The following is a 144,179-nucleotide window of genomic DNA, read 5'->3' on the forward strand; positions in this document are numbered from 1 at the left end:
ATCCAGAGTTGGGGCATGTTGAAAAGACAGAATGGGCTAGTATTTTTGTTCCAATATAAATTATTTATAGAATATTCTCTCTATACTAGTATCTTTATTTTAATTATATTTGTTTAACTTTTTTTACTTTGAATTTCAAATTCTATCCATCACTCCATTCCTCACCCACCTCGATTCATTAAGAAGGAGAGCAATATTATATCCATTATACATCTATAGCAGTGTTTTTTTAATGTTCTTAGAGGCTATAATAAGCTTTTATTATTTTCCATCTCTTTTTAATTAAAAAATAATACTTCATGTTGATGAGCTCTTATAATGAAGTACCAAGTATTGCATATGAACTTTCTGGAACTTATATTCTAGTGGTTTTATTTATCACTGGAGAAGTAGTTTATGAAGTATTAAAATGGAAAAAAAATGTGAATGTGTTTGAATTCAAACCTATTAAAAAGGAAATGAATGGCATTAATGGAAAAATAATTTAATATCCATCATGGAAAAATAGAGCAATCCAAGGGTTTCAACATGGGCTAAGAGTCATATGAATATATGTTATAGAAATGAATTTTATGGCTAAAAGAAATATTGAATTAAGTTCTGTCAAGTTTTTCTTCTCTTTTTCATATAGTAAAAAGCAAACATTTTATTTTTTTTAATTTTTAGTTGAACAAAACATTAGGGAATTCAATTAAGTTATAAAGATTTAACGTGGAAATACATATAAATATAACTTTTTTATTTTCCACTCTCCTTTACTGTCCAGGTAGGACACCAAATAGGAGCTATATGGTTGATTTTTTTCAAAGAAAGACAGCATCAGGACATTTTCTTTCCTATCTTTAAACATTCAAAATTTAAAATTCCTGAACTTGGGGTTATCCATAAGACTACTCCCTATTCTGGAACTAATTAGGAAACTGACCTTCTCTGGCTTAAAATTAGATTTCTTTCATTGCCAAGAAAATATAACCTCTTGGTACTGGCTAAGAGACAGAAAGGAGGATCAGTGGAATAGACTTGGGGTAAATGACTTCAGCAAGGCAGTCTATGATAAGCCCAAAGATCCCAGTTTTTGGGACCAAAAACCACTATTTGATAAAAACTGCTGGAAAATTGAAAGACAGAATGGGAGAAATTAGGTTTGGATTAATATCTCACACCCTACACCAAGATAAACTCAGAATGGGTGAATGACCTGAATATAAAGAAGGAAACTATAAACAAATTAGGAGAATATAGAATAGTATACTTGTCAGATCTATGGGAAAGGAAAGACTTTAAAACCAAGAAAGAGCTAGAAAAAAAAACCACAAAATGTAAAATCAATCATTTTGATTACATCAAATTAAAACATTTTTGTACAAACAAAACTAATGCTTCCAAAATTAGAAGGGAAGCAACAAATTGGGAAACTATCTTCATTACAAAAACCTCTGACAAAGGTCTGATTACTCAAATTTATAAAGAACTAAACCAATTGTACAAAAAAAATCAAGCCATTCTCCAATTGATAAATTGGCAAGTGACATGAATAGGCAATTTTCAGTTAAAGAAATCAAAACTATTAATAAGCACATGTAAAAATGCTCTAAATATCTAATAATCAGAGAAATGCCAAGCAAAACAACTCTGAGATATCACCTCACACCTAGAAGACTGGCTAACATGACAGCAAAGGAAAGTAATGCATGTTGGATGGGGTGTGACAAAGTTGGGACATTAATTCATTGCTGGTGGAGTTGTGAATTGATCCAACCATTCTGGAAGGAAATTTGGAACTATGCCCAAAGGGTGATAAAAGACTGTCTGCCCTTTGATCCAGCCATAGCACTGCTAGGTTTGTACCCCAAAGAGATAATAAGGAAAAAGACTTGTACAAGAATATTCATAGCTGTGCTCTTTGTGGTGGCCAACAATTGGAAAATGAGGAGATGCCCTTCAATTGGGGAATGGCTGAACAAATTGTGGTATATGTTGGTGATGGAATATGATTGTGCTCAAAAGAATAATAAGGCGGAGGAATTCCATGGAGACTGGAACAACCTCCAGGAACTGATGTAGAGCGAAAGGAGCAGAACGAGGAAAACATTGTACACAGAGACTGATACACTGTGGTACAATCGAATATAATGGACTTCTCCTTTAGTGGCAATGCAGTGATCCTGAACAACCCTGAGGGATCTACAAGAAAAACCACTATCAACATTCAGAGGAAAATCTGTGGGAGTAAAAACACCAAAGTAAAACAACTGCTTGAATACATGGGTCAAAGGGATATGGTTGGGAATGTAGACTCTAAATGAACATCCTAGGGCAAACAATATCATTGAAATAGGTTCTGATCAAGGACACAAGTAATACCCAATGAAATTGTGCTTCGACTGTGAGAAGGGTGGGTGGGTGGGTGGGAGGTAAATAAAGAGAGTATTGTAAGCAAAATAAAAATACAATTAAAATTAAAAAAAATTAAAAAAAAGAAAATATAACCCCATCTTCCATGATGCTCTTATGTGACAGAAAAGAAAAAAAAACTCATTTATTAAACACTTGTTATGTTTCAAGCACTGTGTTAAATGCTATCATATTCAGTACTCATAACAATTCTGTCAAATAGATTTTATTATTATTTCTATATTATAGATGAGGAAATTGAGACAGAAAGAAATCAAGTGATTTGTTTAAGGTCACATTTCTAGAAACTTTCTGAGGCTGGATTTGAACATGAAAAAATTTCTAGGAGTAACATTATTTCCACTGTGCTATGTTGCTAAAAAAAGATTAGGAAATACAGATTAATTAAATAGGGATAGGAAGTGTTATGGGCAGAAACAAGCAATAATCTTTGAGAGCTGCTTATGGGTCAGTTGCTCCCTCAACTGTTCCAAGGTCTGGTCTACTGATACAAGATGCAACCACCATAAGTCAATAACTGATTTGACTTGAGTGATTAAAGAAAGAACTTGTGCATCACATTTCAAATAAGTATAAAAATATTTCTTGTATGCTTTAGATGCAGAAGATAAAACAAAAATTTATAGAACCAGGCCAAACATCTCCTGAAACTTCCAAATGAAAATGTTAAGGAATGCCATAGTCAAATTCTAGAGCTCCCAGGTTGAGGAGAAAATACTGCAAATAGCTAGACATGAACAATTCTATATATTGGAACCACAGTCAGTATTATACAACATTTAATAGTTTCCATATTAATGGAATGGGAGGTTTGAAATATGATATTCTGGAAGAGGAGCTAGGAATCCAACCAAGAATATCCTACCCAACAAAACTGAGTATAATTCTTCACAGGGAGAAAGGAATATTTAATGTAAAGTTAAATTGCTTAAATTCTTTTATAGAAAGATTATATATGTAGCTCCAATGAAATTTATCTTTATTCAGTTAGAAGGAATCTACATAGTCAGAGGAAATGAGTTGAGATCAATTATGGGATTAATTACATTGGGATATTCTCCAAGAAAAAGAAAGAGTAAAAAAGCAGAAAGATGCATGGGGAGAAGTGGGAAGGAAGAGGTAGAATAGAGAAAATTTTCCCAAATAAGACACATGTAAGGTAGAGCTTTTATAGTGTAAAGGATAATCAAAAGGATGGACAATGCTCATATCTCACTCTCATAGAAATTGGTTCAAAGAGGGGAAAATTGTGTGTTTGTGTGTGTGTGTGTGTGTGTGTGTGTGTGTGTGTAATAAGGGCACATATGTACACAAAATCAATTGTTACAGAACTCTAATAGTGAAATAAGAGAGAAAGAATAAGATATATAGGGAAAAGAGTAATGAAAGAGAAGGTGGATTAAGAGAGGCAATAATCAGAAACAATACAAACTTTTGAGGAGGGACAGACTCAAAAGAGAGAAAAGGATTAATAGAAGAAAATGGGATGGAGGGACGTACACAGTAATTTTGTGACTATGGATGGATTGACCTCATTTATAAAATGAAACTGGATAGCAGAATGGATTAGATATTAGAATCTAACAATCTGTCATTTACAAGAAACACACTTGAAACAGAAATACATTCAAAGTTAAAATATAGACCTGGTATAGAATTTATGATGCTTCAGTTGGATTAAAGAAGGCAAGAAATAGGAAATCTGATTTCAGTCAAAGTAGAAACACAAAAAGATTTACTTAAAAATAATAACCAAGAAAATATATTTTGCTAAAAGATTCCAATAGCAAATGAACTAATATTAAAAAATCACAAGTTTCTCCAATAAAAGTCTGTTTTCAAATATATGTTGAACTGAGTCAAATTCATAAGAATAAATGTTTCCCAATTGATAAGTTGTCAAATGAAATAAATAGGCAGTTTTAAAAGAAGAAATCAAAGCTATTAGTAGTCATATAAGTTACAAATTTCTATGAATTAAAGAAATGCTAATTAAAACAACCTGTGATCACCTCATCACCTATCAGAAATGACAAATGCTAGAAAGGATGAGGAAAAAGAGATACACTAAAGGGCTGTTGGTGAAGTTGTGAACTAATCCAACCACTCTGGAAAACAATTTAGAACTATATCCAAAGAGCTATAAAACTGTGTATACTCTTTGACTCAGAAATATCATTACTAGGTCAATACCCTAAGGAGATAAAAGAAAAGTGAAAATGAGCTATATATACAAAATATGTATACCAGCTCTTTTTGTGGTGGCAAAGATTGCATATTGAGAGGATGTTTATCAGTTGTGGAATGGCTGTACAAGCTGTAGCACATGGTTATGATGGAGCACTATAATGCTATAAGAAATGACAAGGAAAAGGTTTTCAGGAAAAAAATATGGCAAGGCTTATATGAAATGATGCAAAGTTAATTGGAAGTAATGGGGTGATCATTGGATACAACGTGTACAACAATAATGTCTAATGATAATTAACTATGAAAGACTTGGCTACTCTCCTCAATACGATGACCTAAAACATTTCCAAAAGACTCATGACAAAAAAAAATGATATATACTTTCTGGAATACAAATGAACTCTGAGTGTAAACTGAAATGCAGTTTTCTCTTTTTGAATGTGTGTGAGATATAGCTAATATGAAAATGTTTTCCATGATTTTACTTGTATATTTAATTGATATAATTTTGCTTGCTTTATCAGTTAGTTGGGGAAAGTATCAGAGTGATCAGAAGATAATCTAGAACTCAAAATTTTAAAAGAAAACAATGACAAAGATAAGTAAAATAATAAATTTTTAAAAGTTTTTCACTCGAGACACTCTCATTCAACCATATGAAACTCTAGGCACTATTTTTTATTTATAATTCTTATCTTTTTGACTATTTGTTGTGGTTATCTGCAATTATTGCCTCTACTTCCTCTCCTCCTAGGTTCTTTCAAACTCTGCAGTCCAGTTTCTGGAATTGAACAGCTTTTTCTAAAGTTTTCAATGATCTCTTGTTGGACATATCTGATGGCCTTTTCTCAGTTCTCAATATTTTCTTCTTTACCTCTATAGAGCCTTTGACACCACGAATCATACTAGAGTCTTTCTTCTCATTAGTTTCCTGTCATTTCTCTTTCCATGTTCTCTTACTCTGACAGTATCCATATCCTTAGCTAGATCAAATTCCAAGTGAGGACCATTCACTATGAGTGCCCTAAGATTCTATCCTGGGTCTACTTCATTTCTCCTTCTATACTATTTGCTTGGTGCTCTATTCAGTCTTCATGGGTTCAATGATTATATCCATGCAAATGTTTCTCAGATCTATTCATCCAGACTTATCTAAGGCTTTTAAAGGGGGAAGGGTATATGCATTTAAATAATGTCTACAACATGCCAAAGATTATGCTAAGTACTTAATAAATGTTGAATTTCATTGTCAAAAAGCACTGTGAGGTAGGTGCTATTAATATCTCCACCTTAAGGTGGAGGAAACTGAGATGATGGGTTAAGTGACTTGCCTACAATCACACATGCAATAAAGTGCATACGGTTGGGTTTAAACTCAGCTCTTCCTGACTTTAGGTCCAGTGGCATCTACCATGTCACCAACTGTAATCTTAATGTTCTTTACAAAATGTCCCCTTTCTACCTTTCTAGTATTTTAAAATATTAATCCCCCCCACAAACTCCATGATCCAGGAACATTTGTTTCTTCCTGGTTCACAAATAGAACTTTCAGTCTTCAAACTCCTTTATATTTTCATCAGTTATTGCCCATATCTGATCTCTATTTTCACAATTTCCTTTTAGTTTCTCTGTTTTCCTTTAAGATTCAGATCAAATCTCACCTTCCAAAAAAAGACTTATAGTGATCCTCTCAGCTCCTCTGCTCCCTCTGTGAATGGTCCTTCTAAAAAAACCTCCCATTTGCACTGTATATATTACATAAGTACATAGTTGTTTGCATAACAATAATTCATTCAATAACAGCAAAGTAAGAGAATAAGAATTTATATGTCTTCCATTATGTTCCAGATTCTATGATAACTGCTTTACAAATATTATCTCTTTTGATCCTCACAACAACCCAATGAGATTGGTATGGTTATTATTCCTATTTCATAGTTAGGATAAATGAAACAAACAGTTTCACTGACTTGTTCATGATAACAGAGCTAGTAAGTGTCTGAGGAATGATCTGAATTTATTTTAAGGCCCCATGATCTATCCACTGAGTCACATAACAATAAATACTTCTTAAACACATAAGTGCTAAAAATTTTGTTAAGTGATGTGAATAAAAAATAAGAAACAAAGAATTCTTGTCCTTAGGGAACTTACATGAAAATAAAATAACACAACAGAATGTTGAAATGCAGATGAGAAGAAGAAAGATAACATGCAAAGAGGAGTGATTGAGAAATCTAGACTAGAAGCAGAGTAAAAGTAAGGGGGAAGGAGGACAATCTATTATGCTCTTAGCTAAAGTAAAAATATCAGGGGTAGCAATTATGAACTCAGACATAGCAACTATATGTAAAGCAAATTATATATATATATATATATATAAATATATATAATTAAAAGTGATTATAAGGAAACTATAGCTTCCTAAAAAATACCATAGACAGTGAAGTAATACCAATACCAAATATGTATATGCCAAATGGAATAGTATCTAATTTCTTAAAAGAAAAAGTAAATGATCTACAAGAGTAAATAGATTGTGAAACTATAGTAGGAGAACTCAATTTACCCTTCTCCAGAGTAGATAAATCTAACAAAAAATTAACAAGAAAGAGGTTAAGGAGACAAGTAAAATTTTAGATAAGTTAAATATAACAAACTTCTGAAGAAAACTGAATGAAAAAAATAAAATAGGTTTTTCTCAGTCATATATGCTGCCTACACAAAATCTGACCATGTAATAGGGCACAAAACCTCACAACCAAATGCAGAAAAGCAGAAATATTAAATGCATCATTTTTGGATCATGATAAAATAAAAAATATTCAATGAAAGGACATAAAGTATAGATTAAAAGTTAATTAGAAAAGAAATAATCTAATCCTAAAGAGTAAATGGATCAAAGAACAAATCAGAAAGACAACCAATAATCTTATAAAAAAGAATAACACAAAGAGACATCATAGCAAACTTTACTCCATGGCAATCTTTAGGGAAAACTTATATCTCTAAGTGCTTAATAATAAATTAATTTAAATAAATGTATTAATAAAATAAAGAGCAGATCACGGAACTAGCCATACATCTAAAAGTAGGAAAATAGCAAATTAAAAATCCTTAATTAAATACCAGATTCAAAATCCTGAATATTAAAGGAGAGAATAATAAAATCGATTGTTAAGAAAATAATTGAACAAATAAACTAGGATTGAAAAAAAAACAAAATAAAACAGATAATAAATCATTGACTTAGTTAATTTGATTTTAGAATGTTGTATCAGATTTCAAGCAATATTATAAAGCAGTAACCATTAAAATAATCTGATGATACTGGCTAAGAGATAGAGTGATAGATGAGTGGAATAAATTGAGGGCATAACAGACAGTAGGTGATGTCCATAGTAATCTAATGTTTAATAAATACAAAGATTCCAGTTTTGAGGACACGAATATATTATTCATCAAATATGCTGGGAACACTAAAAAATAGCATTAAAGAGACTAGGTATAGACCAAATTCCAAACTATATATCAAGATAAGGTCAAATGGATACATGATGGGTGATGTTATAAGCAAATTAGAGAAGCATTGAATAGGTCACCTGTCAAAAATATGGATAAGGAAAGAATATATGACCAAACAAAAGATAAGGAAAATTATAATATGTAAAATGGATCATTTTGATTACATTAAATTAAAAGGGTTTTATATAAATAAAGCTAATGTAGCCAAGATATTGAGGAAATCACAGAATTTATGTAGGAGGTTTCTTTGATAAAGGTCTCATTTCTTAAATATATAGAGCTGAGTTTAATTTATAAGAATATGAGTCATTCTACAATTAATAAATGGTCAAAGGGTATGAATATGACTTTTCAGATGAACAAATAGAATTCTAAGATATACATAGTCATAAAAATGCTTTAAATCACAATTGATTAGAGACAATCTAAAAAAATAAAAGATGGGCTGGCCTAGGTACTTTTTTTACATAAAAATTTTTGGAATAGCAGTATGGATAATTTCACAGGAATGCAGTTCTTTGCAAAAAATATACATTTTATTAGCTTGTGCATTCTTTGATGGCAGGGACTATTTTTTGTCTTTCTTTGTAGCCCCAGAGATTAGCATATTGGGGACATGGTAAGTATTTAAAAAGTCCTTGTTGGCTAACTGAATAACTGAAAAGCAGTAAAACTAGGCTATGCACATCTCCACATTCATGCTTCTATTAAAATCTTCAGTGTTTATCCTTGAGTGAGTGAGCAATTCTCTGTGAAAAATCTAGCTGCGTGTCATGAAAATCTGATAGACTTCCATTTATACTTTATTCTATTTTGATGATAGAGACACTGTTTTCCCATTTAAAAAATTAATGGTTTTGCATCACCTCCTGGGACTAGCATAGTGAACATTTCATTAAAGTCTATTTAATAAAAACTAAAGACAGTAATGACTCAGAGAATAAATGAGTAAATGAATGAATGAGTATTTATCATATGCTTACTCTATGCCAGGCACTGTGTGAAGTGCTATCAAGATACATAGAAAAAGCAAAGGCAACCTCTGTTCTTAAGGATCTCTCACTCTAGTTTGATATTACAACATGTAAAATATAGCTTAACTCTAGCTTAAATAAAAAGTCAAGACAGGGAAGTCCCTTAGAGCACATAGCTGTGAGACAAAGCAGATAACAAGGATTGGTGGCCCAATTTTTGCATTTGCAACTCAAGTGACAATGCCACAGGTTACCAAGCCACAAGGGCTTGGCATATGGGAAAGGTAAGGATGGCTTTAAGACCTACGAGTAGACCAGATGGTAAATCCTGGTGGTTTCAACCCTTCAGCCAAAATGTAGTTAGTGATTTCCATCTCATTTAAGTGGTATGAGGTTTCAGATCCTGTCTGAGCTCAAACATGTTGTGGGTAGCCTGGGGTCTATGAGGGATGTCTAAGAGAAGGAAAATGTGTAGATGAGGTATATTTCCAAAAAAATAACAAACTGCATTCATTATATGGGAATCAAAGTATGCTAGAGTATGAAGTTTTAGAACATCATAAATAAACAACCACTTGTGATTTGTCTGCTCTGTGCTAAATTCTAAGTATGCAAAGATAAAAAAAATAGTCCTTGAAGTCCAGAAGGGTTTTATTATTGGGTAGACATAAGTACATTATAAATGTATTTAAAAATATAACAACAAAAGCAGGATATGTGAGGAGAAATCATTTACAGTTGGTTGTGGGAGAAGGGTAAGGATGAATAAGGAAAGACCTTCAAAAAGGAAATTAAATTGGAGTGAAGCTTTGAAGAAAACAAGGATTCTAAGACAGAGCACTGAGTAGAGAGTACACAATCCTATGTGACAAACCCCTCATTTTGTAGAGGATGAAACTTTTAATAAAGTAAAATTGCCAAGGTCAAAGAGCTAAGAAGTAACTAACTTGCAATTTAAACTTATGTAATTTGACTATAAATCTAACGGTCTCTCCACTTATTTTTTAAAACAATAAATTCTAACTTCATAATTATATGAAGATATTGGCCTATATGTCTAATAATGTTCCATTTCTTAAAGTGTTTGACAAATTTAAAATTAAAATTATTCAAAAGTGGATATGTGCATTTTTCATATTTATTATTAAACTATATAAAATGTTTCCACCCCCTCATATGGTTCTCTCTAAATAGAACTGCATGAAGTGAACCCGGCTGAGGATTCTGATCTATATTCTGAGGAAGTATACACGTGCCTCATTTTTAATCTGTATTCAGATATTCAGATCAGGAGCCAGGTTACTAATTGATTGTTCTGAAGACAGAGTGCATACCACATCAAATTAATTGGAAATCTGGAAAGCAGCCTTGTATACATAATGCATTTTTCCACAGTTGAGATTACTGTTGAATTTGAGATATTGCATTCAAAATGTGAGCATTTTGAAAACTATATTACATGTCATCCCTGTCCCTTTTTTATTATTCACACATTAAGTACACAGAGAGGTATATTTAATATACCAATGATATGAAAACTCCAGGAATATATTACTAAAAGTGATATCTCATTTTTATTTATTTGGTTAACATATTACAAATGAGTACCAGAAAGCTTGATTTGGAGTTTATGTAAAAGGTAGCAAAAGAAGATATTTTTAGTAATGAAATATGTAATTTAGGATCCTTACTAATTAAGCAGAAAGTCTCTACTTAGAAGATAAGGATTGCTTGAACACTATCATTAGTTATTCTTGTGATCTTTAATCTTTACATTCTTCTTTCAGTAGTTTACATGTGCTTTTTTTAAGTTTATATTCTCTTTAGTTTATATAATCATGGCTACATGTTCACCCTTTGCTATGTCCTTTTTCATTAATCCCAGAGGAATTTATTGATTAGAATAATTTTACAAATCTGAAGAATAATTTCCCATATCTGATGCACCTACTTCCTCCTTTATATTTCAAAAGTTGCCCAAATAGCTAAAAGATTTAAGGAGGCTCAGCTCATCTGTCCAGAGGTCCTTAAGGAGTTTACTATCTTGTGTGGATGGGAAAATGTGTGCACATATACATGCAAAATATGTATACAAAGTAAAGGACAAGTGATTTCAAGGGTTCAGGGTATTATGGAAATCAGAAATAGCCTTGTTAAGGACAATGGAAACTAACTTAAGGTCTGAAAGAGACTTCAGATGTCATCTAATTCATCTTTCTTCATTTAATGACAAGAAAGTTGAAATTAGGGAAGTTAAATGAATTGGAAGACTTTGAGGGAAGTTAAGATTCTAAGAGACTGAAGTAAGGAAACCTTTACAAAGGAATGGAAGTAGAAGACAAAGTGCTATGAAAAAGAAAGAGAAAATGGGTCAGTGTGACTGGGAAGGAAAAGAAGAAAGGGGGAAAAATATAAGATCAGTCTGACTGGATTGGCTGAAACCAGATTGTTAAGGATTTTTAATACCAAACAAAGGACTGCTAGAGGCAATAAGGATTCAAAGAAGTTTCTTAAGCTGGGGAATGGCATGGGAAGATGTTTTTTGTGAATATCAATTTGGCAAATGTATAAAGAATGGATTAGAGAGGAGAGAAACTGGAAGTAGGGAAACAAGATTAAGATGTCAGGACAATAGATTTTGCAGCAGGTGATGAGATCCTCAAGCAAGGTGTTGGCAATGTAAATAGAGAGAATGGGAATGGAAAAATTTAAGAATGTCATCTGAGAAAAAGAGCTTTTGCAACTCTGAAGTACCACCTCACACCTAGCAGATTGTCCAATATGACAGCAAAGGAAAGTGATAAATGTTAGAGGGGATGTGACAAAATTGGGACACTAATACACTGCTGGTGGAATTGTGAATTGTTCCAACCATTCTGGAGGGCAATTTGGGCTATGCCCAAAGGGTGCTAAAGGACTGTCTGCCCTTTGATCCAGCCATTGCACTGCTGGGTTTATACCCCAAAGAAATAATAAGGAAAAAGACTTGTACAAGAATATTCATAGCTGTGCTCTTTGTGGTGGCAAAAATTTGGAAAAGGAGAGGATGCCCTTCAATTGGGGAATGGGTGAACAAATTGAGGTATATGTTCATGATGGAATACTACTGTGCTAAAAGGAATAAAGAACTGGAGGAATTCCATGTGAACTGGAATGACCCCCAAGAATTGATGCATAGTAAGAGGAGCAGAATGTTGTACATAGAGGCTCTTACATTATGGCACAATTGAATGTAATAGACTTTTCTACCAGCAGCAATGCAATGACTTAGGACAATCCAGGGGAACTTGTGAGAAAGAACACTATCCACATCTAGAAAAAGAACTGTGGAACCAAAAATGCATTAGAAAAATATATGTTAGAACATATAGTGCAATAGGGATATGATTAGAGTTTTGATGTTAAAGGATGACTCTACTACAAATATGAATATCATAGAAATATGTTTTGAACAATGATACATATATAACTCAGTGAAACTGCTTGTCAACTTTGGGATGGGGGAGGAGAGACCTGGGAAGGGAGGGATTATGAATCATGTAACCGTGGAAAAATATTCTAAATAAAAACATTTTTCAAAGAGCTTTTGAAGTTTCTTTTTTTTTTAATTAATATATTTTATTTGATCATTTCCAAGCATTATTCGTTAAAGACATAGATAATTTTCTTTTCCTCCCCCCCCCACCCCCCATAGCCAACGCGTAAGTCCACTGGGCATTAGATGTTTTCTTGATTTGAACCCATTGCTTTGTTGATAGTATTTGCATTAGAGTGTTCTTTTAGAGTCTATCCTCTGTCATGTCCCCTCAACCTCTGTATTCAGGCAGTTGCTTTTTCTCGGTGTTTCCACTCCCATAGTTTATCCTTTGCTTATGAATGGTGTTTTTTTCTCCTGGATCCCTGCAAGTTGTTCAGGGACATTACACCGCCACTAATGGAGAAGTCCATTACATTCGATTATACCACAGTGTATTAGTCTCTGTGTACAATGTTCTCCTGGTTCTGCTCCTCTCGCTCTGCATCACTTCCTGGAGGTTGTTCCAGTCTCCATGGAACTTCTCCACTTTATTATTCCTTTTAGCACAATAGTATTCCATCACCAACATATACCACAGTTTGTTCAGCCATTCCCCAATTGATGGGCATCCCCTCGTTTTCCAGTTTTGGGCCACCACAAAGAGCGCAGCTATGAATATTTTTGTACAAGTCTTTGTGTCCATTATCTCTTTGGGGTACAAGCCCAGCAGTGCTATGGCTGGGTCAAAGGGTAGATATTCTTTTGTTGCTCTTTGGGCATAGTTCCAAATTGCCCTCCAGAATGGTTGGATCATTTCACAGCTCCACCAGCAATGAATTAATGTCCCTATTTTGCCACATCCCCTCCAGCATTCATTACTTTCCTTTGCTGTTATGTTAGCCAATCTGCTAGGTGTGAGGTGATACCTCAGAGTTGTTTTGATTTGCATCTCTCTGATTATAAGAGATGTAGAACACTTCTTCATGTGCTTGTTAATAGTTTTGATTTCTTTATCTGAGAACTGCCTATCCATTTCCCTTGCCCATTTATCAATTGGAGAATGGCTTGATTTTTTGTACAATTGATTTAGCTCATTATAAATATGAGTAATTAAACCTTTGTCAGAGGTTTCTATGAAGATTTTTTCCCAATTTGTTGTTTCCCTTCTGATTTTAGTTATATTGGTTTTGTTTGTACAAAAGCTTTTTAGTTTGATGTAGTCAAAATTATTTATTTTACATTTTGTGATTCTTTCTATATCTTGCTTGGAAGATGTAACCGTGGAAAAATATTCTAAATAAAAACATTTTTCAAAGAGCTTTTGAAGTTTCTAACCACAAGCAAGAAATGTTTTTTTTTTCTGTCAAATTTCTACAGGACATCATCAATGATACTGATGAACATCTTTAGCAAGCTGTTTAACATTTTATTTAATATTTATATTAAAATTGATCTGTAACTTTATCAATGTCCATATTCTCTCCAATGATTCAGACCACCATCCATCCATGTGCATACTGTGTAACTTCTGTCCATATCTTCTCATCAGTTTACCACAAGGAAGCCATGTAAAGGAAAGTGTCTTCATATTCTCTTGAAATTTTGAAGATGCCAATAGAAAACTTGAACAGTCAGCTTGTCATCCTTCACCCAAGCTGTTTTCTTATTTTATTATGCATTTTCTTTGTGATATTCTTTGCTCCTGTCATTTGAAGTTCTTTGTTATATGTCTTAGGTTGTTCCCATAGAATACCTGCCTCTCCAATGATTCTTGAATGATCTTCATTTATTTTTAAGAGAAACTAACATAAAACACATTTACTGACCTTTGTTGAAAAAAACACATCTTATATGAATCAACACATTAACTGGAGCAAGATAGGAATAGGCAACCTATTTGATATTTCTGAAGTTTTAAACATAAAGCAAAATGACTTAAAAAAAAGAACTTATAAATATAAACTATGATAGGGACACTTAGGAGAGGTTAACAGTCTGAGACTAAACAGACTACTTAAGTACCTTGCCTATCCTTAGAGTATATATGAATTTTCCAAACGTACTTTCACAATGACACTTTTCTGTCTTTTTTAGGATAGATGTTTTTCCTGAAGATATCAGATGAGTGCTAATTCTGTTAAAGATGGCTATATACCAATAACTAAGCCTGATAAGCCCTTCATTGTCAGTTAACAAGTGGTAATCACTTCACACTCTTAAAGCAGAATCTCCTCTACATCATTCCTGGGGCTCCTTCTTATATACACTTCAATCTTTTTCGGATGGCAAAAAGAATCTTTGTTAACAGTATAAAGCAAATAAAAATATACTAAGTTTCACCTATAAATTTGAAATGGAAAATGAACAGAATGTTGAAATAAAATGGTATTACTAAAAAGTCAGATCCTTCCTTTTCCATGAACAATTATTCATAAATAAAAACAGAAAACTTTATGTGCTTATTTGCAAGAGAAGTGTTGAATTTATTCTCAAGAAAGGTGGAACTTGAAGCATCATATTGTACTGGAATAGAAACTATGCTAATGTGGCTCTCATATTCTGACTTTAATCAAAGCTGCTTATACAAGAAATGATTTAATAAGTATACACTAAGAACACAAGCAAAGAGTATTTGAAGAGTTTTTAGATGGTTCAAAATGGAATCAATTTATTTCTTCCTGTTGCTCCCAATTGCTAGCTTGGTGGTTACTTGAATAAAAGATATGTAGTGTATATATGTAGATACCCATCATCATGTTAATGGGGTCATATCTTTCTACACCATATTGTGGCATTATTTCTGCACCATTGATGGTTTTTGGGGTATCATATAGGAGGAACATGTTAAAAATAACTAATTCACCATATGTTGCCACAAAATAAAGACTAGCACCAATTACAGTGGTAGGTGGTAGAAACATAGATCCCAAAGAAGAAACAAAGATTCCCAGTGGTGCTCCCATGTTTAGAAATGTTTTACTTGGAGCACCCATAGCAACAGTAGAGAGGCCTCCCACAATGCTTGCTGTATACCAAGCAGCTCAGAGGATCAAAGGGCCACCCAACAAAGTCAGAGGGGCCACCACTACACCTATGACAACAGAATGGGCCATGCAACAATATGTTTTAGGCCTGAGTTGTGTTCATATAATATTGACTGAACCATCATTCCAGCACCCATGACAGTGGCAAAAGTTGCTCTGATTGCCAACCAAGAGCCTTTCATCATAAAGGCCATTAAGCCAAGTGATCAGCAGATTGCTAAGGCAGACAATGCTGTTAAACCAACACTCACTGGGAATACTGATAGGTGGCATGAATTCTGTTCTTCACATACTGAGGCCAGATTAGAGTTTTTTCAATAGCCCCAATCTCATTTGACATTCCCTAGCAATAGAAGCAGAGTGCTCCAAGGCCAACAGTGGCTTCTCCAGCAACAGACCGCCTTCCCACCTGATCAATTTTAAATATTTTTTCTGCTGATGGTTCAAATGCTACTTGCTTAATTTCTTGGCCAGTTTCTCCATGCTGGACTCCAACTCTTGATTTGGTAATGGAGCCTCTGTTGGATTGCAAGAGCCATTGATTATTTGTATTCAGAATGGAATTCCTCAGAACAGGAGAGGTCTTGGGGACTGCTGAGGGGAGAACCCTGGAAGGTAGGGTCCAGAGACATACAAACTTTCTCTACAAGCATGGTGTTGCAATGAATTCACCAATTATTTCTGAAATACGCTGCTGGTCAGCTCTGCTGCTCCCGATAGGGCCCTCCAGATCTCCTCAGAGGTTCACAAGCCTCCACCCCTCCTTCATCTCCTCCCTGGCTTCCTTCAACTTCCTTCCTGTCTTCCATACCTGCAGCTGCACGCGCAACTCCAGTCAGCCATGCACAGAGCGAACAGTAGGAAGGAGCTACTCAGGAGGAGGCCGGTGCAAGCAGGAAGGTGTCATGATTATCATTTTCAGTTCTTCAAACACTGTTTTGTTCATTCCATGTTTCATAGGAACATGAAAATGATTAAATCTTGGGGATTTTGTTGTTATTTCAAGGACAAACTTGCAATTTTTAAAGGAGCTTTTCAATTTCCTGAAAACAACATACATTTTATTTAATTCTGGAACAGATTTGTTCTCTATTTGTAACCATTGTCCCACAGATTTGCAGAGGTGGTTAAGATCTATACAAGTGCAAGATATGATATAATTATGACACAATCTGGGCAGTGGACATTCTTTATTCACTTGATCTTTCTGGTGAAGATGATCAGACCAAACTCTTTAAGGTAATGGAATATCCATTATAGGGACATTTATATGAAGTATATGTACACACACACACACACTTCATATATACACTTTTTTGATGACAATGTTATAGATTTTGTTTATTTTTAAAATTTTATTTAATTAGATGATTAGAATAATTTTCCATGGTTATAAGACTCATGTTCCTTCCCTCCCCTCCTCCCAGACCCCTCCCATATATGACACACTATATGACCACTGGGTTTAGCCATCGATCAAGACCCTTTTTTTCTTACTATTAATATTTGCACCAGGGTGATCTTTTAGAGTCCACTTTCCCAGTCATAGCCCCACTGACCCATGTGATCAAGTGGTTGTTTTTCTTCTGTGTTTCTTTTCCCCCAGTTCTTCCTCTGGATGTGGATAGCATTTTTTCTCATATGTCCCTCCAAATAGTTCTGGATCATTGCATTGCTACTAGTAAAGAAGTTCATTACATTCTATTGTACCACAGTGTATCAGTCTCTGTGTACAATGTTCTCCTTGTTCTGCTCCTTTCGCTCTGCATTAATTCCTGGAAATCATTCCAGTTCCCATGGAATTCCTCCAGTTTATTATTCCTTTGAGAACAATAGTATCCTACCACCAGTACACCAGTATAACCACAATTTGTTTAGCCATACCCAATTGGAGGGCATCCCGTCATTTTCCAATTTTTTGCCACCACAAACTGCATGGCTATGAATATTCTTGTGTAATTCTTTTTTCCTTATTATCTCTTTGGGGTATAAACCCAGAAGTGCTATGGCTGGCTCAAAGAGCAGACAGTCTTTTAGTGCCCTTTGGGCATAGTTCCAAATTACATTCCAGAATGGTTGGATCCATTCACGACTCCATCAGCAATGCATTAATGTCCCAATTTTGCCACATCCCCTCCAGCATTCATTACTTTCCTTTGCTGTCATGTTGGCCAATCTGCTAGGTATGAGGTAGAACCTCAGAGTTGTTTTGATTTGAATTTCTCTGATTAGAAGGTATTTAGAACATTTTTTTTCATGTGCTTATTAATAGTTTTGATTTCTTTAACTGAAAATTCCCTATTCATGTCCCTTGCCCATTTATCAATTGGGGGATGGCTTGATTTTTTGTACAATTGATTTAGTTCCTTATAAATTTGAGTGAATAGACTTTTGTCAGAAGTTTTTGTTAGAAAGATTCTTTCCCAATTTGTTGCTCCCCTTCTATATTCTTACAAGAAGTGTATGGGATGTTCAGGAAACACAGGAAGAACCTGTGGTATGAGGGCTTGCCAAGTTCTTTTCAAGGCTACTCATAGAACTTGGACGCCACCATCAGGTACCTGATCATTCCCTGTGACTTAAAGAAGCTATAGGATTCTTAGTAGCCACAGCCCTGTATAAACATCCCAGGAGATAGGCTAAACCAGATTGAGGTAATCAACAGGAACTCAAACCCATCAGTGACTTAGAGGGAAATGCCTAACCTAATCATATAAAATTTTCTCCTGGCAGAATAAGCAGATGAAAAAAAAATGTACCAAAGGCCATGAAGAGTGCTAATTCATGCACTGTGCAATCCTTCAGATTTGGTCAGACACTGAAGAAGACAAGGGACATCTGAGACCAACTGTATCTGGAGCCATTAGGAGTGGTCCTCATTTTTGTCTCTCCATTAAATTTCTATGGCTGGAAAAGAGTAAGACTGATGCCTTTGTGCAACTCTGCCTCATTTAAATCCAATTCATACACAAGTTGAGATCTGTGATGTCATTTGCTCTTCAAAATGAGGAATGAACAGTCTCTTATGGGAAACTAGTGTTCTGGGACTTGGTGCAACTATAACAATATTATGTGCTAACAAAAGTATCTGAAAAACCTCACCTTTCATTGGGAATAGCTCATCAACAGTGCCAAACCATTTATACAAGCATATTTTTTTTTATTTTTTATTTGTCTGATGTTTATTATATAAGAATAATTAAACAAGATTTTACTTGTTATGTCTTGCAAGGAATCTTGACTATTTTCATATTTGGATGAGATATTTTGTTAGAAGATATATTTTGCTCTAGTTAATCTAGAGTTTTTGGATTTTCAGATAGTTATTGATTGATGTAGTCATATCTATGATGAAATTACATATTGTGGCACTCACCTTAGAGACACCTCATCTTCAGAATATTCATGGAAAAATTTCAAGCTGTTAAATTAACAAATTTCTTTTAAAAAAACAAGAAATTTACCTTTTGTCATAGAATTAGTACTGTATATTGGTTCCAAGGCAAAAGAGTTGTAAGGGCTAGGCAATGTGGCTTAAGTGACTTGCCCATGGTCACAAAGCTAAAAGGTCCCTGAGGCCAGATTTGAACTTAGGACCTCCACTCTCTAGGCCTGGTTCTCAATCCACTGAGCCACCCAGCTGCCTTCAATGAATGCTTTACAATCAATAGATAACAGTGATATCAGGTCATATGAAACTTTATATTTCTCAGGTACTTTTATTATCATAAAGATATACAGTGTTGTTATGAGATATTAAATGTTTCGCACTTGTATTTTAAGCAAGAAATACATGGATCATTCTCATATGAAAAATTTAATAGACATGACATATTAGTTATATTGGTTTGTAACTGTTGATAATTTTGATATTTATTTTTTAGCAAAAGTGTTACTCACTTCTTCACATATTTCATAATAAATTTAAACTGAATCTGCAACCTGACTATTTAAAGGTATTAAAAAATTAAAAGTAATCTTACAATTTATATAACTATAAGTATGTGGTGCATTCTTTTTTAAAATTAATTTTAAAAATTTGTTTATTTAGAATATTTTTCCATGGTTCCATGATTTATGATTCCCCCCCTCATTTTCCCTCCTCCCCTCCCAGAGTTAATAAGTAGTTACACTGGATTATACAAATATTGTGCAAAACCTATTTCCATGTTATTCATATTTGCAATAGAGTGATCTTTATACATCAAAACCCTAATCATGAACAGACTTCCGGGGTGGAGCCAAGATGGAGGAGTAACTAGGGCAGCAAGGTTGTCTCATTACATGACAAATTCTCTCCAACAAAGAGTAAATTATTGCCACAAAACTAATAAAGGAGTGAAAGAACCCAGAAGGAGACAGAGTGAAACAACCTTCAAGAAAAGAAAATGCCAGAGAAGGCAGAGACCATCTGGGGAACTGAGTTGAGAGGGGAGCAGAGCTAGCAGTAGGTTATAGAATGAAGTGGAAAGCAAGCCAAGAGCAAACCACAACCTCCCGCAACCCCCCCCCCCCAATCCACATCTGCTGTAACAGGTTCTGAACTTAAATCATAACTAACATTCAGATCCTGACATCCTACATGGGCAAATAGTGGTCTAAGCCAACTCACACCCCTTGAAATTTCAAATCTGTGGAGAAGTCTGGATTCCCAGCCCAGGGCAGCCTAAGCTGACAGGGTCTGGCTCATCCACATGGGCCCAGAGCAAAGACAGGAATCCCAGTGTGGGCTTCAGATGAGGACGTATAGTTTGGGGTGAGGACATAGTTTTCAGGGGGAGCCTCCCCAGGATATTTTTGCCCAAAACAAATGGTTGAGTTCTAGGACAGGGCAATCAAGGGTATGCATGATTGAATCAAGAACAGCTTGAGACCCAAAACTTGAGCCTAAGCTTGTGGCTAGAATTTTATCAGCCTCTTCCCTGATCAAGTTCAGACTAAAATCAAAAGCTTACATTGAATTCTGAGGAAAGTCTTTCAGTTATTAGCATCATAAGGGTCATTTGAATCAGCAGGGGATGGGCCTCTCATAGTTCTCAGCCCTCAGACCATCTGGTAAACTAGTAATGACCCAGAAAATAAGCTGAAAATAGTATTAAGGAAGAACTGAAGTTTAAGAGGTTACACTAATTTCTCAGAAAACAGAGCTTGACTATAATTAGATAGGAAAACTGAGGAAACAAAAAAGCACCTAACTCTAAAGAATTTTTATGGAGACAAAGACCAAGGTGCAGACACAAAAGGGGACAGGGAAAGCAAAGGGAACACACCCAAAGTCCAAAAGGAAAATATGGATTGGGCACAAAGTCTGGAAGAGCTCAAAAAAAGACTTCAAAAACCAATTAAGAGAGAGAGAGAGGAAAAGTGAAGAAGAGAAATGAAAGTGATCCAAGAAGAAAATAAAGTGATGCAAGAAGAAAGGGAAGTAATGCAAGAAAAAAAATGAAACCAATACAAGAAGAAATGGGCCAAATGAAAAAAAGGAGAACCAAAAACTGACAGAGGAAAAGTAAGTCTTCAAAATCAGAATTTACCATCTAGAAACTAAGAATTTCATGAGAAATCAAAACACAATAAAACAGAATCAAAGGAATGAAAAAATGGAGGAAAACATGAAACATCTTATTGGGAAAAAAATAGATCTAGGAGAGACCATCTGAGAATTATTTGACTACCTGAATGCAAAGATGACAAAAAAATCCTTGGATATCATATTAAAAGAAATTATCAAAGGTAGCTACTTTGATCCTTGAACAAGAAAATAACATTGAAATCAAAAGAATTCACAAATCACCTACAGAAGAAATCCTCAAATGTCAACTTCCAGGAATGTCATAACTAAATGTAAGAACTACTAAGCCAAGGAAAAAAATACTGCAAGCATCCAGAAAGAAACCATTAAAATACCATGGAGCTACAATCAGAATCACTCAGGACCTAGGGGCATCTACATTAATGGAGGGTAGGTCATGAAATATGATATTCAGGAAGGCCAAAGATTTGGGTTTAGAGCACAGTCACCTATCCAGAAAACTGAGTATATTCTTTCGGGGGGGGGGGGCGGGAATGGTCATTCAATAAGATAGAAAATTTCCAAGAATTCCTAAGGAATAAGCCAGACCTAAAAAAATTTGAAATCCAAACATGAGACAGAAGAGAAGCCCAGAAAGATAAAAAAGGAAGAGAAAAATTAAGGAACTCATTAAGATAAAAATGTTTGTATGTCTACATGGAAAGAGGATTTCTGTAATTCTCAGAAATTATTCTCAGAGAAAACAGAAGGAGTTTACTCAAGAAAGAGGGTGAAGAAGTAAGCTGATTATGATAATGTGATATATATGATGATATATGATGATATGATGTATATGTAAATGTGATGATATGGAATGATATGTATGATATATATGCATATGAATGATATGTAAAAAATCAACCAAGGGCTGAAAGAGATGGTTGCACTGAGAGAAAAGGAAAGGGAGAGATAGAATGAAGTATATTATAAAACATAAAGACACTTGAAAAATAATTAAAGAGAGGGGAGGATAAGAATGTTGATGAGCAATGCTGAAAATTTATTCTCATTGTAACTGGCTCAGAGAGGGAAAAACAAGTATACTCAGTGGAGTATGGAATTCTAACTTACCCTTCAGGGAAGTAGAAGGGAAATAACACAAAGGAAGAAAGGAAGTAATTGGAGGGAGGGGGAAGTGGGGGTGTGAAAAAAAATCCTGGTAAGGAGGAACAGAGAGAAAGGGAATAGAGCAGGACTTAATGGGGATAATATTATGGAGGGAAATAAATAGTTAGTAATCATAACACAATGTGTTTGGGATGAACTCAGCCATAAAACAAGCAGATAGCAGAGTGGATTAAAAAGCAGAATTTTATTATATCTTGTTTACAAGAAACACATTTGAGGCAGGGTGACACACAGATTCAAAGTGAAAGGCTGAAGCAGAATTTATTATGGGTCATCTAAAGTAAAAAACAAAAACAAAAACAAACAGGAGTAGCAATCATGATACCTGACAACACTATAGTAGAAATTAATCTGATTAAAAGAGATATAAAAGGAAATTACATTTTGCTAACAGATATTATAAACAATGAGGTAATATCCATTACTAAACATTTATGCACCAAATGGTATAGTATCTTGATTTCTAAAGGAAAAATTAAAGGAGCTTGAGGAGGGAGTAGAAAGTAAGACCATACTAGTGGAGTATCTCAACCTTCCCATTTTCAGAACTAGATAAATTGAACAAAAAATAAATAAGAAAGAAGTAAGGGGAATGAATGAAATGCTAGAAAAATTAAGAATTAAATTAAGAGTTAATAGATATCTAGAGAAAACTGAACAGGGATAAAAAGGAATAAAACTTCTCAATAGTACCTGGTACATATACAAAGATCAACCATGTACCAGGGCATAGAAATTATGCATACAAATGCAGAAAAACTAATAATAAATGCAACTTTCTCAGATCATAATGGGATAAAATTATAATTAAAAAGTGTTCATTGAAAGGCAAACTTAAAATTAATTAGAAAGTAAATAATCTAATTCTTCAGAACTGGTGGATCAAAAAAGAAATCCTAGAAACAATTACAGACTTCATTAAAGAGCATGACAATGAGGAGACAACATATCAAAATCTATTGGATACAGCCAAAGCAGTACTCAGGGAAAATGTATATTGCTCAGTCTATATAGCAACAAAATTGAGAGGATGGAGATAAATGAATTGGACCAGCAAATTAAAAAGTTAGAAAAAGAACAAATTAAAAATATCCAGATAAAAATTAAATTGGAAATCCTAAAAATAAAAGGAGGAATTAACAAAAATGAAAGTAAAAGAACTATTGAAAATAAGAGTAGGAGCTGATACTTTGAAAAAACAAATAAAATAGATAAAGTACTAGTTAATCTAATAAAAAAAGAAAGAAGAGAAGCAAATTAAAAGTATTGAAGAAGAAAAGGGTGATCTCTCCTATAATGAAGAACAAATTAAGGTAATTTTTAATAACTATTTTGCCCAATTATATTGCAATAAACATGACTGTTTAGGTAAAATGGGTGAATATTTTAAAAATATAAATTGCCTAGATTAACAAAAGAGGAAATAGAATATTTAAATAATCCCATTTCAGAAAAAGAAATTGAACAAGCTATCAAGGAATTTCTTAAGAAAAAATCTCCAGGGCCAGATACATTCACAAGTGAATTCTATCAAAAATTAAAAAAAAAAACAACAAAAAACAAATAATGTAGTCTCGAGTAATAAGAACAGATCCCACTAAAATCATAGCCATGGCCTAGCTAGAATTAGCCATGTAGACCCATGACTTCACCTGATGTTTCTAACCCCTCTCTGCTATACTTTGTAAATACTGCATGTCCTTCCAAGAAACTACTAGTGCAGGCATTCTATGAGAATCTGGGTTAGATGGTTATACATTGACACATTGATTCATTATACTATAGAAAACCCTGTCTAAGCTTCAGTAAAGTAAACTAACTCATTGTACTAATATTGTAAATCATTACTAACAATTGTCTTTGTAAAAAGATTACGTAATCCTTTAGCCCTATAATGCCATTGCCCTATAAAATACTAGCTGTGATGAAATAAACTTCATTGTGATGCACAATCCATGCCTTTTGTAAGAAATAGTCCTCTAGCTAAGCCATAAAGGGCAGTAAGCATTCACAAATGTTGGTGCTGTTTAGAGGAATTAAAGTTTGAATTTGGATAAATAAAAATATTCAATAGCATAACTATATACTTTAAGACGTATTAGAGATCTTGGGTATTCTTTTTTCTTCCTTAGGAGGCAAGTCATAGCCATTTCTTAGGGCAGAAAAAAAAGATAGGGAGAGCTTCAGGTCCCACATTGAGATAGTGGAAAAGTCAAGCTTCAAATGGTTTTGAAAATTATTTTTGAATGCCATCATTTATTTGAACATTTTTGAGCCAGGTTGGCTTGTGTGAGAGATTTCTGTTAAGTAGCTTAGAAGTTACAATAAATGTTACTGTAACATTTTCAATTTTAAAATCGGATTTTAAAATTTGTATTTCCTTCTAAACTAAAATTGAAATTTATTTTCCAAGGGATTTAACCTAACTCTTCCATATGTAACATATTCAAATAACTTTCTGAAGGTAAAATAATGCAAATCCTTAGTTGCTACTAAGATATCTTAAACTCATCTGGGGCCTCTTGAAGATAAGAAATCTCTAAGAATCCAGTGCCAGAAGCCCAATTTGGGAAAATTCTTACTGATATTGGTATTTTCTGGAGAAATAAAGAAACTCCTGCTCTAATTCACTAAAGTTTTCCAGTCTTCTAGTTATTCTTACCTACCACTCCCAAAATACTTGACCCTATTGAGCAAAGCTACATTTTGCCAGCAATATGAAGCAACAGCCCTTGATATTTTATAAAAATCCCTAGTAGTTCCAGAAAGAGGCAAAGAGAAGAAAGTGAAGTGTGTTATTTAATTGTGCTTTTTATTGATATTCATATTAGGCTAACCAAATCAATTTTTCAGGGTTCTAGGAACCTCCCTTGAGAGTGCTCTTTGGGTGTGTCTTTTTACAATCCAATCACCTTGTGTTCTAGTGTGTCTCCCCATCCCAAGCACACACACATACACTCTTAGATACCAGGAATTAATTTCCCAGTTCTATTTAACCAATTCATATTGATAGCTTTTATAAAGATATTAACTATCAAAAAAGAAAAAAAAACCAACCAATCAAATACTGAAGCACAAACATTTCTCTCCCAATACCTGGAGAGTCACACTCTTTTCATACCCTGGGGAGGGTGGGCTCCTACAATATATATTTTTTTTAACCTTTACCTTCTGCCTTGGAACCAATACATGTGGTAAGAGTTAGGCAATGGGGTTTAAGTGACTTGCCCAGGATCACATAGCTAGGAAGTGTCTGAGGCTATATTTGAACTTCCCATCTCTAGGCCTGGCTTTCAATACACTGAGCTACTGAGTTTCCCCCTTACAATATGATTTCTGCATAATATCATTGGCACTATGCTCAAATGGGGCATAACCATTTGGTTGAAATACAAATTTTATTCTGTGAGGATTTGAAGACTGAACTATAGCACTGGTGATGCTCTTAGACTATCTAATGGAACTCTCTTTTACTCCTTTTAAAATATATAAACCTCTAATCGCCTTCATCTGGAAGCAGAAAACAATAAACTCAAAGATGAAAAGAACATTGTCTTATATTGCAAGGCTATGTTTTGGGAAGGGCTCTCCTCTTCCCCAGAATGCAGTGAATCAAAGAACAATGAGACCAAGAGGGATAGACTTTGGATGTGTAATGCTTTTTAAATGCACCTCAGTTCCAGTTCCATAGTTAATCAAAATGGCTACTCTTTACTATGTGGTTACTCAACTGCAACCAGTTAGAGACTTCATGTGCTAAAAATCTCTCCAAGGTATTTTCTTTATGTATCCTTTTGCCTCCAGAAAAGCAAGTTCCCCACATTTTTCCACAGGTGCATGTTGAGAAGAGTAGGGGAAAGAATGGTAGCTGCATCAGCCAAACACTCCAAATATGCTCATAATACATAGGCTTATTGATTAGGTCCCCATTCTATTATGGTAGATGGTATGGTATGGTATGGTATGGTATGGTATGGTATGGTATGGTATGGTACTCTCTGGGTGAGAGAGGGCTAATTTCCAGCTATGTTGTTATCACTGGTGTTGGTAATGAGAGGCAGCCTGGTGTAATAAGTAAGACTCTGACCGTCATGATAGTGTTGTGGGGGGCTTGAGGTGAACCTGGGCTTGGGGAAGGGTACTCTTGCAAGAATACAAGACTTCATAACTTAGTTTTGAAATAAAAAGAGAAATTTATTCATTTAAAACTCATGTTGAATTTGGCTGGGAGGATAGTGTGCAGAGATTGACCCTGCCTTGTCTTGGAGCTATGTTCTGGGCTTTTTATATCTTACAACAGGGGCTTGGTGACCAGGAATGAGGGAATGGATAGAGGTTAGGCAGTAGTAGGGCATGTAGTGTCTCAAAGACACTACATAAAGGTCAAGCAACTTGTGAATTTACAAGGAACAAAGAAACAGTCAGCTGGGAAAGGCTGCCTTGAAGGGTCTCTCTAGAGACTCTCTCGGGGACATTTCAGATTGAGGATTGAGCTGGTGAAGGCAGCTGAGATGGAGCTGGCCTGGTATCACTAGAATCCTTGCTTGGACAGATCTTGTGGTGAGTGATTAAAGACTGACTGATCTCTCTCTCTTAAGACTCAGGTCTAGGCCATGTTGGCTTAAGGCCCTTCATACTTATTCCTTTCTTACTCTTTCTCTCTTTCTTTAATTCCTCATTGTATTATTAATTAAAATCTCTATAAAACCCAGTTGACTTGGGTATATATTCATAATTGGGAATATTTCCCTGGTGACCACCTTATATTTGATTTGAAACAAGACACTGTAGTGAAAACATATTTTCTGCGGTCACAATTTACTCATCCACTCTTATGTCTACTACAATTTAAGTCTTCCACTATTTTAATCACTACAGTTTATGACATCAACCATTTTAATTATTACATACCTCAGGGGTTTTTTTGTTTGTTGTCTACAATTTGTTGAGGAAGGCAGATAAAGTAGATAGAAAAACATTTTTAGCAAGTAACTAAATCTGTGAGTGCTAAAGGAAATAGTTGAAGAATATTAATTACAAAAAAAGCACCAACCTCCATTGATAGAGGGATTGTTTTCCCCCCATCATTAAGTTTCATAAAGCAGTGAAATCACAGGTTCCATCCCTATATTTACCCACTCACAATTTAAAATGTATTTTCCTTAAATGCCAACAAAGTTTTATTATAGAGAAGTAAATTTACCTGTGGCTACGAGAATACAATGAGATATCTAATGAACTACCTAAAAATAGAAACTGAATTTTAAATCTGTAATACAATTATAAAATTTAGTCATTCAACAAGCATTTAAATTAAGCAATTACTCTATGTGAATATATTACTGTGTCCAGCAACAGTTCTAAGTCTAGATCAGTTTCCTTACTACTATGGTTTAGCATCATTAAAAGACAAAAATAACTTGAGTATTTAAAATATAAATTTGCCAATAGCAAATGAAGATTTGACCCCCAGACTCTGTCTACTACATGACATACATATCTGGGTGTTTAGGAAATAAGTAGATAAGTGTTTTACCCAATCTCAATAGGGAAAATACAGTCACATCTAGCAGACAAAGACATGCCCAAATTTATTATTTTATAAAGCTTTGATTTTTTGATTTTTAATTTTTTCTTCTATTAATTAAATAAGTCATGGGGATGACTAAAATCATGTGATAATTGTATGCCCCCTTCCCCACATCCATTGCCAAAACAGGAAACAATTATAAATGGTAGTATATGCATCTAAAACACCCATTCCTTACTGAACAATAACCAACCTAAAGAAATGTGTAAATTAACTTTAATTAGAAATATCACCACTGTCCTTGATTTATTGATCCTTTTTTTATTTTATACTTGCTTTTTTTCCCCTTACACAAGAATTTCAATTCTGTCGTTTTTCACTGGTGTTCCTCCATTCCTGAAATGTTCTCCCTCCTAATTTCCTTCTGTTTCTGACTTCCTAGGCCTTCTTCAACATTAAGCCTAAAACTTACCTTCTGCAAAAGACCTTTTTAGGAATTATCACTTTTATTGTTTTTTCCACTCAGATTTTGTCCAATTTGTTAAACATATGCTTTATATGGATGAAGTTGCTAGCATATTCTGTCTCCAATTAGAATGTGAGCTTCTTGAGAATAGGATCTATTTTTACCTATTCTTGTATTCCTGTCATTTAATAGAGCCCTAGGTCTATAATAAGTGCTTAATAAATGTCTAGTATAGTCTTTAGTATCTAGTGGCTTGACTTAATTATTTTTAATATGTCTTGCCACTATTGTTCATTTACAAGTTGAAATATACTTATAAACTGGGTATTTTTGGTTTTACTTTCTTTGCTTTTCATGTTATTGTTGAATTCATGGTGAATTCTCTACATTTACTGCTTCTGACGATACAGTAATATACTATTTTACTCATTCATAACCCATAATTTATTCACCATTCCATAGTTGATGTACACAGATTATTTCCAATTTTTACCACTGTAAATAGTATTGCTTGTTATATTTTAGGTATATCAGTCTTTTTGTGATTATCCATGACCAAATGGTATAAAATACTGGGACTGAGACCATTGGAGCAAAGGTCAGATTCAATTCTGTAACTCTTGTAGAATAATTCTATATTGCTTTCTGAGAGAGGTTGGACCAATTCACAGCTCTGCTATGTTCCTATTTTCCTGCAGCCTTGTCAGCAAAGAATTGTGTTCTTTTTCCTATTTGATATGGATCTGGTAGAATCCAAGAACTTTATCATTATTTGAGTTATAAAACATCCCATAAGGCTGATAGTACATTTCTTTTTTCTTCAAGAATTCATTATTTGTATCCTCAGAATGTATATTAATTGGAAAATGACCTATATTCCTAAAATATGTCAGTTTCTTACAAATTAGGATATCATACTTTTGTCCAAATTGCTTGATTTTTTTGCCATTTATCTTTTGATTCTGGGTACATTATTTAACTTTAAAAAAATTATAATCTATAACATTAAATCTCATCATTTCTTCTTAATTCTTGACTGCCTGATAAATTTTCTACTCTCAACTGTTTTAAAATATAACAATCTTTCCCCAAAAGCCTTTAAAAATCATATTCAAAAGAAAATATTTACATTTTTGAACCACTAGGAATTTAGTATGATATAGACTATGATTTGATCTATTATAATTTTTATCATATTCTATACATTTTTCCTTTTATACAGATTACATATATATATAGATTATATTGATAAATGTATATATATATATTTAAAATATTTTCCTTAGTGTTCTGTGATGTCAGATTTAATAAATAGTTGCTCTTTGCAACCATAATTAATTTGTTATTTCTAATCTATTCTTTCAATATATGTTTTCCATTGGATTTTTATCTAAAACAGAGAATTTAGACAATCATGACTTTGTGACATACTTTGAATTTTAAGAGTTCAGGTCCCTATCCCTGCTTTCTGATAATTTTCTTGGTATCCTTGACAATTTGTTTTCCAATACAAATGTTTCTGTTTCTGATATTTAAAAAATCATTATTGGTATTTTGATCTGTATAACATTAAGCCAGATGGCATAGTTTAGCCTTGAGGTGAGTCCTTCTTTTGATATATACTAAACATGTGATCATAGGTACACAAATATACAAAATTATAACATCGATATTCAGTTACTACCATGGCTTGTACTGCCTGGAAGGTGAGGTAGGTTAGCTTTCACCCCACTTCATGGGTATATATAGTATCCTTAAGTGGTTTTAGGTGTATCTAGGTTCTTTGCAAATATATCCAGTCTTCACTCATAGTGTTTCCCTGAATGTCAGTGAATCCCTTTTACCCCAGTTATATTTAATCTATGTCAATTGGACTAGCTTTTACAAAAGAACAATAGTTATATTCATGTAATAAAAATATCCACACTCTTACATACAACAACTCTGCATCATCTCAATCTCTGGAGAGGATGTGGTGTTGTATACTACTAGGCTCTTAGTTTAGCTCCATTCCTATAGAACTAACTGCCAGTTCCAAGTCAAAAACTTTCCTTGGGTTTTAACTTCAGATAAAATGGTTTCTCCATGTATCCCTTCAAGAATGGCTGGTTGCATCTTCCTGTGTGTAATGGAATATTCAATGATCTCAGCTGAGTATAATCTGATCAAAAGCCTCCAGAGGAGAGGGAAGCCAACATTCCTCCCCCAGAGACTGTACTGAGAGATCTGACAAAGCTCCAAGAGGGGAAACTGACAGAAAGCCCCAAAACAAAAAAAAAATGAGAGAAGCAAGAGCACAGACAAATACGGGGAGCAAAGAAGAGGTAAATATGAGCAAACAACAGAAAAAGAAGAAAGAAATTACAATAGACAGCTTCTGTACAGGTAACGAGCAAAAAGCAAACGAAACAGAGGGGGAGGGATCAGCAAAGGAAAAATCAGAAATCCCAGCAAATTGGATACAGGCTTTGGAAAAACTCAAAATGCAATTCAAAACACAATTAAAAGAGGCTGAAGACAATTGGGAAAAGAACTTAAAAACTAAGATAAGTCATCTGAAAACAGAAAATAATTTCTTGAAAGCCAAAATCAACTAGCTGGAAAATGAGGCAAAGGAGATGAAATATGAGTTGAAGAAGATGAAAGATGAGAAAAAGGAGATGAAAGATGAGGTAAGGAGGATGAAAGATGACCTCTAAAGAAAATCAGAGTAGAAGGAAAAGGATGACCAAAAAGCCAGGGATGAAATCCAGTCATTAAGAATCAGAATACAACAACTAGAATTAAGTGACCTCACAAGGCAGCAGAATACAATAAAATCAAACCAAAAGAATGAAAAAAATTGAGGAAAATATGAAGTGTCTCATTCACAAAACAGAGCATTTAGAAAATCGTTCCAGGAGAGACAACTTAAGAATCATTGATATACAAGAAAATCATGACAAAAGGAAAAGCCTGGGCATCATACTAAAGGAAATTATTCAAGAAAACTGCCCCAATAACCTAGAAAAAAAGAGGGAAAAGTGGAGATTGAAAGAATCCACAGATTACCTCCTGTACTTAATCCCCAACTGACAACACTCAGGAATGTTATAGCCAAATTCAAGAACTATCAGACCTAAGAAAAGATATTACAAGCTGCCAAGAAAAAGTCATTCAGATACCACGGAACCACAGTGAGGATAACACAGGATCTGGCTGCATCCACACTGAAGGACCAGAAGGCATGGAATATGATATTCCAGAAAGCAAGGGAACTAGGTCTACAACCAAGAATCAACTACCCAGCAAAACTGACTATATTCTGACAGGGGAAAGTATGGTCATTCAACACAATAGAATAATTCCAAGAATTCAAAAAGAAAAGACCAGACCTGAACAGAAAATTTGATGTCCAAGCACAGAACTCAAGAGAATCATCAAAAGGCAATTAAAAAAAAGAGAGAAAAAAGAAAAACAAAACAACAAAAAAAATTTAAGAGACTCAATAAGTTAAAATGTTATGTATCCCTATATGAAAAGAGTTCATTGGTAACTCTTAAAAACTGTTGTTATTACCTGAGCAGCTAAAAGAAGTATACTTAGAGGAAATAGTGAAAAACTATATAGGATGAAAGGACAAGACATAAAAAGGTATATAGATATATGCTTACATAAATACATACACATGTATATGCGTATATATATATATAGATAGATATGTATAAATAAATTGAGCTAAATATGTAAATATTAAAAGAAATGGGAAAAGAAACAAATGGGGGTAAATTTGCATGTCACAAAGAAACTCGTGGTGGGAGGGGGAGAGATCATCAATACACTGGAAGTGTAAAGAGGTCAGAGATAGAAAATACTCAACTGTTACATGCTTTGAAATTGACCCAAAGAGGGAAGAACAATCCAATCCATTGGGGCAGAGAATAGAATTGTGCCCTATAGGGGAGTAGAAAGGTAACAAATGGACTTGTGGGGAGGGAAGCAGTACAAGGGAGGGAGGGATCAGGGTAGTAATTTTAGAAAGACTACTGGGAAAAAAGGGGGGAAATAAGAAGGGAGGGGGGGTAGAAAGGGAAGTAAAATAAGGGTGGGTACTAGGGGGACTGATTAAAAACAAACATTGGTGTGGAAGGAAATAGTGAAAGAAGAAAAGGCAGGACCAGGAGTAGAAATCAAAATGCTTGAAATACACAGCAAGTAATCATAACTCTGAATGTGAATGGAATGAACGCACCCATAAAATGCAAGCGAATAGCAGAGTGGCTTAGAATCCAACACCCTACCATATGGTGTTGACAAGAAACAAACATGAGGAAGGTAGATACACAAAGGATGAAAGTAAGAGGTTGGAGCCAAATCTATTGGGCATCAACTGACAAAAAAGAAGGCAGGAGTCACAATCATGATTTCTGATAAAGCCAAAGTAAAACTAAATCTAGTTAAAAGAGATAGGGAAGGTAATTACATCCTGATAAAAGGCAGTATAGACAATGAGGAAATATCGGTCTCAACATGTATGTACCAAATTAAATAGCATCCAGATTTCTAAAGGAGAAACTAGTGGAGCCCAAGGATGAAATAGATAGAAAAACTATAGTAGTGGGAGAACTGAACTTTCCTCTATCTGAACTAGATAAATCAAACCAAAAACTAAATAAGAAAGAGGTAAGAGAAGTGAATGAATTCTTAGAAAAATTAGAGTTAGTATACATGTGGAGAAAAAATGAATAGGGACAAAAAGAAATATACCTTCTTTTCAGCAGCACTTGGTACATTCACAAAAATTGATGTATTAGGGCATAAAAACATTGCAAACAAGTGTAAAAGAGCAGAAATAATAAATGCAACATTCTCAGATCACAATGCAATGAAAATAATAATTAGTAAGGGAACATTGAGAAGTAAATCAAAATTAATTGGAAAATAAACAATATGATTCTACAAAACTGGTTAATTAAAGAACAAATTGTAGAAACAATTAATAACTTCATTGAAGAAAATGACAATGATGAGACATCCTTTCAAAACCTATGGGATGCAGCCAAAGCAGTACTCAGGGGGAAATTTATATCCTTGAGTTCATATATTAACAAATTAAGAAGGGCAGAGGTCAATGAATTGGGCATGCAAATTAAAAAATTAGAAAGTGAACAAATTAAAAATCCTCAGATGAAATCTAAATTAGAGATCCTAAGACTCAAAGGAGAAATTAATAAAATTGAAAGTCAAAGAACTATTGATTTAATACATAAGACTAGAAGATGGTACTTTGAAAAAAACAAATAAAATAGACAAAGTACTAGTCAGTCTAATTTAAAAAAGGAAAGAAATAAACCAAATTGACAGTATCCAAGATGAAAAAGGAGACCTCACCTCTAATGAAGAGGAAATTAAGGCAATCATTAAAAACTACTATGCCCAATTATATGGCAACAAATATACCAATCTAGGTGATATGGATGAATACTTACAAAAATATAAATTGCCTAGACTAAAAGAGGAAGAAACAAATTACCTTAACAACCCCATTTCAGAAAAGGAAATTGAACAAGCCATCAAAGAACTCCCTAAGAAAAAATCCCCAGGTCCAGATGGATTCACAAATGAATTCTATCAAACATTCAAAGAACAACTAATCCCAATATTAAACAAACTATTTGACAGAATAGGCTGAGAAGGAGTTCTACCAAATTCATTCTACGACACAAACATGGTACTGATCCCAAAGCCAGGCAGGTCAAAAACAGAGAAAGAAAACTATAGACCAATCTTGCTAATGAATATAGATGCAAAAATCTTAAATAGGATATGAGCAAAACGACTCCAGCAAGTCATCACAAAGGTTATCCACTATGACCAGGCAGGATTCATACCAGGAATGCAAGAATGATTTAATAGTAGGAAAACCATCCACATAATCGACCATATTAACAAGCAAACCCACAAAAACCACATGATTATCTCAATAGATGCAGAAAAAGCCTTTGATAAAATACAACACCCATTCCTATTGAAAACACTAGAAAGTATAGGAATAGAAGGGCCTTTCCTAAAAATAATAAACAGTATATATCTAAAACTATCAGCAAACATCATCTGCAATGGGGATAAATTAGACGCCTTCCCAATAAGATCAGGAGTAAAATAAGGATGCCCATTATCACCTCTATTATTTAACATTGTACTAGAAACACTAGCAGTAGCAATTAGAGAAGAAAAAGAAATTGAAGGTATTAAAATTGGCAATGAAGAGACAAAGCTATCACTCTTTGCAGATGATATGATGGTTTACTTAAAGAATCCTAGAGAATCAGACAAAAAGCTAGTGGAAATAATCAACAACTTTAGCAAAGTTGCAGGATAACAAATACATCAACATAAGTCATCAGCATTTCTATAGATCTCTAATCCATTTCAGCAGCAAGAATGAGAAAGAGAAATACTATTTAAAATCACAATAGACAATATAAAATACTCAGGATTCTATCTGCTGAGACAAACACAGGAACTATATGAACACAAGTACAAAACACTCTCCACACAGTTAAAACTCGATCTAAACAATTGGAAAATCATTGATTGATCATGGGTGGGATGAGCTGACATAATAAAAATGACAACCCTACCCAAATTAATTTACTTATTTAGTGCCATACCCATTGAACTACCAAAAAACTTCTTTACTGAATTAGAAAAAAACCATAACAAAGTTCATTTGGAAGAACAAAAGATCAAGGATATCCAGGGTAATCATGAAAAAAAAAACATGGAAAGGAAGGAGGACTTGCAGTCCTAGATCTCATACTATACTATAAAGCAGTGGTCATCAAAACAATTTGGTACTGGCTAAGAGACAGAAAGGAGAATCAGTGGTATAGAATTGGGGTAAATGACCTCAGCTAGACAGTCTATGAGAAACTGAAAGACCCCAGCTTTGGGGACAAAAATCCACTATTTGATAAAAACTGCTGGGAAAATTGGAAGATAGTATGGGAGAGATTAGGTTTGGATGAACACCTCACACCCTAACACCAAGATAAACTCAGAATGGGTGAATGATTTGAACATAAAGAAGGAAACTATAAGTAAATTAGGTGAACACAGAATGGTATACCTGTCAGACCTTTGGGAAGGGAAAGATTTTAAAACCAAGCAAGACTTAGAAAAAGTCACAAAATGTAAAATAAATAATTTTTACTACATCAAATTAAAATTTTTTTGTACAAACAAAACCTATGTAACTAAAATAAGAAGAGAAGCAACAAATTGGAAAACAATCTTCTTAACAAAAACCTCTGACAAAGGTTTAATTACTCAAATTTACAAAGAAGTAAATCAATTGTTCAGAAAATCAAGTCATTCTTCAATTGATAATTGGGCTAAGGACAGGAATAGGCAGTTTTCAGTCAAAGAAATCAAAACTATTGATAAGTACATGAAAAAGTGTTCTAAATCTTTTATAATCAGAGAGATGCACATCAGAACAACTCTGCAGTACCACCTCACACCTAGCAGATTGGCTAACATGACAGCAAAGGAAAGTAATGAATGCTAGAGATGATGTGGCAAAGTAGGAACATTAATTCATTGTTGGTGGAGTTGTGAATTGATCCAGCCATTCTTGAGGGCAATTTGGAACTGTGGCCAAAGGGCGATAAAGGACTGTCTGCCCTTTGATCTAGCCATAGCACTGCTGGGTTTGTACCCCAAAGAGATAATAAGGAAAAAGACTTGTACAAGAATATTCATAGCTGCACTCTTTGTGGTGGCCAAAAATTGGAAAATGAGTGGATGCCCTTCAATTGGGGAATGGCTGAGCAAATTGTGGTATATGTTGCTGATGGAATACTATTGTGCTCAAAGGAATAATAAAGTGGAGGAATTCCATGGAGACTGAAACAACCTCCAGGAAGTGATACAGAGAGAAAGGAGCTGAACCAGGAAAACATTGTACACAGAGCTGAACCAGGAAAACATTGTACACCCCATACACTGTGGTACAATCAAACGTAATGGACTTCTCCATTAGTGTCAATGCAAGGTTCCTGAACAATCTGCAGGGATTTAGGAGGAAAAAACACTATCCACAAGCAGAGGACAAACTGTGGGAGTAAAAACACTGAGGAAGAGCAACTGCTTGACTACAGGGGTTGAGGGAATATGATTGAGGAGAGACTCTAAATGAACACCCTAATGCAAATACCAACAACATGGAAATGGGTTCGGATCAAGGACACATGTGATATCCAGTGGAATTGCCTGTTGGCTATGGGAGGGGTGGGGGGGTGAGGGGGAAGGAAAAGAAAATGATATTTGTTTCCGATGAATAATGTTTGAAAATGACCAAATAAAATAATGTTAAAAGTAAAAAAAAAAAGGGGGGGGGGAATCACTACCAGTACTTGAAAGTAAGAAGAACAAATATCCTAATATCCCCATATCCATTTGCTGGTGCCAAATATGGGGTAAAACAAAGAGAGAAATGGGTAAGGAAGATTCTTACCCTCTCACCAGTTAAGTTCTTAGCACCATTCTGTTGAAATGTGTGATCTTCTCCCTTTTAGTACAGTAGACAGATGTGATACAAGTCTGGCAGAAACTATCATAGAAAGAGAACCACCATCTTGGTCTCATTAGTTTTAAAATGTAGTCTATTCCATTTACCCAACTAATCAAAGAAAGTTAAAGCTACAACATAGTGGGGGACAAAAAGGCTTCCCATATTAGGCTACCTGGAAATGCTGCAAAGAACTTCCAAGGCATCTCTATTTTAGTAGACCTGAGTAAGCCTCCAGAGGTCAGTTTATGTGAATTGATAAAAAGGAATCTGCACATAAGAGAGAGTCACACATTGATCAAACATCCAAATAAATTAACACAATGGATTAATTTGTGAAGCATTGTCATTTGAACTATAGTAGCCTTGCCTAGCCATAAACATTGAATTTATCTTTAAGTATTTATGTCTTCCTTTATAGCTATGAATGTGTTTTATAGCTGACTATATATGAATACTTAAATGAACTGACAGCTTTGTTCCATTTCATTGCTTGTAAATAGAAATATTGGTGAATGTTTGCTTAATTTGCTAGTTATTACCTTATCATAATTTTTATTGATTTCTGTGCATCATTTGTAACTAGAAACTTTTTTAATTTTCAGTTTTTAAAATTTTCTTACTATTAAAGCAAATATTTCAAGAATTGTGCTTAATAATAATGATTAAAATTATTTTTTTACTTAATAGATAAGTCTCTAAGCTTTTTCCTAAACTCTAGCTACATCCTTTATAATCTCTTCCCCACTTCTCAGTCTTCAAGAGACTCTGATTATGACCAGTAGGAAATTCTTTCTTAAAGTCTTACTTTCTTCATAAATGATCACATCTTCTACAACACTGTTTAAGGACATCCACAGTTATGCTTCACTTGACCTCTCTTCCCTCTACCCCATAGGTTCCACAAACTCTTTGTACTTATGCTCTTCCTAGTCCATTTCAGGAACCCATAAGTTAAAACCAAGTAAATATTGCTATTATTCCTGAATGAAAAGTGATTATCTAATATCTTATGGTCCCACTTGCCATCTCTGTAGCTTTTTCAACCAAAGTGCCCTTTATTGGCCTCTATTCCCCTTTGAATATTGTTTTACATATTAAAATATAAAGGCAAATAGTGTGTCTTTCCTTTTGAGTTGGTATCCCCAGTGCTTAGCAAAATACTTGACAGTTAATGAATGCTTAATAAATGCTTTTTCTTTCATTTATCATATTTTCCTTTTATAATTATAACCTGAAATTTAGCTAGGTATAAAATTGTGATGAGAACATCATGAAGAGTTCTCTTTCTAAAATATTATCCAATTTCCCCCCTAAAGTTTTCATTTACTCTTGTATTGGGGGGGATACTCTAATACAGATCATTTTTTCTGATTTTTTTTTTCTTTTTTGTCCATGGATAAATGGTTTTGCTTGCAATTCAATTTTTGTCACCTAGTTACACTTATTATGCCGACTTGGGATTCAAATAAATACTTTGTGTTGTATAATTTAAAAATTTGGATTTATACTTTTTAATGTTTAAAACAAAAAATTCATATTGCATTATACATAGTTTTGTTTTATAGCATCTTTTGATATTGTGTTTTTAACAATTCACTTATAACATTAGAGACAGTTTGGCAGATAGAATAATAAACTCATATTCAGAAATACTTGATTTCAAATATTATTTAAGAAACTTATCTTGATATTTCATCATCTGCAAGTCACATATCATTTCTCAGCCTCTGTTTTAATGTCCATAAATTTTGAGTAATGATATCAACTAATCATAGGATTGTTGTGAAGATATGAAAATTTCAAACTAAAATACTAAGTAAATGCTAGCTATTAGAATTAATAAGATAATGGGAGCCAACATGTTGGAGAAAATACAACAAAGTCGTCTCCACTTTGTACATACCTAGAAGTATAAATGTAAAAATAAATCTACAAAACAATTTCAAAGTACATTTCGGACACAATTCACAATAATTTCCACATAAATATTTCATGAGTATAAATATAATACCTCATTCACAGTATTAAAATTATCCTTGTATTTTCAAAAGTTAGGCCAATAGAGTAAAAACAAAGTGGGCCCCACTTTGTACATACCTACATGCAAAGATGAATAGAGTACAAGAATGTGAATTGAATATTATGGTGTGATATCTAGAAATAATTAAATTAAGACATGAAAAAGAGGAATGCATTGAGAGAAGTGGGAAGGGGAAAATAGAATGAGATAAATTATTTCGCATAAAAGAGGAAGTAAAGCTTGTAAGGTGGAGGAAAACATTGGGGAGATGTGTAGAGGAACACACAATTACTCTCATCAGAATGGGTTTAATGAGGGAAGGATATACACAATTCATTGCGTATAGTAATCTATCTCACCCTATAGGAAATTAGGAGAGGAAGGGAATAAAAGAAGATGGGAGGACTGATAGAAATGTCACTAGGTAAGTGATTTTTGGTTAAAAATCTTAGATCCTTTGTCCTCTAGAAAAAAATCAAAATCATTCATTGAGCTAGAAAAAAATAATAAGGAAAAACAAAAGGTCAAGATTAGCAAGGGAATTAATGAAAAATATTAAAGAAGGAAGCCTAGCTTTATTAAATCTCAAACTATAATAAAGTGACAACCATCAAAACCTTATGATACCAGCTAAGAAATAGAAATATAAAACAATGAAATAGATTAGGCACTCAACATGCAGTAGTAAACAACTTTTATAATCTAGAGTGGGATAAACTGAAAGATCAAAGCTTTAGGAAGAAGACTTTCACCATTTGACAAAAACTGCTGGGAACACTGGAAAACAATATGGCAGCATCTAGGCATAGAACAACAGCTTGTGCCATATACCAGCAGAAGTCCAAATGGATACATGATTTAGAAATAAAGGGTGATGATATAAACAAATTAGAGGAGCACAAAATATTTTACCTCTCAAATCTTTGGATAAGAGTTTTAGGATCAAACAAGACATTAAGTATATTATGAGATATAAAATAGATAACTGACTATGTTAAGTTAAAAAGGGTTTTCAGAAACAAAACAATTCAACCAAGATTAGAAGGGACACAAAACCTAGGGAAAACAATCATAGCATGTGCCTCTTTACCATGGCCTCATTTTTCAAATACATATAAAACTGAATTAAATTTATAAGAACCATAAGGCATTTCCTAATTGATAAATGGTTAAAGAATATTGACTTTTTCAAATAAAAAAATCAAAGCTATATGTAGTCATATGAAAAATGCTAAAATAACTTTTAATTATAGACATTTTAAATTAAAACAACTCTGAGGTACTGTCTCATACCTATCAGACTGGCTAATATGACAAAAAAAAAGGAAAATGATAAATGTTGGAGGGTATGTGGGAAAATTGGGAAATTCACACACTGTTAGTAAAGTTATGATCCGATGCAACCATTAGGTGGAATAATTTGGAACAGATCCCTAGGAAACATAAAACTGTATAGAAAGGTGTTTTTTGTTTGTTTGCTTTTCTGACTCAGTGATACTGCTACTCATTCTGTATCCCAAACAGATCAAACATAGGGTTTAATGACCTACTTGTATTCTTTTTTAATAACAGCTCTTTTTGTGGTGGCAAAGAATTAGAAACCAAAGGGATGTAGATTATTTAGGGAATAGTTGAAAAAAATATGGTATATGATTGTAATGCAATACTATTGTGCCATAGGAAATGACTAATAGAATGATCACTTACACATGCAAACATGCACATACTCTAAAAAAAGTAATCTGGAAAGATTTATATGAAGTCCTTAAAAATGAAATGAGTAGAACCAGAAGAATATTGTACAAAACAACAGTAATAATGTACAACTATCTAATTGTGAATGACAACTACTATAAGCAATACAAGGTCCATGACAACTTCAAGGTACCCATGATTAAAAACTCTATCCACTAACACATAAGGAACTTAAGGAGTCTAAATGCAGATCAAAGAATACCATTTTTGACTTTAACACCTTTGTGAGTTTTTCTTGTATAAATAATGTCTTTTCTTTCACAGCACGACAAACATGAAACTACATAGTCATAATGCATGTATAACCTCTGTCATTTTACTCACAATCTTAGGGATGGGAAAATTGAAGGTGGGATGGACAGAACATGAATCAAAGATTGCCAGAAAATAATTATTAAATTTTTTATGTATAGCAATAAAATATGATGACCATCAATAACTATTATCAGCAATGTAAAGATCCAGTACAACTCCAAAGGAGTCATGATAGAAAAGTCAATCCAATACCATAGAAGGAACTGATTGAGTCTGAATGCTGATTGATATACTTCATTCTTCATTTTATTTCCTCCATGAATTTTCATCTAGTGTGACATGTCTTTTTTCAAAACATGATGAATATAAATTGTATGATGATACATGTATAACCTATATCATATTACCTGCCATATTGGTGAAGTGAAGGGGGAAGTGAAGGTAGGGAGGGAAGTAACATGGATCATATAATGTCAGTAAATTATTTAAAGTTGTATCAACATATAATATGGAAAAATATAAAAATTAAAAATTTTATCTATAATTGGTGAAAATATAATCATTAAAAACTATAAATCACAAATATTCATCCAAATATGGAATCTAAATCCAAAACATGTGTCTTATAGTCTCACCAATTTCTTTAGGCTTAAGATTTTCATTTCCCCTTTATACTTTTTAAAATTTATAATTTTTTCTGTTCCTTTTCAATATTTTCCCTAGTTATTAATTGATGTTAATGATTTTAAAACACAATTTGGGGGGTTAATTATAATTTTGTTAATTCACCTTTGATTTGACTGATTTTGGTACTTTTTGTGTTTGTCCTTATTGTTTAATTACCTGAAGATTTTTTTTTCTTTCATTGTATTGCAGATCAAAGGTTCTAGCCAGGTTTTTCGTGTGCTGTTGAAATGGTTAGAAATTTTGTGCAGAATTGAAAAGATATTCCCATCTTCATATATTATTCCTACTTCAACTGAGTAGAAGATTCTGGGGTGGAATTTGATTTCACTTGACTTTCTATAAATCATGACTTATAAATGTCAAGCATGTTGCTCTTGCTTTTTCTCTGTTTTCTTGTGATGGATGAATAATCCCATACAATTCAAATTGAGATATCTTGATAATTGATGGTTTTCTTCTTCTTCTTAGCTACCTGTACTATACTTTTTTTATATCAATGAAACTTTGGGACTTGATGACAATATGTCTGAGTGAGTAGAAACTGGCATTTTTCTTCTAATGACATCTGTTTTTCTTTGATATTTCTGAAGTCCTTCCCTTCACAGTTATAATTATATAAAATTATTTAAAATATATTTTTGGAAGTTTCCATTAGAAGATATCTTCTTTTACTTTTTTTTTATTAATTTGGTTATTTTAGAAAAATCTATCAGGGATCAGTTTTCTATTTCTATTCTTTGCTTGCAAAGATTTCAAGCTTTCTCATTTGAGTTGATGAAGAAAAAATTAAAAATTGAAAGATGGAAAACTCTCCTTATAGTTTATTAGGAAAAGTATTGCCTCAAAATAGTGGCATGTAAGGCCATACAGAGTACAGTTCCTCGATCTTTAAAGGCAGTGTGATAAAAAGGAGTACTTCAAAATACAGAGGTCTAAAAAAATCCAAAGGACTTCAGTTCAAATATTGGCTACACAATTAATTATCTATATTTCCTTGGTCACATTGAATTACCTCTATTTCTCAGTTTTCACATTTATAAAATGAATGAGTTAAAATAGATGGCATTTGATTAATTATCCTTCCATGAACTCAAATACACAGATAAAAAAATATCCCCTAGTGTTTTTAAATTTAATTTTAAAGGGGAAAGCAAGAAGAACAAAAAAAGACTCAGAAGAAAAATGTCTTAGTTAAAGAAAGTACAAGGAAAAGAATACCAGTAGGAAAAATAAAATCATCTAAGAAAATGAATACATTCTATAGATTTAAATATAAATTAAAGTTAGTAGAAATAAAAATAAAAGTCTTCAAAAATAACATGCCTAAAGAAACAAAGGTGGACCTAACACAAAGTTTATCAAAATGACTAATAAAAATGTTAAAAGACATGAAGAATGACCTGGTGTCAGTAAAGAATTACAATATAAGAAATCTTTTACCAGTAAAAAATGAATTGGAGAAAAATAGGGTAGTAAAAGTCAATAACATGGCGAGAGCAGTAGGAGAGTTGTTAAAGGAATGGAATTAATAGAAAACCAAATCGAGAACCTTAAAAACAAGTCATAAGAATTAGGACAGCTAGGTGGCTTAATGGATTGAGAGCCAGGCCTAGAGATAGGAGGTCCTGGGTTCAAATCTGATTTCCTACACTTCCTAGCTGTGTGAACCTGGACAAGTCACTTGACTCCCATTGCCTAGCCCTTACCACATATTTGCCTTAGAACCAATACACAGATTCTAAGATGGAAGGTAAGAGTTTTAAAAAAATCTACCAAACAATTTCAAAGTAAATTTCAGACACAATTCACAATAATTTTCACATAAATCTTTCACGTGTATAAATGTAATGCCTCATTCATAGTATTAAAATTATCCTTGTATTTTCAAATGTTAGGCCAATAGAGCAAAAACTCAGATAGTATCTATTCAACTTGAAAAGCTTTGAGTAGGGGTTTGGTGACAGTCTTTTAGTTAAATTTTTAGGCTCATATGATTGTAAGTCTACAGCCAAAAAGGGCTTCAGAGGATGGATCCCACACCTGTATTTTGACAGATGAGAAAACTGAGTCCTGGGAAGATTAAGTGACTTGTCCATAATCAGATAGGCAGTATCAGTGAAAGCATTTAGGTCCAAGTCCTTTGACTGCTGAACAAGCTCTCTTTCTACTTTTTTTTTTAAAGCTGCTTCTCAAATTTAGCAGAATCTACTAGAGCATATTTATATTTGTTAAAAGATAAAATGAACATTCATACTAATAAAATTAATATCCTTATGAAACAATCAATTATAAGATCCTCTCCTTTACTCCTAAAGAGTTGTCATAGTTCTACCTCTAGCATTAAAGATTATGTTTTCATATAACATAAAAGAAACAGTAAAGGATTTTGCCAATGCCCTCAAATCCATTTGGAAAGATGAGCATGGTTTGTGTTAATGTTTTTCAGTTCTCAGGGTATGAAGAGCAAAAATTAAACATTCTCTTGGAAAATTCAGTCTATTGACAGTTTTTAAATAGTCCTTGATCATCATTAACAAGAATTTTTCAAGGCACACTATATGGCAATCATAGACACAGAAAAGAAGAAAAGAACAAAGGAAAAAAGGGAGGAAAATGAACGAACGAATGAATGAACAAACGAATGAACGAACGAATGAATGAATGAATAAACTGATAACTAAATAAATGGCACACAGAAGCATAGACCCTGACCTCATAAAGCTCATATTTAAGTGGAATGTAAAGCATGCAAATGTCTATTTGACCTGAAAATAATGTCAGAACAAAAGCACTAATAGTGGGGTTGGTAGGGACCTGGAAAGGTATCTTGCAGAAAGGAAGATTTGAGCTCAGTCTTCCAGGAATTCAGAGAATCTAAAATGTAGAGTTCAGAAAAGAAAAGTATTCTAGGTATGTGGCAAAATTCACTACTGGCATCTCTAATGAGGCCCAGGTTCAGGAAAGTACTTTCTTCTTCATCACTATCATTTGTAACTTTATATAGGCTTTCTACATTAGATGTGCCAGGAAAATGACCCATAATTTTTAAGACCACCTTCAGCAAACTGGAAAAGATGACAAAAGAAAGAAACAGTTGAAGTAAGGTCTGCAAGAAAATACACACACACACACACACACACACACACACACACACACACACACGTAAATGGTGGCAACATACTTGTTTTTTTCCTGGAAAACAATTTAGATAATGCAAGGTATTAAGCATATGTGGTGAATAATAACTTTGACATTTTCTTCATCCAAAATATTCAGTACATTAACATTTCCCATTATTTTCTCTGCGTTTTTTTTTTGGAGATGGCTTCTTCATATGGTTTAAAACACACACACACAATAAAAGTGTACATATAAAGGTTTTATATGTTCACAATATATTTTTAAATTGTTAGCAAAAATAACTTATATCCTTTAAATAATTAGATGATTACAAAAGAAATAATTCAACTTGTTAAAAGCACTGATGAAATAAATAATGTCTCATTTTTTTAAATACTTTGAAGTTTACAAAGATTTCTTCATGATAGTTCTAGAGGGTCAGAAGTGAAAGTATCGCTATCACCATTTCATAGATTAGGAAATCAAAGACTACACAGACAGTAGTGGTCAGAATTATTTTTAGCAAAGATTTCCTTAGTTTAAGCTCAGTGTTATTTAGAGTGATTAAAAATAATCTTGATCTATTCTTTGCAAAATTTTATCATTAAAAGAAAGATGGACCATAGAGGAGCATGGAATAAAGTCTTGGCATTTGTGAAGAGTAACATTTTCATAACTGGAAGCTCTTAACTAGGCCTTATGAAGAATGGAGCATGATCTTTTCAAGAGCTTTTTCTTTTCTTTTTCATTTAAAAAGGGGAAAAAGAAACCAAGAAAAACAACATAATGTGAAGAAGCTCCCGGTGGGAAAGGTTCAGGGACTTTGGGTCCTGGTAGTGGCAGAAAGCATGAGTAGATAATGTCCTTGCTAGAATAATTAAGGGAAAAAAGCTAATTAAAGACTTTTGATGCCTGAAGCAGGGCAGCAGTCGGAAGTGGCAAGCTTTCATGCTGAGCTGTGCCAAATTCACAGAAGCCCTTAAGTATTAAACATTTCTGAAGAGTGAATAGCTCAGATGCCTTCTGACTCCAAGGAAATATTGGCCAATGGGACCTTCTGAACATAAAAGCAAACAGGGAGTAAGAATTAGGTTCTACTCTTGTCTTTGTTATTAATTCCATGTGTCACCTTGGGTAAGTTGTTTCTACTCTTTGGAGATCAGGCAATCTATCTATAAAATAAAGGCATCTTGGTGGCACAGTTGATGAAATGTTGGACTGAAGATTACATCATTTTGAATTCTTCCTCAAATATATAATAGTTATATGATCATAGTCAAGACACAGCATCTCTTGGATTCTGTTCCCCCATTTATACAATGGTGATAATAATAACCAGGCATGTTGTGAGGATTAAATGAGGTAATATATGTAAAATATTTTATCAATTTTCAATACTTTAAATGTTAGGTATTCCTTTATTATTGTAAAAGTTGGAGGAAATAGTACATTCCCTTTTAGTGCTATCATTCTATTATTCTATGATTCAATTTCTTTATTTTATTTACTCCTCATGTCTCATAATTTTTAAAAACCAATATTATTCCTGTGATGCTTTTGAATAAGAATGACAATAGTACAGTGTCTGATAATTCAATTCAAGTGATGTCTAAATCATTATGGAGAGATAGATGACAGGGAACATAGGATATTCCATATTCATGGTATTCCAAACATTTTAGAGCTCATTTCTTTTTACTCTTTTGTCTTTATCTCTTTCATCTCTTCATAATGTGCATAGATGTAAATGGATCCTAGTATGTTTCTAAAGGACACAGAAAACAGTTGCACATATTTACATGTGACAAATGATTTTTGATCAGCACCATTGGGTAGATAGGTAAACAGGTCCATTGATTTATAAAATTTTCACAAATTTACAACTTAGGATACCAAAGTTAAATTAACTGCAGGTTCATTAGTACTAGTCATTCTGTACATAAATCATATTTATCTCTGATACTTTTTTAAAATGGCAGTTTATTATTGAATAAATATGTTATTTTAATAAAATTCAATTTAAGGCCAAATTGTGGAGTAAAAGCAAACAGTAACTAATGGATCAGTGAAAATCAGTCAATATCATGTTGGGATGGTCTCTGAGGAATATCTGGGAGGGCATAGTGAAGTCATATAGAGCAAAAGGTTAGAAGTTATAATCCACATTGTTAAATATTGTAGCCACTGGCATGAGATCACAGAGAAAATTGAGTATTAACATTTATAGTCAAAATAATAATGGTGAATTATGAGCTAAATTTGATAAGACTCAACCATCCCAATCTGAATAAAACTCAGCCTAGTAGACTATGTTGCCACATCTCAAGATACCACCAGCCAACTTTAGAAGGTACCTGAGTTACTGGCATAGTGTCTAGGAAAAGTTAGCCAGTCCCCTAAAGAGTTTGACTATAGAAAATATTTATCTGCTATGTAATCACCACACATGTAAACTTAAAATTCAGATTTTCCAATATAATAACTGCAAGTTACAAAAACAAGTATTCAGCCTTTATCAAAATAGGAATCATTTCAAAACAAGTAATGTACGTCATTTCTGGCATTACCATCTCTAAGAGGCACTATTTTCAGAAAGGGCAATGACAAATAATAGCCCACTATTTTCTATAATTTCTTTCTCTCTTTGCATTGTGAAGTTGATATTATTCCAAACATTCCTGAGCTCATTTCTTTTCACCCTTTTGTATTTCTTTATCTGCTTCATCCACTCACAATGTTTTGATTTTTTTTTTACCACTAGTATCTGATGCAGTGATTCATCTTTTCCATTTGAATTTGGTCAAATATAAACTCCTGTCTTAATCCTGCATTTGAAGCATATCTGGTAAACATTCAGAATTTCAGGCAATTTTATGGCTAAAAGATTTCTACATTATGTTACTGACCACTCTCTTAAATCAAGTTAATTAAATAAAAACTAAACAGAGAAATATTCAAAGTTCACTTTTAATTAGTACCCCTCACCCAACAATTTGTTATTTATTTTTAACCTGGACATTCTGTATCAACTAGACTTATTCCTTTAACATCATTATGTTTTATATTTCTCCTTAAAACTTTACATTTGAAAATGTTATGGCCCAAGGGGAAAAATGTGTTTTAATGGGCAGAGAACTATAATCCGTAATTCTATAGGTAAGAATTTGTAAGTAATCAATATCATTGAAAAAGGAAACCTAAGGTAAGGTATCTCCACCATCATCCCTTTGTTCCTGCTCTTCCACATGCACAGAATAATGTTCTGGACTAATTGTATAACACACTAAATAATTTACTTCCTTATAATCATATTTAAGTGTTTACCTTTGAATTTCTTAGTTATGAATATTTAGTATCAAAATATATGTGGAATAACTTTTAATAACTTTTATCTCCAAGTGATTATGAAGAACACATGCATTCAATACATTATTTTTTAACTTTCTAGGATATTTTGAATTTTGTATCTGTCTGTTAGTTTTTGAAGGAACCTGAGCTTCTAATATTTAATTCTAACCACCAGATGGAATCTTACTGGGTATTTTGTAGGTATTAAATGTTTGTGACCTGAAGTAATATGTAACAAAGTTTCAATCATTTTCTTACCTAATTTTCAATAATCAATACATCTGAGCTCCATCTTCAGAAATTTCTAATGGTGATGTTATGATATGGAATTACCATCAAGGAAAGTCTTTTGATTCTATAGGCTCCAACTGGAGTTCAATAACTCTAAGCTACAATTGATCAATCCAAAAGATCTTTACTATTTCTTAGTAAAATGAAATGCATTTAATCTAAATGTATTTCTAAATATTTCATTCTGTTTTACATTTTCTCCAAAAATGTCAGTCAATCTTTTCATATATTTTTAGCTAGGATATGTGAAGTTTGGATTTAGCTATTTCCTGATTGTAACAATGAAGGTACTTAACTCTTACCTTATAGTGAAGCTAGAAATTTAAGCCTATTTTAAGATCTTAATACAAATGGGTGTTAAGTAACTATAAAGGTTAAATTAATCACATAAAGGTCAAGTAACTAACAAAAGGTGAACTTAAAGAAGTGTTAAGTAACTCTGAAGATATAAACTAATCAAAAGAAGATGAGAACTAAAAGTATGGGCAGTCTTGGAGAAAAGCCTTCGATGTGATTGGTACATGTGAAAATTTAGAGTAGGAGACACAAGGGTGAAAAATCTATATATTTGGATCACTTCCTCTCTCTGGCACCCCTTTGTGGTGGAGAATTGGCTGATAGCAGCATGCTGGCCTTTCGGTATCTTAGCATGGCTACAAGATATTGTCCGGTTCGGTGGTGAGTTTCTGACTGAGTTTCCCTCCTTTACTTTTCCAACTTTATCCCTTTAGAGGCCTCTAATCTTCTTAAGAGACCTAGAGGTGGGAATTTTAATCTCCCCCTGGCACAGGCCAGGCAGGAGAAATCCTATATCCTCTTCCCTCCTTTTCCTTAAATGCCTTCCCTCTATATTAATTAAATTAACATAAATTTCCAGACTGACTTGGGTATTTTATTTGAAATTTTCCCTAGCAACTAACTAAATCTAGATTTTAAGTCACAACCCTAAAATTATCTTGACACATATATCAATATAAGGGTCACGGGCCCTGAGTTTTGTTCGGCTTTGTCTGAGTTGATGTTATCATCTAATGTTTATATACATACATATATATATATTATTTCTACCTTTTCTTATATATTTATATTATGCTAAATTATTATTTTGTCTTATCATCTTGCTAGTCAGGTTTATAAAGTTAATGATTTCCAGAATAACTTTTTTTTTCATTTCAAATGAAGGAATTGTTTCTCTGTCTGTCTTTCTCATATCGGTATCCTTCTGTTTCCTGTCTTTATAATTATTATTCCATTCATTTGGTGAGTCTTAATACAGACTTGACCTAGTTCTAAGTACATTTGGAATGTCTGTACTTGTTATAGAGAAACTTTTTAAGTAACAGAGAAGTTATAATTTCAAACTTTTCTACATGTCATTTTAAGGAGAACTGGACAATGCAAATCATAATTCTATATTCCTTCTGAATTATTTTTAAAAAGCCAAGCAGAATTTGTTATTTCTTATAAAAAGATTATTTTCAGGGAAGTGAAAAAGCATTTTTGTAATACCTTCTATGTATTGGGCACTGTGATAAGTGCTTTACAAGTATAATCTCACTTCTGGGGATGGTAACAAGATGTGAGAGTAGAGAACATGCTTAGCTGAGTTATCCCAATACTCACCTCAAAAAATTTTAAAATAATATCTCAAATTAAAATCTGAAGTTTCAGAATCAGTTAAAGCTCAGAGTGGCACATGCTTCTTATCTAAAACAACTTAGGAGGGCACAAAAAGAGATCTATGAAAAGGGATTAGAAGCTGATCTGAAGCCCACTTGAATGAAGCACTAGTTATAGAAGCATTTGGTGACAGCTAAAGCAACATCAGCAAGCCAGAGATAATAAGGGGACTTGACAATTAATCAGAAAGAGATTACAGAAGATCTCTGACTAGCACTGAAAGCAGAAATACACATGGAAGTGAATGCTATTTAGCAAGTCCAATTCCTATACCAAATTCTGGGTCATAATTCAAAGACCCAGAATAGAGTTTACAGTCAAGATATCACTTTTTGTTTGTTTGTTTGTTTGTTTGTTCTGAGGGATGAGGGAACCTGGGAAACATCAATATTTTTCTAGTTCCAAAAGATAAGGGAACCTGAAGAACAGTATCCCTTATAATGCCAAGGGATCAGGGACCTTTGCTCAGTAAAGTCTAGAGCAGTGTCCAATGGCCCAACAGGAGAGTTTCTACTCTCCTCTGTCTAGGGTAAGGTGAGCAGCTTGCAGGGAGCAGAATTGGAAGGGAACAGAGGTCTCAGGCCATTCCCCTCTCCCTCTCTGCACTCACTGAAGACATTCTTTACTTCACTTGCCCTTCTACCTGGCAGTCCAGTGAGAATCCCCCTGTGTGAGCAATTACCTCCCCTGTTTTGGATAAGAGGTGAGGGATGGGGCATGCCTAACACTTGTGAGGGGAGGCAGGACACTGCACACAATCTCTAAAAGGCTTGCTATCACCAGACTAGAATTTAAACCAGGAGAGTACCTACCACACCTCTTCACAGATTACATTGATATTCACAGATTACCTTGATAAAGCTGAAAATTTCCAATCCCCCAGAATCAGCTATGAAAACAGCATCATATCAAAGCTTAAAGACTAATCATGCACCTCTCAAATGTGAAGCAGAGCCCAACATTAACATGAAGTTCCCAATAAAGAAATATGGTGAAAAAAGAGAAAACAACAATAAAAAGACTCAACATTGAAGAGCTATTTTGGTGACAGGAAATGAAGACACAAACTCTGAAGAAGACAAGGCAGTCAAAACTCCAAAGAAGGTCTTGAAAGACGAAAAATGAATAGGAGCCCAACAGAAATTCTCAGAAGGGCTAAAAATTATTTTCAAAATCAAATAATAATGGAGAGGAAAATTTAGGCAAAGAAATAAAAGTAAAAGAAGAAAACTATGATAAGAAATTAACAGTTTGGTTAAAGAAGTTCAAAACACTGAAGAAAGATGAATTTTAAAAACAGAATTGTCCAAATAGAAAAAGACATACAAAAAGACAATGATTTCCTAAAAATTAGAACTCAGTCAGTGGACAATAATGAAATTATGAGATATCAAGAAACACTAAAACGAAGTTGAAAGAATAAACAAAGCTAGAGGAAAGTGTGAAATATCTTATTGGAATGACCCATAAAATGGATGAGTGAGAGATCATGTAAGAATTATTAGACAACTAGAAAACTATCCTCAAAGAAAAATCTCATACATCATATTTCAAGAAATTATCAAGGATAATTATCCCAATATCCTAGAGACAGAGAGTAAAATAGGAATTGAAAAATTCACCAATCATCACCTTAAAGAGATCTCAAAATGAAAACACCCAGGGATATAATATCCTGAATCCAGAGCTCCTAGGTAAAAACAATACTTCAGGGAACTTGAAAGAAACCCTTAAAATACCCCGGAGGCACTCAGGATAACACAAGATTTATCAACTTTCAACTTAAAAGAATAGAGGTCATAGAAAACAGTATTTCAGAAGGTAAAAGAGTTGGAATTACAAACAAGAACAACCTATCTTGCAAAACTGAACATAATCCTTCAGGTGTTGAAAGGAATATTTCTTAATATAAAGGACTTTCTGAATGAAGAGATCAATGAAGAAAAGAAAATTTGACTTTCAGATACAAAACTCAAGAAAAGTATAAAAAACTAAACAAGCACAGAAGGACTAGATGGAGTTTGAATGTAATTTGAAACATACCTATATTTTCTCCATGAATTTTTACTCTACCATAAGCAAAGTCTCTTCTTTCATAACATGACAAATGTGGAAATATGCATTATATGAAAATGTACATGAATATATATACAACCTATATCATTTGCCTTCTTGGGGAGGGGGGAGAATTCAAGAAAGAAAGAAAATATATATTGAAAAATATCAGAAAATACATTTTAACAAATTATATTGGCATTTAATATGAAAAAATAAAAAAACATGAAAGATAAATCATAATGAAATCAATAGGGTAAAGGAATTTAACTTTCTACATGGGAAGGTGATACTTATAACTTCAAATAACTTTTTGATGATTAGAGCAGTGAACAATGTTCTACATAGAAAGAGGGAATGGCAGTGTGTTGATTACATTGGGATATTGTAAAACAATTGAAAGGCAATAAAGAGGTAAAATATGGAAAAAAGGAGAAGGGAGAGTAAAAATGGGTGAAATAATCTCACATAAAAGTGATGTACCAGAAAGAGCTTTTAAAGTGGAGGGGGGAAATGGGAAGGCAATGCTTGAACCTCACTCATATCTAAATTGGTTAAAAGAAGGAAAAATATATATGTACATATATATATACATACATACTCATTTGGCAGCAAAACAGTATTAAATCAAACTTAAAATGTAAAAACTATTCTTAGACTGTTGGCCACACAAAAATAGTCCACAGTAGCATTTGTACTGTGTGCAATAATTTGCCAGTCCTACTAGGGATGACAGAATCAAGACCTAAAAAGAGATGAACAGGTTATAAAATGAGGATCAATTGAATAAAATTAAATTTAAAAGAAACAAATGTAAAAAATCTCATATTTGGGTTCAGCAGATGAGTTTTTTTAATATAAAAAGGAAAATGATGATATCAGAAATTGGCTCTTGTTATATTAGTTTAGAAATAAGGAGTAGAGAAGCTGGTTCTAGAAGGAATTGGAGTTTCAAACAGCTGAGTCAGTGTCGGTTTCAAGTCTAATGGTTTTTCTGTGTGGCAGTTGGTCACACACAGAGACTCTTGCTCTGAGGGCTTTGAGGAGGCCTCTGTGTGTGTCTCTCTCTGTCTCTCTGTCTCTCTGTCTCTCTGTCTCTCTCTCTCTCTCTCTCTCTCTGTCTCTGTCTTCTCTCTCTCTCTCTCTCTCTCTCTCTCTCTCTCTCTCTCTCTCTCTCTCTCTCTCTCTCTCTCTCTCTCTCTCTCTCTCTCTTTCTGTCTCTGTGTGTGTGTGTCTCTGTCTTTCTGTCTCTCTGTCTCTGTCTCTCTCTCTCAGTTAAGTGTTTTATTTCTCCAACCTAGAAAACACTATTGACTATCTCTGAAAAGACCAAAGAAAGACCTGGTCTTTCATTTGGACTCTGAGTCTGCTAAGGCTCAGAGTCCTAACTTGATTCTTGTTGAGACTCAACTGGCTATAGCCTTTGTTATTTTATAACTTGGAGGTGAATTTAAGAATTATAAGGATAATAGTATAGCTTATTGTAGTAGTAGTCTCTCTGTAACTGAGGATGATGATTGTCTTTGTGCGTTTTCATCTATGATAGATGAGTGTGCACAAAGACACTTGTGCATGAAGGAGATTTAAGTGGAATAGTCGATGCACAGAGACAGTCCCACTCTCTCAGCGTTGGAAGCCTGGGTCCAGAGGCACGAAAAGTCATTACACCTGGAGACTTCCTCAGCTGCATTGGATGGCCCTGTTGTCTTTTGTGCTCCATCACGCCCTGAGCACTCCACAGTGCTTTGCTGTGTCACCATCTCAACCACTGAACCTTCTTAATGGTTTCTTCCATCTGTTCTGCAGAAGCAGTCTTCACATGATGGGTGAGAAAAGCCCTGGTTCACCAGGGGTCCACGACGATGACCCAATGGCTACCCTCACAAGGTTTAGCCGGCCTGTCGAGGCCCTTGCCCCGGGGTGTGGCCGCTGTCACTAGCAGCTAGCAGCTACTGGGAGCCACAAGTGAGAGCTGGGTGTCAGGTGGGGGTCAGAGGCTGGAGAGCTGCCCTAGAAGGGCACGACAAGCCCTCCATACCAGAGATACTACCCCTCCCTGAACACCCCATACACACATAGCTTATTGTAGAATAGGGAAAATTTGGCTTAGTAAGATCAAGAAGAATTAGTATAGCCTATGAAAAACAGGAGAAGCAGTTCCTTGCAGAACTAGGGACTTTTATTTGGGTGGAGTTAGAATCCCTTTAAGTTAGAAATCCTTTTTTATCCTTATATATTTCAATAAATATTTTATTTTTCATAAAAAAAGAGTCTCTTTAGCTTCCTTGTGCCTGACCCTGAAGAGAAGTTCATTTATGAGCTTCACTTCACTGATATAAACTGAGGATACTTTGTGAGTGAAGCAAGCAGAGTATCTGAAATCAGTTTATAACCAATAGTCAGATCCATTGCTTTATTAGTTTTTAGAGTCCCCTTTTTATTTTTACATTTTATAGTTTATGTGAAAAATATTTTGGGAAATTTAGTAGACCACAACCTCAGCCAGAGTTAATAATATAAAATAACTAAAAAAGTACTAATTATCTATAACTTTTGAGATGACCTGGCTGAGAGACACAGGATGGACAAGCATTCATTTTGCAATTTGCTTCATTGGAGGTAAGTCACAAATTAATAAGCTTACTAATGAATTTGAGTATTGGGATTCCTTTCCAGAATAAGAATAGGGAGAATATTTCAAACTGTTTAGGCCACTTCTGTGGTATTTAATTTAATTCTGGACACCATAAATCATGAAGGATATTTACTGTGAAAAGTAGAATGGAATCATGGGCTGAAAAGAACTGCTGTTGGAGTTTCAAATATTAGCCCTGTCAATTACTCTCTGCATGAACTTAATAAGTCGTTCAACTTATCAAAGTATCATATTTCTTATTTGTATAGAAATGATGAAGAACCATTTCATCTCCAATGTCATTTCTAACTTTAAATGTATAATACTAATATGCTTTGAACATGTAGAAGTAGGCAATGAGAATACTGAGGACTTTAACTCTATGGAATATAAGGATTAGTTGAGTGCACTGTGAATGCTCAACCTGAGAAGATAAGATTCAGAGAGAACATGATAACTATCATAAAATATTTGAAGCTCTGTCATGTGGAAAAGGGATTAGATTTATTTTGTTTGTCCTAAGATGGAAAAACTCAGAGAAAAGGATAGTAGTTACAAAGGTAAATTTATGCTTGATATCAGGACAGTTTAACTTTCCACTAAAACTATCCAAATGAAGAACGGGATAGTCAGAGGTCAACAGTTTCTCTATCTCATCATAAATCTTTAAACAGAAGTTAGATGGCTACTTGTTGGTATATTTTAATGAACATTGTTTATCATGTATAATTTGAACTAGATGACCATTAAAATTCTTTTCAACTCTGAAATCCAATGATTCTATTACCTACCATGTCATGGAAAGATCTGTATCTATTTCAGTAGACAAAATGATTACACCAAAATAAATTAGAATACACTTATGTATTGAAGTGAAAAATATTCTTTATAGTTCATTATGCCTATCTTTTTAAAAAATGACTATCTTTTATGTATATAGTAAAAAAGGTATCATTTTCTTTTCTTTTTATTGTCATACAAAACACACTTCCATATGGTCATTGTTGTAAGAGCAAAGTCATATATAACCAAAAGCCCCCCAAAAAACATAAATACATTGATGTGAAAGGTGGCTCCAACAGTTCTTTCTCTAGAGGTGGAGAGCATTCATAAGTCTTTCAGGATTGTTCCAGATCAGCACATTGTTGAGAATAGTCAGTTTTCACAGATAATTATTGTCTAATATTGCTGTTATGTACAATATTCTCCCAGTTCTGCTTATTTCACTCAATGTCATTTCCTGCAGAACTTTCCAGCTTTTTCTGAAATTATCTTGCTCATCACTTCTTATATCATAATAGTATTCCATTGGCATCATGTACCACAATTTATAGTCATTCTGCAATTGATGGACATCTCCTCAATTTCCAATTCTTTGCCACCACAAAAAGAGCTGCTATCCTTTTTTTTATTATCTCTTTGGAATACAGATGCAATAATGGTATTACTGGATCAAAGGGTATGCACAGTTTATAGTCTTTGGGGACAGTTTCAAAAGGAAAAGTCATCATTTTTAACAACAAAATTATTTCAGTGAAGTTATGTGGTAACAAGTGATAGAATATCATTGTCACTGAAGAATTAGGGGGGCAGTTGCGTGACTTAGTGGATTGAGAGCCAGGCCTATAGATGGAAGGTCCTAGGCTTACATCTGACCTCAGACACTTCCCAGGTGTGTGATCCTGGGCAAGTCTCTTAACCCCCATTGCCTAACCCTTCCCACTCTTCTGCCTTTGAACCAATACACAATTGATTCTAAAGCAGAAGGTAAGGGTTTAAAAATAATTAAACATATAAATCATCCAAAGCAATAAAGATTCATGGTGGACATAAATAGTCTATAACATTAATGAAGAATTCAAGAAGATATCAGAAACAAATGACTGAAAAGGAGGTAAATAGGCAGCTGGGAAGAGCATGAAATAGATAATATAAATGCAACATTGATACTCATAGTGTTAAGATGATAGCGAATAGAAACCTAATGAAAGTTTATTGTAGTAAATAAAAAAAGTTTCAAAAATTAAAAAGGCACATATGTTGTATAATCTTTACTACCTAAGAAAGTTCATACACTGGTGAGATCACTCATTTCTTGAGTCCTTGCACAATACAGTCATCTTCCTTTTTATTACATATTGTTGGTTTTACCTAAGATTTACTTGACAAGAAATCCTTGCTTAAGATTATGAATCCAAATTATATTATTATTCCCATTTGGGAAATGCTATATGTTTTGTGTCAAAATCACAGGGTAACAATTACTATGTTACCATGTGTCAAAAATACAAATTATTGTGTTGTAGATTGATGGTATGTATGTGTGTGTGATTGTGTATATATATATATATATATATATATATATATATATATATATGAGTGTGTGTTTATGACTTCTCTTATCTAGATTAGAAATTCCTTGAATGCAGAAGACAAACTTTGAACTTCTTTCATAGCATCACACAGTGTGTATTGTACTGTATTAAGCAACATTAATTTCAATTAATATAATGGAGTTTAACATACTATTTAACAGTAACAAGCTAAGATGAGGAAATAGGCAGTAATTCAATCCAGATAATCCACAACTACTAAAACAATAATTTAATCATATCAGGCTGAGAAGTGATTAGAAAATAACGAAGTAAAATTCTTCTAAGTCATTTTCTTTTTCTGCCCAAGATCACAGATATAACCTAAAGTCATGTGATCAGGAATAAAGGTAGAATAAGATCCCAGATTCAATTTCCAGAGTTTGAGTCAAATCATCTGTGCAGGTAATCTCAGATCTTGGAAAGGATTCAGTCCTGAGCCAAGGCCAGCAACCACAGTGTAGGGCACAAAGACTCAAGTGTGGGGACCTAAGTAGCAAATTTTGGACTCATTCTCTTGGCCAGTATAGTAACATGGAGTTATCCTAAAGCTCTCAGCTAGACCAATGGCCCTATGTTGCCCAGAGCAGATCATTTGAAGAATGAATGAATTAAATAATAGAATTACCTATTATAATGACAGAGTGCCAAAGACACAAACTCAGAAGAAAATAACTCCAAAAACCTATAATTAAAGCATTTAAAGAAATCACAATTTACTAACTGAAATTCTTAGCAAAACAAATGTAATTCCTACCAAAGAATATGTGTTTAAGAAGAACTAGAAATCATGAGTGTAAAAAGAGCAATATGGGGAAAAAGGAAAATAAATGAAAGCTATGGAGAAAGACTTGGAAAGAGCATTAATAGCTTAGCCCAAGTGATATAAAACCTTATTCATATCAAAAGCTACTTGAATATTAGACCATAGTAAATAGAATTTAATGTAAATATAAGACAATAAGAATGTCACAGTAAAACTAAAACATTGCAAACTTTTTTAAAAAAGTGTGAGATATCTGATATTAAAATTTACTCACCTGGAAACCTGATCAAGAAGAGATAATTTAAGAATAACTGAACTATCTAAAAGCCATAGCCAAAAACAAGAGCTTGATTATCATATTTTAAGAATCAAGAATAAAAAAATTCTTTATTTCTTAGAAGCAGAGAGTAGAGTGAAAATAAAAAGACTCCATTAATTATCTGGAAAAATCAAAAGCAAGCATAAATAAACAAAGAATAGAAAAGAAAAGAAAATTTCCAGTAATTTCACAGTTAAGACTTTTAGGATACAAAAGTACTATGTACAGCCAAACTAAAGATTTCAAGTGCCAAGCAATCACATCTAGTATCACATAACATTTGTCCTCTATCACTTTAAAAAGTTGAAAGCAGGGTATAAAAGAAAAAAAATAGAGACTTACAACCAAAAAGAATTTTCCCAGAAAAACAAAATGTCATCCTAAAGAGAGAAATGAATCCTTAAAGAATTAGATTATTTCCAAGCATTTCTGATGAAAAGATCAAAGTGTAATGGAAATGGTTAATATAGATCAAAGATTAAAGAGAAACATACACATGAGAAAATAGAAAAGACTATAACAATAAAGTGTTAGTAGGGGACAGCTGGGTGACACAGTGGATTTGAGAGCCAGGCCTAGAGATGGGAGGTCCTACATTCAAATCTGATCTTAGATACTTCCCAGCTTTGTGACCCTGGCCAAATCATTTAATTCCCATTGCCTAGCCTTTCCTTACCACTCTTCTGCCTTGGAACCACTACATAGCATTGATTCTAAGATAGAAGATAAGGCTTTAAAATAAAGTATTAGCAATCTTATGAGAAAAAGAAGAGACACTTCAAGTATCTGTTAAGACATATATTTCTTCAAGATTATAGAAGAATAAATAATTACTATAAATATGAATAAATAAATAAAATTTAGGACATAGAAATTATTTTCGTTATGTTTTAATTAAGAAAGGAAAGGGAGAAGGAAAAGATACACTAAGGAAGAAAAGGGGAGAGGTTTGAGGTGGAGAAGTCAATGCATCAAGGAAATTTAATACAAACTGTTTATAAGAAGCAGAACTCAGAGAGTTTTTGTTTTTCTTTTTATTAAAATATATTAAATTTAATGGAGAAAGAAGAGGAAACAGAGAAAGGAAAAGATGATGTAAGAGGGAGGGAAGATCTAGGAAGAAACTGAGTCATGAGCAAAATAAACATATTTGAGAGATAAAATGAAATGGAAAGGAAAGAAAGAAAGGGTCAGAAGGCATGAATGGGATCTCAGTGAGAAGAGAAGAAAGAAAGGGGAGTAAAAATGCTTTGCACCAACATGGAACATTGATGTGAAGCATAATCTTGTTCCACAAACTTCTACTTCTATGGAAAGAAGTAGTAAGAATTCAAGGATGGTTCAATATTAGGAAAACCATCCACATAATTGACCATATCGATAAGCAAACCAAAAAAAAAAATCACATTCTCTCAATAGATGCAGAAAAAGCCTTTGACAAAATACAATACTCATTCCTATTGAAAACACTTGAAAGTATAGGAATAGAAGGGCCTTTTCTTAAAAATAATAAACAGTACATATCTAAAATCATCAGGAAGCATGATCTGCACTGGGAATAATTAGAAGCCTTCCAATAAGATCAGGAGTGAGAAAAGGATGCCCATTATCACCTCTATTATTTAGCATTGTACTAGAAACACTGTCAGTGGAAATTAGAGAAGAAAAAGAATTTGAAGGTATTAAAATAGGCAATGAGGAGATCAAGCTATCATGCTTTATAGATGATATGCTGGTCTACTTAAAGAATCAACTAAAAAGCTAGTGGAAATAATCAATAATTTTAGCAAAGTTGCAGGATACAAAATAAAACAACATATGTCATCAGCATTTCTACATATTTCCAACACATCTCAATGGTAAGAGGGAGAAAGAGAAATTACATTTAAAATCACCCTAGATAATATAAAACACTTAGGAATATATCTGCCAAGACAAACACAGGAACTATATGAACACAACTACAAAACACTCTCCACAAAATTAAAACTAGATATAAATAATTGAAAAAAAACATTAATTGCTCAGGGGTAGGATGAGCTAACATGATAAAAATTACTATCCTACCAAAACTAATTTACTTATTAAGTGCCATACCCATTAAACTACCAAGAAACTTTTTTACTGAATTAGAAAAAAAATAACAAAGTTCATTTGGAAAAAACAAAAGATCAAGAATATCAAGGGAGGTAATGAAAAAAAAATATGAATGAAGGTGGCTAGCAGTACCAGATCTTAAACTGTGGTCATCAAAACAATATGATACTGGCTAAGAGACAGGAGGGAGGATCAGTGGAATAGATGGAGTAAATGACCTCAGCAAGACAGTCTATGATAAACACAAAGATCCCAGCTTTGGGGACAAAAATCCACTATTTAAAAAAAAAAACTTCTGGGAAAATTGGAAGACAGTATGGGAGAGATTAGGTTTGGATCAACATCTTACACCCTACCCCAAGATAAACTCAGAATGGGAGAATGACTTGAATATAAAGAACGAAACAATAAGCAGATTAGGTGAACATAGAATAGTATACTTGTTAGATATTTGGGAAAGGAAATATTTTAAGACCAAGCAAGAGTTAGAAAAAGTTACAAATTGCAAAACAAATAACTTTGATTACATTAAATTTTGTACAAACAAAATAAATGCAACCAAAATTAGAAGGGAAGCAACAAATTGGGGAAAAATCTTTATAACAAAAACATCTGACAAAGGTCTAATTACTCAAATTTATAAAGAACTAAATCAATTGTAGAAAAAAATCAAACCATTCCCCAACTGATAAATGGGCAAGGGACATGAATAGGCAATTTTCAGTTAAAGAAATCAAAACTATCAAAAAGCACATGAAAAAGTGTTCTAAATCTCTAATAATCAGAGAAATGCAAATCAAAAGAACTCTGAGGTAACAGATTGGTTAACATGACAACAAAGGAAAGTAATTAATGTTGGAGGGGATGTGGCAAAATTGGGACATTAATTTATTGCTAGTGGAGTTGTGAATTGATCTAACCATTCTGGAAGGCATTTTGGAACTATGCCCAAAGGGTGCTAAAAGACTCTCTGCCCTTTGATCCAATCATACCACTGCTGGGTTTGTACCCCAAGGAGATAATAAGGACAATGACCTATACATGAATATTCATTCCTGCGCTCTTTGAGGTGGCAAAAAATTGGAAAATGATGGGATGCCCTCTAATTGGGGAATGGCTGAACAAATTGTGGTACATGATAGTGATGGAATACTATTTTGTTTAAAGGAATAATGAATTTGAGGAATTCCATGTGAAATGGAATGACCTCCTACCTCCAGGAATGGATGAAGAGTTTTCACTTCAGATCAGATCAGATCAGAACCAGAACATTGAACAGAGACTGATACACTGTGGTACAATTCAATGTAATGGACTTCTCTACTAGTAGCAATGCAATGATCTAGAACAATTCAGAGGGACTTATGCGAAAGAACATTATCCACATCCAGAGAAAGTAGAAACACAGAAGAGTGCAAGTAGAAACACAGAAGAAAAACAACTGCTTGATTACATGGGCCAATGGGGATATGACTGGGGATGTAGACTCTAAATGATCACCCTAGTGCAAACATCAACAACTTGGAAATAGCTTTTGATCAAGAATACATGTAAAACCCAGTGGAATTGAGCATTGGTAGCCTATGGGAGGGTGTTGGGAGAGGAGTGGGAAAGAACATAATTCTTGTAACCATGGAAAAACACTCTAAATTAACTAATTAAATAAAATTTCACAAAAATAATAAGGATCAAGAAACAAAAAGAGGGAAGAGGAATATCATGAGAGAATTGGAGGTCAGGAAATAAAATAAAATTTAAAAGGTTTTGCACACATAAAGATAAATGCAAGAAGGACTTGGAGGAAAAAAAATAACTTGGAACAAACTTATGTTGATTGGAATATTGGATAGAAAAGGTCAGGAAAGGAAGGTAGCCAGGGGTCCTGCAGTCCCGTAAGGAAATTGACCAGACTTCTTTTTAGACTATAATTATGCTAGGTAATTAAATTAAATGAAGGCAGACTTCAGGGATACCTGGATAAGTTTATTGGGCTTGGAAAATAAAGGTTTGGGAAAGCTAGAGAAAATTAGATCGCCAGTGGCAATGCAGGGACAAAAACTCCCAAGGGGCAAAAAGAGTCTCGGGGCAAAAAATTCTCCTCCAGAAAAGGTGCTGGGGAAAAACGCTCATTCTAGGGAAAGGACACTCTCTGGAAAAGGCTCTTGGCTTGGGAAAAGGGTGCTTCTCTGAAAGAGCACTTCTGCAGAAAAGGTGTGAAAACTTGCCCTTCTTTCTTCTTTTATATCTTCTCAGACACCTCTCACAAAGGAAGTGGATGTGTCTGAGGAAGCTGGGTTAGAGAGTGCTGGGAGATGTAGTCTCCCAGGGTTCAGATCCATTTTAAAACTCATACTTTTTATAACAAGTTTCTCTGGTAAATTTTCTCATTTTTTAATGTATATAAAACACTAGTGTTGAATATGAATGAGACAATCCCCAATTCATGAATAGTCTAATAGTATGAAAACACAGTTTTCCAATTAAGAAATCAAGCTCTCAATAGCCATTTAAAAAATCAGCAAACTACTAATTAAAGAAATGAAAATTAAAGGAACAATGAAATTCCACCCCATACCTATTAGATTCGCAAATACAATGAAAATGGAAAATGACAAATGTTGGAGGAGTTGTGAAAAAAATAAGCACATCGATGTTCAGGTTTATGGAATAATGAATTGGTATAGAAGGCAACTTGGAACTATGCCCCTTAAATAATGAACTTATATTTTCTAATCCAGCAGTGGGATCATTAAATCTAGACCTTCAAGAAGATCAAAAAGGAAAATGTGTCCCTATATGTCTAAAAACATTTAAGGCAGCTAATTTTTATGGTGTCAAAGAAATGGAAACTAAAGGAGTGTCAATCAATTAAGGGGTGCATGAACAAATAATATTATCTGAATGTAATTCACTGGTGTCTTGTAAAGAAATGATGAAAAAAATGGTTTTAGAGAAACCTGGTAGGAAGATGAGTATGGGTAGGCTTAGTGAAGTGAGCAAAACCAGTAGGACAATTTCTATTCTAATTGCATGTATAAAAACCTTTTAATTTAATATAATAAAAATTATTCATTTTACATTTAATAATATTCTCTTTCTCTTGTTTGGTAATAACTTCTTCCCTTCTCCATAGATTTGACAGGTAGATTTTGTTCCCCTAATTTACTTATAATATCACCCTTTATATCTAAATCATATGCCCATTTTGACTTCATTTTGATATAGGGTGTGAGATATTGATCTATTCCTAATTTTTGCTATCTTGTTTTCCAATTTCCTAACAATTTTTGTGAAATAGTGAGTTCTTATCCCCATACTGGGATTTTGGGGTTTATCAAACATATGAATGCTTAGGTCATTTACCTCTAATCTAGTCCATTGATTAGCTAGTACCAAATTGTTTTGATGATTAATGCTTAATATTATTGTTGTAAATATGAATAATCTTGAGAGACTCGGGGACTTTGATCATCACAATGATCAATTATGTTTCCAAAGCGATAAAGAATGTAGCTACTGATAGGGCCATCATAGACTAATATGCATATACATTTTTCAATGTGACCAGTATGGAATTTGCTTTGATAGACTTTATTTCAGGTTTTTTTTCCTCTTCCTTCCTTCCAACCCACAGCCCCAAACCCCCCAAATCCCCCCCCCCCATGCAATTAGGAAAGAGAGAGAAAAAAGAATGCTTGATAATTGAAAAAATAAAATTTAATTTAAAAACAATTTAATGATTTTATTTCCCTAGTTTCAACTTAAATGTATTAGTAAGTGGAATGTTTAAAGGGAGCTAGTTTATTAAATCAACACTTTAATGGAAAGATCAACTAAGCTTTCTGTTGTTAGATATTCTTTTAATGATTTGGCCAGTAGTGTAGCCTGTCTACCAGGAGACATTTCCTTATGTCATTTTCTTTTTTAGCTTTCTAATTATTTCTTCCATTTTTGCCTTTCCCTTTCTCTGTATCATTTTCTCTTCCTTCTCTTATTTTTCCTCCCCCCCAGTTTATCTACTCTGTCTTTCCTTCTTTCTCTCTTTATCCTTTTCCCTTCTCTGTCACATTACTGCTTACTACCTTTGATAATCATGATGTTTTCATATTAATAAATATCTTGCATATTACCTAAATGTAGTAGGTGCTAAATGAATGCTTATTTGCTTATTGAACCAAAAAGTGAAGCTATAAGAAAGAGACTTTTAATATTAGTTCAACTCTCTACCTTCCATTAAGGAAACTGTAATATGAGAGAGGAGTTAGAAGGGGCAACATGGTGTTATCAAAAGAAAATTGAATTAAGGGATCAGCCGACCTGTGTTGTAGATTTATATTTGCTACTGCCTTGATACCTTACCTTGGACTGTGCCAATAGGCATGCTTGAGACAGTTATACTATTTAGAATCCATTGCTAAATTTTTAATGTGGGAGTCTTTACATTTCACTAATCTGAAACCCTAACAAATCAGAGTTTGATTTATTATTTTGTTAATAATTTGGATTTAAGAAAGTGATAGAGAAAATATTAGTAATACAGATTTAAATTTTAAATTGTCATATATATATATGTATTTTGGAAAGCCATTGTTAAATATTTACCATCACTCCTCAGTGCCTTGTTTCTTAACCTGGGAAATGGAAATGCTAATATAATCTGGAGTTCTGATATCACAAGACCATAGGAAATCATGTAAGTAAAACTCTTTGCAGACTTCAAGGTATCTAATGAATATGGTGTCATTGTACACAAGTGAAATATATTGATTCTGGTTTCATAGGATACATGTTCAAATCCTCCCTTGGGAATGCTCTACATAAGGGATTTGGGACAAGTAATAAGAACTTCTCAATATTCCTAGGAAACTCTTAAAAATTCTGGGGTATAGATACATTTTAGACTTCAGTTTACTTAATTGTAATATAAGGGGATGGACTAGAGGGTGTCCCAGCTCTCCATCTAAGTCTTGTGATTACCTATTACCATTATCACTGATTTCAACCAAGGGATATTTTCTGGTCCAATTTCACTGCACTGCTCATGAACATCTATTTTATCCTTGAGTTATTCCCATCTTAAGGAATAAGCCAACATCTTTATTTATCCTATGCGGAACTTGTGAGATAAAATTCCATCTGGTTATTCTGACTGTTCTCCCACACTCTTCACCTCCCCCCAGCCCTTTTTCTGTGGCTGGTACAATCATATCTATTGAACCATGCTAGGGACACTTGTATTGCAATGGAAATAAATGATAATGAGCAAAAGGAGGATGGGAGGAGACAATCTCTGGACCAGTCGTTCTCTCTTTGCTAAAAGGCCAGAAGTCTGTGATCAAATGTTCTTTCAAAATGCAATTTTTCTCCCTCCATAAATAATTAAAACATTCTTTTTGGTCACTGAACTTTCAGTAGTGGCAGATCCTGACTGATTGTCCTTTTATGCCTGTGTCTATGACTGGAGATAAGGTTTGGCATAATTTCTGAAGGTCATTTCATGGAATATTACAAGTTTTAATGATGGAGGGAGCAAAAAATAAATTTTTCATTGACTTGAGAAATTTGAAGCCTCTATTTCCAGTTGAAGGGACATGCAGGACTGTGGAACTAGGCAGCCACATCCATGAAAGCTATGGCTGGTAATGACACCAGACAAGCATTGTTATATGGGAGCATAGCAATAGATCTTTGAATGGGGGACAGGCAGTGAGTGAACAAAGTAATAATCTAAGCCCTAGAGAGATAGACCCAATCTCTCATCACTAATTGCTAAAGTGTGTAGCCTACTTTGAAGATGAGCAGGCTTAAATAAAAGTTTTACTAATCCCCACCCATTTTTATCTAAAAAGCAGAGATGACTCTGAGGGGAATCCTATCCCATTTCTCTCCCTTAAGAAGATTACCAATCACAGTCCAGAGTCTTTGGGGACAGAAGGTTAAAGGAAGAAGAACAGATGGAGATCCTCAGCCCTGGATCTAGCTTTCTGAGAGCTTATCAGTAAAATAAATGTGCTTAGGCTGATAGTTTGGAAATAGTATTTGATGGGGGTGAATTTATCAGAAAAAATTCTTTAATGAATAGCTAAAGATAAGGTTCCTATTTCCTATCCTTTTTTCTATTAAATTAACTCCCAGTGGGCAAACTGTTAGAGAGATAATAGACATAAAATAATTGCTAAATTCAAGTAAACAGTTTCAAAAAGTCATAAGATTTTTATAAATGTCCTATTCTGCATTTTATAAAGTACCATAAAAGTAGAATAAATACAAGTTCCCTGAAAGAAGGAACTCTTTTCTTTGCACCATGAGTGCCTAGAATAGTGGTCAATGCATATTACTTTTTTTTAACTTTATTGACTCATAGATTTAGCCCTTAGAGATCCTCTAGTCTATAGGTATCCAAAAAATATGACCTGAGCTGCAGAATCATAATTAGGAAATATTTTAAAAATCAGTAACAATACAACAAAACATAAATAACATTGCATTTTAAAACTACATCAATATGTGTTTTTCAGTTTTCCTTAAGTATACACTTGTGGCCCATTTTGACACCAAACAATTTGTGCAACATCACAAGGTAAGTGAGTAACAAAGCTAAGCTTTGAATTCAGGTCCTTTATTGAATTGATTATTCCATGTCCTGCAAATTGGCCTTTATTGTAAATTTAGTTGACATTTTCTTTCTTCTGATCCTTGAAAGAAACAAATTTTGTGGGGTGGAGTGGAGAGTCTGAATCTCAAATTATATTGACGTAGAGATACCTCCATGAGGCAATTCCCTCTATTAATGCATATTTTAGCCATTTTTCAACTTCAAGACTTAGATCCTCATTTTGAGACTCTGGGAAGTTGTTACCTATCCAGTGTCATAAAGCCAGTATATATCAAAGCAGGACTTAAGCCCAACCGAGTTGCCCTGTCTCTGAGCTTAGCCCTCTATCCACCATGTCATGCTGCCTCTCAGAATCATTTACAGTGACCAAAATGAAATAAGGTAAAGCACTTATAAGTATTAAAATGCTGCCTGTTTCAGCTTTATTATATCTATTAACGTTACTACTACCAATTAGTATTCAAATTGAGTTGGAGCTGCTTGGAAGCTTCAGGGAAAGAAGTCAATAATTTGACTACCTCCAAAAGCAATCAGTTGGACTTTAGGAGAGTTCTAATTGTTAGGAATATTTTTTTCCTTTTATATAAAATCTAAATGTCTGTCTTTGTAGCTTCATCACATTACAACTCATTCTGGCCCCTGGAGTGAAGCACAGTTTGGCTAATCTCTCTTTTATAAGACAGCCCTTCAACTACTTGAAGACAGTTACCACATTTCTGGAGTTAGATCCAAAAGGATCATGACAGGTTAGAGAGAGACTCTTCTCCAGATAAACATCTTTTATTCCTTCCAATTGAACTTCATGCATCATCATCTTGAGGCCAGTCACTGTGCTACTCCTCTTCGAAATGATATTTGGCTAATCAATGTCTCTCAAAAATAGGACACCTAAATCAAATTTGAGACTCCATATGGAGCCCAACAAGGCTGAGTACAGCACAATTAATACTGCCCTAGTTGTGAGACTTTTTGCCTCACTGAATTTAGTCCATTATTACATTCATTTGTTTTCCATATCCCTTTGCTGTCTCATGTTGATCTCACTGTGCAGTAAAACTCCCAAATCCTTTTCAAAAGATCTGCTTTACATATTGTGCTGTACATGCTAACTATTTTGTACTCAAGTGTAAGACTTTTTGTACTCATGTAGCCCTTCTCTAAATTCATCTTATTACCTTCTTCCCAGTTGTCCAGCCTGTCAGGATCTTTTCCTATTCTGACTAATCTAGTATGTTTGATTTCTCCCCAAAGTTTGAGACAACTGACAATTTGATAAGCATGATATCTATGCCTTTATCGAAGATATCCATTCTGAGGCCAGCAGTTTGTCTGATGTTGGAATGACATAAGACATTTATAGGTCATTCATAAGTTAACTGAAGTAAGTTTACTCAGTGGCAGCAGAGGAAAGGTACTCAACAAGAATAAGTACAGAGAACACAGTGACTTGTTTCAGCATAGCAAAGATCTTCTGCCTCTGAGCTACACATAGTGGTCTGGCAGAGAAGCATCAACAAAGAACATTTCTTGTACTCAGGTGACCACTATCATATTTCAGTAGCCCCATAGTCTAGTGACTTCAGTCAATTTAAATATGAAATGAGCTTCAATACTTTTTTTAAGTAACCTTAATTTACATGAAGAAAGAGTTAAGATAAATGGCTTCCATCACTTGTGGATTAAATGCTAAATTTCCTCTAGAATAGAAAAGTGAAAAACACAAAAGGCTATCTGCCACTGAATAAGATTAATATATACTTTGGAATATTTAATAAAATAAATGAAAATAATATAGACCAGAGTTAATATTAATATGTGTTTTTCATAATCAGTATATAGCCAGTTGGTGTCCTTATGAACGATTTATTGTCCTCTCATGTCTGAATATGCTATAACTATTCTAGAAGGGCTTCTAATACTTACTAAGGGAAATAACAACAAGTGTGCTATTCTCCTGAAGAAATAACTGAATATGGAAAAATGAAGACTAGAAGACCCAAACTTTGTAATGTCCATTCTTTCCTTTCTTTTAGCAAGACAAAATCTTAGATCTAAATGATACAGTCCACATTAAGGATGATGCCCAACTTTTGCAACCTACAGGGATCTCTTGATGTAAAAACAGTTAATGTGCATAGGGATAGTTACAAGAATTCAAATGCTACTGTTAATATGATGACATTTCCTGCATAGTCATCAATCATGATCAAAGATTAGGAAAGTTGCCCTGTATCATGGTATACTTAGTGTTTCTTGGCCATCAGCCAATAACTGCCCTTCCCTGGTTACCCCATGACCAGAGAAGGATGCTAGTTCTTTGTGCCAATAGAGGCCTCCAAAGGACATTTTTTTTCCTATTGGAGCTAGTTAGATACTTTTACCTCCCCCTTGTTGCTAGAAAACCATCCAGATCCCAACAATTTCTTTCGTCCTCCAAGTCTTCCCTGGATAGAAGTTATTCAGTAGCTACCTGGATTTATATTAGCCCAAAGAAGAAGGGAGGTAAAGGAAGGGCTGGGCCACAAGACAAAAACATGGAGGCATACAAACATGCTTGCATATAGGCAAACCTAAAAACTGTGAAGATTGGATTTAGCTATCCCTTGATTGTAAAGATTGGATTTAGCTATCTCCTGATTGTATCAATGAAAATACTTAGTTCTTTCTTTATTGTGAAGATAAAATTATAATCTCCTAATTATAACAACAAAGATACTTAGCTCTTCCGATATAGTGAAGCTAGACTTGTAAGCTACAATCTACTTTTAGATTTTAACCACAAAAAGGTGTTAAATAACTACAAAAGGTGAACTTAACAAAAGAGGTGTTAAGTAACCCAAAAAGATATAATCTAACCAGAGAACTAAAGAGTGGACAGTCCTGGAGAAAATCTAACCAAAGAAGGTGAGAACTAAAGAATGGGAAGTTCTGGAGAAAAGAGTCTGCTGGGATTGGTAGACGTGAAAATTTAGAGGAGGTGACACAAGAGAAAAAGGTCTTTAAATGGGGGGGGGGACTGAAGAGGACAGTCAGTCACCCGGGAAGATGGATGTTCAGAGATTCAGACATTTGGACTTTCGGGCATGAGGACATTTGGACAGTGACTTGGAGGAGTGACTGGAAGGCAGACATCCAGACTTCTTTAAAACTGTCACCTTTGATGAGTAAAAAGCTGACTTAGTGACCCTGCCTCTCTGGAAGCATGAAGCCTCCAGATAAGGCCCATCTTTTTGAGACTCTCTTTCCCTGGCTGAAGCTTAGAGATTATAACTGGTATCAGATAAAGCCAGAGTTTTCTCTCTCTCTCTCTCTTTCCTTAATATCTTCCTTCTATTGTAAATATTGTAAATAAACTACCATAAATTCTATTTACTATAGTAATTCATTTTGGGATTTAGAAATTTAATCCCTGGTGACCATCTAATTAATATATTATCAGTCCAACCACAATAAAATTTAACATAAAACTAACATTTATATTTATGCAATTATACATTTGTATATAATATATGGTTGGGCACAATAAAATATGTTTTCTTATACTTAAATCTATGAATGCAACCAATGTAAAAATATTGAAAATAATCTAGAAATATATAAAGAAAATATTGAAGATAATCCAAAATTATACAGAAATCTATACAAAAGCAGGGTCACGGGATAAAAAAAAAGCTGAAAAATGTTTGGGAGGGGTATCTTACTATATTCTAAAGGAGAGGTTCTTAAATTGAATATGTGAACTCTTAAAATATTTAGATAATTGCATTTTAATATAATTGACTTTCTTTGTGCCCATATGTAATTTACTTTAATTTTATGCATTTAAGGACATTTTTCTGAGAAGAGATCCATAGGTTTTATCAGACTTCCAAAAGGGGAAGTCATGATGTAATGAAGGTTAAGAATCTCTGGCCTAATGGGATTAGTCCTGAATCATTCACCAGGGGAAATGATAAGATTTGCTAGAGAAAAGGGTGTTGCAACTGGCTGGTGGAGAGTGAGAGATAATGAAAGCCAGAGGAAAATGAAGTTTCTTGAATGACCCTTCCCTACTATCAAAGTAAATTTCCCTGGATGAGGTAGAGAATAGTTAGAGTGTAGGATTTTATCCTAATAAGGGGAATTACATAGGATGTGGGGGAGGGGACAAAGGAGGGGGGAGATGTGGGTATAGTAGGTTTAGAATTAAAGTCTAGAGTCAGTATTTTTAATTTGATTGGGAAACAGTTTCAGAGCTACTGCAGATTGCAGAGCACTACAATGCCATGATTAAAATGCCAGTGGAAGGCTGCTACTGGGATAAGAAATACAAGGGAGTAGATAAGAGCCTCCTACAGAAGTCTACAATCAAGGGTTTGTCCCAAGATGATGGGAAACGTAGAAGAAGCAGTGGTCTGAGGAAACAGATCTCAGGATTTGGAGATAAAAGAGTTGGAAAGAAAAGTATGTCACCAAGTTAATGAAATGTAGTCTCACTATATTGTGAGCCTTAAATGAAAATCAAAATTTCCTGACAATAATACAAAAAAAAATGCAGACCTTTTAAATCATGCAAAATGTAATTTGAGATTTGAACCTGCTCTATTTGTAGAGGTCATAGACTAAAAATGAAATGTGAAAAAACTACCATTCATAACTAGAAAAAAATTATATTTATGACCTCAAGGAAACTTTTGACTTGTGAATTTTAGATTTTCTCCACCCTGATTAGTTTTTAAAATCCTAGCAACCAGGAATGTATATACCCCTACTTAAGGATTAAGTGTTGAGGAGGATGGTCTATGACAGACATGTGCTAGCAAGTGACAAATAAGAAACAACTGACAGACCCCATGGGCTATCCTAAGTCAAGCTTAAGCTACCATTGGTACATGTGAGACACAGGAAGTTATGTAAAGAACGGTCTATATATTTCCTGTCACTTCCTCTCTCTTTGTCTCTTTCGTGGAGACGTGGCTCTCTCTCTGGCTCATGTGGCTCATGGCAGAGTGCTGGGGATTATGGTGGTTTGGGGTTTGTGGCTTGCCAATGAGGTACCTCTGAGAAGCTCTGGGTTAGGTGAGGCATCTTCCCTGAGCGACCTTGGTGAGTGGTTAGGCTGATTCCTCCTTTCCTTTACTTCTAAAGCACTATCCTCTTAGGAGGCCCCTCATCTCAGAGTAGACCTCATGGCTGGAAGCTGAGCTAATTTTAATCTTCTGAGGGGGCCTCACAGCTGAGTTGTCTGAACTTCCCTGGGCTTAGGCTAAGCCAGAGAAATCTTATAGCCTTTTCTCTCTCTCTTCTTCTTAATTTCTTCCCTCTATTATAATTAAAACACCATAAAAATCCCAAACTGACGAGTATTTTTATTGGGATTTAATTAATCCCTGGTGACCACTAGTATAATGTATGCAGTCAATAACCCCTAACAGAATCTAATTTTTTAAAAATGATTTGAAGGTAGTAGATCTGCTAGAAATATTTTAGAGGCATAATATAAAACTGACCTCTTAAATAAAATCTTAAAGGCATAACCTTGAATTTACTGTAAGATAATAATCCCTTTATTTTTTTTTCAACAATTTCAACAATTCAAGAACTCCCTAGCCATAATGCAGTAATTGCCAAATGTGTTCTTTAATAAGTAACTTACAAATAGTTTTGCTACACAAATTTTAAACCAAATTATGAAATAATACCAAAATAGACACTGGAAGAAAGTGGGTTAATAGCTGATAATATGAAGCAAAAATAATGGCAAGGTATAAAGAAAGGAAACAAATCATTTTTTCCCCAGGCATTAATGATAAATATGAACATATTTTGGAAAGTTTTACATATTTCTCTATTTTGAGAACAAATCTAAGAATAGCAATTTCTAAGTCAGAGTTAAGTGTGAAGCAGTATAGACTGATAGTTGTTATTTTTAAGGGTTTCTTTCTAAGCAAGGCCTTCAGAATCAGAACTTAATTGTCTGACCAACGGATTGAAACCAATGAGCTATAAACCCACAGGAGCACAGCCCTCCTTGTTTATGTGAAGAAAAGAGAAGTGTCTTCCTCCTACAGTGACTAACTATAGGAGGGATTCTTTGCAATACAAAATTTAAAGGGACAACATTCTTCTACCCCAGTATCATTATGGACATAAAGATTATGAGCATTTTGAAGTCTATAGGAAATTAAATGTTTAAATGTAGGTTAATGGATATGCTAAATGTATCTCTAGGGAAAAAAATGAGGGCAGGTTGATGTCCCTTACTGACAGATTAGGCATTCATTGAGAGGAAAAGAGAAAGAGAAAAAATAAAACTGGAAAAGATAATGAAAGAGATTTTCTTACAAGAAACTAGGAAACCCAAGATTATATATCATGAAATACCAGAGTGGATGGTATATCCTCAGAGGTGATCTATTCCCATATAGATGCAAACAAAAATCCTAGTTATAATATACTAAATATATTATAAGCACTTATACTGCATGAGATACTAGGTACAGAGTGCACAAAGGCAAAAAATTCAAAACACTTGCCCTCAAATAATTTACATTCTAAAAGGGTAAACATTGTGGACATAGGTAACCATATATCAAATATATAGACAATAAATGTAGGACAGTTTGGGAGGGTGCTGTCAGATGTGGTGATTAGGATGGGCAAATTGGCAAAGGAGGGGTTTGAGCTGAGTTTTGTAGGAAATGAGAAATTTTTAGAACCAGGTGTGGGGCTTAAGACCGAATGCATTTCAGTTATGGAGAATAGCTAATGGCTCTGAGAAAGGAGTTTTAATATCATGAATGAGGAAGAATAAAAAGGCCAATTTGGTTATACCAAAGTTTTGGGAAGAGAATTTATGTATAATAAGAATGGAAAATTAGGTCTGGGTCAGATTGTATAAAAATTTAAAAGCCAAATGATGGAATTTTTTGTTTGATCATGAAAATAACATAGAATCATTGGATTTTTATGAGAAGGGAGTTAATATCATCAGACTTGTGCTTTAGGAGAATCATTTTGGCAGCCACATGGATATACTGGACAAGAGAGAAATAAGACAGGAGACCAAATACGAGTTTGTCCAAGAAGAAGGTTATACAGGCCCAAATTAGAATGATCAAAGAAAATGAAGTTTGAAGGGATCTTTGTAGTCATGGAGTTCAGTCCATATATGAATGGAATAAACATCATAGCATACTCAAGAAGTGCTCATGAAGTCCTGCTTCCAGATTTCAAATGAGAGATTACATGACCTACTGAAGTAGATCATTTGAATGGAGGTCATTTGTAGTTATTAGGAAATCATAGCCATTGTTATTTCTCTTGATATCAAGACCAACTTTACCTCTTTATAATTTCCATCTAGTGCTTCCTTTGAACTTCTAGGTTCAAAAAGAACAAGTTCAATCATGTGTCTTACTAGCAAAAAGTGCTAGATTTGAATTCAGAGAACTTTCATTATAGTGCTGACATTTTCTCCTTATTCAGTCACATTTGGCTCCTTATGATCCCATGGACAACAGCCTGACAATGCTGTCCTTGAGGTTTTATTGGCAATTATGCTAAAGTGCTTGCCACTTCCTTATTCAGTGGATTATGAATTATGGCATCTTGATGTTAAATCTTGCCTAATAAGTTTCTGAGGTCACACTTGAACTCAGGTTTTCCCTGACTCCAGGTCTTACACTCAAACCCCTGAGCCATCCAGCTGTCTGCAGGTCAAACAGAAGTTCAGTGACTTGCTCAGGGTCACACAAAGAGTAAATGTCTAAGGCTATATTTGAAGTCAGGTCTTCCTGACTCCAGGTTTAGCACCCTATCCTCTGAGACATTCTGGTTGCCATTTAATGTCTAAGAAAAATCAGTCAGCTCTTTTAGTCCCTCTGAGCTCAGGTTTCTTTATCCTTGAAGTGAGAATGTTGAACTAGTTGGCCTCAAAGTCTGCTTTGAGCTTTAAGATTATATAATCTTCTATTCAATCTTCTATATTACACCTCTTCAAAAAGTTGAAAATCAGATAGCATATTTCACCAGCTTTACCTTTTTCTAGCTAAATGCTCCAAATTCTTGCAAAGAATCCTCTTGAAACATGGACTTAAATCCTTTCTCCATCTGTATGTTCCTCTGCTAGACACTCTCCAGCTCCTCAATGTCCTTAAACTGCACCACCTTAAAGTAGACAAAATATTTCCAAGGAAATATTTTACCAATCATAAAAGCCCAATATCTCTTCCTGGGTGTGACATTATAAAGGACAGGGGATAAGTGAAGAGGAGCCAAGGACAATACTAAGCTTGGATATAGATTGAGTTCAGATTGTGATTTGAAAGCCAGTTACACTGAAGTGAATAGGCTAATGTATTATAAGAAAGAAGGATGGCTATCTTGGGTTATTTATCTAAGTAGAGTTCAATAGATACTGTGAGCTGGCATTCAAGTGTCTATGAAAAGAGCGATTTCTACCCAAAACTAAGGCTTACGGACAAACAATTCCAAATACATACCTTCCTTTTATAAGACATGAAAGAAGTACTAATAGAGGGGTTTTTTAGATGGATTCATAAGCTAGTTTAGAAAATATTTCGTCAACTATATTTCATTAAATTATTGGTTTCTTTTGCAATTGTATGTTTTTTTTATTTTATGTATTAGAAAACACTTGAGAAGGGGGATATTGGCTAATTAAGTTGCCAAAATATTGTACGTTACAAAAAAGTCTAAAAACCATTCATTGGTGGAATCTAAAGGGCAATTTCTCAAAGGGAAGGGCTTGAGGAGACATACAACTTGAAAAGGAAAGAAGGAGAGGACTTGCAAGACTATAAGTACAACTTCTCTTTTATGTGACTTTTATGGAAATATTGTTAATATAACCAATTCAAATAATATATCAGTAGGAATATGGCTTCAAATAGACTATCAGTGGGACAAAATGCTTCATGTAAAACACCTCTCCCTTTGCTATCAGGGAAAAGGTGTTTATGCTGATTTATTGGTCAGCTGTGAGGATTTACACAGCGTGTGCCTTTTTCCTATGGATGCAGGGAGCCAATACCTGTATTTGGCCTTTCATCAGTAAGGATCTTCTTGATAAGCTGGAGAAAGACCATTGAAAGTGTTAGCTTGAGAGAGGTTGGAGGGATGTTTCTTGTCATTATGGAAAAGAACCTGAAGAAGATGCAGAGGTAAAAAGATAAAGCAGTGTTTTCTGAAGAAGCTGTTTTCAACTTTTATATGATGAAGAGGATTTAAGAGAAGAGGCAATTTAATATCTTGAGATAGAGTAAAGAGAAAACTACTGTGGTTCCAGATATGATACACTGTTGAAAAGAAGTAGCAATCACAGATATTTCAAGGCTGTGGCTTTGGCAGTAACAGTGGTTGTAGTCACAATATGGTAAATATTTTATATTGCAAAGTATGTGGTAAATGTTTATGTAATGTATACTATAAATTATACACATGTATAATATTCTCACTACTGATGTATTTGGTAATTTCACTATATATTTTTATGTAGGTAAATAAGAGTAACTATTTAAAGGATGCATGTCAATGTGGAGATCAAAAGTCTTAGTGTTATAATTGAAGTCACTCAGATTTTATTGAGAATCATGAGAATTATAGCAGCCATCTCTCTGAGGATTCACCTTGCTGAGGTGGACAGCAACTAAAGAATAAGGAAGCTCAGGGGAAGGTGGTAAAATATACTACATTTACATTTCTTCTAAGCCAATAAGGTAATATGAGAATACTATGAGAAACATGGATTTGTGGAAAGAGCATTAGATTTACTTAGGTCTGAATACTAGCTTTGCCACTTACTACCCATATAACATAAAGCAAGTCATTTGCCCATTTTCTCTGGGGCTTTACTTCCTATTTTATTTAGAAAAAGAGAGTATTCAAAAAGCTTATCTTTGAGGTACCTTTCATCTCTAAATCTACGAGCCTGCATATTGGCTGTATGACTGAACAAATTATTGAAACTTTCACAAAACTCAGCCTGTTAAATTGAAGGTGATAAGCTGCATTGGTAGAAAGAGTTTCCTTACTGGAAGTTCCTTATACCAATGTGGAAAGGGGGAATGTATTATAACAACTGGCATCATATATATATATATATATATATATATATATATATATATACACATATATGTAGTGCTTTAAATCTTGCAGAGCATTTTAAATTCATCCACTTATTTAAACTTTACAATATCCATGTAGAGTAGATGGTTAAAGCCATTATTATCTTCTCTACTTTATTGATATTATTGTCTCCACTTTATAAATGAAGAAATTTATGAATGAAGATGTTGAGTGACTTGCCTATGGTCACATGCCTGCTATGTGTCAGTGACAGGATTTGAACATGGGCCTTGCTGACTCTTAGTCTAGCACTCATTAAGAGGCTTGTCTCTTAAGGACATGGACTTTATTAATAAGATTATCTTTTTCCCCCCAAATGGAATTCTGCAATTACTTAGCAGTGCATTTAAATCTGTATCTCAGCAAAGAAGTTATATGTTCTAAAATATTTATAATAGCTCTTTTTTTCCCTTATTTTTTTCTTATTTTTTATAACAGCAAATAATTGGAAACTGAGGAGACATCCAGCATTTGGGGAATGGTTAAATGAGTTGTGGCTTATAATTATGATGGAATATTATTGCACCATGATAAATGATGAGCAAACTAATTTTTAAAAATGCAGAAAGGTTTGCATTAAATTATGAAAAGCAAAATGAGCAGAACCAAGAGAACACTATATATACAACAAAAGAAATACTGTTTGAAGAATAACTTGTAAATAAACATGCAATAAGTAATTTTATATATACATGTATCTTTTTGTCAAATAAAGCCTTCTCTAGGGCAGGGAGGAGAGGAGGATACCTGGGAAATTTAATTGAACAAAAAATTTAATTAATCTCTAAAATTTGGCAGAACCATCCTTCTCCCCTCACTGATTCTTTTCCCTACTTCCACATAGTTTCCTATTTTCATTCTGATACACATTTCTGGGGCATGAGGAAATACATTAATATAGTATAGGGTTAGGGTTATAAAGATAAAAGATATAGGAGAGGAAAAAATGGAATTCCCACCCTCAAAGTAACATTTTAATTTGAAAATTGCTTAGGCTATGGCAAAGTGAGGGAGATTGAATCTATTTGGAGCAGCTTTTTGCTGCCCTAAATTTCTTTCTCTGCCCTGATTTCTCATTAATTTCCAACCGCTACAGCTGTTACGGGCCACCAGCCTGATGAATGTTGTGGGAGCAGCAAAAAAAAGTTTTTACCTTCTTCATTGCCACCAATCACAATATATCTAACACAGAGAACAGAAATGGTTTTAAGTACTTGATTTGGTCAAGTAGCATTTTCCATCTAATCAGGATACATGGCTCCAGGAACACCATCTGGCACCTTTAATCAATGAAGTAGAAAGCAGTGAGGGTTAGATACACATGATTTGTGAAAGTACTGTTCACTGAGCCAATAAGAAAACTCTCTGCCCATCTTTTCCTTCCTCCTTGAAAGAAAACCTTAAACCAAGGTCCAGTCAGGCTAAATCAACATTGCCAGCTTAAGAGACCATAGAAATTGACTATCCCCAAATCTCTTGATTGTGATTCATCTGTATTTAAACAAATTGAAAAATGAGTTTATTATGCTGCTATCTTAAAGCAAAGTTTGAGAACATGTTCAAATCAATAGAAGTTAAATAAAGCTAACACATAATAACCATATTTAAGAAGCTTTATCCTCTGTGAAATATACTTAAATATAATAATGGTTTTAAAGGAAATTCTGAAACATTCTATTTGAAGCAATTACTGGGAACCCATTATTCAAACAAAGGACTTATATTACTAGGAAATTTAAGACATGAGGGAAATTCCTTTGAGACAAAAGAAAATCTATGTAGGAAAATGATTTATAAGAATTTCATCTTGTAAGCAAGAAAAGGCACTAAATAAAAACCTCTATAAATTTGGGGAGTATTACAGTCATGAATATAGAAATGTTGTCTTCTGCTATGGTGTCTAGTTGGCATGCCCTGCAGTACCCAAGGGTATTATCTATGACATATTACAGTAAACAATACTGTCTGCTCTGAAGGAATGGAAATGAATAATACATTAGGATAGTTACAGATGTTAACTGTTTGGGTCACCCTCTAGTGTGTTTATCATTTAACAAAAACAAACTCTAAAAGTCTCTCAATCTACTTCCACTGCCAGTAGACCTGATCTGAGCTATGGGTTTTCAATCATGTTTAGGTAACTGGAAAGTTACATGAATTTCAACCAGCATAAAAAGTTGACCCTCCTTGAATAGTATAGAAACTCTTTATTATTCTTGAATTAATAGAGCCCATTATCATAATACTCATAATATCATTGGATAGTTTTCTTCTAAATTTCACAGAAATAAATGCTTGAAATTGATTGAGGACTAAGGTTATCTTCTCAGGGATAGGAATATTGTTAAAATATGTCTCCATGCTACCTGGGCTGAATCATCCTGGAATATAACAATTTGCTTTTTCTGAATTGTGCTAGTATTTGTCCAAATTCTGGAAATTTAGCTCTTTGAAAGGTTTCTTAGGAAGGAGGCCAATGTCATCCAACCAATGGCCATATGCACTTCCAAATCCACCAAAGAACTAGAAAAACCTATTTGAACTGATGCAGAGTGAAATAAGCAGAACCAGTAGGAAAAGACTGCTATACACTTCCAGAGAAAGAACTGTTGTAGTGTAAATGCAAAAGAAAACATATGTTATCATTTGTTTATTTGATTATATGTTTGGGGGTTTTGGTTTTGGTTCTATAAGCTTATTCACTTACAAAAATGAATAATATGGAAATATGTTTTGTGTGATAATACATATATAACTCAGATGGAATTGCTTGTCAGCTCTAAGAGGGGGGAGAGAAGAAAGGAGAGAGACATTATCAATCATATGATTTTGGAAAACTGATGTGGAAATTTGTTATTGAAATATTTTTTAAGTTATAAGAAAAATTTAAAAGTTTATAGCCAATGAAGAGTCAGACATGATTGAAAGGACAAAACAATTGCAAAACATACCTGTTTGTCTTTGTTATCCATTACTTTTTTATTGCATTTACTGGTGAGAGGAGGAGTCACAGGAGAAGGGAGGAAAAGAATCTTAGTCCATTGGATATGTATGTATGTCAATGCATAAATATAGAGCATATATACACATGTCCCATTCACATATTTCTATATATGTATTGTATATATATTGAACTTAATTCATTTGCCTAATTCACACTCTATTTCTATGGCATTCTTACATGATTACTTTCACTTTTTATGTATCTAAACCATGGCCAAATAAAGACATAATTTCTTTTGATTTTTGATAGTGTGAGAGAGAAAGAAAGAAAGACTTTGCAAAAAGAGACTAAATGCAAGAGTTTGCAAAGCGGGAACTTGCCCTATGCACAGAACTGTATGAACTCTATTCTAGAGTCTGCAGAAGAGAGAAGAAGAGATATGGGAAGACAGTTGGAAGCCTTTTGTTTCTGTCCTTCAGGGAGACTGGTGAGGTAACTCCCTGTGCTTGGTCTGTCTGAGCCAAGTGAGAGTTTGCCTACCTGTTCACTGGGAAGCCAAAGGTTCCTGCTATCCTGCTATCCTGCAAGTCTGGTATCCTTTTGTGAGATCCTGTCAACCCTTTATCCACATTCTCATCTACCTGTGTACCTGTGTTCCTGTGTCCTGAGAGTTTCCTGATGATGAGAGTTTCATCTTGATGATGAAACTCCTGAGAGTTTCCTATGGGAAAGACCTGAAGCTATCTTGGGCTTAGGCCTAAGACAGTGAACTCACCAAGAGTTCAAAGCTATCATATTTGATGAACTATAAACTTGTCCACCATTGATTTGGAGGACCAGTTAGGTCAGATTAGTAGTGTAGGATTTATAGAGAGTATAGTAGAAAGGGGTGGGAGAAGTATTCAGATTTTAAAGTTTAGGGATTCCTTTGTTTCTGGTCCTCCCATCATCTTTTATCAGAATGTTAATAAAACTAATCTTTAATGTTTTTAACTTTGGTCAAATAGGCAGATAGCATTTTGGCCTACAAGCTACCTGTCTGGCCTACTCACTCAGTTGTGTATCCAAACTTGAAATATCATATATACAAACCTTTCCATCCTTATTACTCGTCTATTTCAATAGGAAGTAGAAAGAACAAACAAACACAAAAGATGTCCTAAGGCACTGATGGCAATTTTTTTAGAGATAGACTGCCAGGTCCTGCCCCCACCCTAACCCCAGACTGAGTACTACAACCACCCCTACAAATATGATATACCATATCCTTCCCCACCAAGTGCTGGATACCCCCTGTGCACCATTTACCCCACACAGGAGAGGGAGAACCCCCCCCCCCATTGGGCTACTGGACAAAGGCACGTGTAATGTGAAAAAAATGTCCTTAAGTACAAGGAGAGGAGAAAGGGAGTAGCTTAACTGAGTCCCTCTGCCTTTCTAATAAAGAACTCTGGGGACGAAGAGGGTGACTGTGTACCCACAGAAAGCATTCTTTGTTCTATCTTTGGCAGCTGTGCCAAAGGCTCACCACCACTGTCCAGAAAATAACTGTGAAGCACTTAATGTCTTTTTTCAAAGGAAAGTTTTAATTCTCTAAATATAGACAAACATCATATGTAAATATTATTTTCTTAACCTCTATTAAAGAAAAGACCATGTCAAGAAAGCTACCTGGAAGAGAATTTTGTCCAGCAATGCATGATTCTATAGAAAGCTACTTGTATATGACAGTATTAACTCAGTTTATTAATGTAAGGATGATACTAATTTGTAAAATGTAATTCACAAATTGGAGAATGGGACAAAAATCCTAAAAGATTTCTAAAAGTTTAAGAAGTAGTAAGAATTTAGAGGAGGAAATTAATCAGGACAGCTCATTCTGGTGTCATGGAAGGGACCAAAATGAAAAGAAAAACATAGCCAACAAATATAAAAAATAAGTATGATGGGAACACAAGGAAACATGTCTGTTCTATGTGCGATTGAAAACAAAAGAAGAATGGGATAGGGAGATATTTTAGCAATATTTTACTATGCTAGAGCATGCTAAAGAAGCTCTTGTTATCCTCAATAAGTCATGCCTAGAATACTTTCTCTTGATCCAAGTTCTGTGTTTTCACTGGGAGGTTGAAAAATTGGAGGGTATCCAGAGGACAGACAAATTAATGATAAATAGTTGAAAATATGGACCCATAAAAATATTTTTTAAAAAGAGCTATGAATATTTAGCCTACTGGATTTAAGAGATTCCCTGAGGACAATTTTCAACCAAATAAAAGTGATTATAAGGAGTCTTGTCACCTAAGGAGAGACACTTCTAAAAACAAAACAAATTCATAGTAAGAATGTCTTCAGAGAATAAGTACTTATTCTGATCAAGATTGGACTACCTTTATTTGTCATATTTATTATTCTTATTCACTATCATAAATGGCACATGTTACTTTGTTAGAGTACTGGGTAAGCTTTTTAGAGCAAGATGCTGAGAATCTGGGTTACACATGATTTCAGTAGCAGTTTGGAGTTGGGAAAAGATAAAAACCAAGAACTTATTTCAACACATCATGGTCCTTACAGTAAATCACATAACCACACACTCCCCAAGGTAACTCCTTAGAAGAGATACAAATCTTCATTGTTAAGAGTGAGATTCCTTGCTGAGATTTCCTATTACCAAAAATAAAGATCAAAGACCAACAAGTGTTACATGCCCCCCTCCAAATCACAGAGGAAAAAGATGTGCTAAAATGTACCATATTTTTGAAAATACACATTCTTTTCCTTTTTCCTTGATCACTTGGGACACAGTCCCAAAAGTTGAATTACAAGGGATCAAAATATATACAGTTTTATATCTGGGAATATTTCCAGATTATTCTCCAAAATAGTTGGTGCAAACCACATTTCCACCAACAGTGTATTAGTGTTCCAATTTTTCCAATCTCTTCCAACATTTGCCATGTTCCATTTAATGATTTTAGTCAATCACATAGGTGTGAGATGATACCTCAGAATTCTTTTTAATTTGCATTTCTCTACATTTGGCATCAATTTCTTTGTCCAAAAGCTATCTGTTAATATCTTTGACTATATATAAATTGGGGAATGTCATATTCTTATAAGTTTGACAAAGTTATCTTTATATTTGGGATATGAGACTTCAATCCAAGAAAATGTCTGAAATTTCCCACAGTTTTCTGCTTACCTTCTAATCATGGCTATAAGACTTCTGGAGGAGGAGCCAATATGGTGGAGTAAATCAGAGTAGCTCCACATCACTACAAGAATCCTCTCTGACCAAGATTAAAGTATCACCACAAAATGAATACAGGAGTGAAAAAGACAACAAGGAGAATGAAACAAATTTCAAGAAAAGAAAAACCTGAAAGGTAGGCAGAGGACATCTGGGGCACCTGAGTTAGAGGGAAGCAGAGCCAGTAAGAGGCTGAAGCAAGGGGTGAAGAGCAAGCCAAGACTAAGTTACATACCCCCAACCCACATCTGCTGTCCCAGATTCAGAACCTAAGCTCAAGTCAATATTCAGACACTGAGATCCTGCCTGTGCAAATAATGGTTGAAGCCAACCCATACTTCTTGAAATCTCCAATGATTTTGCATGGAAAGTCATCTTGATTATAGGACTTAGATTTGGAATTTTGTTCACTTTTTTATTTAAAGGAATATGATTTTTTTTTTCTGTTTAACCTTTATAAAGTAGTGTCTTCTGATCTTATTGGATGGGTGACTAAGTTTTGCAACCTGTATATTTAAACATGTACCCATTAAGAAATGTGTAGTTTTCTCGAAATTCTTGATGTTTTTCTTAATCTTTTTTTTTTAAACCCTTACCTTACATCTTGGAGTCAATTCTGTGTATTATTTCCAAGGCAGAAGAGTGGTAAGGGCTAGGCAATAGAGGTCAAGTGACTTGCTCAGGGTCACATAGCTGGGAAGTGTCTGAGGCCAAATTTGAAACTAGGACCTTACATCTCTAGGCCTGACTCTCAATTCACTGAGCTACCCAGATGCCCCCTTTCTTAATCTTTTTTGACTTTAGAGGAATCTTTTAGGAACTTCCCGCTCTCATTTTGAAGAAATATTTATCTGAGGTTCATCAGTTCTTTCAGTTTACTTCAGAATTTCTCTTTCATCTGTTAAATATAAGTAAAATTAAATTTATTTGTTCTTTTATTCAGTTCATGTATCTTAAAGACCAATAAAACTTGTTGCACATACCAAAAACAACAACAACAAATAAAAACCATGGAGAAGTCCAGAGTTCCAGCCCAGGGCAGTCTGAGGCTCATCCATATAGGCCCAGAGTGAAGTCAAGGATCCCAGTCTGGACATGGGATAAAGACATAGTTCACATTTTGGGGTGACTGATAGTAATAAGTGCAGGCTCCTCAATCTTTTTGCCTAAAGCATGAAGCAGAACTACAGTACAGGACAATTAAATGTGTGCCTGATTATAGTAAGTACACAGTGTAAAAATTAAAATTAAATGTGCAATAATGAAAATATTATATTTTAAGGGATTTATTAATGATCATTAGAAGCAAAGGAATGAAAAGGTAACAACATTAAATTAAAAAAAAACATGCCCATGGCTAATCAGCCTCTTCAAAACCTTGCTTACAACCATCATGCTCCCCAACAGGAAGCCAAAGAGATCCAGAGCCAGAACACCCACGGAATGTATTCCCTGTCTACAGGAAGTATGTAATGACAGGAAGTCAGTGGGATTCAGGGAAATGTACTTTTTTAGGGTAACCAATTTTCAATTAGACAATAGTAGGACCAAAAACTTACACATAAGCCTGAGGCTACAATTTAAATAGTTCCAAACCTGATCAAGTTCAAAGTAAGACCAAAAGCTTACAACCAAACTTAAGGTATGTATTTGTGTTATCAGGGTCTTAAGAGTCAATTGAATCATCAGTGGGAAGGGCCTCTCAGAGCAATCAGCCATCAGACCATCACATCATCCTACAAAAACGGAAACTGTTAAAAACATGGAAAATAAGCTGAGAGTAGCATCAAGGAAGAACTGAAGTTTATGAAGGTAACCCAACTTCAAAGAAAACAGAGCCTACCTATAATTAGATAGGAAAAATGAGCAATCAACAACAAAAAAAGCACCTAACACTAAATAATTTTTATGGAGACAAAGAGCAAGGTACAGACTTAAAAAACCAATTAAGCGAGGCAGAGGAAAAGTGGGGAAGAAAAAGCAAAGTGATATAAGGAGAAATGAATGGGATATCAGAAAAAAGGGGCCAATTGAAAAAGGAGAACTGAAAGTCAATAGAAAAAACTCAGGCTTTAAAAATCAGAATTAATGATCTAGAAACTAATTATTTCATGAGAAATCAAACAATAAAGCAGAATGAAAGGAATGAAAAAAACAGAAAAATATGAAATATCTCATTTAAAAAAACATTTGACCTAGAAAATAGATTTGGGAGAGATAATTTGAGTACCTGAAAACCATGATCATGAATAAACCTTGGATAACATATTAAAAGAAACTATCAAAGATAACAGACCAAAGATCCTTGAACAAGAAAATAAAATTGAATTTGAAAGCATTTATAGATCACCTCCAGAAAGAAATCCTCAAATGACAACTTCCAGGAATATAACAGTTAAATTGAAGAGTCACGAAGACAAGGAAAAAATATTTTAAGCAGCCAGAAAGAAAACATTTAAATATCAGAGAGCTACAATCAGGATCTCTCAGGACCCAGTGGATTTTACATTAAAGGATTGAAAGGCATGGAATATGATATTCAGGAAAGCAAAACATTTGGGTTTAGAACCAACTGAGTATATTCTTTTAGGGGAAAATGGATATGCAATATGATAGAAGATTTCCAAGCATTCCTGAGGAATGAGCCAGACCTAAACAAAAAAATTTGAGAGCCAAATATGAGACACAAAAGAAGCCCAAAAAAGTAAATAAGAAAAAAAAATGTAAGGGACTCATTAAGGTCAAAATGTTTATATGTTTACATGGAAAAATGATAGCTGTAATTCTCAAATATTACTCTCAGTAATAGAGAAGATAGATAGAATTTACTCAGAAAGTTGGGGAAGTTAGCCTATTATGATGATATATGATGATGTGATGTGTATGTAAATGTGATGATATCAAATGATATCAAATACATACATATGAATGATTTGTAAAAAAATCACAGAGTGAAAGAGAAGGTTACACTGAGAAAAAAAGGAAGGAATAAATAGTATGGGATAAATTACATAACATAAAGAGGTGTGAAAAATCAATATAGAGAGGGGAGGATAATGGTGGTAACAGGCAATGCTTAAGCTTTACTCTCATCATAACTGGCTGAGAGAGGGAAAAACAAGTATACTCAGTGGTATATAGAATTTTATGATGCAACAGAGAAGTAAAAGAGGAATAAGACAAGGGAAGGAGGTAGAAAATTGAGGGAGGGGGAAGTGTGTGTGTGTGTGTGTGTGTGTGTGTGTGTGTGTGTGACAAAAAGCAAAATACTAGTGAGGAGGAAAAGAGTGAAAGGGAATAGAGCAGGAGTTAAAGAGGATAATATGATGGGTAGATGGCAAAACACAGCTGAATGTGAATAAGGTGAACTCACCCATAAATGAAGTGGATAACAGAGTGGATTATAAACTGCATTATAAATGGTTTTAGGTAAATGCTTCTTATCATTTTTAAGAAAAGAATCCATTTATACTTATGCTTTCCAGAGTTTATCTTAAAAAGAATGAATGTTGTATTTTGTCAAAAGATTTTTCTGCCTCTTGTTATACAATCATAGGGATTTTTGTACTATTGTTATTGATATAATCAATTTGTTGTTCATTTTCCTTATATTAAACCATCCCTGTAATCCTGGTAAAAATCCTGTTTGGTTATAATGTATAATTTTTATGATAATCTGTCATAGACATCTACATAATATTTTAGTAAGGATTTTGACATCTATATTTGTTAATAAAATTACCCTATACTTTTTTCTCTGTTTTTGACCTCCCTATTTTAGGATTCAGCTCCATATTTGCTTCATAAAAGGACTTTGGCAGGACTCCTTTTTTTTACCCATTATTTCAAATGATTTATTTAATATTGGAAATAGTTGATCTTTAAATATTTGGTAGAATTTACATGTAAAACTATCAAGTTCTGATCCTTTTTTCTTAGAAAGTTTATTTATGGACTATTCAATTTCCTAAAACAGATTTCTTTAGATATTTTCTTTTCTCATGTGATAGTTTAGACAGTTTATAGTTTTATAAGTATTCTTCCATTTCACTGAAATTTTAAAATTTGTTTTCATATAATTAAGGAAAATAAGTCAATAATTGTTTTAATTTCATCCCCACTGATGTTATATATTCACCTTTAAAATTTTTAAAGTGATTTGGTTTTCTTCTCTCTCTCTCTCTTTTTCTTCTCTTTCTCTTTTTCTCAAAATCCTTCTCTTCCATCTTCCAATCAATACTAAGTATTGGTTCTAAGGCAAAAGAGAGAGAAGAGCTAGGCAACTGGGATTAAAGGATTTGTCCAGAGTTGCAGATTTAGGAAGTTTCTGAGATCAGATTTGAACCCAAAATTTCCAATCTCTAGACCTGGATTTCTATACAATAAGCTACCTAACTGTTCAGGTTCTCTCTTTTTAAAAAATCCTATTAACCATATTTACCTATTTTATTTATTTTTTCTTAAAACCCAATACTAGTTTAATGACTAATTCATTGATTTTTTTTTACATTCCATTGTATTAATCTCATCTTTAATTTTAAGAATTTATAATTTGGTATTTAATTTTGGATTTTAAATTATTTTTAGTTTTATTTTACTGTGTTCTCAATTCATTAACCTTTTATTTCTCTATTTTAATGATGTAAGCATTTAGGGATATAAAATTCACTCTACTTAATTACCAATTTTGCTATATCCCATAGTTTGGGGTATTTTATACATATATATATATATATGTTTAGGTATATACATATATATGTATGTTCTTTATCATTCTCTTTAAAAATTATTGTTTCTATGACTTGTTTCTTCAACCCATTCATTTTTTATGATTAAGTTATTTAGGCTCCAATTATTTTATTCTTTGTTTCCATGATCCCTTAATAAATATAAATTTATTTGGATTATGGAATTTAAAGAATTCATTTAATGTTTATGTTTTCCTATATTTAACTATAAAGTACATAGCCCCTGTACAATTTTTGTAAAGATATCCTTATCCCTTAAAAACCAAAGTAGACAAATTTTCTATATCCTGAGTATAAACCTTTGACATTATCTGTGTGACACCAGGTAACTTATTTACACTCTACAACCAAGTCCCTGGGACTTAACTATCATACTGTGATATGCGTTCAGATAAGGGCAAAAACACAGATGGATCGTGTATTCATAGAAATCAAATATATCAAGTTGGGATATAAAAAAAATTCATAAAGGACTTACAATGGGCCAGGCACTAAACTAAGCACTAGACATAGAAATGTAAGCAAAGAAAGTCCCTGCTTTCAGAAAACTTACATTTTAATGAGGAAAAGATCTCAAATAAAATGGTAAAAAGCATTAAAGAAGAAGCAACTCACTGGAATCAGGGTGGAAAATTATAAAAGAGTAAAAACATTGCTTTCTTGCAGTAAGGACTTGAGCATGAGATTAATATCAATACACAATGGGCTTAGTCATTACAGTTGTGATATTTCTTATATTGAAGGGAGGTACTTGTTTTCATTCTATTACATGAATACATAGTGAAAGTAATCCATAATAGCCAAATCTATTAAACATCATATTCATCTTCCTTTAAGTTTTTGCATGTCAAAATTTTATTCAAGAATGACCCAAGTGTCTTTCATATAGAAAGTTCATCTATTTTTTCATGATTAAGCTCATTTGGGGCATATATTATTTTGAATGGAAATTTGACCTCTATTGCTTTTTAAATATATTTTCTATTAATTTTTTGTTATTTTAGTTGCTTGATAATCCTGAATTATTTAAATTGCCATTCATCCTAGCTGAAGTCTTTTCTCATGGCTATTTCAAAATTCATTTTATATGAATTATATTTCATTTGTAAAAAAAAATACCACAAGTCTTTGATTTTTCCTTTAATTTAATTTTATTAAATTAAAATTAAATTTTAATCAAACACTATTGTCTTTTCACTATTCAAGACATCTAGATAGTTATCTTAAATTGTTTCTTAGATTATATTACTGAACAAATTTTTGAGACTGCTTGCTCTAGCTTTGCTAACTGCTTTGTATTCAATGCCTCCTTTTGTCCCCTTGCATGAACTTTACAAGTAGTACATGCTAGAGTCAGAATTGGACTCTCTCCAGCTTGGATATTGGAATCCAGCTCTGCTGAGACCAAATCTTGTCATCATGGTTGCTTGACAAGATGCTGTCTAAACTTTAAAATGGTACATACAAATGAGCTCTAATTATTATTATTATTATTTTCCTAGAATATAGAAAACTCCTGGATGTCTCTCTAGTCTGTCCATTGAAGGAGGCATAGCATTATTCTTAGTTGATTTTCTAGGTGGGGAAGTCAAGATTGATAATTAACTCCAGACCAAATTAATTAGCTTCTCACCTAACAGTAAGGCTAAACCCTGCTCCCCCTTCCTCCTCCCAGCACCTTCAGCGACTATTAGGGAAAAACAGATACTGAAGACAGGCCTGGCTCATCATGTTTCCACATTTTACACTAAAAGTAGGGGCCTAAGCCAAAATAATAAATTGAGTGAAAGACATACATAATGAATGTTAATGCAGCTTTACATAGTTTCACTTTCTCATAATATTCCACCTCTTGTTAAAGTTCTTAATATATATTTTATAATTTTTATCTAAGATCTTGACCTTTTAAAAAGCAAATATCACTACCTGATGTTCCATATTAAGGTAAATACCTTGGTTTTGAGTTATTCATGCAGAGACTAATGAAAAGATGATGGGTGAGTGCTATCATTTAGATGCTTTCAACTCAAAAGCCAATTAGCTCTGTTGTCCTGTTATTCACTATTTGAAGCAGCAGAATGTTTCTATGTCTCCATGCAAATTTCCATTTTGTCTAAAGAGAAGCTTCTTATCCACTAAGCCAAATGACGTTACAATTTTAAATGTCAATATTTCCTTAGTGTCTGCAAATACTTCAGGAACCTAAGAAAATGGAAGTCAACAAAGCTATGGGAAATTCTAAAAGAGAGCAGCAACTCCAAAAATCATTAGCTTTTACAAAACTGAAGCCAGTTGAAGATACTCTATTTCAAAAATTCACAAGGGTTCACTTTTTTCATATTGCCGATATGGCATATCATTAAATATTTGTTTCTATTAAAGAGGTCTTATTATTCTAAGTGCAAAGTTTCATCTTTAGAAAAACATCAAGCACTGTAGAAAAATTGAAACTCTCCATAAGGAATATTACATGGCCAGTTTTTTATGATTTGAGTAGGAAATAAAATAAACCACTGATGGTTATGAATACTCTCATCATGTCCTTTAATATTTGAATACTGATTTTGCTCCAGATACTACCAGTTTGGTAATGGAAACTCTGCCAGGAGAGTGTGGCAATTAGATGGTTACAGAGATATGTAAATAGATGCTAGATAAATTATACATGTTCCCTCTTATATATTGCTAGAAACTACTCAGTCTGTAGAAATAACTTAATGTTTCCAGTGACTTTCATTTAAACAGTCTAAATGGTACCTTGGAGTACATAGCATTTAGCTTCTGAAAAGAATTGTATATAGGAGCACAGACTATAGATTTAGAAATGGGACAAATGTTAGAAAGCTATTTAGTCCAGTGGCTTCTTTTTGAAATTAGAAAACTGAAAGACCAGACCTTTGACAAAAGTCACAGTGGTAACAAGTGGCAGAGTCAAAATTTGAAACCTGGTCTTCCAGGAATTTTTTTTAAATTACACATGTTCATATGCACATGCACACCCACATGCATGCATATAATCATATATGTGCAGGTGTGTACATATGTACACACATAAAGACATAGATTTTTATATTTCCATAAATAACTTAACTGAAACAATCTTACTTCCCACTTGAATAGATTTTCTTACATTAAAAATTTAAAGATATTTAACAGTCTGTGAAAATGTCTATTCAAATTTTCATATAGAAAAATACATTGGAGCAGACATTTCTATATTGAAAACTCTATATCAAAGAAATTGAATTTTCTTAATAAAAATATAAAAACAAATAATTGCAAGCAAAAACTAAAAAATATAAATGACTGGTCCAAGGCCATTTGATGGATTTGTAAGAAGTCAGAGTACAGGACTAGACTTCTATATCTTCTCTACCCATACTTCTATGCTAATGCAATAAATAGCTAAAACTGAGAATCATAGAATCACAATACTGAATGATATCAATCAAAACAATAACCTTTTCTTAGGTCCCAAACACCATGATTTCTCTAGAAACCGATACTGTTAACCATCCCTCTTTTCCACGATGTTCTCTAATCCTTTCGATTCTGTGGCATGAGACTCTCTTGGTTCATTTCTTACCTTACTAATGACTCCTCAGCCTTCTTTATTGTTTCCTTCAGCCCCCTTAATGAAATTGTTACACAAGAATTTGTCCTTAGATTTCTATTCTCTCTTATGGTTTCTAATGAATTCATCTGCTTCCAGAGATTCAACTATCACTGTGATGAGGATGAATTCTAAATCATTATTTCTAGCCCTGGTTTCTCTCTTAAATTCTAGATAGGCATTGCCAATTTTACACTTGTTCCTACATGCAACACTAGCAACTTCAGTACATGTAACACTGGTACCTGTCAACATAAGAAAGTTGAAACTGATATTTTTTCCTTTCTTCTACCTCCCCACCTGTCCCATACTACCTTGAGTTCTTTTTATTTCTTTTTGTTTAAAAACATTATTTTATTTGGTCATTTCCAAATATTATTCATTAGAAACAAAAATCATTTTCTTTTCCTTCCCCAACCCCTCCCACCACCTCTCCCATAGCCGGCGCATGATTCCACTGGGTATCACATGTGTTCTTGACTCGAACCCATTTCCGTGTTGTTGGTATTTGCTCTAGAGTGTTCATTTAGAGTCTCTCCTCAGTCATATCCTCTCCACTCCTGTAGTCAAGCAGTTGCTTTTCTTCCGTGTTTTTACTCTCACAGTATATCCTCTGCTTGTGGATAGTGTTTTTTAGATCCCTGCAGATTGTTCAGGGACATTGCATTGACACCAAAGGAGAAGTCCATCACCTTCGATTGTGCCACAGTGTATCAGTCTCTGTGTATAATGATTTCCTGGTTCTGCTCCTTTTGCTCTGCATCACTTCCTGGAGGTTGTTCCAGACTCCATGGAATTCCTCTACTTTATTATTCCTTTGAGCAAAATAGTATTCCATCACCAACATATACCACAATTTGTTCAGCCATTCCCCAGTTGAAGGGAATCCCCTCATTTTCCAATTTTTGGCCACCACAAAGAGCGCAGCTATGAATATTCTTGTACATGTCTTTTTCCTTATTACCTCTTTGGGGTACAAGCCCAGTAGTGCTATGGCTGGATCAAAGGGCAGACAGTCTTTTATTGCCCTTTGGGCATAGTTCCAAATTGCCCTCCAGAATGGTTGGATCAATTCACAACTCCACCAGCAATGAATTAGTGTCCCTACTTTGCCGCATCCCCTCCAGCATTCATTACTTTCCTTTGCTAACATCTTAGCCAATCTGCTAGGTGTAAGGTGATACCTCAGAGTTGTTTTGATTTGCATCTCTCTGATTATAAGAGATGTAGAGCACTTTTTCGTGTGCTTATTAATAGTTTTGATTTCTTTGGATGAGAACTGCCTGTTCATGTCCCTTGCCCATTTATCAATTGGAGAGTGGCTTGATTTTTTGTACAATTGATGTAGCTCTTTGTAAATTTGAGTAATTTAAACCTTTGTCAGAGGTTTTTATGAAGATTGCTTCCCAATTTGTTGCTTTCCTTCTGATTTTAGTTACATTGGTTTTTTTTGTACAAAAACTTTTTAATTTGATGTATTCCAAATTATTTATTTTGCATTTTGTGACTCTAAGTCTTGCTTGGTTTTAAAATCTTTCCCTTTTCAAAGGTCTGACATGTATACTATTCTGTGTTTGCCTAATTTTCTTATAGTTTCCTTCTTTATGTTTTTGAATTCATCTTGGTGTAGGGTGTGAGGTGTTGATCTAAACCCAATCTTTCCCACACTATCCTCCAATTTTCCCAGCAGTTTTTATGAAATAGTGCATTTTTATCCCAAAAGCTGGGTTCTCTGGGTTTGTCGTATACTGTCCTGCTGAGGTCACTTACCCCGAGTCTATTCCACTGATCCTCCTTTCTGTCTCTTAGCCAGTACCAAATAGTTTTGATGACCACTGCTTTATAATATAGTCTGAGATCTGGGACTGCAAGGTCCCCTTCCTTTGTATTTTTTTCATTGTTTCCCTGGATATACTTGATCTTTTGTTCTTCCAAATGAACTTTGTTATGTTTTTTTCTAAATCAGTAAAAAAAACAATTTGGAAATTCAATGGGTATGGCACTAAATAGATAAATGAGTTTGGGTAGGAAGGTCATTTTTATTATATTGGCTAGTCCTACCCATGAGCAGTTAATGTTCTTCCAATTGTTCAAGTCTAGTTTTAGTTGTGTGGAGAGTCTTTTGTAGTTGTGTTCATATTGTTCCTGTGTTTGTTTCGGGAGATAGATGCCTAAGTATTTTGTTTTGTTTAAGGTGATTTTGAATGGGATTTCTCTTTCTAGTTCTTGCTGCCAAGCTGTGTTAGAATTATATAGAAACGCTGATGACTTATGTGGGTTTATTTTGTATCCTGCAAATCTGCTAAAGTTGTTGATTATTTCAATTAGCTTTTTGTCTGATTCTCTAGGATTCTTTAAGTAGACCATCATGTCATCCGCAAAGAGTGATAACTTGGCCTCCTCATTGTCAATTTTAATGCCTTCAATTTCTTTTTCTTCTCTATTTGCTGCTGCTAGTGTTTCTAGTACAATGTCAAATAATAGAGGTGATAATGGGCATCCTTGTTTCACTCCTGATCTTAATGGGAATGCATCTAGTTTATCCCCATTGCAGATGATATTAGCTGATGGTTTTAGATATATACTGTTTATTATTTTTAGGAAAGGCCCTTCTATTCCTATGCTTTCTAGTGTTTTTAATAGGAATGGATGTTGTATTTTATCAAAGGCTTTTTCTGAGTCTATTGAAATAATCATGTGATTTTTGTTGGTTTGCTTGTTGATGTGGTCAGTTATGTGGATGGTTTTCCTAATATTGAACCAGCCCTGCATTCCTGGTATAAATCTTACTTGATCATGGAGAATGACCCTTCTGATCACTTGGTGGAGTCTTTTTGCTAGTATCCTATTGTAATATTTATTGGGAAAGGAAATAGGATTGGTAAAAATTAGATAAATGGGGAATAATGGGAGGTTTGTATAGGGGTAAGGAGGAGTTAAAGGGAGAGAGGGAATATTGCTTGGTGAGGCAAGGGAGGGAGAAGCCTCCTGCTGAAAGGAAACAGCAGGGATCCAATAATGAAGGTTTGTCTTTGAATGACTGAAACTTAAGTTCAGCTCCCACTATGACCAGAAAAGATAGTCCACTTATCTGACTGCGAATTTAATAATATAGAGTTTTTTTCTCAGCTTCAGACCTGAGGCCAGGCCCCAGAGGCTGGTGGAGAGTTTGTCCCACTCCCATCTACTCTCGTTGTTCTAATTCAGAATCTTAGCAGTACACAGAAAGCAAACAAGAACAATTCTAACCTTTAGAAGCCTGTCTTTGGGCTGAACCAAGAAGAGCCTGCCATTCCAGACTGGGCTGAATAAACTCCTTCCTCCTCCAATACCCGGAACCAAGTCCCACCCGGCAGGAAGGAAGTGCTAGTCACCTTATCTGACTGCGAATTTAAATAATATAAAGTTTAATAATCCAGTAGGAAGTGGAGTTTTTCCTTAGCTTCAGAGTATAAGGCCAGGCCCTAGAGGCTTGTGGAGGGTTTGTCCCACTCCCGTCTACTCTTGTTGTTCTAATTATCTTTGATGTCTGTTACAGTGATGTTGAACTTTTTTCTGGTTTCATGTGGGAACAGTGAAACTATGAGTCTTTCCCTGCAACTTTTATAGCTGTTGGGGTAGTAAGCAATACTTCATGAGGTCCAGTCCATTTTATGTCTGTAGCCAATTTTCTATTGAAATTTTTTTAAGTATACTATGTCTCCTGGTTTGATGTTGTGCAAATTGTAATCCAGGGGTACTGTTTGTTGTATCAAGACCATTTCATGCAATTCTGCTATTCTTGTCTGTAAAGCTTGTATATATTTTGTTAATTGACAATCTCCACCTATCATGGCAATGTAAGCTGGTTTACAAGTCCTTCCTTGCTGAATTGTGTGTCCATATAGCATCTCAAATGGAGAGATATGCAAATCTCCACTGGGTCGTGTTCTAAGATGGAACAGAACTAATGGCAGAATGTTTGTCAATTTTTGGTGTGTTTCTGCACAAAATTTTCCTATCAATGTTTTAATGTCTTTATTTAATCTTTACACTTGCCCTGAACTTTGGGGATGATATGGTATGTGGTATGTTGCTTGTATTCCTAGATTTTTATAAATTTCATTTAATATTGACTGAGTAAAGTGACTTCCACGGTCTGAGTCCAATTTTGAGGGAATCCCAAATCTAGGTATGATTTCTTTTAATAGGATTTTGACCACAAATGCTGCATTGTTCTTTTTGGAAGAAAAAACTTCTGGCCATCTAGTCAGTCTGTCTATGATGACAGGGCAATACTTAAAACATTTGTCTTTTGGCATATTGATAAAATCTATCTGTATGCATTCAAATGGAGTATAGGCTAAGGGACGACCTTCTAAGCCTTTGGTCTTATAAACTTCCTGATTGAATTGCATACAAATTTTACATTTTTGACAAATTCTTATGGCATATGAGGATATTCCTGGTGCAGTCCAAAATCATCTCACTGAATCGATCACAGCTTGGGTTCCACAGTGTCCTTGTGCATATATTGCATTGCACACATGATAAAATAAATTTTTAGGCAGGATGGGCTTGCCTAGTTGCGAAAACCATATTCCTCTTATTTGTTTTGCTCCTAAGTTCTTTATCCATGATTGAATTTCTTGCTCATTATAGGCATCAGTTAGATAGTCCTGTTCAACTATTGAGAAACTTAATACATGAAAAGGACCTTCTCTAGCTCCAAATTTTGCTGTAATGTCAGCTCTATGGTTACCTAAAGAAACATGATCATTAGCCCCTGTGTGTGATCTACAGTGGATTATTGCCACTTCCTTGGGAAGTTGTACAGCCTCAAGAAGTTGCATTATTAGTTTGGCATATGTGATTTCTTTACCTGTACTTGTCAAAAATCCTCTATGTTTCCAAATTTCTGCAGTGGCATGAATTACTGAAAATGCATACTGGGAATCTGTGTAAATATTGACCCATTTATCTTTTTGCTGTGACCTTCCCAAGGTCACATATTTATACTATAGTTACCAATTTACTAAATCTGCTCTAAGGATTCTTTGCGGGAAAGTAAGGGTAAGGGTAATTTGGGGGTTTTACATTAAAAAATAAGTCATAAAACATATACAAGAAATACGCAATCCAAGCTAGATAACCCATGGCGAGTAATAGTTTCTTTGCCATCTTGTATCTTGAAAAGCTTTTTGCAACAGAAAAAAAAAATTGTGGCCCTTTAAGAGTCACCTCCTTCCTTCTGGAGGAGTTGTTTCTTTTGGGTGTGGTATTACTAGGCAGATTAGTTGCACTCAGCAGTGCTCTCAAAATGGTTACTTTTCACAGTCACACAGGCTTTTGAAATGTGTGCAGGCCCAACTTCTCTGAAACCTCCAACTGACTTTTTTTTCCCCAAATTCTTGACAAAACAGTTTGGAAAACCTAGCTGGCTCTGCCAAAAATTATAATATTTATTGGGAAAGGAAATAGGATTGGGAAAAATGGGATAAATGGGAAATAATGGGAGGTTTGTATAGGGGTAAGGAGGAGTTAAAGGGAGAGAGGGAATATTGCTTGGTGAGGCAATATAATTAAATTAGAACAACGAGAGTAGACGGGAGTGGGACAAACTCTCCGCCAGCCTCTGGGGCCTGACCTCAGGTCTGAAGCTGAGAAAAAAACACTATATTATTAAATTCACAGTCAGATAAGTAGACTATCTTTTCTGGTCATAGAGGGAGCTGAACTTAAGTTTCAGTCATTCAAAGACAAACCTTCCTTATTGGACCCCTGCTGTTTCCTCTCAGCAGGGGGCATCTCCCTCCCTTGCCTCATCAAGCAATATTCCCTCTCTCCCTTTATCTCCTCCTTACCTCTATACAAACCTCCCATTATTCCCCATTTATCCCATTTTTCCCAATCCTATTTCCTTTCCCAATAAATATTACACTATTTAAGATTTTTGCATCTATATTCATTAGGGAGATTGGTCTATAATTTTCTTTCTCTGTTTTTGACCTGCCTGGCTTTGGAATTAGTACCATGTTTGTGTCATAAAAGGAGTTTGGTAGAACTCCCTCTTTGCTTATTATGTCAAATAGTTTGTATAGTATTGGGATTAGCTGTTCTTTGAATGTTTGATAGAATTCACTGGTGAATCCATCAGGCCCTGGGGATTTTTTCTTAGGAAGTTCTTTGATGGCCTGTTGGATTTCTTTTTCTGATATGGGATTATTTAAGAAATCTATTTCTTCTTCTGTTAGTCTAGGCAATTTATATTTTTGTAGATATTCATCCATATCACCTAGGTTGGTCTATTTATTGCCATATAGTTGGGCAAAGTAGTTTTTAATGATTGTCTTAATTTCCTCTTCATTGGAGGTGAGATCCCCCTTTTCATCCTTGATGCTGTTAATTTGCCTTTCTTCTTTTCTTTTTTCAATTAGATTGACCAGTACTTTGTCTATTTTGTCTGTTTTTTCAAAGTACCAGCTTATAGTCTTGTTTACTAGTTCAATAGTTCTGTCACTTTCGATTTTATTAATTTCTCCCTTAATTTTTAGGATCTCTAGTATGGTTTTCTTCTGGCAGTTTTTAATTTGTTCATTTTCAAGTTTTTTGATTTGCATTTCCAATTAATTGATCTCTGTCCTCCCTAATTTGTTAAGTTATGCATTCAGGGATATGAATTTTCCTCTAAGTACTGCCGTGGCTGCATCCCATAAGGTTTGAAAGGATGTCTCACCATTGTCATTTTCATCAATGAAATTATTAATTGTTTCTATGATTTCTTCTCTAACTAACTGATTTTGGAGTATCATATTATTTTATTTCCAATTAATTTTTGATTTGGCTCTCCATGTACCCATAATGATCAATATTTTTATTGCTTTATGATCTGAAAAGGTTGCATTTATTATTTCTGCTTTTCTCCATTTGAGTGCCATGTTTCTGTGACCTAGTGTATGATCTATTTTTGTGAAAGTGTCATATGGTGCTGAGAAGGTGTATTCCTTTTTGACTCTATTTATTTTTCTCCATATGTCTATTAACTCTAATTTTTCTAAGATTTCATTCACCTCTTTTACCGCTTTCTTATTTATTTTTTTGGTTTGATTTATCTAAATTTGATAGTGGTTGGTTCAAGTCTCCCACTAATATGGTTTTACTGTCTATTTCCTCCTTCAATTCTCCTACTTTCTCCATTAGAAATTTGGATGCTATTCCTGTTTGGTGCATACATGTTGATTAGAGCCATCCCTTTGGTGGTTTTATTCTCCTTTCATTTTTGGTCTGTGGTCTGGGTGATATGGGTGGGTTTTCTGTGAATTTAGGTTGCCTCAGACTAGTTCTTCCCAGCCTCCGAGGTTTCTTAGAGTGCAGGCCCCTGTGCTCAGTGCTGCCTCCCCTTTGCTCAGCGCAGCCTCTCAGCATGTCCGCCCCTTTGCTCAGAGCAGGATTTTTCTGTGAAACCGCCCTGAGAGGTCGTTTCCTTGCAGTCTTTAGATCCCAAGGACCCTGGTGTGCCCCCCCAGACAGAGACACTCCTCACTCATTCGCTGTCCCAGTGAGTGCTCTGATACCTTACTCTGATTTGGTGGGGGGGGGGGGTTGGGGGAAGGGGAGGCTCAGTTCATGTTTTTGTGCAAGCTTTTCCTCCTCCTTATAGTGTGGAAATGTTCAAGCCCCATGTACCTTCATTTCTGTGCGGTACTGTAGAGTCCCTCTGTTCTTCCAAAGGTGATTTTTATGCTCTTTTGAGGTAGTCTATTTTGTTTGGTGCTGGGGAGAGGAAGCGATTTGTGTCTAGATTGCAGCCATGTTAACCTGGAAGTCTCCTTTTTATTTCTTTATGAATTTTCTGTCTCTGATGATGACTTAACCATTATTCTTATAACCTTGGAAATATCCTTGACTTCTCTTTCATTCTGCATGTCTAATCAATCACCAAGTTTTTCTTTCTTAGTATAGTTAAAGGGTTTTTGTTTGTTTTTTTCCTTCCTTTTTTCCTTTACTTTCCCAGTGCCACAATCATACTAGGGTTCTTGGTGAGCTATAGGTTAGACTGTGTTGCCTTGTAACAGGTCTCTTGTGTCTTTCTCATATTTTTTTCCCTATACTACAATTAAAAGAGCCGATCCAAGAACTTCCACTTATCTCCAGTGTATGTATATACATAAAAATAAATAAATAAATAATAATAAGTAAATACATTTCTTGGCTCTCACAGTTCCCCACAATCTAGCTATAGCTTACCTTTCTATATTTATTTTATATTTTTCATTTCTTAAAATGCTATGCTTCAGCCAAATAGATTGCTCAATATTCCTCAAACATGCCCCATGCTATATAGCTTCTTTGTCTTTGCTTAGGCTGTTGTCTGTGCCTTAATTATCTCCTCCATTTCCACTTTCCACACAAACCGCACATTTCTTAAGGTTCAAAAGTAGACTTTTCAATGAAACTTCCTCTGATTCCCCAGATGCACATGGTTTCTTTTTCATCTAATCTCATATACAATCTTTATGTATTATGATATTCTCAGATACGATATGGTTTCTCTCAGTGAGCTTTTTCATTCTCCAATGTACTTCCCTCCTACTAGGAAGGGAAAATTATATGTAATTTATTTTCATATCTGCTCCTGTGCCTGAATAATGCATGTAATATAATAGATGCTTATTATATGCCAGACAAATGATGGGTTGGTTTGAACATGTGAAGTATTAGCTTACAGGGATTGAAGAAAGCATAACCTGTTAACCATGGGATATTTGCAGTTGGAATTTTAGAGAGGTAAATTGAAAATTAGGTATAAAAACCAATCACAAAGAATAAGACTTCATTTTACACAAACTCAACACACACAAATTTAGGTATATATGAATGGCAATAAAAAATGTAGTCAGAAAAATACGTAAAATAACATTTTTTATTTAGCCACTAAATATTCACCACTTTATTAAGTGGCATAAAGTCTCAAAGCAGTTTGTCCAGTCACATCCATTCTCCCTGTGAGTCTTTCCATTGTTTTACACCAGACATTGGCTTCTACATTAGTCTTTGTCTTAAGTGGTCACTTGTAACAAGTCGCGTCCATTTTAGAGTAGTAATCCTCTTTGTTCCATTAGCACTATCTAGTTATTAATAATGGCCCCAAAGTACTAGGTAGTAGCAGTCCCAGTAGGTTTGCTAAACCTACGAATAGGTGAAAAGAGCCCAAGTATATTCATATGAAAATAGTTATTAAATAATTAGGTTCATCCTTATACACTATTTTCAACTTACAAGAAGAGTCTTGGAATGTATTGGTTGTGTAAAATGAAGTTCTATTGTGTTGATGTTAGTTAAAACAAAGAGAACATGATGAGAGTTTTATAAGAGAATAGAAGATGGAATATTGACCCTTGAAGAATACCTCAGTAAGCATGGAGGATGACAAGCTAGCAAATGAAATAGAAGAAAGAACACAGACAGAGGTGGGAGCATAGGTCAGTGTAGTTTTATGGAAACTAATGAGAAAAAATATAATTTTTAAAATAGGACTCAGTAAAGTATCCTTTATAATTTTTTTTTGTTACATGTGATAGGTTAGCTTTGCCTAGCTTGTGTTAGTTTTACCATAAAACAGTTTGTCTCTTTTGAAAAAAGTTAGGTAAAAATATGTAATTTTGAGTCATATTTAGCAAATGATTTGGAATCACAGTAATGGTTTATGCCTCTCCTATAAAAAAATGAAGTGAAATGGATAGGGGAGACTCCTCCAAAATTTAATTCAAGTGAATAAAATGTTTATTAAAGACTGGTTATATCCTTGAAGAAGCCAAGTTAGGAACACAGCAGGCAAAGGTGAAAAACAATTTAGCTCTCTGGAGACCTGGAGACCAATGATTGGAAGCAGAGGCATCAGAATTAAAACATAAAAAATACAGAATCAAACAAACGTGAATGACATAAAATCTAGCACTCAGTTCATAGATGGAAAAGCCAGCTAGCTTAGTCTGAAATGATTTTGTCAAGGTCAGTTATTCTGAATCAGTTTAATGTCATTAGAAAGATAAATTCTCCATTTATTAACCCTAACAATATCCTGTAAACTACTTTTTTTACATGAGACTAACCTGAAGAATTGGAGAAAAAATTAGAGAAAAGAGAAATGATGAGGAAGAAGAGAGATTAAAATGTATGATTATCTTTAAATGTCAATAGTAAAATGGAGGGAAGTGAAAGACACATACATGGAACATTATTTTCACAAAAATAAAAAATATTAAAATTATTATATAAACCAAACAATTCATATACTGTTATAAATGGAAAGAAAAACAAAAAATCACAATAAAAGCTCTGTAAATAAAAAGAACCAGCCTATTAGTTAAAAATATGTGATATATATGATATACATCTCTCACTTCAGTAGAGAGAAGGAAAACAGTTGGTATAAAATATTTGCTTGTTCCATTTAGTATAGCTGATTTGTTGATTATATATTATATATGTACATACATATATGAAGTTACTTTTTTTGCCCTTTTTTTGCTTTGCTTTGTTACCAGGAAGAAATGATCCTTTGGGTAGAAATAAAAGTAAAGGATATATTATAAGGGAAAGGCTATTTTAAAATAGATGATATTACAAAAATGATAATGATTGAGGATATATCACTAGTGGCTTTGGTTTCACTTTTGTATTTATATTTCCAGAAGAGTATTGGTCATATAGTAATAGCTTAATAATTTCTTTTCTATTCATTCAGGGAGCATTTGATAAAGGATGTGGTAACTATGGTAGATTTTAAAGGAAAAGAAGCATTTAAAAATTCATTGAAGTTTTTTGTCAAGTGCCTATTCTATGCCAGCAACTATAGGGTTTGGGGTACAGGGACAACAAGGAAATACCTCTTGCCTTCAAGAAGCTTGTGTATTTTGGTGAGAAGTGAGTGCCTATGTGTAATTAAATACACACACACTCTCATTCTCTCTCCATCCCCACTCCCTCCCTCCTTCTGTGTGTGTGTGTGTGTGTGTGTGTGTGTGTGTGTGTCTGTCTGTCTCTCTCTCTCTCTTTCATGTAAATATAAATGAAAGGAAACTGGAAACAACTTTCCTAGTGTCTATTTAATGCCTCCAATATAATATATACTTGTTATATTATATATATATTACATATATATATATGACTATTTATTTTCAGTCATGTCTGACTCTTTGTGACCCTATTTGAGGGTTATGGGTTTGGTTTTTTTTTTGTTTTTTTTTTTACAGAGATCTGGAGTGGTTTTCCATTTCCTTCTCCAGCTCATTTTACAGATGAGAAAACTGAAGCAAACAACTTAACTGATTTTCCCAGGGTCACACAGTTAAAAAGTATCTGAAAGTAGATTTGAACTCAGGAAAAGGGTTCTTCGTGACTCCAAGACCACTACCACTCCCTGAATCACTTCTCTTTCAATGACTAGGTTAAATGAATTGCCCTGGGTTATATAGCTAAAAAGTATCTGGGGTTAATTTTGAACCCAGGACTTCCCATCTTCAGGTCTATCTGTCTAATGAATGTGGGCATACCTAGGTGGCTATATAGATATCTAACACACATATTGGTGTGGCTATGAAATTATTTTGTATTAACCTGTGTATGTATATATGTAAATATGGGTATATCACATGTAAATATACATGCATACAAAGTAATTTGATGAAAAGGACAGTAGCTACTGGGACAATACAGCAGGCCTAATATAGATAGTATTTGAGCGACAGCATTGGTGGAAGTTAGGAATTCTAAAATGTAGACATGAGGAGAAAGTGCATTCCAGGCTTCAGGAACAACTTGTACGAAGGCAGGGAGATGGGAAATGATAACAGGGCTTCTGTGTTCATTAGGAAGAGGAATAATATATGATGAACCTAGGAAAGTAGATCAGAGCTATACTGAAAAGATTTTTAAATGCTATGGAGATAAGTGCATATTTGATTCTAAATGTACTCAAAATCCTAAAGATTCTTGAATAAAAAAAATTAATTTTTGTAGTTGTTCACATTTACATAGAGCTCATTATGTGGCAGGAATTATGCATAATGCTTCTTAATTATGATATCATTTCATCCCCATAATAAACTTGGGAGACGGGTATTATTATTATGCCCATTTTACAGATGAGGAAACTGAGATAATGACTTGCTCAGGTTCAGACTGCTAACATGTATCTGAAGGTGTAATTAATTATTACATCTGTGCCTTAAGAATATCATCTTGGTAACTATGTGGCAGGCGAATTGGAGAGGGAAAGAATATTAAAGTAAATGAATGTGTGAGATTCTGTACAGGTAGAACTGACAAAAATTAGAAGTTAATTGGACATGTGAGATACAGGAAAGTGAATAATTGAAGGAACTGAGATTACAAAACGGGAGTTTTTGAAATAGGTGAAAGAAATAAGTGAAGATTTGGAGAAAGTGACTTCTATGTATAGGGAGGGCTTGTGGGAGGGAGTGATTCCAGGGGTGAGAGAGGGCAAGGCAAGAAGAAAAAACAAAGCTGTAAAGAGTGACTCTGAGAAAGTCTCAAAGTAGTGAATTAAGGAGGGCTAATTAAGATAGATTCCTTATGACTAAAATTGCTCTATTTCAGTACCAGAATTTGACGTACTTATCAGTCAAGAATAGACAAAAAGAGTTCGAGAAAAAGATGGTGAAATAATTATCATAATTTTAACATATAACAGTAATTATATCTGACAAATATTCTTACTTTGCAAAAACTATGATATGATTTTAACAACACTGCTAAATATACGCTAAAGGTATAATTTGTTCTTTAACCTAGTGTTTGACATTTGAGAAATGGATGCTCAATAAGTTTAATTTGTCCAGTATCAAAAATTGGTTGACATGAAGCACTATGGTATATAATACGAGGTAGAGTGTTGAACTTACAGGCAGAAAGAATTGTATAAAGATTATTCCAGGCTCTTAATAGTTTTGATACTCTGGGAAAGTAATATAATCTTTCTAGATCTCAGTTTCCTCATTTGCAAAATGTGGCAATTGGTTTTGAAGGCCTCCAAGATCCATTTGACCTTAAAATTTAAGAGTCTATCTTTCTTGGCTCTGAACTGAGTGTCTAATACATTTTATCATACTGAATTTCCAGAAGAAACAGATAATTCTAAATATAGCCATTATATTTAAAGTCTTTTTTTTTTCTTGTCCAGTGATATACAGTTAGATGGAGCAATAAATAATGAACCAGGACTTTAGTCAGGAAGAGTTTTCTGAAATGAAGGAACAATATTAAGACTTTGAGAAAGATGGAGACATTTTAGAACAGCTAATGAGAGGAACTTTGTAGGGAGTAAAGAAGAACTAAAAAACAATATTTTGCCTCACTGTAAAGAGCCTCAGGTTATTGTGCTCTTTTAATTTTTCTTTTTTCTTTCTGTTTTGTTTTATTGTCATTCAAAACACATTTCTATTTAGCTAACTGTTATAAGAGCAAAATCATACATAACCAAAACCCCCAAATAAAACCATAAATACACTAATATTAAAAATGACCCCAACATATCCTTCTCTGGAGATGAATAACATTCTACTTCATCAGTCTTTCAGGATTGTCCTACATCATTATATTGCTGAGAGTAGTCATTTTTTCACAGATAATCATCATAAAATATTGCTGTTATAATGTACAGTGTTCTCCCAGCTCTCCTTATTTTGCTCTGCATCAGTTCCTGCTGATCATTCCAGCTTTTTCTGACATCATCTAATCAGTTCTTATAAGTCAATAGTATTCCATCACCAACATGTTCCACAGTTTGTTCAGCCATTCTCCAACTGATAGACATTCCCACAATTTCCAATTCTTTGCCACTACAAAAATCGTGACTACAAATATTTGTGTAGAAATAGATATTTTAGGCTTTCTTATTATATCATTCTTATCACTACAAGTATTACCATATTAAAGAGGATGCACAGTTTTATATATTTGGGGTGTAGTTCAAAATTGCTGTCCAGAATGGTTGGATCAGTTCACAACTCCATCAACAATGTATCAGTGACTTAATTTTATCAAATCCCCTCCAATATTAACTATTATCCTTTAGTTCCTTATTGACCAATCATGTAGTTGTGAGGTGGTATCAGCATTATTTTGATTTACATTTCTCTAATCAAGAGGGATTTAGAACATTTTTTCAAATGATTATTGATGGTTTTTATTTCTTCATCTGAAAATTGCTTGTTCATATCCTTTGACTATTTGAAAGTTGGTAAATGTCTGATATTCTTTAAAAATTAAATTAAATTTTTAATTTTTTATATTTATTTAAATTATGTTATATATATTTAAAATAAAAAAATAAATAAAAATTTAAAAATTCTCTAAAAATTTGAGAAATTAGACTATCAGAGAAATTTGTTATAAAAATTTTTCCCACTTTGTTGTTTCCCTTCTAACCTTGGTTACATTAGTTTTCTTTGTATAAAAGCTTTTTAATTTAATTTAATATCAAAAATCATTCATTTTACTCTTATAATACTATATCTCTTTTTGGGTAATAAAGTCTTCCTTTCTCCAAAGATCTGCCAGGTAAATTATTCTATATTATCCAAATTTAGTTATGGTATCACTCTTTATATTGAAATAATATGTCCATTTTGATCTCATTTTGGTATAGGATGTGAGATATTGGTCTATACCTAACTTCTGTCATCCAATCAGTCTTTGTTAAATAGTGAGTTCTTATTTAATTATATGAATTTTCCATTAGCTTTTTAGAATTTTTTGTCATCTTACTTTTTCTACACTATAGATTATAAATTGCAACCAAAAAACAATGTAACTCAAACCAATCTGCTTGTATGTTGTGGCAGAGAGAAAGATAATAGTTTGTAAGTGATGCTAATTTCATACATGTCAAGAACATCACAGGGAAATAATTTATCAAATTCTATATCTTTATCTTTGACAATAATTTACTGCCTTCTGTCACTATAATATTAGAAGAGCTAGATATAAAATATCCTTTATGGGAAACAGATTCAAGATGACAGTTTAGTAGCAGCAAAAGCCAAAACCACTCAGACAGTCCTTCCAAACCAATCTTTAAAAAGTGCATCAAAATGACAGGAGTCAGAAAGCAAGTTAGGCAGAGTGAGGGGGCTCTTCCACTAAACACAACTTAAAGGTAGGCAGAGAGAGTTGATTTTCATGTAATAAGGGGGAACTGGAAGCAAAACTGCATAGAGGAGTGCTATCCAACAACTGCCCCCACCTACTGTGCCATATTCAACAACTGGGAATAGGATAACTTTGGGAGCCCAGGACACAGGCTGTACCTATAAAAGAGCACTTCAGACCCATCTTGTGAAGTATCAGACCATGGCACTGGCCTGCAGTGAAGCCCAGAAATCTGTAGCACTGGGACCTTTCAAGCCTTCACTGCTATAATCAAGACCTAGCCCTAGGACAAAATAGCTCACAGTGCCAAGCCCTGCAAGTCAGCAGCAGAGGAGACAGATTCAGGAAGCAGCTTTCAGAATTGCTATTCCTCAAGCAAGAAAAAAAGGTGTGGGGGAAGCCTGGGAAAATGAGCAAACAGCAAAGAAATATTTGACCCTTGAAAATTTTTATACATGCAAAGAGCAAAACACAGAACCAACAGGAGAAGGTGAGATCCAAGCAACTAAATGAAAAAAATTTAAAAATGGCAACTAGGGTCAAGCTCTGAAAGAACTCAAAAAGGAATTAAAAAATCAAATATGACAGGTCAACAAAAATGGAAGAAAGAAGTAAAATTAATGCAAAAAGAAAATGACAGCTTACAAAGTGAATTTTGTCAACTGGAAGAAGAGGCACAAAATTTCAATGAAGAAAAGAGTGCCATGAAAAGTACAATAGACCAAATGGGAAAAGATGGATCAAAAGGTCAAGGGAAAAAAATCAATCTTTAATAATTAGAATTGGGCAAATAGAAGCCCTTTGTGAGACATCAAGAAACAATAAAACAAAATCAAAATAATTAAAAATAGAAAATGTCATTGAAAAAACAATTTGGAAAACAAATCCAGGAGAGACAATTTAAGAATTATTGGACCACCTAAAAATCATGACCAAAACAAATTAAAAAAAAGCCTAGACATCATATTGCAAGAAATTATCCAAGAAAATTGCCCTGATATTCTTGAACAACAGTATAAAATAGAAATCGAAAAAAATAATAGATCATTTTCTTCAACAAATCCCCAAATGACATCTCCCAGGAATGTTATAGCCAAGTCTAAGAGCTCCCAGGGCAAAGAAAAAATAATGCAAGCCTCCAGAAAGAAACAATTAAAATATTGTGAGGCCCTAGTCAGGATTACACAGGATCTGGCAGCTTCTACATAAAAGGACTAGAATGCTAAGAACATGATATTTCTAAAGAAAAAAGAACTGGGTTTACAACAAAAACATCAATTATATGTCAAAATTGATTATATTCTTTCAGGGGAAAGTATTGTCATTTAATAAAATAGAAGATTTCCAAGCATTCCTGAAGAAAAGACCATAATTAAATGGCAAATTTGATATACAGAAACAAAATTAAAGAGAAGCACAAAAGGGTAAATTAGAAAGAGAAAAAAATTGAGGGTTTCAATGAGGTCAAATTGTTTATATACATATGTATATAAAACTTGAGGCTGAATTAAATATAATGGGATACACTATGAATAATAATAAAATAGAGTAGTGAGAATTGATATGTAAGAATTATCTCATTTGTAAAAGAGGCACAAGTGTAAGAACCATCACACTGTCACTGTTAGAGAAAGGAAGGAGGGATAGAAACTTGATCTTACTAGAATGCTATTGTCATGAGATCTGTGTTAAAGAGGGAAACATATATGGAACTAAAAGAGTAAAAGACTTTTTAAGATACAGAGAAGGGAAAGGGGATAGGCTAAGGAAGAGAATAAGAGAAGGGAAGGACTGGGGGACAAGGAAAGGAATTTTGGAAATGTATATAGAATAAGAACTAACAAGTAATGGAGAAAGTTCAGGGGTGGGCTAATTTGGAACAAGGAAACCAAAGGGACAGGAAAATTTCTTAGAAGATTTATGAATTTGAGACCTAGTGGTCAGTAGAATTTGGACATCTGAGGAGGGATACAGGAAAAAGAGAGGAAGAGAAAGATAAATAGTGACAAAAAGCAGAATAGTGGGAAATACACATTTAGTAATTTCTTCATTGAAGATGAATGGGATGAACTCACCCATTAAATGAAAATAGCAGAATGAATTAAAATCTCAAATCTGACCATATGTTGTTTACAAGAACACACTTAACCATATAGAATAAAAACAAAGGGTTGGAACAGAGTGTAACACACATAAGTTGAGACAAAGAAAGCAGAAGTACTGTGAGTGTGAACCCCTCTAGCACTTTTATGATTGTAATAGTATTAGTCTTTATGATTATTTTTATGACAACCATTAATTTTGTCAATAGTCAAGTAATTTAGTTTGTTTTATATAGATTATAAGTATTATCTAAGAAAAATACAGCTTAGGGTGTTATCAAATCTTGATGACAGACATTTTGACCTTAAACCTGCAACCCAAATGCTTGTATTTAGCCCACCACACCCCTCTCTGTGTATGACAGGACAGTCAGATAGGAGGTGAAGGGCTATTCTTGGGAGCAGATATGCTGCTGACTCCTAATATTACACTATAATTGTCAGCAAAAATACTTAGACCCTGACTAAGTATTGCAGACCCTTGGAACGTTCAGCCATAATAATAGACATAGCCTACCACCCATAGTGATTTTTTTGTTACTTTCCAGTTTATTCATCACTTCCATCATTGGTTAGGACCTGCCTAGGTGAAAGATGTTTGTATCCATTCTATTTTAATTTTGATTGCATTTTTGTCACTATGTCATCAGATTTCTTGGCATAAAAAAGCCTGTCTCCTAAAACTCAGGGTTTTTGGTCTTGGCATTGACCATACTCCTGATTTTTTTGTGAGATTGGCCATTTCTCAATATACCTGATAATAGCTTGGAGACTGTATTGGAGTGATAAATTTTCACCACAGTAGCAATCACTATGTCTAACAAAATTAAAATTAAAATTAAAATAAAGAGATAGTGAAAGTACATTATATTTAAAAGTACCATAGATTATGAAATATTATTAATGTTAAACCTATATGCACCAAATGTTATAGTATCCAATTTCTTTAAAGGAAAGGCTAAATGAGTTACAGATGGAAATAGAAAACAAAACAATGATAGTAAGGGAATTTAATTTTACCTTCTGAGAATTAGATAAATATAACCAAAAATATTAATAACAAGGAAGTCAAGGAGATGAATAGATTCTTATATAAATTAAATATGATAGACATATAGAGAGAATTGAATGAGAAAAGACAAATGTATCCATTCTTCTCTGAAGTACATGTACTTTACAAAATTTGACCATATATTAAGACACAACATCATATTGAAATGTTGAAAAGCATAAAGATCAAATGTATCATTTTCAGATTACAATGCAATGAAAATCATACATAATATTGACCATGGAAACACAATGTAAAAATTAATTGGAGACCCAATAATTTAAATTTAAAGAAAAAATGGATTAAAGAACAAATCATATAAACAAAAATAATTCATTAAAGAGAATGATTAATAATGAAACAAATTAACAAAATCTATTCAATAGAGAAAAAACAGTAACAAGTAAAATTTACATCTCTGAATGCTTATATTAATATGATAGGGAAAGAAAAAACATTTGGGAATAAGGAATGCGATTTTAAAAAATTAGAAAAAAATTAACTTTAAATTAGGAGGCAGAGCCAAGACAGTCTAATAGCAGAATAATCTTGGAACTCCTCTGAATTTCCTTCCAAAACTTATCATTAAATGGAGGTCTAGTAGTACTATATCTTAAATTGTACTATAAAGCAGTGATCATCAAAACAATATGGTACTGGCTAAGAGATAGAAGAGTGGATAAATGGAATAGACTAAGGGCAAATGACCTTATCAAGCTGGTGTTCAATAAACCCAAATATCCCAGCTTTTGGTACAAGAAACCACTATATGATAAAAACTACTGGGAAAATTGTAAAATAGTATTGGAAAAATTAGGTTTAGAACAAAACATTTTAGACCCTTTACCAAGATAATTCAAAATGGGTAAATGATTTAAATATAATTACCAAATAAATATTTTAAAGGGATTAATATTTTAAGATCATGAGTTTTATGACAGCAGTGACAACATTTCTTACAAAACCCACTGGAATTCTATATTGGGTTTCCAATACAATATCAATTCTTAATGATGAAAGTAGTCACCAACAGATTAAGAACAAAACAAAACAAAACAGTAGCTGCCAGAATAATTTGTTGTGTAAATTAAGTTAAAAAAATAAGATTGGATAAGCTTATTTCATTACTACATTAATATACTACTACTAAATTCCATGAAGAATAGCATCAAGGAAAAAAGTGGTAGAATTACATGCTGCAGCTCCTTTCTTGTACTGAAGGAATGTTGCAATGTCAATGAAATGGTTGCCAGTCACCCAACATATCCCACTGAGGATAGAGCTGCTATTCTATGGTAGCTAACAATGGTAGAATATTTACCAGTTCATGAAATAAGAGTAATGGGAGAGCCCTTTTCATTTTTCAATAATTAAGGTTTATTGTTACCACAACCAAGATTTGAGTAATTAAAAATCTCTTCCAAAACTATGGCACTTTGTGAAGTATTTTTGAAGAAAAGTACCTTTTAATTTGTCTATATTCTAATGCTTATTTAGAGGAAATTGTATAGTAGAGTCAGTTCTTGATCCATTCTTTTCCTGATAAATAAATTCTGTCCATATTCCCTCTTGAAATTATATATATATATATATATATATATGACTAAGTCACTTCATGTATCTTGGAAGTAATGGAGTTCAATGATATGAAAGGTGGAGTAGAGAGTAATTGAGAAGCAGCTGAATAAAAGGTATAATTACTGACCCATTATCTCTTTGTCCTATAGAAGGTAGATACCTCCATTAATTTATCTTTTAATTTGTTTATCAATTATTAAGTATATTGGACTGATTGAATACTGTGAGATAATGTCTACAATGAGCTTATTTGCTGGCAACTAGACTTACTATTTAAAAGAAAAATCCATAGTATTTGTTCTTTCAAAAAAATGCATAAACAGAAATCGCTATTCTTGACTTTATTCTCAAATTAAGATGTGAAATAAAAATAGTTATATGATTGTGAAAATGCTAATTATCTTTATATAATCACTCAGCAATTTATTCAAGGAAGCCAAAAAAATCTAAACCATTTTGGAAGCAAGAAAAAAATTGAATTGATAGTATGAGAATGATGCAAAAACTGTGGTGAAAATTGGAAAATATTAGGGCAAAAATTTATTTTCAATCAATATCACACACCCTATACCAAGATAAAGTCAAAATGCATATATAATATAAACACAAACAGTGATTATAAGTTAATTAGAGAAACAGAATAGTTTACCTGTCAGATGTATAGAGAAAGAAAAAAATTATGACTAAACAAGAGATAGAGAACATTACAAGACCTAAAATGAATAATTTTGATTATATTAAATTAAAAAAAGTCTTGGACAAAGAAAACAAATGTCACCAAGTTTAGATGGGAAGTAACAAACTGGAAAAAATTTTACAACAAATTTCTTTGATAAAGGTCTCATTTCTAAAATATATAAAGAACTCAGTCAAATTTATAACAATCCAAGACATTCCACAATTGGCAAATGGTCAAATGATATGAACAGGCAATTTTTAAATGAAGAAATCAAAGCTATCAATAAATTTATGAAAATAATGTTCTAAATCCCTCTTGATTAGAGAAATGCAAATTAAAACAACTCTGAGGTACTACCTCAAAGCTAAAATATTGGCCAATATGAGAGTAAAGAAAAATAAATGTTGGATGGAATGTGGCAAAATTGGGACACTAATGCATTGTTCGTGGAACTGTGAATTAATTCAATCTGGAGAACAATTTGGAATTATCACTAAAGGGCTATAAAAGATTTCCTATTTTTTGATTCAGTAATACCACACCTGTGGTATTATATTTAATATTATATTATATTATAAGGTCTGTATCCCAAAGAGACAAAAAAATGGAAAAGGACCTGTTTGTAAAAACATGTTCATAGTTGCACTTTTTGTGATGACAAAGAATTGTAAACTAAATTGATGTCCCTCAATTGAAAAATGGTTCAACAGATTGTGCTATAAGTAATGATGAAAAGGACGATTTCAAAAAGAACTGGAAAGACCTATATGAACTGATGCAGAGTGAAATAAACAGAACCAGGAGAACATTATAGATAGTAACTGCTATATTGGGGAACTATCAAATGTGATAGACTTTGCCACTAACAGCAATAAAATAATCCATAACAATTCTGAAAATTTATGAAAAAGAATGCTATCCACTTCCAGAGAAAGAACTGTTGCAGTATAAATACAGATGAAAACATGTTTTATCACTTGCTCATGTGGACATATGATTTGGGGATTTGTTTTTATAAGGTTATTCACTTTAAAAAATGAATAACAAGGAAATATATTTTACAAGATAATACATGAATAACCCAAAGTGAAGAGCTTGTAAACTCCAGGAGGAGGGACAGAAGAAGGGAAGGAGTCAACATAAATAATAAGAAAAAAAGACAACCTTGTATTGTGAATAATTTTCAGAGAAAAATTCTGAAAGTGAATCAATGGTCAGCTGGGAAGTAGCCTGTCTACCTACCCTGGCAAGTAGCTCTCCAAAGACTCTGGGTGCCTATCCATGTGTTGAAGTTATACACTTTCCTTGAAATATATTGAGCATGGAAGAATTAAGTCCATCTCCTCAGTTCACTTCTTTTTGGCTATTTAAAATCTAATGTGAGCCCAGGAATTTGGGGCTGGCATACATGTAGAACCTCTCCCATATTTCTACCCTGATCTCTCTTCTGTTCTCCCTTCATGTCTCATTTTGTGATTTTTGTAGTTTCACATTATTGCAAATTATTCCAAAATCCTATCCACTCTACCAACTATCTTTTGGACATCTCAAACTCAAGGTCCATAGACATCTCAAACTCAACATGTCAAAAACTGAACTCATCTTTTTTTCCCCAAGTGCAATGTAAAAGAGCCATAAAGACCTGAGTTCAAATCTGAACTCAAGAACTTGCTGCCCGTGCATCCCTGGGGAAGTTATTTAACCTTTATTTGCTCCAGTTCCTTAAATGTAAAATGAATTTAGATGCAAAAAATTTTAAGTAAGACTCTAGCAAGGAGTCTATAGCAATATACCACAAGGACCATTCAGTATGAAGAAGTGGGATTTACACCTGAAATTCAGGGATGGTTTAATATTAGAGTAGCTTTCAGCATAATTTACCATATCAATAATCAAACAAACGGAAATCACATGATTATCTCAACAGATGCAGAAAAAGCTTTTAATAAAATACAATACTTATTCCTATTAAGAACAGTAGAAAACAGGAATTTTTAATTAAAACAAGGTTTTTAATTAAAATAATTAGTATTTATTTAAAACAATCAGCAAATATCACCTGAAATGGGGATCAGTCAGAAGCCTTCCCAATAAGATCAGGAGTGAAGCAAGGATTCCCATTATGACCACTATTATTTAATATTGTATTAGAAATGCTAGCTTTAGCAATAAGGAAAGAAAAAAAATTGAAGGAGTTAAAGTAGGGAATAAGGAAACTATACTATCACTCTTTGCAGATGATATGATGGTATATTTAGATAATCCTAAAGAATCAATTGAAAAACTAGTTGAAATAATTAGTAGTTTTATTAGAGTTGTAGCATACAAAATAAATCCACATATATCAGCAGTATTTCTTTTTCTTTTCTTTTTCTCTTATCACTTTATTTTTGTTATGGCATTCTTTTTTTAATTAATTAATTAATTTTTCATGATTACATGATTCATGATTTGTCCCACTCCTCTTGCCTCCCCCCTCCCTGAGATGACAAGCAATTCCACTGGGTTATACATGTATCATTGTTCAAAACCTCTTTCCATGTTATTCATATTTGCAGTAGAGTGACCTTTTAACTCCCAAACCCCAATCATATCCCCATTGAACTATGTGATTGATTATATGTTTTTCTTCTGTGTTTCTACTCCCACAGTTTTTACTCTGAATGTGAATAGCAATCTTTCTCATAAGTTCCTTTGGATTGTCCTAGATCACAGTATTATTGCTAGTAGAAAAGTCTGTTACATTTGCTTGTGGCACAATGTTTCAGTTTTTGTGTCCAATGTTCTACTGTTTCTGTAATTTTCCTCGCTGCTTTTTAGGGACTCTAACTGATTCTTTCGAGCTGGTACTTGCTAGACTTGACAGGGTACAAATCCAGCAGTGGTATGGCTAGATCAAAGGGCAGTTATTCTTTTAAAGCCCTTTGTGCATAATTACAAATTGCACTCCAGAATGGTTGGACCAATTCACAACTCTACCAGTTATCTATCAGTGTCCCAATTTTTTCACATCCCCTCCAACATTTATCACTTTTCTTTGCTGCCATATTGGGCAATTTCTAGGTGTAAGGTGGTACCACAGAGTTGTTTTTATTTACATCTCTCTAAGCAGGAGGTATTTAGAACACTTTCCCATGTACTTATTGATAGTTTTAAATCAGTTTAAATATTTAAATTGTATTTCTATATATTTCCAACAAAACTCAGCAGCAAAAGAAGGCAAACAAAGGAATTATGTTAACACAATTACAAAACACTTTTTTGAACACACTAGGTCAGAAGTAAATGACTGAAAAAATACTAATTACTTATGGTTTGGCTGAGCTAATATAATAAAAACAACAATTCTACATAAATTAATTTATTTATTCATTGTCAGACAAACCAAACTACCAAATGATTATTATATAGAACTAGAAAAATAATAACAACATTAATCTGGAAGAATAAAAGGTCAAGTATATCTAGGGAATTAATGGGAAAAAATGTGAAAGAAGGTGGCCTAACAGAACCAGATCTAAAAATATACAGTATAGCAGCAATCATCAAAATCGTTTACTGGCTAAGAAATAGAATCGTATGAGAGTGGAACACAATATACACGGGTTAAAGACCTTAGCCATCTAGTGTTTGGCAAAACCAAATATCCCAGTTTGGGAAATAAAACTCACTACTTAAAAACTACTGGAAAATTTTGGAAAATGGTATGGAAGAAGCTAGATATAGACCAATATCTCACAGATAAGATCAAGATGGATATGTGATTTCAAATATTGATACCATAACTAAATTCAGGGAATCTGCTTTGAAGAAGGGAAGAACTTATGACCCCAAAAGAGATAGAGTATTATAAGATGTAAAATGAATGATTTTGATAATATTAAATTAAATTAAAAAGCTTTTGTATAAACAAACTAATGTAATCAAGATTAGAAAGGAAACAACAAATAGGAGAAAAATATAAAAATTTCTGATTGTCTGATTTCTCAAATTTATAGAGAATTAAGTTAAAAATGTAAGAATACATGCCATTCCTCAGTTGACAAATGTTCAAAGCTTACCAACAAGCAATTTTCTGATGAAGAAATCAAAGCCATCATGTTGGTGATAAAACACTATTGTGCTATAAGAAATGATGAACAAGATGGCTTCAGAAAAAGCTGGAAAGATATGCAGGAACTGATGCACAGTAAAATAAGCAGAAGTTGGAGAACATTATAAACAATAACAGCAATATTTTAGAATGATTATCTGTGAAAATATGATTATTCTCAGCAATATAATGATCTGAAACAATCCTGAAAGAGTAATGATGGAAATGAAATCCACCTCCAGAAAAATAACTGTAGTAGTTGTCTTTTACATCAGTGTAATTATAATTTTATTATGGGGATACAGTTATAGATGAGTTTGCTTTTTCAACAATGACCCAATATGGAAGTGTGTTTTACATGACAATAAAAACAAAATTTTATAAAAATCCAATAGACCAGTTAACTGGACTTGTGTAACCAATTTTATAAAGTATCTCTAAGAGACGATTACTTACTGGACTTTTTCCAATTTTTGATGAGTATTTGGTCTGCCACATTCAGAGAAGACTCTCGGGAAAATTGAATTTACCCTCGATCCTAGATGTAAAACTGGAAGGAACTTGCAAGCTAACTAGTACAATCAGATGAGGAAACTGAGGCCCAAAGTAGTTAAATAATGTACACAAAGTAATGCAGTAAATTCCAGAGAACTCAAGTCCTCTGGCTCTTGAATCAGTTTGTTTTGTCCTCAAAACTTTTGTAGCTCTTTTCAATGGCCATTTTTACTCACACATAGAAAAGTTATCTGTCCTAAATCAAACTGCATTAAAACCATATTTTTTCAACCTTTGAATGTCAACATTTACAATTTTTATAGAATTATCCTCATGGGATAGAGCAAAAAAGATCATTTCTTCCTTTGTAACATGCATTTGAATATTTGCCTACTACAATACTCTATCTTTAATTTGGTAGATTATATGTTTTATAACAGTTTTAGTGATGGTTTTTAATTTTTTTATTATTATTTAACATATCACCTAATACTTTAAAAAATCTATGATTTCATCTATATTGTGAATTCTCAGTTTAAAATGACCTCTAATGACATTGATTGGGGCCTTTTCTGCAAATTAGGGTGTTATGAATAGCTTGGGGACAAGGAGAAGATAAATGACTTGCCTAGGATCACTAAGTCAGTGATTGTCAGAGGTCTTTTTTTTCTTCAAAGTTCAAAATCTTTGAACTTATCTCTGTGAACAAACTTCTTTGATTTTTCTCTCTTCATAGTTCTAATAACCCTTTGTATAGACCCCTCCTCTGCTCATATGATATTTTATCTTGTAGCACACACACACACACACACACACACACACACACACACACATACACTTTGTCATACCTCTCCTGACATGAGATCACCACCTCCTTCAGGGTAGGCATTACCTGCTTTCCATAATTTGTACCCTCAGCACCTAGCATAGAATCTTGCACATACTTCACATTTAATAAATATTTTTAATTGTAAAAGTATAATTAATCCTGACTTGGCAGACCTATTGCTAAAAATCATGAATTACATAAACTAAAAAAAATGAAACTCATTTAATCAGCTTTTTAATGTCCTATTTATGTATCACCTATTTTTTTTAATTTTCAAAAATGTTTTTAATCCAAATTTCCAGGCTGTCTCTCTTTGCCCTTGCCCAGTCAGTGTGTGTTCAGGCAGTGCAGACTAATTTTAATATTTTCCCAAACTAAACAGAGTGAGAAAGGTAAATCTGCCACCCAAAAATAATTGGGTACATCCCAAAGCCAAGTGCAAATGATCTCTTGATTCTTTGAGCCACTGTTCCTCTCTATTAGTGCAGATAATCAAGAGGTTTGGAACATATCCTGATTTTAAAAACCTAATTCTGAGTACACAAATTTTCAGGGTTGTGTTCTGTTCAATGCAACATGAAGAAGCCTTCAATTTCAAGCCTGTCAGCATCTGAAGTGTTGCATAATTTCCCAAGAACATTTAATTTTGATATAAAAACTCCACAGTGCAGGTGGAAGCAATAGGCATGTGCATTCAATCAGAGTTCTTCATTTTGGCTCAATTGTATAATGAGATTCCAGAATTAACAAGCTTCTGAAATTTGATATTCCTCAGGGATAGAGCATTTCTCTATAGAGAGTTGTTTTTGTTGTCACCAGAAAGATCCTCCTGAGAATATAAGCAGAAAATATGTTGGACTTTAAATTACCTATAGTCAATGATCTCTGCAACTAGAAGAAGCCCATTTGTTCTTTGGACTTAATGTTAGTTTGGGGATAAAAAAATAGCATTGAAGACCAAATAGCAAAATTATAAAGAGAAGGTTCCTCCACTTAAAAAGAGAAAAGCTCTTATGCTTTAGGAAACTGAAACATCAGATTCATTCATTTATTAAAATAAAAAAGAATCAGGTATCTTCTTAATGTATGTGTCATTTTAGTAAGCACACAATTAATATATGAACTTCAAAGTTCTATGTAAAGATAAGTTATGATAATTATTATACCTCAATTGATCTTATTCTAATGCTTCTTCATGTGATGAAAAGGGTCCTAGATCCTCAAAGGTTACAGGCCAGGAGAGTATGAGATTATATACATCCTACCAATATGGGAAAAGAGTTTTCCAAGGTCTATCATATGGGGACCACTGTGGCTATCTGGTGAAGCTCCACATGATGAAGTTCTCAGTCACAAAAAGTCTCAAAGACCATCCAACAAGTCATATAAACATTCAGATATGAACTTGTTGGAAGAATAATTACTGAAAAAAATGATGGAAACTAGATATTATGAACATGAGAGAAGATTTAGAATAGCTGTTGTAACAAAGAAAGTCTAAAAGGATTGTCAGTGGAGGATAATCAAGAAAGAATCAGAAGATTGTTGCATTGTCATAAGGGCCAGGTTGAGATTATATATATATATATATATATATATATATATATATATATATATATATATATATATATATATATATATATATATATTCCTTCCCTCCAGGAGCATTTTGCAAAAGATGAGCAAGAACAGAGAAGGTAGATGGTAGCACCAGGATGCTTAAACTATTTGGATAGTGTTACTATCAATAGAAATTGAGGAGTTTATAGGAGAAATGGTTTAGGAGTGATATCAATATCAGTTTTGATTCACCTATATTATATTTTAAATATCTGGGCAAATCAAGGTTTGGAATTTTAGTAAAGTATTACAAATTATAACTACTTGATAATGGGTGACAAAGTTTGACTGAGCCAGATTTGATGAACCATTTAGAGATTGTGTGTTCAAACTGCACCTTCAAGGTGTCTGTGAGCCCCCTGCCTTACCCCAGACAATGGAGGGAGAAAGCTCTTTTATTTGGGCTGCTTGACAGAGGGACAGGGCATGTGAATATTGTCCTCAAGCACAGTGGAGAGGGAGAATGGAGCAGATTCCTCCAGCATTCTGGGACACACATGCCATGGATTTGCCAACAAGGGACTGAGCTTTTCAACTTTGGGTCCAAAATTTTGAAGATAGAGAAGAAAGTCCACATCAGAAGTCATGTACTGGGGAAAAGGAGTTGAGTATAGAGACTGAAGGCAAAGATAAAAAGAAGTAATGGATTTAGAGATGATGAAGTCAAAAGAGGAATTAGAGAATAGGAGATTATAGTCAGACAGAAGAACTTCAAAATTTTTAATTGTGAGAGTAGATTAATCATTATAGTTGTTCATATCAAAGGTATGAGAAATCACAGGAATTTAAAATTGCAATTAACATGGCAAGGTATTTGAGGAACCATAATTTGAAGTCTCCAAGTATGAGGATGGATGGTATTTAGGGAGAAAGGAAGACCGAATCACTTTCTGAATTCCTTCAGTAAAGACAGAGAATGTCTCAGAGGAAGGTGAATGTCTGCATCAAGGAACTGCATTGGGAGAGATATGGCCTGGAGTTCAAAGGGAGAAATGTTACTTAGTGATGCTTTCAAAGAGCTTATTTTTAAATGGAAATGAAAAGCTGATTGAATACCTACTCCTCCTTTTTGGCCCAGTGCTAAGGGAGGCATCTCAATACTGGAGAAGGTAGAAAGGGATGCAATATTTTCATTCAGAATCATTCATATGCACATATATTATATCATACAAATGAATCATTCCTTATCACATTTATATATATATATATATATATCTTATCATCATAATCAGCTTACTTCTCTACCCTCTTTATTTGTAAATTCCTTCTATCTTCTTCCTACTAAGAGTAATATTTGAGAATTACAGAAATCCTCTTTCCATGTAGACATATAAGCATTTTGACCTTAATGAGTCCCTTAAGTTTTCTCCTTCTTTTTTACTTTGTTGAATTTCTTGTGTCTCATGTTTGGAAGTCAGATTTTTTGTTTAGGTCTGGCTTATTCCTCAGGAATGCTTAGAAATCTTCTATCTTATTGAATGCCCTTTTCCCTGAAAGAATATGCTCTATTTTGCTGGATAGGTGACTATGGGTTGTAAACCCAAATCTTTTTCCTTCCTGAATATCACATCCCCTGCATTTTAACTCTTTAATGTAGAAACTTCTAGATTCTATGTGATCCTGATTATAGCTTCATGATATTTGAATGGCTTCTTTATGACTGTATTTTTCCTTGCCTTTGTGGCTCTTGAATTTAGCTATTATATTCCTGGAAGTTGTCATTGGAGAATTTCTTTCAAGAGGTAATCTGTGTATTCTTTCAATTTCAATTTTATATTTTTGTTCATACATCTTTGGCAAGTTATATCTTTGATAATTTCTTGTAATATGATGTCCAAGGTTTTTCATCATCATGGTATCCACCAGGTAGTCCAATAATTCTCAAATTGTCTTTCTTGGATCTATTTTCTAGGTCATTTGTTTTATCAATAAGATATATCATGTTTTTTTCTGTTTTTTTTTCATTCCTTTGATTCTTCTTTATTGTTTCTTGATTTTTCATGAAATCATTAGTTTCTAGATGTTGAATTCTGATTTTTTAAGACTGGATTATGCTCTGTCAATTTTTGGTTTTCATTTTTCAATTGGTCTATTTCTTCTTGCATCACTTAAATTTCTCTTTCCCACTTTCTTCTGCCTCTCTTAATTAGTGTCTGAAGTCCTTTTTGGGTTATTCCAGAATCTGTGTCCAATCTATATTTTTCTTTTGGACTTTGGGTGTGTTTCCTTTGCTTTCACTGTCCCCTTCTGTGTCTGTACCTTGTGTAAGAGTGGAAACCCAGACTCAATCTGCCACAAGAGCAAAATCAAGTGGGGAAAAGGCAAGATGGACAGAGAATTCCAGAGAAGGAACTGAAGAGCTGAGAGAATCCAAGCAGTTAACTCACTTCTCTTTGGGGAGCCCTCCAGAGAGGTTGGACTGAGAGAACCTCTGAGTTTTTATCATCCTTCTGTGAATATAGACCCCCTGAATCCAGTGGAAGACAACAGGAGTGAATAGGACCTTGTCATAAAGCTATCCATCCCAAGAATTCCTCTTCATTCCTCTAAAACAGTCCTTGAACTTCATGTCATAACTAGGACAATTAGAAGTCAAGAAGGTCTCACAATGGACTCCAGAGGGGCAGACAGGAAAAGCCTGACCCTACAGGATTTGGGGATAAGTGGTTTCAATTGTTAATATTTAGGGATTTCCTATTTTCCACTTTCCGTTACCTTATCCCACAATCTCACTTACCCTACCTTTTGTGTGTTCCTGTAGCTGTTTCTATAGATCAAGTGACTGCTAATAATATTTAGGGAGAGGGACCTGAAGCTTTTAGGAGGAGAACTATATTTCCCCCACAAGAAAGAAGAAGTAGTTCAGTCCTGGATTTTACTTCAACCCAGTCCCTGAAGAAATTATAGTCTGTGAATCTGAAGGCAGCCTGTTTCAGTTTTCTAGAAAAAGAGAGGGGAGAAACAATCTATCTTCTCTCTCCACCTTTTAGCTTCATTCCATCTCTACCACACTCTAGTCCTGAATTAAGGGTGGGGGATTCCATTTCTCCCCCACCATTACACTTACTCTTTGTCTCCATAAAAATTCTTTAAAGGTAGATCCTTTTTTATTGTTTGCTCATTTGCCCCATCTACTTATAAGTGGGCTTGAGGGGATGATGTGATTATCTGAGGGCTGAGAGCTCTGAGAGCTCATTCCCACACTGCTAATTCAATTGACCCTTGAGAGCTGATATCACTGTGATCTTGATCAGGTCAGAGGCTGTGTACCTAATCCAATCTTGTCTTGTCTTGGAGCTCTGCCCTAAGCTTTAGGCAGAAAGATCTTAGTACTTAGTTTACTATTACCATCCCAAATTGTGAACTAAGTACTTAAGTCCAGACTATATTTCCCTGGGCAGGGGTTCTGGACTTCTCCACATGTTTGAAGTTTCAAGGGGTGTGGCTTGGCTTGTACCTTTTTTACCCCCTAGGAGGATCTTGGATTCTGGATGTTGGCTTCAGAATAGGTTCCCAAAGATTGAACAGCAGATGTGGGGTGTGGTGGTGTGGCTTGCTCTTCCCTCATTGCTATAACTTCCTCTGCTCTTCTCTCACTCCAGTGCCCCAGATGTTCTTTGCCTACCTTCCAGGGTTTTTTTTTTATTGAAAGTTGTTTCACTCTGTCTCCTTGTTGGTTCTTTTACTCCTGTATTTTTCCCCAATATTTTAATCTTGGTCTGAGAGGATTCTCAGATACAGCACAAATTTAACATAAAGCTCAAAATACAAAAACAGACTAGAAAAATAAGCAAAAAAAAACCCACTTGACTATTAAAAATTTACTCTGGTGGTAGGGAAGAGAAAGAAATCAACTCAATATTCAACAACAGTGAAAACAGCTACAAAGGAAGACTCAACGTAAAATGCTAATTTGGTCCTAGGACCAATAATTATTGCTAGAATACTAAAAGGAAGCATGAAGAACATTACAGGAAAATATAATAAAACAATTTACAATCCAAGAAAATTATGAAAAGAGAACAGCTTGAAAGAAGCAAAACAACTGATCTGAAAATGGTTCAAGGGGAGATAAATGAAGAATTATGAATTATTAGACAACATGAAAGTCATAAAATAAGATCCTGTTTCACATTTCAAGATATTATAAAGGAAAACTGCCCTGATATCTTAAATTCAAAAGGTAAAGTAGAATTTGATTCCCTCCTGAAAGAGATCTCAAAATTCCAGAACTCTCAGGCGAGAGACAAAGTATTTCAAAATGCCCTATGTCATACATATATTCTTATCTTTCTATACAATTTAATTAGTTATCTTAGCAGCTCCTATGGATCAATTTTTTTGGCTTTTTGATTACTTTGTCCTTTATTCTGAAAAATGACTAACATAATTTACTCCATTTCTGTCATTTGTACAGTGTATCAAAATATGGCTGATCAGACCAATATGAGCTCCAAAAACTTGATGCCAGGCACAAATTGCCTATATGCCATTTGAGATGTGCACATTTCTTTTGAGTTACTGCAATCCTGCTTTGCTAATAGAGTTCAGTGCCTTCTTTACTGTGAGCACAACATGACGGTCCTGGCCAGTGTCTTCCATTTCTCATAATCAATTTTAAAGCTCTTCAGAAAGACCTTGAGAGTGTCCTTGTGTTATTTTTTCTAACCTCTCCGTGAGAAATTGCATTGTGTAAGTTCTCAGTAAAATAGAATTTGAAAAAAAGGTATATTTGGCATTTGAAGAACATGGCTAGCCTATCAGGGCTACACTCTCTATAATAATTTGAAGGCTTGGCAGTTCATCTACAGAAAGGGCTTCAGTGTTTGATATCTTTTTTTGCCAAATGATATTCAGAATTTCTTAAGACAATTCAAATTGCTTAGCTCACCAAACATTATATATAAGCCTCTGTTCTGCTCCTGGAATTTCTTCTGGCATTGTCAAGCAAATTATGGTCAAATTATCATCTCAATCAATAGGATTCTCAGAACTCTTTGTCCATCTCTAATCTCTCTCCTGACATTCAGTTTTAGATAACCAATTCCTTGTTAGATATCTCAAAGTATATTTCCAGCAGACATCTCAAATTCAATATATTCAAAATAGAACTCATTATCTTACCTTCTAATCATTCTCTCTTCAGTATTTCTCTATTATTGTCTAGGGCAACACCATCCTTACCACACCTAGGCTCATCATCTCAGTGTTGTCTTTAAATCCTCACTCTTGGTGATGAAATATGTATATAGTCTTGCCAAATTTTATTCTTTATGGTTTTCCAACATTTCTTTCATAATTTTATTCTCTCCATTTATACAGCTGTCAACCTGATACTTGCCTTCATCACCTCACAGTGTATTAGTGAAGTAACCTGGTTGCCCTTACTGCTTCAACTCTTTTCCCACATCCCTCAATGCTCAACACAACACCTAATTATCTTCCTAAATGTAACCCTGTCACCTCTGTATTCAGCAAACTATAGTTGTTCCTTACAACTATCATAATTAAATATAAAATCATGTTTGACTCTTAAAAACCTTTATATTCTGATTGCTTCCTACTTTTCCAATTTCCTCACACTTTACTCCTGAGCACATATTCTAAGGTCAGCATACACTGATGTTCTTGATGTTCTTGATTCTTGGCATTTCATCTATGTAGCACATTCCTTTTCACCGACTGTCTACTATGCCTGGAATATTCTTATCTCTATTTTCTATCTTCCCTGACTTCCTTCAAATATTAAATATTACTTTCTGTATGATGTCATCTGGATCTCTCTCCTGCCCAATCCCACCACTTCTAATTTCATCTATTTGATATTACATACTATTCATATTATAGATATATATTTCTATACTTATATACTGTTATACATACATAGGTTCTGCATATATTTTTGTGCTTATGCAGTTATTTACATGTTATATCCCCTAATAGAATATGAGTTTCTTGAGGTCAGGGACCATATTTTAACTTGTCTTTTTATCCCCAGAGATAGAACTGGACACAGAGTAGGCAATTATTGGATTGTTTGTTTACCAATTGTAGCCCATATAAGAATGAGACTAGGTTTAAAATAATTGAGTGCCAATTCTCTCTTGCTCTATGCTAATGGATGCTTTATGCATGGATTCTGTCAGGTAATCCAAATAAGGTTGCAGATATACTATACTGTCATGTAATATTTAAATTTAATTTTCTCAATATGGAATGTTGGTGACTATATGAAATGTCTGTTTTCTTCCTTATTGGAAAGGTTAAAGGCAGGACATCTGGTAAAGATATGAATTTTTTATCTCTTTTCCTGGTTCCTATCTCTGTCTAGATAACCAGGAAGTTAACTGTTTCAAAATCATTTTACAGTTTTTATACATCCTATGAGAAAACCTAATATAATCCATTTTACATTTTATTCATATTATATTTAAAATCATTTTTTTTTTGTCTGGGATCAGGGTCTATGTACTTTCAAAGAAGCTTTCTTTATACTTGTCAAGTGCTACTGCTTCCCCACTTTCTTTGCCTTTCTACTTAGGAATTTTTTTAATAAACCAATTTGACAGGGTCAAACCTGTATTATTTTATCACTCACAACATGTATATATAATTGAATATATTAAAATGAAGCATTGTCCCTGGTCTTATTGTCAAATAATCTTAAGAAATGAATCTATTTAAGACATCGGCATTCTTATTCTTGAGTAATCCTGATCTCATATGAACAATGTAATAGTCAAGTAAATAATATGTAAGACAAATTAAAAACATGATTAAAAAAAAGATTTCCTACCCTCTTGATAACTTTCTTGTCTAGTGTTGTTGAACCTATGGTATGCATGCTAAAGGGAGCTACTCCCCGCTCTTTCCACATGTGCCTGAGATCATTTTTCACATCACACACCCCTCTGCCCAGCACCCCGATGGTAGAACTTCCTCCCCTTTCTGAGGTAAGGAGGTGGCTCACATATGTCAGGTTGGGCACTTGGTCTCTAAAAGGTTCACCATCACTGTTCTAGTTAGTTGAAGGACTGAATTTGGATGAAAATATTGTCTACTGTATATTTTATATTTCATTAATGTGATTATATATGCATTTAAATGATTACTGATTATACATACACATAAAATATAGATAAAATATAGACATGGATGGACAAAATTTTAAAAGTATTATTTTTGTACCATCACAAAAATTCATCATTATTTTCTCTTTCCTTAAATCTGAAGTTCAACAAAAGGAATCTTCTCATACCTGCCTATAGAAAGCAATTAGTATCCCCAAATGGAAGAATTATTAAAATTATTAAAAATGGAAACATCAAAATTATTAATGATGAGGGGTAGGTAACTGTGATAGAGAATCAACCTTAATTAAATAGTGCCTTGTTCAAGTCCTACTCTTGACGTGTTCTGACTCTATGATTCTATGCAAGTCAAAATTATTAGTGTTTTAGACAACTCTCTAAGACCAAAAGATACTAAGAAAATACTGATTTATATAGGCAAATGGCGTTTTCTTATGTGGGTGTTTCCTATGAAATAATAACTAAAATCACATATCTCATGCCTTCATACCTACTGTATTAATGATGATAAACTTATCCTTAGGTTCTACTGTTCCTTTGTGTCAGTCTCTTTAGCATGGAATATACAAAAACTTAGTTGTCTTTTTTCTGCAAGTGGAAAAATAAAGCAAATGCTCAATTAAATGAACCAGGATTTCTTAAATTTGAGAAAGTAACAGGTAGAAAAATAGCACTAGATAGAAAAAAATAGCTTTAAGATATTGACTGAAAGAGGAGTTATCAATAATTGTAATAAAATAACAAAAATAGTTTCAATGCTGGAGATGGTCCAGGTATATATATTTTGGAAGTTCACTGCAGGCATATTATTCTATGGCATATTTGATTTTATAATCCCATTTTAGTTGGGTTATTTATAGTTTCAAATTTTTTAAATGTTTCAAAAGCTAACTAATCCAACTCATTCTTAAGTCAAAATCTTAATATCCCTGACAAGTAACAATTAAGCTTGAAAACCTCCAGGGAACAGTATTTCATTTTCTGCCTAATAGGCCAATTCTATTTTTATTTTATTTCAAATTTTAATATCTTATTCTCTCAATTATATGTAATACATTTTCAGCATATATTTTTGACATTATGAAATCTAAATTGTCTCCTTCCCTCCTATCTCTTTCTTTTTCTGGAGATGGTAATCAATTTGATATGGGTTATACATGTATGATCATGAAAAACATATTTCTGACTTGGTCATGTTGTGAAAGATTACTCATGTAAAATGAAAACCTCAGAATAAAATCACAAATGAACTAAAGAGAAAAATAGTATGCTTTGATCTGCATTTTGACTCTAATGATTTTTTTACCTCTGGAAGTGGAAAGCATTGTTTGTCATAAGTCTTCAGAATTGTCCTTGATCATTGTTTTGCTGAAAAAAAGGTAAATCTTTCTCAGGTGATCCTCATGGAAAATTGCTGTGGTTATGGGCAATATTCTCCTGGTTCTGCTTACTTCATTCTGAATCAGTTCATGCATATCTTTCCAGCTTTTTTTTTTCTGGAATCACCCTTCTGATAATTTCTGATAGTACAATAGTATCCCAAAACAAATATATACCACAACTTGTTTAGCTATTCTCCAGTTTTTGGACATCACCTCAATTTCCAATTATCTGCCACAAAGAGTTACTATAATTATTTTTGTTTATATAAGTCCTTTCCACTTTTTTATTTAATTGGGGTCCAGATTTGGTAGTGGTATTGTAGGATCAAAGGGGATCTATATTTTATAGAACTGTATCACCTCTTTATAGGTTTTTGGATATAGTTCTAAGTTGCCCTGCATTCTGGTTGGAATAATCCATTATTCCACAAACAAAAAATCAGTTTTCCAATTTCTGATATCCCCCAATATTTCACTTATTACAGAGTTGTTTTAATGTACATTTCTCTAGCCAATAGTGATTTAGAACTTGTTTTTGTCGTAGTGATAGCTTTGATTTTTCCATCTGAAAAATGCTTGATTATATCTTTTGACTATTTGAGAGTTGGGTAATGACTTGTATTCTTATGAATTTAACTCAGTTCTTTAAATAATTGAGAAATGAAATCTTTATTAGAAAAACTGGCAGAGGCAGAGGCAAGATAGTGGGGAGGAGGAGTCAAGATAGCAGCCTAGAAGGAGCAGAAGTTCAGACCTCTGAATACCCTTCCTCACCCCTCACAAACTGAATGCTCCTAGGGGACAGAAAATCTAACCTAACAACAAGACAGAGCCAAGGAACCCTCCTGCTGGACTCAATTCAAAAGGTACAACTCCCTAAAAGCCAGAATCCAAGAACATTCCGGTTTAAGGGGAAGGCAGAAGGAAGGTCCCAGGATCCCTCCCCACCCACCCACCTAGAGAGCTGAGATTCCAGTGGCAGCCGGAACTTCTGGGTGGGCAAAGGTGCTGAGCTGGAGGGTGTACCTTGCGGGCAGGTCTGTGCCAAGCTCAGAGAACACAGATTGTAGGGAAAGAGCTAGACAGGGAACAATAGAGCTGGCAGCCTGGCTAGAGCTGTGGAGATCCTCCATATTTGCTCCAGCCTTACAGGAGCTGTTTGTCTCAGAGTACACCCAGCCCAACCAAGCCAAACTTAATCCCATAAAAAGTCTTCAGAACTCAGGGAAGTCCAGACTCCACACCCCTTCCTTACTGACTGCTGGACTTTAATCCAATCAAAAGCCTCCAGAAGACAGGGAAGCTCAAACCCCCAACAACCCTCCCACAGAGACTGCACTGAGAGGTCTTCTGTCAAAGTTCCAAAAGGAGAGACTGGCAGAGGCCCCCAAAACCAAAAAAAAAATGAGAGGAGCAAGAGCACAGACAAATATAGGGAGCAAAGAAAGGGTAGATATGAGCAAACAACATAAAAAGAAGAAAGAAATTATAGTAGATAGATACTGGATCAGAGGGGGAGGGATCAACAAATGATAAATCAGAAATCCCAGCGAATTGGATACAGGCTTTGGAAGAACTCAAAATGCAATTAAAAACATAATTAAGAGAGGCTGAAGACAACTTTTAATGGCAAGATAAGTCATCTGGAAACAGAGAACAGTGTCTTGAAAGTGATAATTAATGAACTGGAAAATGAGGCAAAGGGGATGAAAAATGAGGTAAAGAGGATGAAAGATGACCTCCATAGAAAATCAGAACAAAAAGAGAAGGATGACCAAAAAGCCTGGGATGAAATCCAGTTTTTAAGAACCAGAATACAACAACTAGAATTAAGTGACCTCACAAGGCAGCAGGACACTATAAAACAAAACCAAAATATCTGACAAAGGCAAAGTAAAAATAAATCTAGTTAAAAGAGATAGGGAAGGTAATTACATCCTGATAAAAGGCAATATAGACAATGAGGAAATATCAGTACTCAACACATATGCACCAAATGGCATAGCATCCAAATTTCTAAAAGAGAAACTAGAGGAGCTCAAGGATGAAATAGACAGAAAAACTACACTAGCGGAAGACCTGAACCTTCTTCTATCTGAACTAGATAAATCAAACCAAAAAATAAATAAGAAAGAGGTAAGAGAAGTGAATGAAATCTTAGAAAAATTAGAGTTAGTAGACATGTGGAGAAAAATAAATAGGGACAAAAAGGAATATACCTTCTTTTCTGCAGCACATGATGCATTCACAAAAATTGACCATGTATTAGGGCATAAAAACATTGCAAAGAAATGCAAAAGAGCAGAAATAATAAATGCAAATTTCTCATATCACAGTGCAATGAAAATAATAATTACTAAGGATACATGGAAAGAGAAATCAAAAATTAATTGGAAATTAAACAATATGATTCTCCAAAACCAGTTAGTGAAAGAACAAATTGTAGAAACAATTAATAACTTCATTGAAGAAAATGACAATGATGTGACATCCTTTCAATACCTATGGGATACAGCCAAAGCAGTACTCAGGGGAAATTTATATCCTTGAGTTAATATATTAACAAATTAAGAAGAGCAGAGGTCAATGAATTTGGGCATGCAAATTAAAAAAAAAACTAGAAAGCAAACAAATTAAAATCCTCAGATGAAGACTAAATTAGAGATCAGAAAAATCAAAGGATTAATTAATAAAAATTGAAAGTCAAAGAACTATTGATTTAATAAATTAGACTAGAAGCTGGTACCTTGAAAAAACAAATAAAATAGACAAAGTACTAGTCAATATAATTTTAAAAAGGAAAGAAAAAAATACAAATTGACAGTATCCAAGATGAAAAGGGAGACCTCACCTCTAATGAAGAGGAAATTAAGACAATCATTAAAAACTACTATGCCCAATTATACGGCAAAAAAATATGGAAATCTGGGTGAAATAAATGAATACTTACAAAAATATAAATTGCCTAGACTAAAAGAGAAAGAAATAAATGACCTAAACAACCCCATATAAGAAAAAGAAATTGAACAATCCATCAAAGAACTCCCTAAGAAAAAATCCCCAGGTCCAGATGGATTCACAAATTAATTCTATCAAACATTGAAAGAACAAAGCAAAGAAGGAGTTCTACCAAATTCATTTTATGACACAAACATGCTACTGATCCCAAAGCCAGGCAGGTCAAAAACAGAGAAAGAAAACTATAGATCAATCTCCCTAATGAATATAGATGCAAAAATCTTAAATAGGACACTAGCAGAAAGAATCCAGCAAGTCATCACAAGGGTTATTCACTATGACCAGGTAGGATTCATACCAGAAATGCAAGGATGGTTCAATATTAGGAAAACCATTCTCATAATTGCCCATATTAACAAGCAAATTGACAAAAATCACAAGATTATCTCAATAGATACAGAAAAAGCCTTTGATAAAATACAACACCCAATCTTATTGAAAACACTAGAAAGTATAGGAATAGAAGGGCCTTTCCAAAAAATAATAAACTGTATATATCTAAAACAATCAGCAAACATCTTCTGCAATGGGGATAAACTAGAAGCCTTCCCAATAAGATCAGGAGTGAAACAAGGATGCCCATTATCACCTCTATTATTTAACATTGTACTAGAAACACTAGCAGTAGCAATTAGAGAAGAAAAAGAAATTGAAGGTATTAGAACTGCCAATGAGGAGACCAAGCTGTTACTCTTTGAGGATGATATGATGGTTTACTTAAAGAATCCTAGAGAATCAATCAAAAAGCTAGTTGAAACAATCAACAATTTTAGCAAAGTTGCAGGATACAAAATAAACCTACATTAAGTCATCAGCATTTCTATATATCTCTAATCCATTTCAGCAGCAAGAATTAGAAAGAGAAATTCCATTTAAAATCACTGTAGACAAAATAAAATACTTAGGAATCTATCTGCTGAGACAAATACAGGAACTATATGAACACAACTACAAAACACTTTCCACATAATTAAAACTAGATCTAAACAATTAGAAAAACATTGATTGCTCATAGGTGGGATGAGTTAACATAATAAAAATGACAATTCTACCGAAATTAATCTACTTATTTAGTGCCATACCCATTCAACTACCAAAAATCTTTTTTTTTTTTACTGAATTAGAAAAAAACAATAACTACGTTCATTTGGAAGAACAAAAGATCAAGGATATCCAGGGAAATCACAAAAAAAAATGCAAAGGAAGGAGGACTTGCAGTCCCAGATCTCAAACTATACTATAAAGCAGTGGTTATCAAAACAAGTTGTTACTGGCTAAGAGACAGAAAAGAGGATCCGTGCAATAGACTTGGGGTAAATGACCTCAGCAAGACCGTCTAGGATAAACACAATGATCCCAGTTTTGGGGACCAAAACCCACTTTTTGATAAAACTACTGGGAAAATTGTAAGACATTATGAGAGAGATTATGTTTGGATCAATATCTCACACACTACAACAAGATAAACTCAGAATGGATAAATGACCTCAATATAAAGATGTAAACTATAAGCATATTAGGCAAACGCAGAATAGTATGCTTGTCAGATCTTTGGGAAAGGAAAGACTTTAAAATCAAGCAAGAGCTAGAAAAAAAACCCATAAAATGCAAAATCAATAATTTTGATTACATCAAATTAAAAAGGTTTTGTACAAACAAAACAAATACATCCAAAATTAGAAGGGAAGCAACAAATTGGGAAACAATCTTCATTACAAAAACCTCTGACAAAGGTCAATTACTCAAATTTATAAAAAGCTAAACCAGTTGTACAAAAAATCAAGCCATTCTCCAATTGATAAATGGGCAAGGGACATGAATAGGCAATGATCCTTTAAAGAAATCAAAACTATTAATAATCACATGAAAAAGCTAAATCTCTTATAATCAGAGAAATGCAAATCAGAACAACTCTGCAGTAGCACCTCACACCTTGAAGATTGGCTAACATGTCGGCAAAGGAAAGGAATGAATCCTGGAGGGGATATGGCAAAGTTGGGACATTGATTCATTACTGATGGAGTTGTGAATTGATTCAAACATTCTGGAGGGCAATTTAGAACGATGCCCAAATAAAAGACTGTCTTCCCTTAGACCCAGCCATAGCACTGCTGGGTTTGTACCCCAAAGAGATAATAAGGAAAAAGACATGTACAAAAATATTCATAGCTGTGCTCTTTGTGTTGGCAAAAAAATAGAAAATGAGGGGATGCCCTTCAATTGGGGAATGGCTGAATAAATTATGGTATATGTTGGTGAGTGATGGAATACTGTTGTGCTCAAAGGAATAGTAAAGTGGAGGAATTCCATGGAGACTGGAACAACTTCCAGTAATTGATGCAGAGTGAGAGGAGCAGAACCAGGAGAACATTGTACACAGAGAATGATACAATGTGGTACAATCGAATGTAATGGACTTCTCCATTAGTGGCAATGCAATAACCCTGAACAACTCGGAGGAACCTAGGAGGAAAAACCACTATCCACATCCAGAGGAAACACTATGGGAGTAAAAACACTGAAGAAAAACAACTGTTTGAATACATGGGTCAAAGGGATATGGTTGGGGATGTAGACTATAAATGAATATCCTAGTGTAAACAACAACATGGAAATATATTCTGATCAAGGACACAGATAATACCAAATGAAATTGTGGGTTGGCGGCTGGAAGAGTAGGTGGAGGGGAAGGAGGTAAATGATGTGATTTTTGTAACCAAGGATTAATGTTCTAAATTGACTAAATAAACACATTCAAATGGGAAGAAAAAAACTGGAAAAAAAGAAAAAGAAAAATTGGCTATAAATTTTGTTTTGCTTTGCTGATGCCCTTCTAATCTTTGTTACACTGGTTTTGTTGTTAAAAAAATCTTTTAAAAATTTAATAAAATTGAAATTATTCACTTTCCATCTCATAGTGTACTCTATCTCTTTTTTGGTCATAAATTCTTCCCTTATCCATAATCTGACAAGTAAACTACTCCAAGATCTCCTAATTTGTTGATGCTGTCACCCTTTATGTCTAAATCATATAAGCATTTTTACCTTATCTTGATATAGAGTATGGAGCATTTGTTTATACCTAGATTTCTGACATATTGTTTTCCAGTTGTCCCAGAAGTTTGTTGTTGTTGTTGTTGTTATTGTTCCTGCTGCTATTTGTTTTTTTGGGGGGGCAGGTTGTTATTGTTTGTCAGATAGTGAATTCTTATCTGAAAAGCTGAAATCTTTGGGTCTTAGATGCTAAGGTCATTTACCACTGTATATTATGTATCTAATCTATTCCAATGATCCACTGTTATATTTCTTAATCAGTACCAGATTGTTCTGATATTTACTGCTTTTTAGTACAGTTTAAGAACTGGTGCTGCTAGGCCACTTTCCTTCACATTTTTTTTTCATTAATTCCCTTGATATTCTTGACCATTTCTTTTTTCTGATGAATTTATTATTTTTTCCAATTCTATAAAATACTTTTTTGTTTACTTTATTGGAATTGCATTGAACAAATAAATTAATTTCAGTAAAATTGCTATTATTTAATTATATATATATATATACATATATCAACCTACAAATGAGAAATTAGCATTTTTCTTTCTTTTTTTTTCTTTTTTTTTTAAACCCTTACCTTCTGTCTTGGAGTCAATACTGTGTATTGGCTCCAAGACAGAAGAGTGGTAAGGGCTAGGCAATGGGGGTCAAGTGACTTGCCCAGGGTCACACAGCTAGGAAGAGGCTGAGGCTGGATTTGAACCTAGGACCTCCCGTCTCTAGGCCTGGTTCTCAATCTACTGAGCTACCCAGCTGCCCCCAGCATTTTTCTAATTATTTAGATCAATACAATTTTTAGGCAATAATTCCTGAAAAAATACTTTTGCTCAAACAAATTAAAAGATCTGTGAAATCATGAACTTTAATGTTTCCTCAAACAACTCAAATCACATCATGTTTATAACTAACTTCCTGTAAGATGGTATTTTTACACTTACAAAATGTTTGTAAAATATCAAGTTGTTATAATTGCTTCTCCTTGGCCCAAGGGCAAGATGGCTACCCTGAGGCATGGAGCTCTAAAAAATGAGATCTGACTTCTTTTAAACAAACAGTAGATTTATTAAAGTTGATAATTAGGAGTTTGGGTAAGGATGGTGGGCTAGGAAGTTCCCTAAGCTTTTAAACTCTATGTGTCCCAGATCCCTCTGACCCGCAAGGGTTTCTTCAGTCTCCAACAAAGCTGGAGCTAGACTAATATCCTCTCTATTTCTTTTTCAACCTTTCTACATAACTGCCTAGTCTATGTCCACCAACAAAAAGTCTTTGATGAAGTACAAATGTAGTAGTTGGATAAGGAAACTAGTGACCAGACTGATCAAGTCACCAAAAGTTCAGGTTGATTATAGCCGAGGTAAATTAGCAGACTGAAGGTGCCAAGATGGTAATTGCAGTCTTCTCAGGAGTTCAAACATGTCTCTAGGATGAAGGAATTGCTGCCTGGAGCTCATAGGACAACAGGATCAAAGTAGGAGATTCGAGATCTGGAGTAGAGAGAGACAGCTAAGTACAACCTCTATGACAGTCTCATTCCTCTCTCTCTCTCCCCCTCCTCCTGGCTGTCAGTTAACTATACCAGAATACTCCCATAGAATTCCAAATTCTCCTCCTGCATTCTGTCCCTTGCCTTCTAAGCCAAATCTGTTTTTTCTCAATCTGCCACACATCATCTTTTCCTGTATTCTATTATTCCTGTCTTTCACTCCTTATATATTCTCTTATAAATTCAAGACAGTCTCTTCACTCAATATACTGAAGTCTTTCTTTACTTTATCTGAAATGTATGGTTATACCAGTAGTCTTCCCACATTCCACCTAACACCCCTTAGCCCTGGCAAAGGACCAACATATATTCATATATATATATATATGAATATATATATTTCCTGATGACATCTTTTGCTCCATTTCTTCTCTTAAAATTCTTTATTTGTTCTATTTAAAGCCTACTTATACCCACCATGTGCATCTTCTGTGTCCTTTTCTATGATATTAATTGCCCAGTTATTCATTCTGTTGTATTAGGTTACAATTATATAATAATTTTTATCTAATAAGCATAGAATAACAGAGGAAAGAAGTTGCTATTAAAAAAGATGAGTTTTTGTTTCTGGGAAGTTTTAGGTCCTTAAAGAAGCTTTCTTATTTCCTGGAGTCAATCCAGTATACTCTTCTTTTTGATTCTGGGCCTAACTAATTGGCCATTTGTTCAGTATTAACATTCCAGATGTTCATAGCAAAAGATATGCTCTATGCCAATAATGGTGAACCTTTTAGAGACCAAGTGCCCAAACTGCAACCATCATGCTGCATGTGCCCCTTCTCCATTATGGTTTTATACTGTATATTGTTGTGAATTTATTGCATGCCATAATCTGGTCAATAAGCATTTTTTCCCAAAATATCATTTTATTTTTAATGAATTACATATAAAAACAATTTTAGCATTAATTTTCTAATATTTTGAATCCCAATTTCTCTTCTTTCCACTACTTTTTCTTCCCTATGATGGTAAGCAATTTGATAAATAATAGGCATCATTTATCCATGATGTTTTCCTTTGTGGAGGATCAGATCAAACTCTTTTGAAAGGCTATGTATCTTTTATAGGACACTATATAGTGTTTAATAGATTTTTATAATCAATGTGATATCATCTACAGGTACCTTACCATCTGTTTACTTCCCTGACACTACAAACTCCTACCTCCTTCTTTCTCTGCCTCTCTTATTGGTTTCTTTAGCCCCTTCAGTGATGCCTTTAGCCTTTAATGTAAGCCACAAAGTTTTTCTCAGGCCTTCATGACTTCTCTCATTGTATTTTCTCTTAGTGATACCCTGACATCACCAATTACATCTTCACTTTTGACTGAATGATTTATTCTTAGCCTTTATCTCTTTACCAAGCTCTAGTGATATATTTCCCAATGGCCACTATCTATCTACATATCTACACATGATAATCTTTTTAGAAAATCAGTCAAGATGTCTCAAGCCAAGCATATTCTCTTCCCATAAAACTCTCTCCCTTTCCTGAATTAAGTACTTGTTCTTTGAAATTAATTGTATTTATATATTTTATTTTCACATCATCTTAATTTCTTAGTATATCCAGAGGTAACCTTGAAGTTGGTTCAAACTGTCCCTTCCAGGTCCTAATTTGCATTGTAATCGTTTATACCTCAGAAATCAGCAAATGCTATAAATTAGAGCTTGATTTATTGGTTTATTGATTGTCTAGACTTAAGAAATTATTAATGTAGAATAAACTTAAAAGTGGATTGGTATACTTTTTTCTTTTTTCTTTTTCTTCACAAATGTTAAACATTTACCAGGAAACCCCAGCCTATATTCTAACAAAGGAAATTTAAAATAAAAGAGGAGTAGCCCATTCCAAAAACTGGGACAAATGAATAATTTCACCTCTTAAAAGTCCAAAACCCAGGAGTTGTCCTTCATGAAATGTTGTTGGATACTGCCTACCAGAGAGAAATTCTTCTTTCTCATAATTATCATCATGCTTCACTTGTATTTATTGTGAATTGTCCATTTATTTACATGATATCTATCATTAACATGTGAGTTCCTTGAGGGAATGGGATGAGTTTTTTAATCTTTGTATTCTCAGCACTTAACACAGTAATTGGCTCTTAAATAGGGCATCTAGATGACTTAGTGGGAGCAGATCCTGGAGTTAGGAAGATCTGGTTTCAAAGCTGTGGGAGGGACTGGCCGGCAGCCCTCACACAAGAGGAAAGATAGAAATTTATCTTTTGGGGGGAACAGTATCTGAAGCCAGAGGGATGGCAAGAGAGAGAACCAGACACTGAATATATGAAATTAGAGCTCACAGACTTTAGCTCTGGCCTTCCACTTCATAGATACATGAGACAGTGAGAAGACCATAATACAACATCATGGGCATCAGAAATAAGCTTAGAGATCAGGAGAGTCAAAGCCCAGTCCTCAAAGTCGAGCTTTGAATCCGGACTGTTATGGCTTAATGATAGGGGTTAGAGAAATAAAGGTGCTGAACAAGGCCAGAGGCCAGCTCCAAGAGAGAGAAAGATAGATATTAGTAAGGAAGAGAGATAAGTGGGTAAAAGCTGGGCTGTGTCTGTGAGCTCGTCTTTTATATATTCAGTATTTGGTTCTCTCTCTTGCCATCCCTCTTGCTTTAGATCCTGTTCCCCCAAAGAGATAAACTTTTATCTTTCCTCTTGTGTGAGGGCTGCTGGCCAGTCCCTCCCACATTTGGCGCCCAACGTGGGGCTCAAGGGTCAGTGCCTTACTGGCCATGCACAGGATAGAGAATGCGCTCTCCTAAGACCATCTTTATAGCTTAATTATCTCTCTTGAGTAAATGCAGCTGTAGACTGCTACAAAAGCCAACCTCAGATATTTACTAGTTGTGTGACTCTTGACAAGCAATTTAATTTCTGTTATCCTTAATCCACTAGAGAAGGAAATTATAAACTACTCCAGTATCTTTGCCTAGAAAATTCCATGGAAAGTTGCTGGGGGCTGTCAAGCCACCATGTTTGACATGGTCACTTGTGGAAACCAAAGGCTGCAAAGCGATCCCTAGGAAGGATGGAGACAACCACTCAGCCCCCCCACCCCCATGTGACTTCTCTCACTAAACATCCCTTATTATTGGAATTGGTATGATTATTGTTCTCTCCCTAGCTTCAGGGAAAATAATATGAGAAAAAAATGATTGCAGGATTAATACAGATGTCTCATATTATTCCCCCACAATATAACCAAAAGATCATATTTACAAAATCAAACCTAAAGATTCTTACAGGTTAAACTTTTAAGAAGACTGTACTTTGAATTCTCTACCCCCATGTACAGGCCAGGAACAAGTTCTCCTAAGCTAGTGTATTAATCACCCTTTAGGGAGAGGCTGGTACACTATGCCTCATTGACTTGTTTTGCCAACTAAAATCTGTCTTGGAAACCCCCAATGTAACATTAGAAAAATGATTAGCCTAATATTATAGAATATCTAAAACTGGATTGTTTTTATTACCCTTTGATCCCTCATGTTGGCAACAATGTTTGTTGATTGTCTTCTAGGAACTCCTGATTGATTTTTTATTTTATTAAAAGTAACAAATGATTTTCCTTAGATTGTCCACAAGTCTAAGCACTCCACAGGTTAATGAAAGAACTGACTAGAGAGCTACACTGCCTGTGACAAAATCATTTATCTTTTGCAAAAGCTTTGTGTAGGTTGTCAGAATCAATAGTAACATAGTATGTGGAATGATCACAGAATGTTAAACTATTTGTTAAAAGTTAATGTGTCACTTCTCCAATTATTTGTAAGGAGCATGTATATTGAATAATGAAGCCATGTGCCAAGAAAATATGTAACCACTGAGGGGCTTAAAAATAAACACAGCTGGCCAGAAGGAGCAGTTTATGCAAAGTCTGGCCTCAGGCTGACACTCTCAACTGTCTTCCATCATCCAATTATGCCTTTGCTGCACACCTAGTTGAGGACCCCCATAGCTGGGGATAGGGCAGCACAGAGGAGGCAGCTTAGTCCCAGCCAAAACCCTCCATCTTGCTCTACCTTCTCAAAGTTTTGGCCTCAGGGCACATCCATTACAGTCCATTACAAGGGGGAAAGAAGGAAAAATTATGAGTAAACCACAGAAAAAGACAAAAGAAATTACAATTCATAGCTTCTATCCAAGTAATGAACAAAGAGTAAATGGAACAGAGGAGGACCAATGAACACCAAGCAAAAACACAGAAACTCCAGTGAATTAGGCACAAGCTTTGAAAGAACTAAAAAATACAATTCAAAAACAATTAAGAGATGCTGAAGACAACTGGGAAAAGAACTTAAAAAGCAAAATATGTTATCTGGAAACAGAGGGACATGAAATAAAACAAGAAAACAGTGTCTTGAAAGCCAAAACCAACCAGCTTGAAAACGAGACAAAGAATATAAAAAATGACCTACAAAGGAAATCAGACTAGAAGGAGGAGGAACAAAAAGCCAGGAATGAAAGTCAGTCTTTAAAAATTTGGATGCAACAACTAAAAGCAAATGACTTCACAAGGCAGCAAGAATCTATAAAACAAAATTAAAGAATGAAAAAAATGAGGAAAATATTAAACACTTCATTGACAAAGCGTCAGACCTTGAAAAGAGATCTGGGAGAGACAATTGAAGAATTATTGGACTACCAGAAGATCATGACAAAAGAAAAAAAAAAAAAGAAAAAACCTGCACCTTTCACTTTAAAGGAAATTACCCATGAAAATTGCCCCAACATCCTCAAACAAGAGGGAAAATCGGAGATTGAAAGAATCTACAGATCACCTCCTATATTTAATTCCCAATTGACAATGCCCAGGGATTTTATAGCCAGTCAAATTCAAGAACTACCAGACCAAGGAAAAAATATTACAAGCTGTTAAGAAGAAGTCATTAAGATACCATGGAACCACAGTTAGGATAATATAGGATCTAGCTGCATCTACACTGAATGAACAGAAGGCATGGAATATGATATTCTGGAAAGCAAGGAACTGGGTCTACAACCAAGAATTAAATACCCATCAAAACTAACTATATTCTTACAGGGGAAAGTATGGTCATTTAATAAAATAGAAGATTTCCAAGCATTCATAAAGAAAAGACCAGACTTAAACACAAAATTTGATTTCCATACCCAAAATTCAGGAGAGTCGCCAAAAGGTAATTAAGAAAGGGAAAACCCCACACTATTTTAAAGGGACCCAATAAGTTCAAATCCTTTTTCTTCCTATAAGAAAAGATGATATTGTTAACTCTTAAAAATCATTATCATCATCAGGGTAGCTAGAAGAAGGATACTTAGAAGGAACAGTGACAAACTGTATAGGATGAAATGTCAAAAAATATATATGTATGCATAAATACATATAAAACTAGATGTAAAAAAAGAGCATCATACTAAGAGAAATGGGAAAAGAGGCAAAATGCATAAATTTATATTTCATAGAGGAAACACATGACAGGAGCAGGGAGAAGACCAACACAATGGAAGGATGAAACAGGTTGGAAACAGGTAATACTTAATTCTTACATGCATTGAAATTGACTAAAAGAGGGAAGAGCAATCAGATCTTTGGGACAGAGAATTGATTCATGCCCTTTAGAAAAATAGAAGGGTAACAAATGGACTGGTAGGAAGGGAAGCCATACAAGGGAAGGAGAATATGTGTGGGGGTAGTTAAAAAAGATCCTAAATAAAAATAAGAGGAGAACAAGAAGGAGGGATACAGGGAAGTAAAATAAGGGTGGGGATTAGGGGGACTGATTAAAAACAAAACACTGGTATAGAAGTAAATAGTGAAAGAATAAAGGGCAGGACTATGAGAAGAAATAATAAATTTGGAGAATACACAGATGGTAATCATAACTCTGAATACAAATGGGATGAACTCACCCATAAAACATAAGCAAATATCAGAGTGGATTAGAAACCAAAATCCTACCATATGTTGTCTACGAGAAACACATATAAGGTAGGTAGACATACACAGGATAAAGATGAATGGCTAGAGCAAAATCTATTGGGCTGCATCTGAGAAAAAGGCAGGAGTTGCAAAAATGATATCTGACAGAGCCAATGTAAAAATAGATCTGATTAAAAGAGATAGGAAATGTAATTACATCCTGATAAAAGGCAGTATAGACAATGAGGAAATATCAGTACTCAACATTATTGCAACAAATGGTATAGCATCCATATTTTTAAAGGAGAAACTATTGGAGCTTAAGGAGGAAATAGGTAGGAAAACTATGCTAGTGAAAGACCTGAACCTTCCTCTATCAAATCTAGATAAATCAAACCAAAAAAATAAATGAGGTAAGAGATGTGAATGAAATCTTAGAAAAATTAGAGTTAATAGATATATGGGACAAAAAGGAATATGCCTTCTTTTCAGCAGTACATGGTACATTCACAAAGATTGAGCACGTGCTAGGACAGTAATGGGCAACCTTTTGAGCTTGTTGTGTCAAAATTCTCCAAAAAACTGAGCATAACTCAGGTGTTGTGTCACTTTGAGAAAAAAACAACAACAACATAATTTTGTGATACTTATAATTTAAATAACAAAAATGTATAATTATATATATATATATGTATATATATTATAAATATAACTATTTAACAAACCAAAAAGTAATTATTTATTCTCCCTGTTTAGTGACCTCTTTGTTCATCTGTCAGATGGTTTCTTTTGTTGGTCTTGATATTATTTAAATTGTGTGGGGTGCCATGAACCTTTTAAGATAAGTGAGGGGGAGGGGGAATTCTTTAACTAACCTTCCTATTAGTGACTTTTATGTTGCTGAATTTCATTGGCTAAATCTTCAATTGAAGGTTGGTATTTTGTACACTTCAAGCCCAAGCAAGTGCTACTAATTTCATCTGTCAATCTGTTTCTTTTCTTGGTTTTTATATTATTTAACACTGAGAATAAGGTCTCACAAAAGCACATAGAGGAAAAAAATTGTGAGTAAAGCCATTGCTATATTTTTCAGGGTGCTGAAAGTATCTGGTCATCTCTTCCAGGCACTCCTCTGTTACACTTGGGCTGGAGCCCCACCCAGTCTTCCACTGACTCAGCCCCACCCTGCCCCTCCCCAGCTGTCTGGCCAAGGGGTGCTGCAAGAACAGAGGCTACCTCCTGCCTGCCTGCCTTCCCACACTCACTCTTTGTCTGCATGCTCTTCCTGCCTGCACCTGTGGGAACCCCAGGCATCCCAGCCGTGCACAGGCCATGGCTGCAGGCTTGTAGCTTCCCATTGGTTCCCAGGCTCTGAGGTGCTCTGAGTCCATATGAGGCTGAGTGTCATCAAAAATAGCTACTTGTGTCAGTGCTGACATGTGTGTCATAGGTTCACCATCATGGTAGTAGAGCATAAAAAATATGGCAAACAAATTTAAAAGAACAGAAATAATAAATGCAACCTTTTCATATCATAATGCAATAAAAATAATAATTAGTAAGGGTACATGGAGAGGCAAATCAAAAATTAATTGAAAATTAAATAATATGAATCTCCAAAATTGGTTACTTAAAGAACAAATCAGAAAAAAATTAATAATTTCACTGAAGAGAAAGATAATGATGGAACATCTTTCAAAATCTATGGGATTCAGCCAAAACTATATTCAGGGGGGAAATTTCTATCCTTCAGTGCATATATTAACAAATTTGAGAGGGCAGAGGTCAATGAATTGAGCATGCAAATTAAAACACTAGAAAGAAAACAAATTAAAAATCCCCAGATAGAAACTAAATTATAAATCCTAAAAGTTAAAAGACAAATTAATGCAAATTGAAAGTAAAATAACTATTAAATAAATAAATAAGACTAGGAGTTGGTACTTTGAAATAACAAATAACATAAATCAAGTACTATTTAATCTAATAAAAAAAAAGAAACAAGAAAACCAAATTAACAGTATCAAAGGTGAAAAGGGTGACCTCACCTTTAATGAAGAGGAAATAAAGGAAATCATATAAAACTATTTTGCCCAATTATATGGCAATAAATGTGGTAATATAGGTGATATGGATGAATATTTACAAAAATATAAATTGCCTAGATTAACAGAAGAAGAAATAGAATAATCCTGTTTAAGGAAAAGAAATGGAACAAGCCATCAAAGAATTCCCTAAGCCAATATCCCCAGGACCAGATGGATTCACAAGTGAATTTTATCAAACATTCAAAGAACCACTAATCCCAATAATATATAAACTATAAACAATATTTGACATAATAAACAAAGGAGGAATTCTACCAAATTCCTTTTATGATACAAATATGGTACTGATTCCAAAGCCAGGTAGATCAAAAACAGAGAAAGAAAACTACAGACCAATCTCCTTAATGAACATAGATGCAAAAATCTCAAATAGAATACTACAAAAAAAAAGACTCCAGCAAGTGATTATAGGGGATATTCATTATGATCAGGTAGGATTTATACCAGGAAATTATTAGGAAAACCATCCACATAATTGACCGTATTAACAAGCAAACAAACAAACAAAAATCACATGATTATCTCAATAGATGCAGAAAAAGCCTTTGACAAAATACAACACTCATTACAATTGAAAACACTAGAAGGTATAGGAATAAAAGGGCCTTTCCTAAAAATTAATAAACAATATATATCTAAAACCATCAGCAAACACCATCTGCAATGGGGATAAATTAGAAGCATTCCCAATAAGATCGGGAGTGAAACAAGGACAATATGAACCCAACTAAAAACAATTTTCACACAATTAAATTAGATCTTAATAATTGGAAAAACATGAATTGCTCATGGGTAGGATGAGCTAACATAATAAAAATCACAATCCTACCCAAATTAAT

The 144,179-nt window shown here is 34.0% G+C and overlaps 1 pseudogene; it reads right to left on the reverse strand.

The window, feature by feature from the left end:
• Window positions 1-15,289: 15,289 nt before the first annotated feature.
• LOC100619877 (growth hormone-inducible transmembrane protein-like) lies at window positions 15,290-83,634 on the reverse strand (annotated as a pseudogene).
• Window positions 83,635-144,179: the final 60,545 nt, after the last annotated feature.

The sequence above is a fragment of the Monodelphis domestica genome, chromosome 2 (genome assembly GCF_027887165.1).
Source record: "Monodelphis domestica isolate mMonDom1 chromosome 2, mMonDom1.pri, whole genome shotgun sequence".
Classification (NCBI taxonomy): domain Eukaryota; kingdom Metazoa; phylum Chordata; class Mammalia; order Didelphimorphia; family Didelphidae; genus Monodelphis; species Monodelphis domestica.